This window comes from Lottia gigantea (genome assembly GCF_000327385.1).
Source record: "Lottia gigantea unplaced genomic scaffold LOTGIsca_10, whole genome shotgun sequence".
NCBI lineage: Eukaryota > Metazoa > Mollusca > Gastropoda > Lottiidae > Lottia > Lottia gigantea.
Genome location: NW_008706747.1, coordinates 3,793,328 through 3,922,625, shown reverse-complemented (window position 1 = coordinate 3,922,625; position 129,298 = coordinate 3,793,328). Strand labels below are relative to the sequence as shown.

The window sequence follows — 129,298 nt, the reverse complement described above, 5'->3', positions numbered from 1 at the left end:
TTGTGAGATTAAGTTTGTAATAACTTGACATTGTGAAGATGAAGTTTGTAATAGTTTGACATTGTGAAGATGAAGTTTGTAATAGCCTGACATTGTGAAGATGAAGTTTGTAATAACTTGACATTGGGAAGATGAAGTTTGTAATAGCTTGACATTGTGAAGATGAAGTTTGTAATAGCTTGACATTGTGAAGATGAAGTTTGTCATAGATTGACATTGTGAAGATGTAGTTTGTAATAGCTTGACATTGTGAAGATGAGGTTTGTAATAGCTTGACATTGTGAAGATGTAGTTTGTAATAGCTTGATACTGTGAAAATGAAGGTTGTAATAGCTTGACATTGTGAAGATGTAGTTTGTAATAGCTTGACATTGTGAAGATGAGGTTTGTAATAGCTTGACATTGTAAAGATGAAGTTTGTAATAGCTTGACATTGTGAAGATGAAGTTTGTAATAGCTTGACATTGTGAAGATGAGGTTTGTAATAGCTTGACATTGTAAAGATGAAGTTTGTAATAGCTTGACATTGTGAAGACGAAGTTTGTAATAGCTTGACATTATGAAGATGAAGTTTGTAATAGCTTGACATTGTGAAGATGAAGTTTGTAATAGCTTGACATTGTGAAGAGGAGGTTTGTAATAGCTTGACATTGTGAAGATGAGGTTTGTAATAGCCTGACATTGTGAAGATGAAGTTTGTAATAGATTGACATTGTGAAGATGTAGTTTGTAATAACTTGACATTGTGAAGATGTAGTTTGTAATAACTTGACATTGTGAACATGAAGTTTGTAATAGCTTGACATTATGAAGATGAAGTTTGTAAAAGCTTGACATTGTGAAGATGTAGTTTGTAATAGCTTGACATTGTGAAGATGAAGTTTGTAATAGCTTGACATTGTGAAGATGAAGTTTGTAAAAGCTTGACATTGTGAAGATGAAGTTTAGAATAGCTTGACATTGTGAAGATGAAGTTTGTAATAGCATGACATTGTGAAGATGAAGTTTGTAAAAGCTTGACATTGTGAAGATGAAGTTTGTAAAAGCTTGACATTGTGAAGATAAAGTTTGTAATAGCTTGACATTGTGAAGATGGAGTTTGTAAAAGCTTGACATTGTGAAGATGAAGTTTGTAATAGCCTGACATTGTGAATATGAGGTTTGTAATAGCTTTACATTGTGAAGATGCACACTCAGAGGCAGTCTGAAGATCTATTCTAGGAAGCATTAAACTCTGAATGCACCTTTTGTTCGCGTCACAAAATGTTCAAGAAGGCCATCTTCAGACTCTAACTGTAGTGGCTACATTAACAATAAAGGTAAATAAAAAAAGGGAACAAAAGTTTGGTCTGATTTTAATTAGACTGACTCAAATGAGAACAGGAATATATAGTAAGTAGGTCAGAAGATAAACAAAGTTACATAATAACTTGATAATGTAAGACAGACAAGGTTACATCTTCACAATGTCAAGTTCATAATAACTTGATAATGTAAGACAGGCAAGGTTACATCTTCACAATGTCAAGTTCACAATAACTTGATAATGTAAGACAGACAAGGTTTCATCTTCACAATGTCAAGTTCACAATAACTTGATAATGTAAGACAGACAAGGTTACATCTTCACAATGTCAAGTTCATAATAACTTGATAATGTAAGACAGACAAGGTTACATCTTCACAATGTCAAGTTCATAATAGCTTGATAATGTAAGACAGACAAGGTTACATCTTCACAATGTCAAGTTCATAATAACTTGATAATGTAAGACAGAAAAAGTCACATCTTCACAATATCAAGTTCATAATAGCTTGATAATGTAAGACAGACAAGGTTTCATCTTCACAATGTCAAGTTCATAATAGCTTGAGAATGTAAGACAGACAAGGTTACATCTTCACAATGTCAAGTTCATAATAGCTTGATAATGTAAGACAGACAAGGTTTCATCTTCACAATGTCAAGTTCATAATAACTTGATAATGTAAGACAGACAAGGTTACATCTTCACAATGTCAAGTTCATAATAGCTTGATAATGTAAGACAGTCAAAGTTACATCTTCACAATGTCAAGTTCATAATAACTTGATAATGTAAGACAGACAAGGTTACATCTTCACAATGTCAAGTTCATAATAGCTTGATAATGTAAGACAGTCAAAGTTACATCTTCACAATGTCAAGTTCATAATAACTTGATAATGTAAGACAGACAAGGTTACATCTTCATAATGTCAAGTTCATAATAGCTTGATAATGTAAGACAGACAAGGTTACATCTTCACAATGTCAAGTTCATAATAACTTGATAATGTAAGACAGACAAGGTTACATCTTCACAATGTCAAGTTCATAATAACTTGATAATGTAAGACAGACAAGGTTACATCTTCATAATGTCAAGTTCATAATAGCTTGATAATGTAAGACAGACAAGGTTACATCTTCACAATGTCAAGTTCATAATAACTTGATAATGTAAGACAGACAAGGTTACATCTTCATAATGTCAAGTTCATAATAGCTTGATAAATGTTAGGTCTATTTGTAATTGGTATATGACTTACTCTTCTTCTTGATATACAATACAACAGCTATAACAACAATAACAACAACACCGATAACACCGATAACTACACCGATAACTTCACCAATAACTTCTGATACTTAGTAGTATCTTCTGATACTTTCATTTGTGAGGTCTGTCTACTTCTGTTATAACAATCTTCCAAACAATTCTTCTCAACTTTAGACTGTTCTTGCACGTGATGTAATTATCGTAGAAAGTTGATTTTTTCAGAGTCTTTTGCATTTTGCTACATTTGCAAAGTCCCACTCTGTGCCACGTGTGGCTCTAGTTTTTGTTTGTTATTAGATTGTTTAAGTTTGATTAAGAATTATATTCTCTTGGTTTATATCATTATAATAATTATAACATAGTTTTTTATAGTCCTAGATAACCATAGCTTATTGTTATATTTTTTAGTTTGTTATTAGATTGTTTAAGTTTGATTGAGAATTATATTCTCTTGGTTTATATCATTATAATAATTATAACATAGTTTTTTATAGTCCTAGATAACCATAGCTTATTGTTATATTTTTTAGTTTGTTATTAGATTGTTTAAGTTTGATTGAGAATTATATTCTCTTGGTTTATATCATTATAATAATTATAACATAGTTTTTTATAGTCCTAGATAACCATAGCTTATTGTTATATTTTTTAGTTTGTTATTAGATTGTTTAAGTTTGATTGAGAATTATATTCTCTTGGTTTATATCATTATAATAATTATAACATAGTTTTTTATAGTCCTAGATAAACATAGCTTATTGTTATATTTTTTAGTTTGTTATTAGATTGTTTAAGTTTGATTGAGAATTATATTCTCTTGGTTTATATCATTATAATAATTATAACATAGTTTTTTATTTTACTTCTTACATTCCAAGTGAATAACTATAGCTTATTTTAATATTTTTTAGCTTGTTATTAGATTGTTTAAGTTTTTTATGTTTTTATATTTGTTATTAATTATATAAGTTTTATAAAGTTTTACAACTCTGTAAACATGATTATGTATTTAATACAATAAGGTGTATTATTTTTTGTTATTGAGGCTTCCGCATCAATCTGTTATAGGTCACTTTCTATCATAAATTGTACAGTACAGCATTAACTGTAAACTGTATTTACAATTAATAACAAAGTTTCTCAGTGTTAAAATAGTGCTCAATAGACTGACTAAAAACACACTTAAACACAGATTTTACAACCATATTCAGTCGTTTAAACATCAAAAATATGAAAGTAGTACTGAACTCTCAAAATTTGGCAACTTAAGTTAGAATAATTACAAAATATCCTGGTCCATTGATACCAGAGTTAAAGTCTACACAATTAAAACTAAAGGAATCCATCATTAATGGCCTAAACACACGTCTTTTGTCTCTTAATGAAATACGTCAGTTGTCTGAAAATACCATAGCATGAAACTCATTGTTTTTGGAAGTTGTGTTTTTATATTTCTAAAAACAGTATTTATTATGAAACCATTCATGAACTGGTGAGGTTAACTTGAGATATAAAAACACCAGGATGCTATTTATTCTGTTTAGAAATGTTTATTCTTTATATATATAAGATATTGATAAACTCAAAATTACACAGCATATTTTTACCAACTTACCTACTTTTCACATATATCAGTTACAGTACAAATTATCAAGTTTATATTTTATTGTGTAATATTGTACACTGTACTTGTTACTGTTACCAACTTATACACTAAAAACAGTTTCCCTCCAGTTACATCAATATTATTATATAAGCTTACTTATATTTTTCTTTCGGAATTTTTTGTAATGAATATTTTATTGTTGTTTGCTATTTTGCTAAGTTTTTAATAAAATGTAGTGATAAATCTTAAATATGAACTTTCTTGAAGTGTTGATCAAATAGACACTATGGAGTCACATGGTAACATACCAGGTTATTAAATATATCGCAAAAAAGATATATTACTGGTACCGGTATTTTTTATGTGTATCTGGCATTCTGGGACACCAATGGCATAAATTTGCACCATTCCAAATTTTAATCAGACATCTATGGTTCCTGCAAGTGTTTGATCAGGTCACTAATCGCAAAAAGAATGCTTTATCACAATAAGGCTGGGTTAATCAAACACTTAGTTTTAGTGGAATTGCAGGAATCACGGACATCTGATTGAAAATTGGAATGGAGTAAATTGATTTTATCAGTAGTGTCCCCTGATACACATAAAAAATTAGAAAACCTCTTTCAATCTTTTTAAGAGACAGAAATTTTATGTATTAATACTGCTGAAAAATCCAGTCCACAGAAACGCAAAAATGAGGTGCTTTAATTGCAGTTTAGCATATATGCTAAGTTCTTTGAAATTCATATCTTCTTCTGTTAAATGATTCCAAATAGGCCATAGGGTAATCTATGAAAAGTAGGCCTACTGATGTTCCCTTAAAAATTTATATGCTCTGGGCTAGGCCTAACATTCATGGCAATTTGACATCTACATCTACTAGCAAGAAAGTTTTGCCACCTAGGCCTAGTTGCCCACCATCACACAAAGGAAAGGTGTTCAAAGGCAGATTGCAATCTTTACTATTTTTTATCCACAAAAAAATCAAATATTTGTCCCTATTGTTTGAAGTATTGGCCTATTTTAAATTGAAAAGAAACGAAAAAACATAATATTTTACCTTTGATTGCTTCAAGATTGGATTCTAAAACTTGCAGAGTCCCTTCTAGGCCCATCTGCCAAACAGATATTAATGACGTAATGTTACTAAGGTATGACGCAATGTGTATCAATGACGTGTTACGTATCAATTGATGACGTCATGTTGTAAAGCCTTTGTTTACATTTTTGTACTTCAAAAATTAATCAGATCCTCATAGACTAACCGATTTCTTTGATCCTCCAATTAGACCACCTTAATCTAATTAAGCGAAACAGATTTCGATCTATGACCTGTGTCGCTGTCATAAGGAATTCCTTACGAAATGAGCCAAGGGTTAATGACGGTTGGAAAGACTTTCCTAAGGCAAATTGCGAATTGGCCCTTGTGTACCTCGTTGACATAATGATCCTGTTCCATTTTTAAGAAGGGTTTAACGTAAGGGTGAAGAGGGAGGGGGTTTTGAGCATGCACGCTCTCGTAGCCTATGCTTTGTCATTTATTAAAAATACCGCATCGCATGCCCCACTTTCCCCTAAATCATTTGAAAGACGTAGCCTAGGCCTATCATTTTATAATTCCAAACTAGCATACGTGTTTGCTTAATATTTTTTTTGACCTATTTCCTCGGGCATTGTCAAAATAATTACCATCTTCTTAAAGACAGGTTAACCCTCTTAGTGTCGCCTGTGTTGTTTTTTCTGCTTACAGTAAGTAGGCTACTCAAAAATTAACCCTCCCTGAGGCAAAATTGCTTTGTGAAATTTGTCCAAGTGCGAATTTTTTCACTTACTGTAATCCAATTGAAGAGAAACTGAAAGATTTTGACAATTTTTTTTATCAGAAACGGATTATATTTGTGTCGAATTTGAGAGAAAATTAGGCTTAAAGGTTTGAAAAAGAGAACCCCTCTGAACTCAAAAAACCGCTTGCTCTCCCAAATCAAAACTTTGGCGAGATGCAGAAAGCGTTGGTGTTGTGCTGAATTTGGGCATGGATGGGTATGACTGTTTCGGTTTTCTTTTCAAAATATGGTCGGAATTTGAACATAATTGACAGTATTGTTTTGAGAGAACCATCAAGCCATCTTTCACACATTTTAATGCATACTTTCAAAATTCGTACAGACAACATAATGTCTAGTTACCATAACAACTGGTATATTTAATTAAAAGATGGTCATTATGATGTAAGACCCAGAAAAAGGAGAGGGTAGGCCTACTATAGGCGAAAGTCTATTAATTAAGCTGGCTCGGCGTTGACTTTTGAAATGCACGTCCCTCTTGATAAATTCGAGGCCATTACCTGGCCCCTCGACCTAATGAAACCTAGAAACGAGACTTCTGGTTGACTCTCGCCTGCCCCTATAGCTGATAGCTCACGTAACGTTCTCACTGGCACCCGTCTGACAAAAAAGGGTGTTACAGGGCTTCATTTTTTAAGTTCGTGGACGTTTTTCCCTAGAAATAGGAAACATAACAAACAAGGTTTTATTTTTTTGGAATTTCCAGCCAGTGCTGAGAGACAAAATGATGACTATTCGCCGTAAAGCGTAGCGATTTTGCTCCTCAGTCGCTTTAACTCTCGCAATCGGCCTCCGTCTGACCCTGACCATGTTTTTATACTGAATGTTTGTCGTTTGTGGACGTCTTTTTCCTATAAATGTGAGACAAAATAAATAAAAATTGTTGAAAATTTTCAGTCAGTTTGTGTAATGTTTGTTGTTTTGTTTAAGAAATGAGGAAAAAGTCTGAAAAATTGACGTCTGATCGTAGCGTCTAGCATCTAGTCTCACTTTGCCTGCGGACAGCAGAGAAGTCTGGGCGTTAGAGACTAGTCTGGTTATGACTGCTATGTGTCGTTATGTCCCATATTATTTTGATGTCGGCTGACGGGGTTGGGATTCGACACAGGCCGGTATTTGAAAGCAAGAGCCATGACATGAACACATTTCTCGTGACTTGAGCGGGAACACACCATGTTTTTAACAGTTTTCTTTTGCATCAATAACTCTAGACCAACATTAGACAACGCACCAGACACTATAGCTGTTCCTTGTCTGTTTCCAACTTGGTTGTAGATGAAATCTTCTGATTATCAAATATGAAGAAGGATCGCCCATTGTTGATCATTTTATTATGAAAATCGTGTTTTCATTCATTAGACAGAACCCTACTAACCTAATTTTATTGTCCATATAAGGAAATACTTTTATCAGTTCCTTAGATAAGACTCGTAAAGACAATATTATGGAGTAGTACACAGGCGTTCGTTATGTTTAATCAATGCTCTTTGGCATCAAAAGGACGGACGGGTGGGGTGTGTTTAGATGGCATTGAAGTAACATGGTAAAAACTTTTAGTCGTCTGGAAGTGACAGTAGCGAAAAGTTGAAATGCACAGAAAATGTATAATGTAAACATGTAGCTACGATTTTACGTCACAAACCTAAGCAAACGCCTGGCGATAATAACGTCACAAACCGAGCAGACGTCAGGCAATATTGACGTCACAAACGTGAGCAGACACCTGGCAATAATATAGTGAATTTTAAGTTTGAACCGTGACGATTGTTTAAAGCTAATCTAAATGCGACGACTGTTCACGAATTTTGTGGTTAAATTTTCCCGTTTATTATGTGAGCATATTTCAATTGAGCTTGTTTACATCACAACTGAAGACTGAAAATATTTCCACTATTAAAATAGAGCTCAATACATCAATCGTAGAGTGATATAGAAATACCACTGTTAAAATAGTGCTCGATACATCAATTGTAGAGTGATATAGAAATACCACTGTTAAAATAGTGCCCAATATATCAATTGTAGAACGGTAACAACATGTTTCAGGTTCTGTTATAAAAGGCCTATATCTATGGTGAAATATATTCAATGTGGCAACTTTTCGAAACTTAACTTCGGATGTTTTAATTGATAGTTGTTTGTAGATGATAAATTAACGTCCGCTTTCAGCCAACTGATCGTAGCGTCTATCATCCACCAATCCGGTGGTACGGTATAGGACCTTCCGTTGGTATGTTATTAGTTTATTATCTTGTAATCCTATAAGGAAGTAAGAAGAACTACATTTATTATTACAATTAAATGATACCGTAAGATAACAGACATTTTGAAGTATCATATAGAAATATAACGTGTAGATAGTTGTATTTTAACTAGGACTGGATCTATTTTTAACATATGCCTGTGGGCAAATTTGACAGATTCGGAGTTCAGTTTTATTAAGTTCATTCGTTGATTATGAAATAAGTATCATCTGCAGTGCAATTATTATAGTAGTACTTAAGCCAAAGCGTTGGTGCGGAACGTGGGTAGGGCTAACGAACGATGAATGGATGCTCATGAATATTAATGAGCTCTCACGTCATAGTCGTTCATTGATTGGAGACAGAGTTTTAGATTCTATAGTAAACGAGGAATAGAGAATCGGTTCACGCGCAGATTGTGAACAGACGTGAAAATCATTGTACCACGTTGTACGGAGTGGATACCACGTTTATTTTCTTCAACACACATCTCTCAGGATTTTTAACCGTTTAGTGTGTTGTTTGTTTATCAATTGTGCCGCCATGGATGATACGGCGTCTCCGATGATTGCGGAACCTGATTCAAAAAAATACGTGGTCAATGATAACCCACCGAAAAATGGCGAAGTGAAAGCAGACGGAGAAGGTGGACCCGTGGAATTAAAACAGAGAATTTCTCTCCTGAATGGAGTAACTGTGATTGTGGGATCCATTATTGGGTCCGGTATCTTCGTTAGTCCGAAAGGAGTGATGGAGGGATGTGGTAGTGTTGGGTTGTCTTTAATCGTGTGGGTTCTCTCGGGAGTATATTCCATGATCGGAGCTTACTGCTATTCAGAACTTGGTACCTCTATTGTGCGATCTGGCGCAGACTATGCCTATTTCTTTGAGGCTTTTGGACCATTTTTGGCGTTTCTGAGATTATGGGTCGAGTGTATGATAGTGCGACCCTGTTCCCAGGCCATCGTGGCTCTTACCTTCGCTTATTATGTTATTGAACCCCTTTTTCCTGATTGTACACAGCCGGACGACGCTGTACGACTTTTAGCCGCCATTTGCATAAGTGAGTATTTTTCTTTTTCATTTTTATGCTCTGTGTAGGGTAGGCTACATTCAAAAGCCTATTCACATGACACATTCGCACGAATTTTAAAACGTATAAGCCGCAACTTTTATCAATCCACTTTTATTACAAAAACGACAGTCTTGTACAGCACTCACCAAACATGGTATGGTATCGAACACAACCATCGGTGGTCAAAACGGAATCACATTTCGAACACACCCTTTACCGAAGACAAAATTCGACAAAAACATCCGCATTCACATCCAAACACGCCAATCTAGCCCTTCCCATGCACAAGGAATCGTATTTCAAAACATTGCATCATCAAAGATGTATTTAACGCAAATCATAAACATATTGATTAAACCACGTGGTCGAACTCGTTACTATAGTAACTTCATTCTCCCGCCAAACTTGTCACGTCTATTTGACTTTACAAACAAAACAATGGAATACGCTACTTCACAACGGAAACAGGGGAAAGTCATTCAAACATATGGTAAACAACTGTATTTTGGCTAAGGTCATTTGATTTGAATTTTGAATATGGCTGGGCTAGAAACGTCAGCACGAAAGCACTCTCTTGACCCTGCACACGTGTGAGGAATTGATTCAAAAATCTAGTTTCGATTTTTCAAGTTTAGGACCACGTGGTCGTTGGTTTGTTTTGATAAATCTGGACAGTTGGTTTAGAATTTATAGTCAGTGTAGGTTAGGATATCTCTAAATATAGGATCTAATAGGCCTAATTCCTACGAAAGACATGCTTGGCACTGTGGTATTTTTTCGGTGACCTGTAAGAATGGGCCTAAAGGCTAGGCTACTAGGGTAATTTACATATAGTAGGCCAGGCTAATTTGTTTTCATTATGGGTCGTTCAATGTAATTTCCGACATGTTAAGGGTCGAAGGATGGATTACTCGCACCTAAAGGGTATTTACAATAAGTTATTGACATTGATTTCTACCAGTACAAGGGTCTTGTCCTATCCCTATTTTTTTTATGGCAAGTAAGGGATTGGTTCTTGTAGCCCCTCTTTAACACTAGTTCAAATCCTGAAAGAACATTGTTCCATTTCTTTTAGAGCTGTTTTCCATTTCCCACCCGACGTCTGCTGATCTCAAATTTTCTACGAGATTAGATGGCGTCATAAAACCAGTGATGAAACTTGAAGATATATTATGTGCCATCGATAATCATTTCAAGACTAAATATCATATCTGCAGAAAAAAAGGACGTAAAACTCCATTCATTTCATTTCTAAATATCATTTCGCCCGTTTAACAGAATTGAAACATTAGAAGCCACCCACGTATCGATCTAAGATTTGATTTGTACAAATTTTGCCATTACATATATAATTACTTAAAATGGTTCCTAAAAGAAATAACACTATAATATACCTATACATATATATAGGATTACATACATACCACGTATATATTGATTTGAATATCAATTTGGAGCGCATGTTTATTGACCGATACGGTAAGGTCTGTGTTACAAGCCAACAAAGCAATATAAAATTGCATCATTTCTAACGGATTGCATCATGCTATTTATTTACATAAATATATTATTAACGTTATTATTGTAGCAAATATAGCAAATATAGCAAATATAAATCATTTAACAACTATATTGTAGCAAATATAAACCATGTATTAATTTATATTGGAGCCAAATGTTGAAAAAATGAAATGAAGTTTTACGTCCCTTTTTTCTGTTTGACCAGTGAAGACAACACGTTGAACTTTGCAAGTTTCTTAAAATTAAAAATGTGGCCTGTATTGTCTTCCATAGTCATTTTGCCAACAGGACTTTATTTGCATGTTCGTGCTTGAGCCAATTTCAATGGTATTGCATCGTGCAATTGTTAGAGATAAGGAAACAAAGTTTAAAGGTGCCCTCACACCAGAATGATTACCAGTTGTGTATGGTTTGCTAATAATGAAAGTGGTCATGGATACCGAACGCTACTCACAAGTAGTATAGTCACTAGTCGCTATGTACTTCTATAGTATAGTGGCTATGTGCTTCCATAGTATTATCGCTATGTGCTTCCATAGCATACTAAGCCATGTATAATGTCTTCTTACACTTGTGCAGCTATTATTCATATATATCCAACGCTATTGCATCTTTATAATATCCCTGTGAACTGACTGACACATAATACATTCATATTCTAATTTGCTCTTTTCAACTTTAGCTTATTTTATGTTAGTTTATATCCTGGTATAAGTTTATTCAAGTAAATAAAAAGTTTATTTATCAGAAAGGTATATAAGTATAATAGATGATATTGTATATACATTTTGACAGTTATTATGTCTAGCGAGTTCACACCTGACAAATAACTTAGTTACCCGTAGTCCTTATCATTAATTACAGGTAACAGGTTGACATATATCAACAATGTTTACCTGTATATAGATTACCTGTTTATGTGCATAATTAGTACACGTCTGATAGTCTGATGAACATATAAGAATAGTATTCTCTAAAAGCCCTGGCGTAGGTCATGAAGTTAGAAGGAAAAACAATGGGTTTGAGATGATATTTGTCAAAATAGTTAACAAAGTTTCGTTGTTCTGGCTGATTCCATGATATCAAAATCCTCAACAGGACAGTTTGTTTCGAAACGTAGGTTAACTTTCAATAATAAAATACTTTAGATACTTTGAAACTGGTTGAGTTGTTGCCCGTCTTCATTAACCCAATTAAAAACAGAAACGTAGGACGTAAAACACCATTTCATTAAAAATTCATTGGCATTTCAAATTGGCTGATATACCATATGGATACTTCCTGAATTATTACCCTATTTCATGCCAGCTGTAAGGACGACAAATATGATATACTAAACATGTGTGACATTCAATTAAATGACCGTTAAAATGAAAATAATTGGAGTTTTACGCCTACTGCTCTGTATCCAAACTTCTTTCAAAGCTCAATGAAATGAAATTGAGCTTCACGCCTGGCTACTATGTAGATTAGATAATTCAAAAATTCAATTACTCTTTTTTTTTACGATGACTGGATATTTGCCATTTATGACTGCAATCAAGAGTATATCGGACTATTATTGACAGACGTCAAAACTATTTGACCTTCACATGACCTTTGTTTTAACATTTTCTAAATGACAAAATTACAGTTCTCATCATTTGCTTTGAACACTGGCCTTTATCCAAGGTTAGTGTTAGTGGACTGAATATAGGGGTACTAATTTCTGAAATCATAATCACATCAGGACACGTGCCTTTAAATTTTGCTAGATCGTTGGACACGATAGTTTCATATGGCAAATGAAAACCACAGTAATAAATAGGGTACGCATGTGCTAATGGAGGTCGCCAATTTGAAATCTGGAGCCAATTTGGAAAACCATTAAGATATTCTGAATTCTTGGTCACCAATGTTGATATAGTAAACTAATGATTTTATATTAAAAACAATTGTGGTTCCAGTAGTTTTTAATGTGGTACAGTAAAACATGACACGTCTTGTGACTTAGTCTTTATGGTAACAAGTTCATCAATGTCATCAATCCAGGGGGCTTCTTTTTGATATCATGGGGTCCACGAGGGGCCATAGTGTACCCCGATTCTACAGAATATCAGACTACATCAAAATTAAGCATCTGGAATAAACAATTTTTATTTTTAGCTTCAACCGGATTTCAATGCCAAACAAAAGTCATTGAACTGTAGGGTTATAAGATTGCAAAACAAACCAAAATGCACCGAAATAACCCCGAATAAACAGCACGAAAAAATATAAAAATTTGGCAGTGTTATGTGTTTTTTAGTTGAGTATATCAAATTCTCGTTAGTAATAGATTAATCTGAAATTGTTTCCAATGCATTGATGAACGCACGTGTAAAATGCATGAAGTGCAATTGAAGGTCGCATTCCAACAACTTGGATATTTTGGCGTGTGTTTTTAACTTTTTCTCAATAAGTTATAGAGGCAATGATTCAAACATTTTATACTGCATACAGTGCATACGAACGTTTGGTTTTTACTTATTTCCGTGTGTAAGAATTATACCTAGCTTCGTATGGCATAGGCATAAAGTGCACCTAGGTAACAGCAAAAATTTAAATTGGTTGAATAACTTTCAATAAAGTTGTTGTTATGATTCATAACATAACATGGGTACACATATTCACAATGTCAAGCGAACTTTACGAACTACGTCTTATACCTTGGCTGTAATAGCTACTTTTCTTCTATATCATGGAATGCAGCGATTTGATAACATTGGACGCCAGCGAATACAGCCAATCATAGCACTCGACAGACAGGCTGTAAACATTATGGTTTATTGCTCCCCTGTCGAGGATTCTGATTGGCTGTATTCGCTAACGTATACAATCCAACCAAATCACTGCATTTACAACTGATGAGATACAATGCAGTCAAAGTATAAGACGAAGTTAGCAATAACCTGACATTGTGAAGATGATATGTACATTACATCAGCCATAAGAAGGAAGTGAAAATGTATATATATAAATGTATATGATATAATTTGTTAACAGATGGGTTTAAGTATCTCATGAATGTTAATTTTCGTCTGCTGTATTGCATCAGATTAGTTAAATACTTATAAAGAACCAACAACCCCCCCACACCAGTCAGTTTATTTGTGAAGGAAGGTTTCATTTGGGTACAGAGCGTAAGTTTATAAACATAAGTGTGATCCAGACATGTACTACTAAAGATGTCCAAGTCTTTCTCCTTGTTGTTTGTTTGGCTGTCTGGCTGCAGCCCATCTTTAATACATCCAAATAAATATATTAAGTTAATCGGCGTTTTATTGGATGAATCAATTATATAAGTAAGACAATCCAAGGGTAATATATATATTTTATTACGGGGAATGTAAGTAACCGACCTGCCGCTCGATCATTCTGGCCTTGGTATTTAATTCTGAATTCGGGGCTTGATGTTTTAGGTTTATTAAGACACGCTCCTGTTGCCAATCAATATTTTGGTATGGGTAATGGATGTTCATATCAAATATTTGTCACAGTGCCTCTTGCTATTTTTAATTTTAACCAATCAAAGGCCTTAAATCAAAAATTAATATTTTGTGCTCATAGTAGTTAGGACTTACCAGGTATTTACCTGCATAACAGTCAAAATATTTCGGACTACCACTCACCTTAATTGGCATTCGGATGTACCTGAATAACAGTCAGAGTATTTCGGACTAACCTGACATTTACCTGAGACTATGAAATGTGCATGATGAATGAATTAGTCTGACTTTCTCGTTTTCCCACTGACCTACATATTTTATTTTCTTGTACAAATTCTTTAGTAGGCCTACCGGTTTGTTTCTTTACATGCGTTCAGTGGCATTTCTATGAATAATAAGGTGGTGTTGGTGGAGGGGGGGGGGGGGGGATGGTGAGTCGAGAAAGGCCTACAGAATCGTCAAATGGAGGCTCATGTCATAGGCAATTATTATACTGAAACACGTCAGCAACATGAGAGCTCGTGTCCCCTTTTAAAGCTTTCCTGGTGAGGATTGTGTATCTGAAACATTTGTCGGAAGCATGCGATGAGTCAAATGGAAGATATAATGCTAAGCAATGGCCTTATAAGTCGTTATAGTTGTTATTTTTTGATAGATCATCAAAGAATGGTTCCATAACTGCCTGAAGGTCTGGTGGTCTTCCACACTATTTATTAACAACTCAATTTCTGTTCCAGTCAATTAAATCACTTCCGTTTATCACGAAAGGTTTATAAATCACTAACATCGATCGCGAGGTCACAAAATGGCGGACACCTAACGACAGACTGAATAGAAATAGCGGGATAATTCGATGAAGAGATTTGAATAGACGATTAATAAGTTCCCAACGTCCGCCGTATTTCATTAAATAGATAGCATCAGATCACTGTCGGCTTTTATCAAAAGATTAATTCACCCAATCAAAATCAATATCTAACTTGTCGTCTGCTGACTCAAAGAACGTCAGAACGAGCAAGGAGCAGACGTTCTCTATCTGATTATTATTGATGATTGATTTTTGCTAAGATGTGGGCTAATACGACGATTTGTGTGATAATTAAAATTCAATTCAGTACTTGAAATAGACCAATGTAATTCTAGCTCTTGTTAAGTGAATAAATAAATGTCGTTGCCCTAGCAAAATGTCCCTAATTGCACACTGCATGGTGTAAGGTATTGCCCGCCTTCATGAGCCCAGTTAGATCGGAACAGTAGGATGTAAAACTCCATTCGTTTAATTTCCTTTTAAGTGAGTCAACATGCCAACTGCAATGAATGTTGTCCTTCACATGCATCCGTGCATTTATTTAATATTGTCTGTAGATACTCGCTCCATTTTTTTTGACTACATGTATATAGCCTTTTCAGATCTACTTATACAAATAAAACGTGATTTTTGACCCTTCACAAAAGAAAAATGTAGGCTATACATGTACTGTACTATTGCAACTAGACTACCTATATTTCAGTTTAAACTGAAAGATAATAACCCTATTTCGACATACGCGTGACTTATTTTCCAACCCTTTATTCATTAATATATTACAAGTCCTACACAATCTTCAATTGGCTTTAAGCAGGCTACACGAATACCGGTACAATGACTGTTAAGCCCATATTTGAAACTATAACAATTACGTATACATCTGTATAATAATTCTGAAATTGACCATATATCTATATGCCGCTACACGTGGTTAATCAAGCATAACTTTAGTAAATTAATCATAAATAAATGATAGGCCTTAAAAAAACTTCAAAGCATGCCGTTGTCTTTTTATTCAAAGAAGCGGAATTCGATAAGACACCGTCTGTGAATATTGCATGAGTTCTTTTCTTATCAGGAACCATTATGAGCCATTTTCAATTAGAGTAAAAACCAATTAAGGGAGAATTGAGAATTAGAACATACGGCACCGACACACCTGGTGAGATATCCATGAAAATACTTTCTATTGGGATTCGAACTCCTGACTTAGTGCGAGGTTGATGGTAATGGAACTTCCATATAATAGCTGACCCCACCCCTTCCTTTAAGGGCGATATCGAGACCTATGCATATTATTAGCAGTGCCGTTTTCGCGCCATATTATACTTCCGGTTGGTGCAGTTGGTCGTTAGGGATTTTATACCGACCCCTCCCTTTCATACTCGGCTCCACTGTTTAATTTAATAATAATTGTTCAGAATTGTAAGAAAATATGAAAATGTATGACCTTTGTAAAGATATTCTGATCGTATCGATATGAATTATTGATTTTTAACAATGTTCAATAGACCAGCTGGTGTTTCGATAGTAACATCGGATGTAGGGCTATTCGATACCATCTCACAATTTTTAATACAGTAAATATCAGTTTACTTTTGAGATGAAGAGTTTAAGTTCTGAATCCTGTCAGGGTTCCTGAAAAGAGGGGAAGGGCTGTGTGTGCTGTGGTTGAGGGGGGGGGGGGGGAATTGGTATTGAAGCCCGTAAATGCTTTACTCAGACCGTATACTGTGCGATAATACTATTTTCTTGCCCTATATTTTGGTGTAAGCAGTCGAAAAATAATGAATGAGGGATAGATTGTGGGGGTTGGTTTTGTCTATTGATCTACGCTACACCTAGGTAGACTACTAGGTAATACGACCAAGCAACGTTGGCACTATAAGCTTGGACACATCAGCGCTGTATTTTCTTTCTTGGGATTCAAAATTGAAAGAAATCCGAGATCTCGACGCTGTGTTTCCACTCCAAGACGTTAACTAAGATTTAATTAGCTAATGGCGCATGGGTAAAAATAAAGCAGACGACATTCCAGCATGAATACTATCCTCCCAAAGTGATTCAGATAAATCCAGGATTACAAAATAATCGATCTTAAACTTTATTTAACCATTTCCCGACATCGGATGCCATTTTTATAGAAATTATAGAAAAACTATAACGCACAGAATGCAGAATAGGACGTGCAACTCCATTATTCTATTTTTGGTGATATTGAACGATTATGTATTTCATTAGTCCAATAAGATACAGAACAGTAAGATATAAAACTCTATGTTATTTCATTAGTCCAGTAAGATACAGAACAGTAGGATATAAAACTCTATTTCATTTCATTAGTCCAATAAGGTACAGAACAGTAGGATATAAAACTCTATTTCATTTCATTAGTCCAATAAGATATAGAACAGTAGGATATAAAACTACATTTCATTTCATTAGTCTAATAAGATACAGAACAGTAGGATATAAAACTCTATTTCATTTCATTAGTCCAATTACATTTCATTTCGTAAGCGTGCAGAAAATTGGGCGTAATACTTCATTATATTTGATTGCTGTTGACATTGATTGAATTTGGGAGTGAAAGCATTCTTTTATTTTAAAGAAATTATTGAAAATTTGTCGTTCTGTCTGACATGAGTAAGGCGTTAAATCTTTAAAACTTACCAGACGTTAAAACTTTTTGACAAGCTTTGTATCGATTTTGAAAATGAAATGACTCAGCGCTTATCGAGAAGTTTGAGATGCATAATTCGGCTAGAGATATGAGCGGTTCTTTTAAACCAGTTGGACGCAGGTTCTGGTCGCTCAATTCGACAAGACCACGAGAAACAGAGCACAAGTTACGCACAAAGAGTGAAATTTGTCGAAACCTCCCTTTTATATCCAATAATTCATAAACAATGTTTTAAAAACATAAGCAGAACTTATCGATCGAGGTTTATTTTTAGCAGAATTTTCTATAATCGTAAAGTTATTTCTATTTTTCCATTATTCATCATTATTGTCAGCCATCAAGGTGCTTTCTTATTGATCTCATTCTTTGTAACGTACAAGCTGATGAAATCGGTTAGTCAAGTTAAAGAAAACACTGACATCCTCTTTTCGGTTGGTCACGAGGATATTTAATGGATCATAGCGGTGTAATCGGGGCTGGGGGATGATAGTTGCGAGGTGATGGTTGGGAAGTGTTGGGGCGGGTATTTCTTTTAAGGAGCATTTCATCTCCAAAAACCTTGTAAGCGTTGTCATAGAAACATTAATATTATTTTTTGAGACAAGAGATTCTATCAACTCCATGGATCCGGGGGTAGGGATTGGAGTGGGTCTCCGGGGAAATCTAGGGTCTGAGGGGTGTTGTTTCCCTGGGAGATTTATTATTTCTGTAAGTCATGATTCAAGTTATCGTCTTTTGTTTTTTCCTCAGCGAAGGTGAAGGTTTTCTATTGTTAGTGTTCGGTGACGCTTATCGTCTCAAATATTAAAGATTTCACTGCAGTGGCCTAATTAGAATGAAATAAATCGGAGTTCAACTTCTTACGCTCGAACACGGAGCGCAATATTCTGGTTTTCTACTCCAATGCACAGTTTCAACTATTTACCTTGTCATTATCAGGTGAAAAAATGAACTACGCCTGCGGCAGATCGTATTTTCTGATTTTTGATTTTAATTTAGATTTCCAATATTTGAATGTTGTTGAACACTAGTTCATTGTTTTTTTATTATTTTTTTACTACTGATTTAATGAACCGTTTAAAATATTTATGACAAATGGCCAATATCATAGAATTGACGGCCCTGAGAACATTGGCTAGTCACAGGATTAACAAAATAAAATGAGTAGAGTTTTACTTCGGACTCTTCTGAACCTAATTGGGCTAATGAAGACGGGAAAAGCCTTGCAGTGTGCAATGAGAGCAATTTTGCCAGTATAGAAGCGTACCAATGTCGGTTGTTGTAATAGCTTGACAGGGTGAAGATGATAGCAAAGTAAAATGTTACAAACAATATTGTACCCAACACAAGTGCATTGATCTCCAATTACATTGTTGGAATGAAATGAAATGTTTTGATTCTATTACCTTTCTGTTCTAGGCTGATAAAATTGGGTCTAATATTTCTATTTTCATGTGGGTTGCTACTGTTGCTAGACAACAAAGTAGATAATTCAATGTTTACGTCTATATTTAATCCTTATTACGTCATTATTTCGTCATTATTGATCTTTTGAAGAATTTCGGTTGGTGAAATTCGCTTTTTGTCTTCGTGTTTTCTTCATTTTGTCAATCGATATTCTTCCCCGATTTAGGTAGCGCGAGGAAAACTTGGACCTATCCTAGGGACTAGGCAAAGCAAAAATTGGACGATTCCTTCAAAAATGCCTCAATTTGGCCGAGTCTCAAGAAGAGACAAGTCGATATTCTTACTTTCAAACGCGGATAATTCTAGACAAATTGCGCCAGCCGAACCATTTTGAAACCCAAACAGACGTGAAGTTGTATGATGTAACGAGGTGACCTTGAGTGAAAGAACAAAGGTCAGGTAGAAGAATACGCCTAAAGTCTACACACAAACATCAATATTGGTGATACAGAATGGCGTATTGACAGGCCTGTAGCTGATTGTGTGTGTTGGGGGGGGGGGGGGGGGGTAGGCCTTAGGCCCTTAGCTAGACGGGGGCCAACTATGCCCCCACTAAAAAAATTCAGGCCCATGGTCAAGTGACTGGTCTAGTAGGTCTACGACCGAATATGCAGCAATATTGATATTTAAGTCAAGTCAAATTATTAATTATCTCTTTTATTCGAGGTAGTGAAAATAAAGTTTGGATTCTCCAAAAATATTATTATAATATACCTCCCCCTTTCCCTAATTCTACGATCCACGACCAGCTCGAATCTCCCACAGAACACCTGAATATAATATCTGAAATTTCGCCATCTTTTATGCATAGCCTATATTTTACAGTGCGGCCTGATTAGCCTTAGTCCAAAAGTACAAAAAAAGTCGAAAGGAGTGTAAAGTGGCGAGTGCATGTCGTTTTGACATTTTAGTTTTGTGTATTCAGTTTTCAGCATCTTATGTTGTTGTACTAGTAAACATTGTATTTACCTGCTAGTCAGTAAGATACCGTATGTAACCTAATTTCTACATCGGTGTGTCAGTTGTAGTTCCAAGACCAACAGCCTGGATTTTAGGGTTTATTTCACTGAGGTAATAACCTTGTGATATACATCTATGGGTTTATTATAGAGTCTTTATTATTACCTCTATATGGTTAATTTGTGGAAGGGAAGTAACTCTGATGAGATTGTTGTCGCTAGGAGTTGTCCCCCTTTCTTCCCATAGCACACGTGAAAACAAACCAAGCTGCCACACTGAACTGTCGTAGCCCTGATTTCTTTTCATAAATTGTCCTACATATATTCCACCTCTATGACGCCGATAAAAATTTCATCATCAAGTAGTTTAGACGTCTGGTTCAAAAGTGTCTGTGATTCGAAATGGCATTTTTTAAAGACATAACAGTTGATCTGAAAACCCCAAATGCCATTGCCATTGTTCAATGGGTTGAAAAAAATGGTGACATTTGATGATACGTTCATACACCGAATTGCATACTGAAGTGTAACATATGTTTTAACGGGAAAAAACATATGTTTGAGTTTACGTTGATAGGCCAGTGTTAAATTTCTGGATGACAAGGCCATCTAGCCGAAATTTGAATACCGATACTACTGTAGTGGCAGTAGATAGGAGTAGGACCTACCCCGAATGACGGCGTGTCTCATCGTGTGTGAAAACCACGTGGAGTGAAAACTGTAATCTTAATCACAATCTTGCTGGTTTTCCTCATTTGTCGACAGAATTTTAATTCAGTGACAGTTTTCAAAATGGCTTCTCCAAAACTAAAAGCTAAGGGATCTTATGATATTGTGCATGAAAATGAAGCCATGAACGATGGCCCAAAAGCAGTGGAAAATAAGCAAGAGAAAATCGTGTTGAAACCTAAAATAACTCTTCTGAATGGAATAACTGTAATTGTTGGGAGCATCATTGGATCTGGAATTTTTGTGAGTCCCAAAGGAGTTATTGGAAATTGTGGCAGTGTGGGTCTGTCTTTGATAATTTGGCTGCTCTGCGGATTGTATTCCATGGTTGGTGCTTACTGTTATTCCGAACTTGGAACTTCCATTGTCAAGTCTGGAGCAGATTATGCTTACATTTTCGTAACTTTCGGACCATTTCTGGCGTTTTTACGAATCTGGGTAGAATGTGTGGTCGTACGCCCCTGCACCCTAGCGATTGTGGCCCTGACATTTGCGTATTATGTGATTGAGCCGTTGTTTCCAGACTGTGCCCAACCAGATGATGCTGTTCGACTTCTCGCTGCTTTGTGCATCAGTAAGTTTATATATAGGGAGGGAATTGGAATGGTCATGTATACAGGTCTTTGACTACCTTTTCACCTTTTAGGGCAGGGGATGTTGGTGGGCTTTTATTTCCAAAACTAGCTGTCCTGATGAGGATTGTGTATCTGAAACAGGTGGCAGCAGTTTGAGATTAGTTTAAGTCAGTGATAAGAACCAAATTAAATTGGTGACCTCTTTTTTCATCATCTTAACCTTATATTAACAGAACCTTAATTATGATCCTGGATTTCATCACCTTTTTGGTCACAATCACGTGCGAACATAATTTGATCTTAAACAAACAGGAATAATATCTACCTCTCTTTCCGCTTGGCCTTTGGTGAACCTCATATCTAAATTAGAGACCCAATATTTAATCCCCCTTATCTATGATGGTTGGTTTGCAGTGTCTTACTTGCCCTATCGAACCTTACTGTACTCTACCATGCTGTGGACCAGTGTGCTATTCTGATCATACTGTGCGGTTAGGTTGTAACATTGCTGTTAAGTAATGTTACAAAACCACGGGCACAGGCATGCAGTTAGTTTGCTTTGGGGTTATGTATGGCTTAGTACTATGCTATGCTATGTGTGATATGATGTAGGACAGAACTCTCTAATCTGCTATGAGGTCATACTGCAGCTGTGCTGTGCTAAAATGGAGAAGGTTAAGCTTAAGAAGCTATGCTGTATTGTACCATGCCTATACCTTGAACTCCAGTAGACTATTCTGTTGTACCGGTACTATGTGCTTCGCTATCTGCTAAATGCTATTCCTTTTACTACTGTGGCAAACCATTCACTCATAAGCTTCTCTACTTATAAGTTATCTCTTTACAAACTAAGTAACTGTACACCTCTAAACCTCTTGATGTATAATTGCTTTGAAACCTTAATCCCTTTTTCTGAATAGGGGTCAATTTTGATAAATGCTGTTCCAACTTAGAGGATATTTAGACATTTTTTAGATGATTTCTGTATCCTGACCTTCCTTGAAGAAAATCTGATAACTTTAAGATCTGATATGATTTAAAAGAAATATGGAATCGTAGGGACACTTCTTGTATGAGTACTTTATGTTTTTTTCTTGGAATCCTCTCTCAAAATAAAATCTGATGAAATCTGTCAAACTGAAGATATTAGTAAGAAAATAATGAGAATATGATGAAATTCAATTTACAGTAAATCTTACGATTTCATCATCGCTTAATCCCTCGTTATAGCGAGACAAAATACTACTTGATCTTTATAACCAATCAAAATTGATCTGGTCTTATATTGACGAGTTGATAACCAATGAAATTGATCCTCTCTTAGATTGTGTTGATAACCAATTAAAATTGATCTCTCTTGGAATAGCAAATAAAATTGATTTGCTTTTAGATTGGGGAGTTTTTTTTTAGGAATAGGAATATTACAAAATGTATTTTCAACAAATCTTGCTTTAAATAAAATGGAAACAGACTATTCCAGTGACCTGTAGGGATTTCTTTGTGCCCTCCCACACAACAGTCCCCACAATTACACACATTAATTAGTATAAATGTGAGATATCCTTCCAACTTTTCAATAACATGTTGACCAGGCACGTCAAGGGACAGGTTCTCTCTTGACCCCCACCCCCTAACACTGTAACACAACAACAAAAGTCTTCAAAGTTTTCATAATTTGTTCTAAACAAGCTGTCCAGACATGTCTATCCATTGGATCCCTAGGGACAAGTTACATTGCCTTATTCTCCTCTCTTGACTCCCGTACGCCTAACATCAAAAGTCTTACTTATCATAATTTGTTCAAAACAAGCTGTCCAGACATGTCTATCCATTGGACCCCTAGGGACAAGTTACATTGCTTTAAATTTAATCGGAAGTACTCTGGATAATGTCTGAGTGTAATGGCTGATTAAAATCTGTCCACTGTGAGTTAAAATCAATCATTATTAGCTAGTATTGCTGAGAATTCCACTTTAATAACATTAACAATGACACTTAGAGGTCAAGTTCACGTCCTGAAGGTCATTAGGTAACGCTTACTGTCAGTTGACTACAGAAAGATTTACTAGTACTTTGGGAAGTACTGTTTATTGTTAAACATTAGTACAATGGGAGCCTGTGACTTTTGGGTTCTTCGTGTTAATGGGGAATTATTCAGATTTTGTATATGAAATTTAAGATATAACTATTACATGCTTAGTTAAATAGACTTATTTCATGAACATAATATAAGACCTTGGAGGTTTCTATTCAATTCTTTAGTCAAGTTTTGATGGGGAAACTTTTTATAGGTCATTCTTGTCCAGGACACACATTTATACACACTGCACATTTTTGCTTACATGCTTTTAAATACAAAAGTCATTTAGACATTTGAAACAGACTTTGAAATACACCCAGTTTGTTTATTGGATTACGGCAGATCTCGTCTTTAGTAAACACACACACACTCTTGTGTTTTTAGCAGCAAACGACACACTTTTAAACACAATGGCGATGTAATCTTTTAGACATATGAAACACTTTAAAATACAATAAGCACACTCAATTTAAATTGAGTTTATTTATGTAAGGAGCAAACTCTTCAAATTGTCAGAATGTCATCTTGAAGGTCAAGAGATGATAACTTCAAAAAAAAACTTTAATACCTCTGAAGAAGAAACACTCTGCATTGTATAAATTTGAATTAATGAAAATGTTCATGAATAATTCAGTGCAAGAAGGAGAGTGTCATCAGGTGTCTGTACGTCTCTTGTAACTAGACCCTCAAAAGAACCCTCCCCCTTCCTAAGTGAGGTTTTGTGAGACCATGACCCTCCAGAAAGAAGCTGGCCCAGCATTGCCCACCCCTCCCCCACTTTGAATCCTTTTATTGTTGTACATAAAGAAAGAATTGCCTTTGAGCAGCCCCCCTTGGCTAGACTGAGCCCCCTCACCCAACTTGAATCTTAATTTTTTTGTTTTATATTTTCAGTGGTGCTAACGTTCGTCAATGCATACGATGTAAAACTTTCAACTAGAGTTCAAGATGTCTTTACCTACGCCAAGGTGTTAGCTTTAATATTAATCATATTGACAGGATTCGTTCAGCTTGGTCGAGGTTAGTACACAATTTAATCAAACATTATGATAAGGGTTTGGAACATTGTTACCTTAGGGTTTGCCAATAATTCATGATTTACTACAAACATCAGTTTTTGGGGTTTGGGAATAATTCATGATTTACTTCAAACATCATTGTTGGGGGGTTTGGAATATTTTATGATTTACTACAAACATCATTATTTGAGGTTTATTTATCCCTTTTGACTTTTGCAAGATTTGAGAAAATAACTTTTAGGGTTCGACTGTACTTAAATGATTTACTACAGACATCATATAGTTTAATTTCTTATAATTTGAACACTATAACTAAATTACTTATTACAAACATCACTTTAATGATTTATATCTTATATTTCAGGGCAATATGAAGCTTTCCTCAACCCATTTGAACATACAGAACCCAATATTGGTAAAATATCACTGGCGTTCTACTCTGGACTGTTTGCTTACAATGGATGGTAAGTTTTGATTTTGTGTTTGATACTAACTTTAAAAAATTCCCAAGGAATACAAGTTCTAACAATGAATTAATATTTCTTAAAACTTTATTGTGTAGGATTTGAACCCATAGCGCTGTTATGATATCAAGTTGTATTTAGTAGAATAAAGTTTATATTGTTTGCAGTGTTTAAAGAACTCTCTTATTGTGCCTAGTTATACTAATGTTCAGGATTTGAACCTGATGGCGCTGTTATAATATCAATTTGTGTTAGGTAGAAACTATACGAGTTTCTATAGCTTTATGTGTTAAGTTATACTAATGTTCAGGATTTGTTAGTTAATAGAAACTGGAAGAGTATGTACAGCTCTCTTCAGATTCTAATTTATTGAGTAGAAACTGTAAGAGTTAATACAAGACAATTGTTATCTCGGCTAACGACACCCAATTATAACCTTTTCTTTGTTGTTTATCAGGATTTGAACTTGTAGCGCTGTTATCCCTATTGTGAGTAGATTGATATACAAACATTAGAAGACAAGTGGCTACTGATATAGGGTCCTTGAAAACAGACAGCTGTCAAAATACACGCCTTTACTGTGATCAAAATATTCAGTCATTTGAAAAATTGGCTGAATTTTAAGGGACAAATTTGAATTTTTGTATTCAGCTGATTTCGTTAAAATTATAAAGAAGTTTTCAATTAGCCAACCTAGAGGGTATAATGAATTGAATGGAGTCTTTGTCCTACTTTTCTGTAGATAATTAGTCAAGGCGATGCAATGCTAATGTTCTATAGAAATAAAATGTACTTTTCTGCACCCAATTATGACAGGCAAATCTATGCAGTGTGCAATTAGGGAAAATTTGCCAGGACAACAGCTATTTTCCTGACTTCCATCCATCTTAGGGTTTTAAACGTGTGTCACCTGTTGCACACAGGGCCTCGGTTTAATGTCCCATCCTAACAACTAGATGGTTTTTCATGTCAGTCCATCCGACCTGCATCACTGACAAGGGGATACCGGGTTGAAAAATCCAAAGATATTATCTCAACCTATGCTAGGATTGTACCCTGAACCTTCAGATCTAACTCTAACTTACTAAGCCACCGTGGCTCCTCAAGAAAGGTTGATAATTTGTGGAGGGTTAGTGATAATGTAACATGCAGTAGATAATGTAAAGTAGATTAGATTATTGTATTTATTTATGGTTTCAAATGACCTGATTAATATATAGTATACTACTTTGTCATACAATGTTTCTGTTTTACACTGGACCTCAATCCACCTACTGTCAAAATATACTTGTTCTATTGACACAATGACATTGCTATTTTTAAAATTGTTTTATGTTTACTTCCCTGCATTTCATTCAAAATTTAATGAAATAAAATAGAGTTTTACGAAATAATGCATTGCAGTAGGTTATAAGGGAAATATTATAAGGAATGTATCACTCTTTGTCAAGCTTTGTAAATACTATGCAAATAGGATCAGTGTGCAATGAGGTCCATTGTCAGTTACCAGCACTTTAAGCTATACTAAAACGATGCAAAGACGTAATGCACATCAACATTAGCTGATGTGCCTTGGCTATTCAGGTGTTACTGGCAGAAAGCTGTCTTCATTAGCCCATAAGGCTTGGCTATTCAGGTGTTACTGGCAGAAAGCTGTCTTCATTAGCCCATAAGGCTTGGCTATTCAGGTGTTACTGGCAGAAAGCTGTCTTCATTAGCCCATAAGGCTTGGCTATTCAGGTGTTACTGGCAGAAAGCTGTCTTCATTAGCCCATAAGGCTTGGCTATTCAGGTGTTACTGGCAGAAAGCTGTCTTCATTAGTCCATAAAACTTGGCTATGCAGGTGTTTCTGGCAGAAAGCTGTCTTCATTAGTCCATAAGACTGGGCTAATTGGGTGTTACTGGCAAAAAGCTGTCTTCATTAGCCAAAGTAGGACGTGAGACTCCATTCTTTTGAAATACAGTCAAATTAACTGTTTGGTGGGTCAATAATCGAGAAGTAATGTTTATGATAATAATATGCAAGTCACAGTAACTGGGTGGACTTTGTTCCTACACTATGATTTTTTTTTAAGTTTTAGATTTATGATTTTAATTATATCTGTTGGACTTTGATAGTCTAGCGCCAAAGGTTCAAATCTGCTAATGATTTTTATCAAGATTTGGCCGAATGTCTATAATCTACTGAAAAAATTACTATTTGAAACACCTTGATTGTTCACAATCTTTTAACTAAATCTCTAAATCTCTGTCTCATGTCTGACTGGGGATACAATATGGCTGGTGAGGGGTTCCTGTGAGCCGTGACCATTGAATTTTAATAAACATGATTTTAGTGTTCTAGCCATCTGATTGATCAATCACTAAAATTGATTTTAGATTTAGTTTTATTATCCAATCAGATTACTGTATTTCTTCAAATCCCGAAAATCAGGATTTTAGATTAGTTCAGTTTATGAGAATAAGGTATCCTGGTCCACAAGAAAAATAATTCTGTAATTTTGGTCTTTTTACTTTCAGGAATTACCTGAATTTTGTTATTGAAGAATTGAAGGACCCTTACAAGTAAGTTGGGATTTTTGTGTGCAAATATGGGTTTGTTCCATCATTGTCAAGGAAAATACCGTATTAATGGGCAACAGGAAACACATGTAAAAGATGTATTGCTTTCTGAGCAATGAGGAATAGACTTTGTTAGACATTCATTGTGTCATAAAGAAAGAGCAGTCTTAAGAAATTGATTTACAATTAATTTCAGCTATCTGTATTACTTTTCAGAATTAATATATGACCCCCATCCATTTGTAGGAAGATCCATTGTTCTTTGAATTCTGTGAACTGTTTTGAAGCGCAGGTAAATGGTGAAGGCTTGTGAAGCAATGAAAGAATTCCAAAATTATGTTGTTTTTTTTCATTCAAACTTGATATTTTTTTGCAGGAATTTACCAAAAGCTATTTGGATCTCTATCACCTTGGTAACTGTTATATATGTATTAACCAACATCGCATATTTCACCACAGTCGAGAGGAAAGAAATCCTAGGAGGCGCTGCAGTCGCTGTCGTAAGTATTTTTCAACATGGTTTCCCCCCTGTCAGTGATGTGGGTCGGAGGGATTGACAGAAAAAGCATCTTCAGTTGATAAGACAAAAGACTGAGGCCCTGTGTGCTACAGGCTGTGCACACTAAAAATCAGTCAACAGAATGCTGATTTCCATGTACACTCTCCCTCATTGCACACTGCATGGCATTGCTCATATTCACTTACCCAATCTGGAGAAAAACAGTAATCTGTAAATCTCTATTCCTTTTCATACCATTTTTTTGTTACTTTCAGATGTTTTCTAAACGTTTGTATACAGTTATGTGGTGGATTATGCCTGTGTTCGTCGCGCTCTCCACTTTTGGAGGTGTGAATGGTATTCTCTTTACAACCGCTCGGTAAGTTGGCTTGAAATTTTGAAATTTGACATGTGTTTAAGATACATAAACCATCATCAAGACAAATGAAGGTCTGAAGTTTTAATGTTTAAAAACATGAGTTACTGGGAATTTAGCAACTTGAAATTCTACTGATAGTGTCTGTAATTGAAATCATGGTCAAAGGGAGATAACTCCAATTTGTGTAGGTAAAATTCAGACCAAAGCAACATACAGACCTTGTCACCTATTATAAAAAAAAGTTTGAGCTTATGCGAATTAATTAGAATTTAGTAATTTTAAATGAGACTGGCAGTAAATTGTGGGGCATGGTCAAAGAAAGATAACTCCAATTTGTGAAAAGCAAAATCCAGACCACATATAATTAGTTGATTATTATTTTGCAGTTTATTCTATGTTGGTGGAAGAGAAGGTCACATGCCACAAGTTTTAAGTATGGTATCTATACAGAGGTTAACTCCTATGCCTGCAGTCATGTTTATGGTAAGATCCTTGTTTTAAAAATCAATTTTCAAATTGCAGGCAGAAATTGTAAAGCTGGCCTGATGAGGATTGCGTATCCAAAACAATGACATGTGTACTGTGGCATATTCTTATTTTCGAATTAAATCTTTTGTTAAGTGAGTTCTCATACCAAGCTCATACTAGCTGTCCTGATGAGGATTGTGTATCTGAAACACATATAAGCAGTATGAGATGAGCTCTAGACAATTAGCTAAAATTAAGTCCTATATCCATGTCCTGATGAGGATTGTTATCTAAAACGTGTCAATATCTCAAGGAAAGCTCTAGTCAATTAGTACTGCAATACCATTTTCACTGTGTTTTAATGGTTTTTATGACCAACTAATTAATGAATTTTGTTTCTAATTTTAGGGATTTTTATCGATGTTATATCTCTTTTCCTCTGATATTTATGCGTTGATTAATTATGTTGGTTTCGCTACGTGGTTATCTATAGGAGGTTCTATTGTAGCCTTGCTGGTTTTACGTAAAACACAGCCCAATATAGACAGACCTATTAAGGTAAGGCTTACAAACTTACTTCCCCTTGCATTCAAAATTCAGGTTGGATGTGGACTCACTCCACTAATTCATTTGCCATCTCTTCCCATGTTAAAACACGAAATTCAACCTTCTACAACTTTTTCCAGAAATCTCGTTGAAAGCTTTCCAACATGTCGAATGAAAGCCTGACCAATTCTCAATGTCTCCTAAAAAATTCATTATATGATGACCATGAAAATTTTGAGCTACTAAAATTGAAAGTAGACTACTACCGGTTATACTCATCCGCTAGAGTTTGGCACTTCACAAAACGACTATTTTTAGAATTAGCCTTCCGCCTTTAAGTCTCTCATTATCTCACCAAATCTGAAAGATAATGCAATTTCAGACATCAAATTCCAAATCTAGACCAAATTTTACCCAAAAATAGGCAGGCAAAAACCCCAAAAGGGAGAGAGAAAGAAGATTTCTAAAAATAGCCTGGACTACATTCCTATACAATCATTTGCATAAAATGTTTTAGTGGAGTGAGTCCATGTCACATGACAACAAGGGCAAGCCACTCTATGACTAAAAGGGAAGTAACTCTTGATCGGAAGAGACTAATTCAGACCACAATATCACAGTAACAGATGATAAAAAAGACAAAAGGCTGAGATATCCTATGACTGGCTAATCATCTAAAAATTGATTCTCATGAGTAACTATGAATCCTGTTTCTTAAACAATGTGCGGTTTTAAACTTGATAAGCTTTTTTTGTGTATTCTTTTAATTTGAATTTCCATTTGTTTTTTTTTCAGGTTCATCTATTCTGGCCTATATTATATACAATAGTTACTATATATTTAGTAGTTTTACCATTATACGCTAGTCCTTTTGAAACTGGTAAGTTATCTCCCTTATTCTCCTGCACCTGAATCCGGATGTCTCATCAAAATAGCCAAATTTGATTTATTAAGGAAACAAAACGTCTAGTCATTCTGAATGGGAAAATAAACCGAGGCCCCATGTACTACAGACTGTTCACGTTATAGATACTTCAACAGTTTGAAAACAATTAAGAAAGTGCTAGTATTGCTGTCTTGGCAAAATTTGCCTGTCTGCATTAGCCCACTCTGTGGCAGAAAAGTAAAATGTAAAACTCCATTCATTTAATTCATTCATCCATCCATTCATTCATTCATTCATTCATTCATTCATTCATTCATTCATTCATTCATCCATTCATTCATCCATTCATCCATTCATTCATCCATTCATTCATTCATCCATTCATTCATTCATTCATTCATCTGTTTATTTCAGGTATAGGCTGTGCTATCATTGCCACTGGAATTCCAGTTTATTTAATATTTGTAGCTTGGAAAGGTAAACCAAAATTTATTGACAGATATATGGGTATGTATTTTATTAACTCTCTGAAATATGTGGACTCTCTGAAGTATTTTGGACTATGTGGACTCTCTGAAATACTCTTGACTATGTGGACTCTCTAAAATACTCTTGACTATGTGAACTCTCTGAAATACTCCTGACTACGTAAACTTGCTGAAATACTCCTGACTATGTAAACTATTTGAAATACTCATGGCTATGTGAACTCTCTGAAATACTCTAAACTATGTAAACTCTTTGAAATACTCATGACTATGTGAACTCTCTGAAATACTCTAAACTATGTAAGCTCTTTGAAATACTCATGGCTATGTGAACTCTCTGAAATACTCTAAACTATGTAAACCCTCTGAAAAACTCTGAACTATGTGAACACTTTATTTTCCAGATTCCATGACTATATGGCTGCAAAGATTTTTAATGGTAGTACCAGAAGAGAAGAAAGAAGTATAAGCATGCCCTACCCTAGGGTGTTAGGAAATTACATCTCATTTCATAGTCAAAGATACCAAGACATTGGGGGGGGAAATAGATTGAAATAAAGACATCTGATTGGTCAGATTTAAATTCAGCCATAATGATTAACCAATCAAATTAATTGAATGTTAACATAAAGTAATCTGATTGGTCAATACAAGTTTATTTGAATACATCTGAAGTGATTGACCAATCAAATTACCAGGATAGCAACAAAGAGTAATCTGATTGGTCAATACTAAAAGCTTTAAATGTTATCTATAGTGATTGACCAATCAAATGAACTGAACATTAAGATAAAGCTATTTGATTGGTTAATACAACAGTATTTAAATTAACCTAGATTGATTAGCTAATCAGATAAAAGATTTCAACTTTCATTAGTTTTTTAAAATAATTTTTAACATAATTTCATTTGATGGTAATATGAAGGAAAAAAAATGGGGTAAGAATCTGATCGAATGCTAAGGACTATATTTAAAGAGAATTATTTTTGAAATCATGACATTTTTGCACAGAGATTGTAAATATTTCATTTGGCAAGGTTTGGGTTTACTTTATCACCAAATTTTGAAATTAAATTATGATTTATGATAAAAATAAAATTTATATAGTCAAGTCCAGCAAAGATATTTGTCCAATATCATGCAAGCAGTCCTTTCTATTTTAAGGTAGGATGGATAGTAACAGAAACTGTACTAGTAAGTCGTTGTATTATAGTAAGCATTTTTACTAAATTCACCTGTCAGTGAGGCAGGTAAGAGGGGCTGACATGGAAAAAACGTCTAGTCTTTCAGATGGGATGGGACAATAAACCGAGGCCTCTTGTGCTACAGGCACATTAAAGATTCCTTCAACAGTTGGAAATCAAAAAAGAGCAGGAAAATGCCGCTGTCCTGGCAAAATTTCCCTCATTGCACCCTGCATGGTGTTGCCTGTCTTCATTAACCCACATGGTGCAGAAAAGTAGAAAGTAAAACTCCATTTATTTTATTTCACTATTACTAAAAATAAAATGGACTGCTTGTGTTTTTTTTTTAATCAGACAAAGTTCAAAAATATTTTGGCTTAACTTTAGTAAGATCAGCTGTTTATTTTCTATTTTTTGTTGTTTTATTTTTGCCGTGTTATTAATGAAATGCATTTTAATTGAAAAACATGAAACATTTAAATAATTTATGCGCATGTCAAATTTGTGACATTTATTCAATTACCTATTGGCATGATTATTAGAATTATGCACAAAAGAAATTAAAAATTATGAATGCATTTTGACTTTAGAAATTTTAATTCAAAGATAAAAAGTTATTTTTGATGATTTCGTTTTAAAATGAATTTTATTTTTGGAAGCATTTTTCAACGCTTTGCATTTTGGTCAAAAATATTTTTAAAAAACTATTTGATGCTTCTGTTGTTAAGAATGTTGTAAATATATCATGCCATTTTGTTTGTCAATAGTTTTGAAATCCAGTTCGTGAATTAAATGACTTCAACATTGTTGTTTGTAAAGCCTGTAGTTGAGGGTAAGAGCTGAGATGATTTAATGGTCAGCGCTTACTTGCTAACCTCAAGCTCTTAGGTTCGATTTCAACATATGTAGAGATAGTAACTTCAGACTTTCACTATGCTTTTAAATTTCCCTCATTGCACACTGCATTAGGATTAATCCTTCTTCGTTAATTTACTAGTACAAATAGAAAAGTACGTAATAAATTTTTTATCATTTTTGTTGGGTTAAGGCAATTTGTTAATTGTTGTTTTTACAATTCAAGTTTTACTCTGGTAAACATTTTTAATGTTGAGAAGGACATAAATTATTTTACGTTTATTTTAACATCATTTACTAAGATAACAGGCATTGACTCATTGAAATATTTTTGTTTTGTTCATGGAAATTGTTTTATTTAAGATAATTGTCTAGATATTTTAATAGAGCTCTATTTCAGCTATCTGTATAGTTGTCTCAATATTAACTTTACCAGCAGATAGAGTTGTATTTCAGCTATCTGTATAGTTGTCTAAATATTTACTTTACCAGCAGATAGAGTTGTATTTCAGCTATCTGTATAGTTGTCTAAATATTTACTTTACCAGCAGATAGAGCTCTATTTCAGCTATCTGTATAGTTGTCTCAATATTTACTTTATCAGCTGATAGAGTTGTATTTCAGCTATCTGTATAGTTGTCTCAATATTAACTTTATCAGCTGATAGAGTTGTATTTCAGCTATCTGTATAGTTGTCTAAATATTTACTATATCAGCTGATAGAACTCAATTTCAGCTATCTGTATAGTTGTCTAAATATTAACTTTACCAGCAGATAGAGCTCTATTTCAGCTATCTGTATAGTTGTCTAAATATTTACTATATCAGCTGATAGAGCTCTATTTCAGCTATCTGTATAGTTGTCTCAATATTAACTTTACCAGCTCCATGTCAGCTATCTGTATAGTTGTCTAAATACTTACTTTGCAAAAAGGCACTTTTGGTAGTAAAACTGACTGTTAGGTTTTAATTCTAAGAAGTTTTAAGGGTAGCAGAATATTAGCTGTCAGCTGGTAAAAAAAATATTGTAAACGTAGTTATTCTTGAAACCTTATGTTGACATATTATCTAAGCTTTTAGATCTTCATAAAAACTGCCAAAATATATAATTCTAAGGTTATTTTTCCATTGGTTTCATGATATTTTGGCTGTTTTGGTTGTTAATTTGTGCTTATTGTTAGTATATCAGAATGGTTGTTTTGGATTCGGGTGCTTTTAGACGTAGCAAATTGTACATAAAATATTTTTCTCGCTTAGATTTACTTTAAAGGCAGCTCTTTTTAATGTTTACTGAATGTTGGATTTTAAGAAAAACTTCATTCAGCTAAAATAGGTTTTATTTAGATAGTGGTTCACTATTGTACTATTGTCTGTACAACAAGCATCACCTGTACTAGTTTCAGACATCACTCAACTCTTGGTTATATTCTAGAGAGTGATCCACTGTTGTATGGAAACACCAGATATCACCTAAGTCTGGTTTATATTGTAGAGAGTGGTTCACTGTTGTATGGAAACAACAGGCATCACCTAAGTCTGGTTTATATTCTAGAGAGTGGTCCACTGTTGTATTGAAACACGAGCCATCACCTAAATCTGGTTTATATTTTAGAGGGTTCTCCATTGAAATGTTTTGCCATGAATAATGTTTTATGTGTTCTATATCATTGTGAATAATTATAAGTTAATGTATTATATTTATGCTAATGATATGTACATATATTATGTTAATTAGGGGATAATTGTATGTATAGAGATAAATGTGTGTTGAGAATAAATTTTAATCATTAAAATATCTTTGTGCATAATTTTATTCCGTCTTCAGTAAATCTATGGTTACTTTGTGATATTACTTCATTATGGTTACTTCATTTGAGTTACTTAATTATGCTAACTTTATTGGAGTAACTTCTTTGTGGTAACTTGATTGTAGTAACCATATAACAGGTTACTTTAAGGTAGAAAGGATATTTGTGGCTACTGTAATGCAATTACTTTGTTTGTGGTTACGTGATTGCAGTAACTATAGTTGCAGTTACTTTATTGCAGTAACCATATTTGTGGTTACTTTAACAACATTTCTGGTTACCTTATTTGTAGTAGCTATTTTTGAAGTTATTTTTCTGCAGTTATCACATTTTGCAGTAGCCTTACCTGCAGTTACTCTATGTTGTAGTTACTTTTTTTTACAGTTACCCTTTTTTGCGGTTACCATATTTTCTAGTTTCCTTATCTGCAGTTATCCTATTTTGTAGTTAATTTATTACCCTAAATTTGCAGTTATCTAATCTTGTGGTTACTCTACCCTGCGGTTACCAAATTTAGCGGTTGCTTCATTTTACCACATCTTGAAGTAAATTTATTCCGCAGTTACCCCATCTTGCAGTAACTTTATTTTGCAGTAACCCCATCTTGCAGTAATCTTATAATGACGGTTACCCAATATGGTTACTTTATATAGCAGTTACCCCATTTAGCAGTTAATTTATTTTGTTGATTTTTTTAGCAGTTATTTTATTTATAAGTGACCTCATCTAGCCGTATCTTTATTTATCAATTACCCCATCTTGCCGTAACTTTATTTAGCAGTTGATTTTTTTAGCACTTAATTTGTTTAGCACTTTATTTATTTAGTGGTTAATTTATTTAGCAGTTATTTTATTTTGCAGTTAATTTATAAAGCAGTTACCCATTTTGCAGTTACTGTATTTAGCTGTTACCCCATCTTGCAGATACTTTATTTAGCTGTTATTTATGCAATTAGGAAACACCCCTTTTTATGCAATTAGGAAAACACCCCTTTTTTATGCAATTAGGAAACACCCCTTTTTATGCAATTAGGAAAACATCCCTTTTATGCAATAACACCCCTTTTTATGCAATTAGGAAAACACCCCTTTTTATGCAATTAGGAAAACACCCCTTTTTATTATGCAATTAGGAAAACACCTCATTTATTATGCAATTGGGAAAACACCCCTTTTATGCAATTAGGAAAACACCCCTTTTTATTATGCAATTAAGAAAAACATCTCATTTATGCAATTAGGAAAACACCCCTTTTTATGCAATTAGGAAAACACCCCTTTTTATGCAATTAGGAAAACACCCCTTTTTATTATGCAATTGGGAAAACACCCCTTTTATGCAATTAGGAAAACACCCCTTTTATGCAATTAGGAAAACACCTCATTTATTATGCAATTAGGAAAACACCCCTTTTATGCAATTAGGAAAACACCCCTTTTTATTATGCAATTAGGAAAACACCCCTTTTTATTATGCAATTAGCAAAAACACCCCTTTTTATTATGCAATTAGAAAAACATCCCGTTTATGCAATTAGGAAAAACACCAATTTTTATTATGCAATTAGGAAAAACACCCCCTTTTATGCAATTAGGAAAACACCCTTTTATTATGCAATTAGGAAAACACCCCGTTTATGCAATTAGGAAAACACCCCTTTTTATTATGCAATTAGGAAAACACCTCATTTATTATGCAATTAGGAAAACACCCTTTTATGCAATTAGGAAAAACACCCCTTTTTATTATGCAATTAGGAAAACACCTCATTTATTATGCAATTAGGAAAACACCCTTTTATGCAATTAGCAAAAACACCCCTTTTTATTATGCAATTAGAAAAACACCCCTTTTTATTATGCAATTAGGAAAAACATCCCGTTTATGCAATTAGGAAAACACCCCTTTTTATTATGCAATTAGGAAAACACCCCTTTTTATTATGCAATTAGCAAAAACACCCCTTATTATGCAATTAGGAAAACATCCCGTTTATGCAATTAGGAAAAACACCAATTTTTATTATGCAATTAGGAAAATCATCCCGTTTATGCAATTAGGAAAACACCCCGTTTATGCAATTAGGAAAACACCCCATTTAGCTGTTTAAAGGTTACTTTATTTTTTAGCTACCAGTTTCTAACTTGCCACGATAGAAGGTTACTATGACAGTGAGAGTAACCCCAGATGGTATGGTTACCATGATGGTATGTGTGACTTCACGTGGTAACTACGATGGTAAAAGTAACATCAAATGTTCCCATTTGTTAAACAGTTCAAAGGGAAGGAACTCTTATGCGGTTAAATAATAAGACAACAACAATATATTGTATTTATCAGATACAAAAAGCATGAAAACAAAACTACAAAAATATACAAATTATGACAAATAAAATCTGTTCTAATTTCTTCTGCGTAAGAGCTGCATTCTTTTCTTTAAATCACTGGTGATGTCCTATCAAAATGCAGGAGGGGTGAGGCAAAATTTACTTAGGGGGACACAGGCCTATTTGATTCAATAAATTATCTCTCACCACATTTTGAAAATGGTAATACAATTAATTGGACGAATATATCCCAATAAATTAGAACTTTGCAAATATACAAACAATAACCCAATTCCAACACAATCTAGAAGAAATCAACACAAAAAAATGCACCAAATTTAACAAAAAAAAGCTACTAAATATAACAACTTGCAAAATATACTAACAAAAAGCACTAAATTTTACCAAGAAATTAAAACACAACAAGCTGAATTTGCAAAATAGATACAAAGCAACAAATTGAGAGAAAATTACACTAACACAATCTAACATAATCATAAATTTTGGCAAAAAAATCATAAATTGAGAGATTCTTAAAATCGGAAAATTGCTACTTCATTCTAATGCTACGAATATACTAGAGGCAGTGTACATTGGGGTATATAATGACCCAGAGGACAGCTCGAAATTTTTGATACATAAGAGTTGTATCACTTTACAGTCTATTATGAACCTCATCTTATACCTTGACTGCAATAGTCACTATTCTTGTATCAAGTAATGTAATGATTTAATTGGATTGTACACCAGTAATAACAACTAATCAGAGTGTTTGACACACAGTCTGTAAACAATAAGCCATAATGTTTACAATCTTTCTGTCGAGGGTTTTGATTGGCTGTATTAGCTAGAGTAAAATCCAATCAAACCACTGCATTTACAAACTTCCATGATACAAGAAAGATGTCTATTGCAGGCAAGGAATAAGTAGGAAGTGCGTAATAGTTTGACATTGTGGAGAAAGGTACTTGTGTTTTCACTTCTTCTATTTTTTAATGTATCAATAATCCCACACCTGACAACCTACCTCGTCAAAATTGATTATCTGCAAAAAGTATATATGAATTATTAAACGATTATATCACTTTAAAATATAAGTTTTTGAGCATTGGCAATACGAATTAAATTCCGTTATTTACAAAAATATAAATTTGATACACGTAGCTTGAATAAAGTTCTATCCGCTCATAAAGAGACAAATAAATTTAGGCTTGTAACGACTTGTGATTTTATTTTTCAGTGAAACAGGGCCCAGCAGTTTAAAGAATTAAATTCCATTATTATAAAAAAATACAAATCTCAAAATTACTAAAAAACATTGGTATTTTATACCTTGAAAGATTCTTAACAAAAATCACTGGAATTGAACGAGGGTATTATGAGCTATTGATCCAAACCTTTGATCCAACAAGTCGGTTGTCTTATCTCTTAAAGAAATTGTAAAGAGTTTTTTTAAGGTATTTATGTGTTAACACCTCAAAGCAAAATGATCCATTTATGTGTAAACACCTCAAAGCAAAATGATCTATGTGTTTTTATTTTGTAACATCTCTTGATGAGCAAAAAAAATCACCAAATATTCTGAACATTTAACTATCTAAATCCCATTACCTAAATATTTTCATATAAATTTACAGTTCAAGGGGAATAACTGCTTTTTATAATTGATATGTTCTTCATAATTACATTAATACATTTAGTTTTACTCAAGAGGTCTCTCTCATGTCATCTTCATAATGTCAAGCTATTACAAACTAGTTATGAGCATACAATATATGATTTATCTCCCTTCTCAGATTTGAATGTAGCCAATCAAAAGTCTTGATAGAAAGTATAGAGATGGCAACTACAATGGCAGATGTGAATGGTCCTTACACGCAGCACAGCCATATTGTTCAGACTTTCAGTCGAGGGCTTCAATTGGCCGTATTTAAGTATTCAATCCAATAATTGCTGCATTTACAACGTTCCATAAGATAGTACCTAATGATGTCAAGGTATTAGACAGAGTTTATATTAGCTTGATATTGTGAAGATGATATAATGCTGTAAATTCATTTTGATTTCTTTTCTGCATACTTATCAGGGCCGTTTACAATCTATATAAAACATTGATATCCAATCATGAGCAGGAATTTCCAAGTTCAATTTACATGTAAGAAATACAAACAGGATTTCTGATCAAAGCAAAATTTATGACTGCAATTTCCTGTTTCAGAATCAACAATCAAATATGTGATCTAAAAGTCTATGGAATGTTAGATTAATTCGTAAGTAAAATTTGGAATCCTGGAATCTACACAATGGGGTTATTAGATTCTCGAAGAGTGCTGTAGTTCTGGAATCGCATGCGTTTGTAGATACGAGGAACGAAAATAGCAAACAGGACTCCCATGATGATTCCAAATAACAGGCATAGCACCACCCAATAACTGGCCACTGAAATCATAAAATACTTATTAGGTGTCTGGGGCTGATTATAGTAAGAATTGGCAGTGGTATCAGACTTTTCTGACCTAGAAGATTCAAACCTACTGCACCTTATCACCTAGCATTAAAAATTAGATGTCAAGAGTTGGAAGCTGAAACTGGGATGACTTCTGGAGGCACTGGCAGTGGCATTAGATTTTCTGACCTCGAGGATTCCAATCCACTGCACCTTATCACCTAGCTATTGTCTTCTAACATCAGTCTTTTCAATCAGACAATAAGCCTGATGTATTAGATCTTTACTGAAAACCTGCCAACTTAAAAAAACATTCTGTAGGGGTAGAGCTGTATCTTACCTCCAGAATTTCCACCACCCTTGCTGGGGGAGGGGGTAGTTGTAGGGGGGAAGGGGTACACACAATTCTGTTCATCAGTATTGTCTCCACACTCATCTATCTGGTTACATCGCCAGCTGGGTTGAAGACAGACTCCATTTTTACATAAATATTTACACACTGAAATAAGAAATCACAAATTTTAAGATTTGAAATTAAATTTAAATGTGGTAGAAAATCGAAAGACTGAAATAGGCATGGGTATGATGCAGACATGTTACACAGATGAAAACATTTGGATAAATATTCTGTCAAATATCTAAAAAACAGAAAAAGAAGTTTATGAAGATCTTAAAAATAGTTCAGAACCACACAGAAGATATCAGAAACACATTGGAAATGTGGACAAAACTTCAAGCAAATGATGTCAAGATTCCTACACCCTAAACTGATTGAGCAAATCCCATCCTCAAAAGATAGCACAGTTTCGACAAACAAAATTCTGACTGTTAGTGTTAGGGTGTATTGAGACGAGTCTCTATGAAAGCACTGGCCGAGGTCACAGAGCTGTTAGTGTTACAGGCTAGATTCAATGTCTGTTCTGAAGTTGACTAGTTATATCCCTTAATGAGCATTCAAGGTTGATTTAAAGCAGACAGACTTACCATAACGAGTGTAATTAAAGGTAAAGGAAGTGTTGGACGACCCACTCATATTATACATGATCAAGAGAGTATCGGTCCGTGACATAATCTGTGTTGAATTCTGGGAATTATTTGTCAGAAGTACCGGAGCTCGAATGGAACCACCATCGTGTATTGTCACTGAATTACTGAAACCAAAAAGTATCAGAATTTGTATTAAACATAGCATTTGATCGGTTATATATATATATGACCTAGAACATATGTAGCATATCAATCTCGTTAGATCATGGGTGGCAAGTAGCTTCCAGAAAAAAAATTTGAGATGTTGTTACTAAGAGTTTCATTCCATGTGACCTATTTCAGCCTGTGCCTCTATTGACATTTTTATCAAATAAAGTACTTAGTTTACCTCAAATTGTTTTTACTTGAAGAGTTCTTGACGACCAATTCAAAATTAATCACCGAAATATTCTTGATTTTTGGGTCGGCTGGTAGCTGGATTATCCAGACACAAACATCTGACATGTTGGTTGATTTGGGAGACTGGATAACTGAGCTTTCATTGGCGATAAATCCACCACAATCTGCAGAAAGGAAACATATATTCTTAATAACAATCTGTCAAGAATTCTTCCTTCATGAAAACTGTCAAACAGATAGACAATGTCAGGCCGAAAAAAATTGAACCTTGAACTTTGAACCTACCTAAAAATCTATAATTAGCTTGAAAACCTTGACCCACTTCAGCTGTCAGGTGAGTTGATGTCTGCTGGGAGTTGAAAATCAGTTGATAGTTATCCCCCTTGACTATGATGTCATTTGGTAGAGTATTTCCGGTGAATTTCTTGTTGATATTCCAGGCTTCCTGGAAACCGCTCATCAATTCCAAGGAATGGTTGTTAGGGAGATTGAATTTCTCAAAAGACATGTACAGCATTCGGGTATCGTTAACTGTTTCAGTGTCGGCCCACAGGCATTGGGCATTTACTGGGTAGACATTGGGCCATTTTGGACTGGTCAGAACTCCGCTTGGATGTTGAAGTTGTCCAATACATGCTGAAACACAAACGGAAATAATGGTTAACTGGAGAGTTTAGTTTTACATCCTAATTTTGTGATGATGTTTGTACTAATCTAGATGTACAGTGAACAAAGGGGAGAATTTTTCTAGGACAGCAGAAGGCTATTAGAAGGTATTATCTCAACCTATGGCAGGATCGAATCCCAGGCCCTCAAGTTAGCAAGAAAGTGTCCAACACACATTTGTCAATAATGCCCATGTGGAAATGTGGAGGGCATGTCAAGTATTAATTAAGCTGAAAATTTTAAATTTTTGAACAAGCCCTAGCCTACCGTCATTTTGAGTATAATCAGCCACAACAGAAGGCTCTGTACAATTTACACTACAATTATTGGTTGTTTCAAAAACTAACCTAAAATAAAACCAAAATTAAAAGTGAATTATCCATTTAACCCGGTTACCTAGCAGACGACATTAAAGAACGAGGTCATTCAACTTCTGTTTTGGCAAGGGAGAGAACTCTCTATGACTTACTTTTGATATAATTTGACAACTCTTTGTTCAGTTTGATGGATTTGCCAAATCTAATCAGGTCATTTCAACTTTTGCCCTGACAAGGGAGAGAACCCTAAATACAGAGAACATTATTATAGAAACTTACTGAATAATTTTTGAGGCTGAGATGTCTACGTTAGGTATAAAACTGACGTCTGTCGGTCCGGTGAATTTGGCCAGTACGTTAGTTATATTAGATATACCGCTAATAGTCAGGGAGTCTTTCGCTCGCAGACTTATAGTCTTAAATTCAAGGGAGATAACTCCATCTGTAAAATAAAACAAAAAATTTTCATCATCTTCAAATCATTGATAAGGGTTGATAGCTGACACAAAAGCTGACATCAGAAGCACTGGCCAATGCACCAGAATTCGAAGCCATGGAAAATTACCGCCAAGCAGACACCAAAGCAACTCATTCCATGGAATTCTTACCTTTATTATGAGGAGAAATTGTCCACTGACATTGAGTCTGGTTAACAGCTAATGATGAAAGAGAGTAACTTCCCTTGTTTTCACTGGTAACTACATTACAACCTGGTTGCAAAAACAAAAGAAAAACTTTTGGAAGTCATTTTAATGAGATTTTGATGTGTATCGGGGAAATGGTAGCATCGATAGCACCATTCCGATTTTCAATCAGACGTCACTGGTTCTTCCAGTTTTCCAGAAAAACTACTAGTAAAACAAATAATTTCACCATTATTATGTATTTGTCCAAATACGATTTAAACGAATTTCAAAATAGGATGTTTTTAGTCATATATTTGAAGAGGCGTATACCATTCAGATACTTTTGTGACCTTAGCAACATCTCCAATCAATTGATGCCATAAACAGCTGATTCTAATTGAAGACATTTCAAAAACTTACTATCAATAACACTGATAAATGAACCAGGCACGGATTCTGTCGTGAAATTTCTTGCTACAATCAGTAAATTACTGCCAGGGGAGGTAACTGGGTAGAAACTTGATTTTGAGCTGAAAAATTACAAAAAATATTGAGTTGTTAATCTTTTACCCTTTAGACTTGTTTACTGCTATATTTCCATTAAGAGACAACAGTTTTTATGGATATAGACTTCTATTTATTATTGAACACAACTTTCCATAAAAAACTGTTGTCTCTTAATGTGCTGTGATACTTTTAAATGTCTTACAAGGATTGCTATATTTCCTATAACCCTTTCCATCCTCTAGGTTGACTTACTGCTGTCTTTACTGTATCTCCTTTATATTACATCCAATGGCTCAAAATTAGCTTACTCTTTTATTGATATATTCTTTTACACCCTCTTGCATGGCTAATATCAATATTATTCTTGCTTTCAAGAGAAAAGTTCAACCAGGTATAAATGCAAGTTTTAGGATATTGACAAAGTGATGTCAAAGAAAATTGGAAATTTTAGCAAATTTTACCTGAAAGTTGTGATTAGTTGGGAATCTGGAAGAAATCCATCATAAAACTCAATAAATCCTGAAATATCAGTCTGGGTTAGATTGACTTCTACCTGGAATGAATGAATGAAAAAATGAATGAATGAAAAAATGAATGAATGAATGAATGAATGAATAATGAATGAATGAATGAAAAAATGAATGAATGAATGAAAAAATGAATGAATGAAAAAATGAATGAATGAAAAAATGAATGGATATATCACTCTACAATTGATGTATTGAGCACTATTTTAATAGTGAGAATTAAAAATATAAAACAATACAGAACAATAATCTGATCTTAAAACAAAAGATAAAAATATTATCCCTTGTCAAAAATAAACCCCAGAAATTATCAGATCCTGCTGTCATAGGATCCATTAGTGTCACTAAATCTGAGGTCAGGGTCATAAACCATCAAGGTCGTGTAATTAACACAATTATTGTTAATTATGACACAAGGAAGATAACGATCACAGAAAAAATAATACATTATTTTACAATATGGGTTGAAGGACTGACATATCACACCAAATATGGTTTATGGGATCATTTTTGACACCCAAAAGATAAAGATGGTAGAAAAAATAATGGACTTTTGCACAATATGAGTTGAAAATTTGACATTTTTCACCAATGGATGGTCGTCTGCTAGGACGTGAGTTTGGATTCCTGTTAAGCCAGCGGTGGAGCCAAACGGGGGACAGAGGGGGCAATCGCCCCTCCTCGCAGCCCCGAAAGCAAGTTTTTCGTGCAAAAGTCTCATAACTAAATTAGAAATTTGGGCAATCTCAGGTATTTCGCCCCCTCTCAGACGTAAACCTGGCTCCACCACTGCGTTAAGCTAAGAAAAATTCTGAAGTTATGCCATGGTCAATGCTTCCAAGAATTGTTCCCATTTTCTTGTTCACCATATTTATACTGTTTGTGTATGACATTTCGTGGTCTACAAGCTTGACTTTAGAAGTGGAATTAATAAAATAAAAACTTAAACGCTAAGATAAGGAAGTCAAAAGTTTGATAAATGAGATTAAAGTTTCAACTTTTTCTACAAAAATTTGTATCATTTATTGACAAAGAGATAACGGTTTGTTTACATTAAAGTTTATTGTAGATCTATGTCAACAAAAAATATTTCAATGTAAACAAAGTGTTGACAAGGTTGTTTACAAGTGTTGACATACTAATCCTGATACTTATCACTTAATTTCTATCAAAGTTTATGATTTTTAGATTGTGATAAAAACATTTTTGATTCCATTCTGATATTTTGGAAACTTGTGTCATATTTCTATAGATATCTAAATTTCAATTAAAAATTGGAAAAAAACTTTCAAATGACACAAAATTTTAAAACATAATTCCTGATTTTAATCAAAAAATTTGAAATAACATTTGATATAATCAGGTTTCCTTTGGAGCTAAAAAGAATTTTTTTTTTCTGACCAAAATTTTACATTTTCACCCTGGACAAATTTGATGGCCAAATAAACATTGAAATTTTAAATGCAACCAAACATGCCATCAGAATATTTGTTAAAACATGTTTTTATTGTATAATCATCTTGAAGTGGATAATCCAATCCAAATTTTAAAGAACACAATTATGTAAGAATTTAATCTTTATAAGGGTATAAACCAATTTACCAATATAATATAAACCAAGGTATTTAACAACCAGAATATCTACCTGATTATGACAGTAAATATTGACATTGGCAGTTATTTCTATATTTTTAATCTATTCTCTAGATTTTTAATGTTTTAGTTAAATTCTGATCTTTATAATCTTGAAGTAGATAATCCAATTAGGATTAATGAACACATTATTTATATGTTTATGTCACTTCCTGCCACTTATAAATTGTTTGTGACATTAAATATTGAAATTGGCACACTTAAGTTTATTTATAAGTTTTTAATCTATTCTTAAACATTTCATAAAGGTTATCAAAAACCTACAAGTATAATCCACATAACTTTAAATGGTGTTTATCAGTTTAGGTCATTGAATGGCAGTAAATAAATTAGAATTTTGACATTAAATATTGATATTGGCATACTTGAAGGTTTGATATTGGCATACTTGAAGGTTTGATATTGGCATACTTGAAGGTTGATACTGGCACACTACATACTTCAAGGTTTGATATTGGCATACTTGAAGGTTTGATATTGGCATACTTGAAGGTTTGATATTGGCATACTTGAAGGTTGATACTGGCACACTACATACTTCAAGGTTTGATATTGGCATACTTGAAGGTTTGATATTGGCATACTTGAAGGTTTGATATTGGCATACTTGAAGGTTTGATATTGGCATACTTGAAGGTTGATACTGGCACACTACATACTTCAAGGTTTGATATTGGCATACTTGAAGGTTTGATATTGGCATACTTGAAGGTTGATACTGGCACACTACATACTTCAAGGTTTGATATTGGCATACTTGAAGGTTTGATATTGGCATACTTGAAGGTTGATACTGGCACACTACATACTTCAAGGTTTGATATTGGCATACCTGAAGGTTTGATATTGGCATTCCTGAAGGTTTGATATTGGCATACTAAATAATATTTTCTAATCAATTAAAGTATGTATTCCAATGAGTAAATTTAGATCTGGGTTTAAATAACATACAGTTACTGTAGTGAAGGCAACTTTCATACTTTCAAAGCAAATCTTCAAGTGATAATTTTATTGTGAAAAGGAAATATTAATCTTATATGTCACTTGACTTAGTAGAGGCCTGATAGAACCCATGTTAGACCAAGATTTACATTTGCTATGACCCAATCTTACATTAGTATATCACTATAGGCATATTAGCCCTCAAGGTGAAAAGAAAACTGAAGAAAGCATGTTCAAGTGGAAATTTAAAAAAAAAACTCACTTAGCCTTCAAAGTGTACAAGATAAAAATAAAAATAAAAGATTGTTAACTTGAATTTTTTTTGGGGCTAGATAGAAACCAAGATTTACTTTTGACATCATCTTACATCTTTATAAGCATGTTTACCCTCCACATTGATAGATGCATGTTCAAGTGAAGCTTTTATGTTAAAAACACTCACATAGCCACTGCTGTGTCCAAGAAAGAAATCTAAAGACTGTTAACTTGAACACGTTTTCTACCTTAATCTAAACTGTAATCTCTTTTCAAAACTGTTTTAATGGACTCACATCTAAGATATTAGGTAATAAACTACCATTTCTGAACTGTAGTCTCTTTAATAGTAACCTTTTCTTAATGAGAATAGTTCGTTAGGTATCTATTGTTTACTTCTAATTAATGTAAAAAATTCTCAGTGTAAAATGTTACTCCAAATGTAGGGTTACATTACATCTGATTACTATTCATATAAAGGAGTAAGTTCGGGGCTTTCACCAAGCGATGACCATAAAACTTTATCATTAAGTAGTGTTCTGTGTTATAGAAGATACTCTCCTATAGAAGCACTGGCCTAGGTCACAAGAAGAGAACATACTTCTTTTAAATCAATTATCAATTTGAGTCATAAAGAATAAATTGAAATTGTACTATAATAAATATCCTTTGCTGCATGCAGTGTTCATTATGAGACCAAAACTGTTTTCCATTTAAAACAAATAATAATAATAATGATAAATCTTATTCTAATTAATATGTATTTTGATTAATTTTAATTTCTGCTCACAAAAGAAGGGGAATAAGTCGTACTAATTAGGGACCAAAACTATTTTTTGTTGAAAAATATCAAAAGAAAAATCCAATCATCTTAATCATTATTTTGATTAGTTTTAATTACTGTTTACAAATTAACAGGTTTAAGTTAGTAGCTCTCAACAAGGGGCCAAGTTTGTTAGATTATAAACAATATTAAAGAATTTCAAGTGTAAAACAAGGATAAATAGGGCTCACTAGGGAGCAGGGTAGGTGATTAACATAATCTAGATAATCCCTTTGATGTTTTAATCCCTTTAACTTTGATTTCAAACAGATTTTTATAATAATATTTTGATTTCAGGGTAAACAAATCAAACTTTTACCAAAATATTTTTAAATGGAAAACAAACCCCAGGAATTGATCATAATATTTGGATTCCAACCGGATTTAAAAGAAAATATCTTGAATTCAAAGCAAACAATTAAATTTCTATAAATATTGCGTGCAAATGAATCCAAAAATATGAGGAACAAGCTTGGACAAGAAGATAAAACTCCTAAATTTAACCATAATGATCTACAAAGCCATCAATAACTGTCTCTTTATTAACCCCCGTAACAAATAGAACCAGGATAACAAGGGTTAAACTAGCCTCATTAATATAAAATTTCATAACATGGCTTAACCCTCTACACTCCACTCATTTTTCATTTCAAAATACAAGATGGGCATCTTTAGCTTCAGAGTTTGGGGGGACAGGCTTTAAAGCTCAAATCCCTCTTTAATATTTTAATCTAAGTTTTGCACTTAAGATTTTGAGATCAAAAAATGAAAATTATCTTGAAACTCTCTGCATTGTCATGTATTCCTTTATACAAGCTGACCGGTTTTCAGTTAGGGGTTTTAACAATAAAGGGGCTGGCTTAGACATTTTTTTATCCCTTAACTCAAAGATGAAAATCTGAAAGCTTCTAAAGAAGGATATATGTCACAATGTAGGGAGTTCCATGTTATTTTTCATTTTTGATCTGAAAATCTTAGGTGCATAAATTGGATTAAAATCTTAAAAGAGGATTTCGACCTTTGCCCTAACTCATGGTGCTTGGATGTCACAGTTTTCATGACCTGACCCCTGATAGTTGTACAAAAGTCAAGGACACAGGGGCAAATCAAGGATTATATCTAATGACAACCATGGTCGCATAATTTGGATTAAATCTGAAAGAAGAGTGATTTTGAGATTCAAAGCTCTCTCCTTCCATAACACTTGGTCCTCAATCTTTATCTGATCTAAGTCTCATAGTATTCCTAACTCTGCCTGTGCTTTTGTGACATTGCAGTGCAATCAATTTGTGATTGTGCCCTATGCATTATCAGAATTTTTTGGAGCAGTCGTGGCAGTGAAATAGCAAACAAATGCATCAAATTATTCTACCAGTAGGTCAAGCAAAACATATCTCTTGTTCTGAGTAAATTTAATCAGATTTGACTAAACTGAACAACATTCAATAAACCACCATCAGGTTTCTTTCAAAATCAATCATTAGCTAGATTATGTCCCTTTGTTATTGAATCAAGGTTAGATTGAAACCAGGTAGAGGGATTATCTGCCCCTTGCCTTTGATCTTGAGACAATGGGATAATCCCATTATCTGGCTAATCAAGACAGGTGTTATGGGGCCTCCCACTGAGCTCTAGGCACAGGCTGGTAGCCAATTGCAACCCTGCCCTTATTGTCCCTCACCCCCTCTTTATAAAGGCCTATTGTATTCTAACCCCTTCAATGATAGCTTCTATTGTCCACCACTCTAACTACATAGCCCCTTTTACTACCCCTTAACTACCGAAAACTCAATGACCCCTTGTGACCTTAACCCCTGATAAAGGTGGCCATTGGAGACAGGTGGGGGATATAAGTGACCAATGGTGGATGGTCATTCAGTCATTCTGGTCACTGACTCTGAAGAAATAACATCAAAGCATTTCAAGTTACGACAAAAAAATTTCAAATTTGACAACAGTGATCAGTTATTTTAATCATAAACTTTGGATAGATTTTTTATTTTTTTGCAGCCGTTCTGAATTTTCAGGTAAGTTTTAAATTCAAAATTTTTTAATTTCAAAATCCAAGTTCTTACATTTGAAGAGCTATGTTTTTCAATCAATGCCTTTGAATTAGGAATATCAATTAAAACTTTGTCCAAAAAAAAAAATCTAAATTTCTATCTGACACAACCCAGAAATTTAGTAAATCTTTTTGACAAAAGTACCCAAGGATACAACAGTAAAAAATCCCAAAATGTTTCATAATTTTCACCTTGATGAGTTTGATTTATTATCATGAAAATTGACCAATTTAAGATCATAAAACAATTTGATAATCTCATCAAAAGAAACTCAAAAGTCTATAAAATTTCTAAATTGTGTTTAAGTATCCCCCGGAGTAGGGTTTAGGTGTCAGCTGAGAGCTCCCTAATAAAACATCAAACTGGTCCAATATTAAGCTATACTAGGCCAATATCAACCAATACTAGGACAATATGAAGCAATACTAGGCCAATATTAAGCAAAACTGGCCAATATGAAGCTATACTAGGCCAATATCAACCAATTCTAGGCCAATATTTAACTATACTAAGCCAATATCAACCAATATGAAGCTATACTAAGCCAATATCAACCAATACTAGGCCAATATTAAGCAAAACTGGCCAATATGAAGCTATACTAGGCCAATATTAAGCTATACTAGGCCAATATCAACCCATAATAGGCCAATATTAAGCAGAACTGGCCAAAATGAAGCTTTTCTTGGCCAATATCAATATTAAGCAAAACTAGACCAATATTGAAAAGGGTCATCAGTTACCAAATAAAGGGCCATCACTTCAAAATACAGTTATATATGTATACTTGAATGAAATCCCTAATCACTATTTGGCCCCCTTTTGAGTAAATTCTAAGTGTTTATTGTCTTAACCCCTTAAGATATAGAAAACACAGTTCAAAGAAACTTACATGAGGTGTTTTATGACAATTTAACCCTCTTCTGGAAGAGACCTCAGGGCACATACAGTTTATTAAGAATCACAGGGAAGTTGGATTTTAGGGATTTTTATGAGGCTTAAGTTTTGATTTTTAACAGCTAAGCAATAACCTTAGGGACAAATCACTTATGTGAAATTTCAGGTGTTTTATGAACACTTCAAAGATGTCCAAGAGTTTTTGATATAGTTTATGATCTTATAATTGACTAGAGTTCATCTCATGCTGCCAGCACATTTAGGATACACAATCCTCATCAGGACAGATAGTTTTGAAAACAGAAGCATATTTACTCTTCACACAACTTGGTTGGGGATATTAGGAATTTTTAACACAAAACTTTATTATTTTCAAAACTTAATACTATATCATTTTTCACTTTTATTTTCAGGACAAAAATATCAGAAAATTGCAAAAGAATACCAGAATTTGTGCCAATTCAGTTTTCCTACACTCACCCTGTCAACAAATTTTGCAAAGTTTGTTGCAAAGCAAGTGACCAATTAAGAGAGTTTGCAACACCTTACAAGAGTTCGTCAACATCTTATTGATTTTGACAAAACTCAAGTTTACAACAAATTAGTTTATACCAGTTTGGATTAGCAGAATTAGAAGTGGACACATACACATATTTGGAAAGTTTGCAACAAGTCATCAAGATTTGCCACAGTTTCTCAAAATTGGCTAAAGCTTAATCAAAAATTTGCTGTTTTTAACAGTTTCTAGAGTTGAGTGGTCAAGACTAGAGTAGACATATTTGGCAATCAAATTGTTATCAAAAAAAGGTGGCAACACGTCAAAAAGTTTGCAACAATTCAACTAAAGTTTGCAAACGATTCTTTGATCAAAAGTTTTGTGAAAAATACAATTTGGAGTTAATCACAGTTTGGATTGAAGAGAGCTAAAGGTAGACATATTTGACAAGAGAAATAAGTAAGTTTGCAACAATTCAACAAAACCTTGACATAATTCGTTTTTGATCAGAACACATTCCAACAACTAAATTTGGAGTTGATCACAGTTTTGGACTAAAAAGAGCTAAAGGTGGACATATTTGATGGTATTAGTGAAATCCCTGTGAGCAGTCGGATTACATAACGCCTCCCCTAGCAACCAGTCAGTTAATGATCCACCCCCAGGTGAAATTCATTCAACCAGCAACAAACCTTCATTTCATTTGCTGTCTGCAACATCTGTCTAGTAACTGGCCAAATTTTAGCAGAAGGTAAATTCAGAGCTTGAACAAGGCAGAAGTAAATTTGGTGGTCCAAATTTTTAGCAAACTTCAAACTTGATGTTTGTATCCAGAAGTTCTGGATTTGTGCTGAAGTCAAATTTGAAGTTCTGGATTAATACAGAAGTCATTTTTGAAGTTTTGGAACAAATTTTAAGTTAAGGATTTATACAGCAGAAAAATAATCAGCAATTTAACGAAGTTTTGATGAAAAAAAAACCCTGCCAACAAGACAGTTTATTACTGAGTTGAGATTTAAGGTGAAGAGTGGAGTTTTGTGTTCTGGAAATTCAGTGATCACCATGGATGTAATGGAATTAGCTGCAGAACTCCAGAAATTGTTGTCAATCCACGATAAAACAGTGAAATATATTCTAGATTTAGGTAAGTACATAATTATTTTCATACACAACCTTATCAAGGTAGTTAGTTTTAGAAATGGAGGTTAAAGGGATTGTTAAAAACACTGATAGTATCAATTTGCACCATTCCAATGTCTGTGGTTCCTGCAATTCCACCAAAACTAATCCTTAAATGGACTTCACTATTGCATTGGTCCTTATATTATTAGCAGCTTTTGCAATGGTGACATCATAAAAAGCTTACTTTTAGTGGAAATACAGGAACCACAGACGTCTGATTGAAATTAGAATGACCCAAATCGATGCTATGAATGTGATACATATAAAAAAAATTAGAAACCCTCTTTACAATTTCTAAAACTTTCCAATAGTGATTAAAACCTCTTTGAAATATCATAGCTGGTGCTTTAGTAAGAATAAGTCAGCCCTCAAACAAAACTCATAAAATTTATGATCCAGTGAGGCTCAACCTTGAGAAGTTCATTGACCACTACCCTATAATTAATTTAGATAGGGTATAATTAACCCCAGCCCCCAGGGCCCAGGTATTAAGGTTTATTTCAACCCCTAGAATATTCACAGTTTTATACTAAATCCCTCAAATAGATCCCTAATTTACTATATTACATAAAATAACTTTAATACCTTCGTAAAAGTTGGAAATTGGTGAGTGAGGGTGTGTTTGTGTGTGGGGGGGAGGGGGGGGGGGGGTGATATTTGTCAATTGAGCAAAATACCATAGAAATGATGCATGTCTTTTTCAAACCTCACAACCCAGTTTCCTCCTGTCAGAGATGCAGGTTGGAGGGGCTGACATAGAAAAGCATCAAGTCGTTCAGATTCAGATTAAAGATTCCTCTGAATTTAGATATCGAAAGAGAAGAGGCTAATGCCACTGTCCTGGGAAAATTTCCCTCATTACATACAGCATGGCATTATCTGTCTAATGCAACAATTCAGAAAATGTATCAACTTTTATTTGTGTATTTGCCTAACTGAAATTTCTCAAATCTTACTTACAATTTTGCCATTCATATAAGAGAGCATCAAACAAATTTACATATTCATACCAAACTAATTAGCATATTCATATATTTCTCTTTTCTATTTTCAGACAGCCGAGTGTGCGATTTGAACCATCGATCACTGGCGTTGATCAACTTGGACAAAACAGGTCAGGCCTTACATATGATGCATAAAAAGGCCACCTTAGAAAGCGTGAGAGAAATGTACAAACATTATCGGTGCAAAAAATGGACCGAAATTCAAAAATTATCGAAAAAAATTATGTCACAGTTGTCACCGGAAGCACCGAACTTGCTACCCGATTCCATTTTCCCAGAAGATGACGGAACATCGGAAGTGGATGAACGTGTTCAACATGTACTGAAAGTTGCGATGGTCCAACAATGTGAATTTTCTAGATACACATAGAGTTCAAACATAAGTTATGATTTGGCGCTTTTCCTAAAACTTGCTTCAAGATGATTTTATTGTTCCAGTCATCTGATTGGTCAATCAATTTAACCGATTTCAAATCAGATTACTGTATTTCTTAAAATCTGAATTTTATCTGAATTAGGTTTTTTGAGGCCAAGGCTCCTGATCATGTTTTAATGTCCAAAATGCATTAAAATTACAAGTGATATCAACCTCAGGGAACAAGACACATAAATAATTATTAGAAGAGGTAAAGGAAATTATTTTTCTAAATATGTGAACTCTCTGAATAAGAGTAAAATATTTAAAACTTTGTCAAGTGTTACAATACAAAGTGCAATAAACTGTGATCTCAAAATAATATTAGACGACATTTTTGTCAACAATTCTTTCATTTTATAATTTATTTATTTATTTATATATTTATTTTTTATGATGTATTAAATTATTGAAACTTTTTCTGTGTTATAATTTGCCACAATAATTCGCAGCTAAATATGCCAAAAGTACAGAGAACGAGTCCTCATGTATATACAATGTTATAGAAACTTTGGCATGTTTGGTTGTAAAGAAAATTTTTTACTAATGAGCCTGGGTTTATTGATCAAGGGAGATAACCCCTTAGAATGACAAATATTACAATTATTACCTGATTATATGGATGTATTGGATTATAGAGGGATTCTGTTGTATATTTATGGCACTAGGTGGGTCCACTGATGAATATATACTCATATTTGTCAAGGTTGACATTTAAAATTCTACGTTCATTATAAGAGGTAGTATCTCTTTAAGAGAGTCCCCAATACAAATTATCTACTTAAAGGGACAGCTGTGCCATTTTGGGGGGTTGATTTTAGTCTTGAATATAGGTAAATATATGAAAATCACATAATTCCTTTAAAAAATACTTCAAACTAAGAATTTTACTCACTATTTCTATATATGTCTTTTCTATATATCACAGAGTATATTAATTTTTGACGAGTCGTCATTTTAACATTCAAACGCAGATAATCTGGACACACATGAATTTGAAGGCTCAAATTTTAACAGTGAGCTATGAACACTATCACTGATTGGCTTAGCTAAAAAAAAATGCCAGTTTCGGAGACTAAAGTATGATTGGTCAAAAAATGGCTTACCTGATAAGATAACAGTACAGAAAAGTTATCTTAAAAATCTAAATTGTTTAGATGTAATAGTGAGTTATAATTAATTCATTAAGGGAGTCCACAATCTTACTGATCTACACATTCCAGAGTTTGAGAAACCAGCTTGAATATATTAAGGACTAGCCATAATTAATTCATGCTGAGAATCCCTATCCCTTAAAGCTGTACATCAGTAAGACTGTGAACTCTCTTAATAAATGAATTATAACTAATTAGTAGTAGCCAATTATAATGATATAGATACTTTGAAATGAAATGGAGTTTTTCTCTTCATATAAACTTTAAATACATGCTGATGTTATAGTTTTAAGAGGTGTACACCAGTAAGATTGTGAACTCCCTTAATGAATTAATTATTGCTCATTAGTAATTTGTAATGAAGATATCAAAAGATAACATAGGCCATTGAAAATTAATTTTCTATTCTTTCTGGTATTTATTTTTATGGGACAAATATCATTGATGTAAAAAATTCTGATGCTACTTCAAGGGAGTGTAAAATGAAATGAAATGAATGGAGTTTTACGTCTTACTTTTCTGCACCTAATTGAGCTATGGAGATGGGCAATGCCATGAAGTGTGCAATGAGGGGAAACTTGCCAGAGAGCAGCATACGCCTACTCTTTTTCGATTACAAGGGTTTGTAAAATGTTAGCTGATTGAGCTTCCATGAATATTCATGAGTTCACGGTAGCTAATATTATATTTAATATTAGCTTATTATTTATATAAACACACCAGATGTTGACAAACATTGATAACTAACGAGCTGACTTAATTAATTAATAAATAAATATTCTTATCTAAGATTTATATAATACCAGGTTTGTCTTAATTAAAGGTATTAGCCCGGGCCGACTCTGGGAAGCACTGGCACAGGCATCAGTTGATTAAAGGGATAGGGTTTTCTAAATTCTTTGTGTGTTATGGCATTGATTTCCATCATTCCAATTTTTAAACGTCTTAGAAAATGTAATTCAATTTTTATCACAAAGGCTCTTAGATATTATTAGCAGCTTTTGTGATTAGTGACGTCATAAAACCCTTAGTTTTTTTTGAATTGCAGGAACCACAGACTTCTGATTGACAAATGGAATGGTGCAAATTGATGCAATCAGTGTCCCCAATAAACATAAAAATGTTAGAAAAACCTTTTCACAATCCCTTTAAGAGAATAACAGTATTACCTGAGAAGAGCCAACTAGTTGATAATAATAATCAGTTGGTGTTGCAGCAGACACCTCCTTATCTCCCTTTGATACTCCTAGAGTTACCTTTCCTTCATTATAAAATCTGCCACCAGATTCTAAAACAAACAAAATCAGAGTCATTAGTCCTACTTTTCTTTTGGTTAATGAAAGAAGTTTCAAGCCCTGCAGTATACAATGGAGACTTTCAAATATCATAGGTGACTAACTAAACATAAAGGTCTTTTTTGCGATTTTGACACATTTTTAAAGCCGGAATAGGTCAGAATATTTACCTATTTCCGCGACATCTAATTTGACTTCACGATCTCCTGGTACAGTATCAATTACTACTCTCATCCATAGGTTACTTCCCTTGGATAGAACTCTTCTACCTAGAAAAACACAAATCGTCATAATCTTTCAATGTTTTTCTGTTCCACAGCTTCGAAAAATGTAACTAATGTGTTCACTTTGATACACAAACAGTCTATGTGATTTAGTGTAGACTGGTGCATTATGGGATTTGATATCGTCCAATCAATGACAATAGCTCCAATCCATTCCTTAAATGGAATGGCTGACCAGCTAATATAATATCTTTAAATCAATTTCAAGTCTGACAATTCTGAAAAAAAATTGTACAAAGGGAAATAACTCCAATTAACAAAACTCACCACTGAGAGTGTCAGAACCACCAAGCAAATCTTTATCACCTTGGGAACTGCCGTCATTCAGAACTAAACGATCTGCACCCATCAACTTCACGGACAACAGACTGGCCATCAATGGTTTTTTATCCTGGCTTGTGAAGATGACACGACATTCTGTGACTTGTGGATGGACAGACGGAATGTCTAGCGTGTAGGTCAAGGATGTTGTATTCACAGTTATCGACTTTGTACATTCTGAAAAGGATACAACAGACATGTAGGATGTACAATATGGCAAAATAAATATGCTGAAACACTAAGAAATTATGACCATATCAAGGAAGAATTTTTGGGAATATACCACAATATACACTTACGTTCTGCAGCTTGTGTGACTACCCCACTAAAAGTCTGTATAGCGCTAGAATTGTTGATTGTCAGAGTAGCTGTAACATGAGGGTTGGCACCAAGATTTCTGTCTCCTGGAAGTGTGGTTCCTGAAATGATAGTAATAGAATTGCTAACAACCTACATATATTAGAGAAGTCTTGCAGAGTCAGTATCTAAAAGGTCTTTAAATATCATTAGCAGCTTTTGAGACAATTAAACAAGTTTGGGTGAAATAGCAAAAATTACAGACGTCTGATGGAATCTTAAAGAGTACCCAATACACATCAAATGTATATAAATATACATAAATTTTTTAACCAAATTAGTTGAACTAACCTGTAAAATTGTCGCCACCAATCATGAGCTCTCCATCAGGTAAATTGAAGGTAAGAAAGGCTAGGATACCAGTGTATGGTTTAACAACAGTTTGACCTATTGTATAGTTACAGTTAAACCCTCCGCGACCTGGTAAATAAAGTGGTGGACTTATCTCCCCTGAATCTACCGTCTTATTACATTCTGAAAAGCAGAAACAACAGAAATTAATTAAATTAACTGGGTTAACACCACCAGCCAATCAAATTTCTTTCCTTTCCAACGCTTGGATTTTTTGACACAAAAGGTGGATTTCGAGAAGCATCAGAAACTGAATGCATCTTTTGTTTGTGTCACAAAATCCCAGCGTTGCAGAGGGTAGTACTTTGATTGGTTGGAGGCCTCATCAAGCAGGCGTTTGCTCAAGAAGGGGTCTTCAGACCCTAACTAAAGTGGCTATATTAAAAATAAAACTTAATAACAAACAGAACGAAAGTTTGGTCTTATCTTAATTTAACTGATATTTTGTTTTGTCAATTTTGCCCTGGAGTAGACCCAAAGTTGTGATCAATCAAGAACAAAGAACTTACCGTTTGCTGCGTAGTCAATTTGAATATCTCCTGACTTGGCAATTGTTCTTCTAAAAACTATCGTAGTGACATTTGATAAACTTACCATCCATTTTTCACCTACAATAAAAAAAAACACTATAATTACAGGCCCAGAAAACATGGGACATTTAAAGATGGGGTAGGAGGGGGGCATATATTTTCAACCAGACAAAAAAATATATCTGTCTACCGCCGAAAAAAACATCCTTAACCAGTATCCTTCTTGGACAAAACCGAGTCCCTAATATAACTAAGCATCCCCCCCCCCCCCTCCCACACCTTTTCCATACCTCAAAACTTGTGACTCACCCATAGTGTTGGTATAATTGTACAGTAATTCTGTGTCATTTTTCGCCTCTTCCAAATCACCGTCATAAATCTCTAACAGATTTCCATTTTCAGACTTAGTGTTCAAGACTATTGTCGTCTGGTATGGTTTTTCAGCCGTGATTGTCCAGGTACAGGTTTCATTGAGGTCTCCAAAGGTATCATTAATTAGGATACTTCCATTTCCAGAGAGTGTTCCTCCACAAGTTCCTGCAGCGACTGAAATTATACATATTGATTCTTTATAACTCCTGTTTTTAATTTAACAGCTAATGGTGCAGGTCTTGGTTAACGATTTTTTCGCCAATTAGAGTTTTGTCATGAATAGTGTGGTATTGCGATACATCGATTCACAGATATATCCTGGCAGAACTTTGTGCTTTGGGCACACGAGGAGACAAAAATCTCCAGTAGGTCTTTTCCCACTATGTTGATAATCACATGTGGATCATGATAATTGAAAGAAAACTGAAAATTTGAATCAAGATTCGAGTCGGCTACAAAAATCAGCAACCAACTCTTGGTGAGAGAATTGTGCACAAGTTTGAGGGATTCTGAATCAGTCTGTTAAAAGCATAAGGACCTTATGACATCATTTTGCTTGGCAACGTTAAACAAATGATGGTCATAAGTTCTATTCTCTGTTGGCATGTGCTAGTCTGGTGACCCTCATCAAGTCGTCTTCCCTTATTATTTCAGACCAGTCAGTGGGGTAATGCAGGAAGGATCCATGTCAAGAAGTTTTAAAAGAAGAATAAAACTCACCATCTTCACAAAAAACACAAGGAATAAAAACTAACACCACCGTATACAGTAACAACATCATTTCAAGTATTATAATTCAAAACCTGGAAAATATAATCAGAAAACTGAATTTGTTACTGAGTCAGTTTGAACGCTTTTTCTTAACAGGATACGTCGAGCAAATGGTAGTCATAGGTTCTAATCTCGATCATAATTCAGTCAAACCAGCTGTAAATGTATTCGGATAGAAAGATGAATACCAAGAGGTTTGGACAAGTACCAGCTGGCAGAAAAGATTCTCATGAGCCTAAGTTGTTATCCTTGTAAAATATAGTTGTTTCGTTAGAAACCTCTCAGTAATAATTCGTTTTGATTATTGAATGATCTAGACAGAATGATAATTACGGCAAGTTATATCATTAAAGTGATACTACGTCTTAGAATAACATAAAATTTAAGCTCTCAAGAAAAGTTTTTTGGATTTATCGAATTATATAAGGATCCTGTTATGTTATTTATGACACCAGGTATATCTACTGATAAATATATACACTTATTGACCAAGTTTAAAATTCTTAAATTCTATGTTCATTCTAAGACGTAGTATTCCTTTAAAATAAAACAACACCCATACCAGATCAATAATACCCTATATAATCACAAGACAATCTTATCTGGGATCTTTCTACTTACACAACAATAATTACATATTTTGCAATACTATCCCTCTAACAGAGTAAGGTCCAGAGTGCAATCCTGGCAAAGGTCGAGATAATACACTTGGATTTTTCAACTTGTTTGTTCAATGTAGGTTGAAGGGGCTGACATAGTAAAGCATATAGTCATTCGGAAGGGACATTAACAAAGGCCCAGTGAGCTACAGGCTGTTCACAATGCACATTAAAGATTCCTCAACAGTTTCCATCATAGCACACTGCAAGGTGTTTCCTGTTTTCATTACACAATAAGGTTCAGAAAAAAGGTATAAAACTTCAAATCATTTTCAACAGTGTAAAAACTTAATTTTGATCATGTACATTGACATACATGTTAAATGTATCACAGTACACATCAAAACCTTTGCCAAAATTTTATACCATTTCCTTCTTCCTCCTTTCAAGTTTATTGTGTTGATTGTAAAAGGACAGACTTCTATCTGTATTATGAGCCAAGTACCTGTCAGAGTAACTGTAAGTTCATCTCAAAGTGATAGGGGTAAAAAAATGACTCCAGAATCACTGGCTGTGGCAGAATATTTTCTAAGATCACCACTTATTTCAAGCAATTAAGCCAAGTATTTCATTCACCTAATAGATTCTAGCAGATGACAATCCAACTTGGTACAGACGTGAGTCATTTTATTGTCCTAGCAGATGACAATCCAACTTGGTACAGACTGAGCTATTCCACTGTCCTAGCAGATGACAATCCAACTTGGTACAGACTGAGCTATTCCACTGTCCTAGCAGATGACAATCCAACTTGGTACAGACTGAGCTATTCCACTGTCCTAGCAGATGACAATCCAACTTGCTACAGACTGAGCTATTCCACTGTCCTAGCAGATGACAATCCAACTTGGTACAGACTGAGTCATTTTATTGTCTTAGCAGTTAACAATCCAACTTGGTACTGACTGAGCTATTTCACGGTCTTAGCAGACGACAATCCAACTTGTTAGAACTGAGATATTCCACTGTCCTAGCTGATGACAATCCAACTCACTACCGACTGAGCTATTCCACAGTTCTAGCAGACAACAATCCATCTTGCTACTTACTGACTGAGCTATTTCACGTTCATAGCAGATGACAATCCATCTTGCTACTTACTGACTGAGCTATTCCACTGTCCTAGCAGACGACAATCCATCTTGCTACTTACTGACTGAGCTATTCCACTGTCCTAGCAGACCACAATCCATCTTGCTACTTACTGACTGAGCTATTCTACTGTCCTAGCAGACGACAATCCAACTAACTACCAACTGATCTATTCCACTGTCCTAGCAGACCACAATCCATCTTGCTACTTACTGACTGAGCTATTCCACTGTCCTAGCAGACGACAATTTTACTCACAAACAACTGAGCTATTCCACTGCCCTAGCAGACGAAAATTCAACTTACTAGTAATTGAGCTATTTCACTGCAATTAATAGTGCAAGAATGGATATCAAATTCCAATAGGAAATCAAATTAAAAATTTATCACTAGATCTAATGAATGTCATGCATTTCAGTCATCATCAGATGATAAATTCACTCACTTTATCATGATTCTTGTGACATTACAAAACTAAGTAAATGATTTAACAAAATTTCCACAAGGATGTGTCATATAAATTTTGACAGTTTTATAAAATTAAATTTTACTTTATGAACTTGATTAAAACATGCTACAATAAGCACTGCAGTGTTCAATGAAGGAAATTTTGCCAGGATAGCAGCATTAGAATATAGAATAGGCCTCTAAGGGCAGTCATATCTCCTTTCCAACTGTCAATTGTCCAGTCTAAATGGTTTTAGTTAAGTTCAAATAAGTAGGCTAACAATGACACTCAGCCATTTCTATTTGATGTTGTTCTAGTTTTGACATTGCCTAATTACTTAAACCACAGTATTCTTGTCTACTACAGTACTAGCAGTCTGTAACTAAATGGGGGGAGGAATGAGTCCCCTGGAATTATATTCGCCCCCTACCCCTGCAAAATCCACTTGAGTGGCATGAGTCTACCCTAGTCCCTTCAGTAGCATTCACAAGTATCAATGGCATGGGAAAGCAAATCGAAGTGGATGACATTGTTATGCAAAGGCAAAGCAAGGTCCGGGATACCTGGATACCCTGCTTTCTCGTCCCCTTCCTATTTTTTGCAGAAGTCAAATTACACTGAGACTGTGAGATAAGGACACTGTGACTAGGACAGACGGATGTCATGAGATGATGCATTGCGCATTGCAAATCGGAATGCATAGCACATCCATCTAAACAAACCAACAATACGAATGACAACATGTCAAACGTTTCAAGGACAAATAAAAGCAAAACCATACCCCAATGTTTAATTTCCTTGTTTCAAAAATCTTAATTCAGCGTCCTTCAACTGCAAGATAAGCTGTAAAACTTGCCCTGACTTTTCCCTCAGTCAGCTTGTACTTTTCAAGGAAACGCCCCCACGTGACATAAAGTTTACTTCCGGTTCAAATAAGGTTCAAATCATAGGGACTCGTTAGCTTGTCGTTACTTTTACATAGGGACCCGAAAATTCTTGCTGCATCAGATTCTGTATTTTGTTCGATCGTACCAAATTCAACGCATTCAGAATACAGCTCAAGGCTATCAAAGTGGCAAATTTCGGAGTAGAAGGATAGGCACAAATTGGAGACCCAGGTTACAGAGAGTAGGCTAAGCCTAGCTCTTTTATTAATCCGAAACTCTTTCTCCTGCTTAGCCCAGGATTGGCTTTATTATGAACGCTAGAAGTAAGGAACGCTGAAACATCATCACAGAGCCCACAGGACATCATTGTATTTCGGAGTAGTGCCTATCCCTTAACATGGGCTCATGAATATTAAGGTTCGGGGGGGGGGGGGGGGGGTATGGCTTTATCACCATAGAGGCATTATCCCTTTTTGGGGTTAGGGTTAGGGTTAGGGTTAGGGTTATCACCATAGAGGCATTATCCCTTTTTGGGGGGTAGCAGGCAAGCATAAAAATATTATCCCTGGGGACAAACAGTGTGAAAAAACAAAATACATGTATCGAGAACTTTCAGTCGCTATCTTTATTAGAAATATCAATTGTCAGAGAGGAGTCAAATGTCAGGGGTGAAATGCTTGACACATCCAGGTTTGGGGAGTGGCAAGGCGAGAGCGAGGGAGAGGGCGTCTTGGAAGTCAAACTTAAAGATTCATTATTTTTTTCGTCCTCAAATGGTCTTTTTATTGGTACAAACGCCGATTTTTCACTTCCCAACTTCAAATTTTTGTGTTCGGGTTGAATGAGTTTCAATGGAATGTATGTGTCAGGCTCGACCGCCATTTTGTTTGTATTCAAGCGATCTGATTGGTTGAGATTATTTGAATTCTGGTCTATGATTGGCGAATGAGATGGAGGCTGTAAATGCGATAAATTGATTGGTCGATTGGTTGTCATATTGAGGCATGGTGGATAACGAAGCATGTACTGGGTTGATCCTTGGATGATTTTGAGTCGTTCGTTTCTTCGCCATTTCGCTCGTCTGTTGGAGAACCAAACCTGGAAAATTTAAAAGGTACAAAATAATTCCATCTCTCTACAGAAACGTAGATTTTGGATTAAACTTAATCAAATTAGGGAGTGAGGGGGGCATGACCCACCCGTCCTTACGTCACTGCTTACCTGAACACGAGCCTCAGAAAGACCAGTCTTTACGGCAAGGTCTTCTCGAGTTGCAACACCAGGATAATGCGTCTTGAGGAACTCCTGCTCCAGTACTTCCAGCTGCGACTGACAAAACGTTGTTCTATTACGACGTAACTTCTGCCGATTTTCGTTAGGGACTTCCGGACTCTTTCGTTCTGAAATATATTATATTTTTCTAATATAGGTACTGTACATACTGCAATTATTTTCTATATGTTAATTTGCACGTGTAGCCTATTTGAATCCATTAAGTTTATGACGTCACTATCGCAAAGTACAAAGGTCCTTTCAGTAAGATATTATAAGCAGTTTTGCACCAGTGAACTCATATTTTTACAGTTAAGCTCCCAGGCACCACAGACATGAGATGCAAATTGAAATTAGGCAAATGTATGCGGTAAGTGTCCCCAATACACAATGGGGCCTACAAAATTTAGAAAACCTTATTACGACCACTTTAAGACAGATACAGATAGTTTCGGACTAAGAACCTACCAGCTTCGTCAGAAGAATCGTTGGATTGGTCTTTTTGGTCGACATTCCAAGAACTGTCAGGTTTTCTGTACACTGATGGTGCCAGAGTTGGTGGTACTGGGCTCGGCAAAACTGGTGACCCCCACCAGGGATTATAAATGGGCTGAAACACATGGGACGCCATCTTGGCATACTCGGCTGCTGCTCTTTCTGCGGACCTGTTCCTCAAGATCCTGTTGATGGAGCTGACACTTGGTACATTTGATGGTTGGCAGATACCTACAAATAGAAACAATGGAGGTTTTACACTCAGTAGTCCTAAGTGAACATGCATAAACAAATTCGACAATCCTCGACAGTCTCCGTAAAGCTGCAGAGTGCTTGCGGTTTTTTATGGATGATCGTTTGGCATCATCGGTAGGTAATAGCAAACAAACAAACATAGTAGGGCCTACGCGGATCCAAAGTTGCTGTCCTTCTGTAGCATGGACGTTTCTTCTGCTTTTGTTAAAGGGATTGTAAAGAGGGTTTCCAAACTTTTTATGTGTATTCGAGACACAAAGTATGATTCGGACGCCTGTGGTTTTTGTAATTCCTCTTAAACTAAGAGTTCTATGACGTCACTAAAGCAAACGCTACCATTAAAACTAACAGGTAAGAAAATCTCTTTACAATCCCTTTAACTCAGAATTATTGAATTTCTATTAGTCTACTCACTATCTTCAAGAAGTCTATCCCGTATTTCCCAAGCAAACATTGTGGGGTTTTCTCGTTTCAGCATCTCTATTTTAGTGACGACTCCTGGTGTAGCCACTTTCGGTTTACTTCCACCAATATTATTACAGCGTAATGTCATAGGATCGTACAGTCGATCTGAAATATCGATGAAGGTCATGATACAGAATGCACGTGTATTGACCAAATGCGTATTGCCATAAACTACATCGTTATGTCATAGGATTACACAGTCGATCTAAAATATCTATATAGGTCATGGTACAGAATGCACGTACTTTGGATATTTTACGCTCAAAAGTTGCAGAGCTTACAGGGGCTGTAAAGAGATTTCCTAACTTTTAATGTGTATTGGAGACACTTATAGTATCAATTTGCACCATTTCAATTTTCGGTCAGCCGTCTGTGGTTCTTGAAATTCATTAAAACTAAGCGTTTTATTTATTAGCAGCTATTGATATAGTGACGTCATATACGGTTAAGCATGTCTATAATTACAGGAACCACAGACGTCTGGCTGAAAATTAGAAGTCATAAATGACCATGATAAGCATATAAAGTTTAGAAAACCTTTTTACACTCCCTTTAAGCTATTCAGTATTAGTAATGAACGTGCGTTGGGAAACTAATTAGAAAACACATACTATCAAAAGCTCATGATGTATAAAGACGAAATTTCAAATATCTATAGGCCTATAGCAGTTTATTGCCAAGTTTTAACTACATATATATCATCGCAATGAATAACGCATACAATGGCTGCAAATCCGGCGGATTGCTACGTCGTTAGAAATCAATCCGCGTAACGATATAGTCACACGCGTAGAGTTAAGACATGTGACACCTCAGCTGGTGGTGACTAATAGACTAAACCACTTTTATTGATAAAATGTTCATTATAATTTTACTATATAATACGATATACCATAGAGTTAAAACTCATATAAGCCATATACTAAACAACCATGGTCACAGTGCACGCACGAGAGTTTCTGTTCGATATGCATGAATTCTCTTCTATAGGAAATACTTCAGTGTATGGCAACATTTGTGACTTTCTCAATCCATGTTAAAATATGATTGTTATTAAATATTCAATACTTATTCATTTTTAAAATTAATTGGAGTTTAAAACGAAACTTGTCTGAATTAATATCAAAACTAAAAACTTCCAAAGAAAGTAAGAAAGAATTCTCTAAGGGGCCTTATTTTATATCCGCCAATCCATATAAGTGCTTCCAAATCCCTCCCTGGCCAAAAAGTTCCTATAAAGGCCTGCGAATATGTTAATTTCATAATTGAGCCCCGAGCAGACCCGTAACCAGCCCAATGTGCCAAGTGGGGTGGCCGTATTGCATTGGGGGCAATATCTGATAAAGACTGATTTCAACTTCAATTGAGATATTGAATTTTTGCAAGGGGGTGGGGGCGAACATGGTTCCAGAAGGGGCACTGCTCCCTCCTCAAATCGCCCCCTCCCCACCCCTTTGAAAGTTACGGGCCTGGCTCCGAGGCAATTTAAAGTACATAGACATGCAAAGTAGACGGCAATGGAGGCTTTTGTAATTTCCGTCGCCAAAAACTTTAAAAAAAAGTATTTCAAAAACATATAATTCTCAAATTATAAATTGAATATATTAAAATCCTTGATAGCAAATTTGTTGTATGAAAATTTACTCACTCCACAAGCGTTGATAATATTCTCGAGACATGAGATTGAGGGAGTTCTGGGGGTCACTGGTTGTCTGGGGCAGGAAATGGGGCAGGCTCATTAAACTTGGTCGGACAGGAAACATACTAAATGGGGGAGGTGTTGAGTCCATTTTGAATTTGGTTTCTGAAAAAAAAATCGAAAATGATTATATCCTAATTCTATTTCAAATTAATTTCCAAAAAATCAAATCAATTTCTATAAAAATTCAATCCTTTTTTTAAAATCGATTTATAACAAAATTCAAATCCCCATACCGCAGAAAATTCTCATTTCTAAAAAAAATTCAGTCCTGATTTCTCAAAAATTCAATTCTTATTTCTCAAAAATTCAGTCCATATTTCTCAAAAATTTTCAGTTCTTATTTCTCAAAATTCAGTCCTTTATTTCTCTTTTAAAAATAAAAGTCAATTCATGAAAAATCATGTCCACATTTCTCAAAATTTAGAGTTTTTATTATTTAAAAAAAAACAATAACGTTTAATATTAACCCCTTTAAAAAAACAGTAATCATTTCTAAAACTGTTAAGTTTTTATTTTGCAAAAAATGTAAATTCCTAAATTTTATCGAATAGGTTGCAAGATTCCGCACCCACAACGGAACGAAAAACTACTAAACGGAATGGATGCTGCGTTCGTTCACATAATAGAATTGAATCCAGGACAACTCTTGAGTTGCCTTTGAAAAAAAAAATATTTTTTACAAAAAAACTATTTGTACAACTGGTATTTTTTGTAATAATTGGTGAAAAATTATTCAAAGCCTATTAATGTCATTAAATTATGGTTGTGACAGTAAAGGTGTTTAGGTAAAATTTTCAAGAATAGACAATATTAAAATACCTTTTAAGTTCCTAATTTTCTATTTTGGTGAAAAAATTTACAATAAAAAAAAAAAAAAAAAAAATATACTTACTTTATATCTGAAATATTCTTGTTAGATTTTCTGTATTTTCATAATAATTTGATCCAAGTAATAAAGTTTTTTTTACCAAGACATTATTGCTATTCACAAAAACAAACAAGGGTTTTTACGTTTTCAGCACCCAAATATGACAAATTGTTCGCAATACTGTTCACCAATTAAAAATAAATACTTAAAGTTCAATTTTAAAAACTTGTTTCAGAAGTATTCAAAGGAATATGAAGAAATATTTCCAATTTAACGCATCCGAAACACGTTCCGTAATCCAAAAAATAGTTTAAGATCCGAACTTTGAGACGAGCATGCTGTCGGTGACCTATAGGATCAACAATGTTAAAGAAAGCAGCGAGTTCCAGAAAAAAACAATATCAAAAGAAGACTATCACCGATGATCCGAAGCAACGATTTTCCAGAAACGGCTTGGCTTCTTGCTGCAGACTTCCAATTTCCTTAACAGCCTTAGTTCTTGTCCCCAAGAGTCCAAATTCCAAACCAGATTTGACTCCTAGTTCCAAGTCTTGCGAGGAAATAAATAAACTGAAGTATATAACGATTGTCTAGAAACGGTTCCAATCCAAGACAAGGTTCTCCTGTAGCACCAAGTCTTACGACGAGAAAAAGATCCGAGGCAACGAATTTCCAGAAACGGAAAGTTCGCAAAAGTCCTAGCTCCAAGTCTTGCGACGAAACAAAAACTGTCGTACGAGGTGTATAACGCATGCAATTAAATAAAATAATTAATAAAGGTTTATCTTTCCAATAACTCACAGAAGTCGAGATAAACTTTCATAAAATTCACAAATTAAATAAATACTTATTATGTTAGCGCCTGATAGATTCTAGATAATGTCAATCATTCTCTAACTCCGCCCACTTTATGCAAATTCATTTAACATCTGTTGCAGTTATGTTTATTTAAACAGACAGCCTAACACGCCAAAATATATCATTACAGAAGGTTTATTTTATATCATCATTGATATTTTGGCTGGTTTGGTTGAGAGCAATGAATATACAAATGTATACTATGCACAGTCGGAACATATCAGTCATGAATCTAAGAAAATATTTAAAACTCTCCCTAGCATATATCTCAGATGACGCCTAAATACGGACAAATTGAAAGCAAGATTTCCATTTCAAAAGCGACACAAATGGCTGACATCAAGCTCTGTCAGCTACTGAAGCAAACATTTGGGCGACTACATCCGTTTCACATACTAAAACAGATTAAATATCACACTGTTAAAGACGCTTCAGATTACGCGTGCATTGACCTACATAGTCCAAAACGTTAGAAAGAAAACGAATGATACATCGGCCTGTCTGGAGGATGAAAAATCTTTAAGAACACCCTATGGCATTCTGCGACTGATTTGTCATTATTTTAACATTTTCATCATCGACAAGTCGTCCGAGATATTTTCTCGACCCGAAAGTTTCGATTGTAACGGCACGTGTTTGTTGCCCTATCAATTAGTAGGAAAGGGTGCCGACTCGCGACTTTCCTTTTACTCTTTTTTCACGTATTAACTCGATAATTTGGTTGTAATGTTTAAATTTGCTGAGATAATCCCAGATGGGCGAAATAAATGAAGTAAAGCCTAGTGTTTTAATTATATTTCAATATTCCATATTTACTGTTATTCTTATTGATCGTGTTCGAACTCCAACATCTGTAATCTCCGCACGTGTCACCCCCCCTCTCCCCTACCTAATACCTCAGAAATACAAAACCAATAAAGCTCATAAGTAGCATAGGGAGAAAGCAACGTTTCGACGATGTACTGTCGTATACATTTGGCTTTATTGTACACAAATGTACATACAATGCATGTTTTTTCTGTTTTATTTGGTACAAAAGCACTGGTCGAGAATAATTCATTTATATCAATTACTGTTATTCGGAGAAATAATGCAAATCTACGTAGTGTTTATCAGGTACTCAGTCAAGGTATAATACGAAGCTCGTAATAGCTTGACATTATGATGATATCTTGCTAAATGTGCGAGCGTCTGACCTGAATCGTGATCTCAAACATGCGTCCACAGAAATATACATAAATTTGTTAATTGGAAATAATCAATACGCGATGTTAATTTTGTTTAAAAAAATGAAATGCTAAAAATATTAATATATAATATTTAATGTGAAATTTGAATATTTATGTAAAATTGTTCGCTTTGTGATTTATTCTGGAGTTTTACCGTTTCAAATCAGTGATCTCGAGCTAATATATGTACATTCATAACCCGAGCTGGTTGTGTGTACAACATATACTTCAATCTAAAGGGATGTTATCGTCTAAATAACTACATGATCACCTTGCAGCGTACGTTTGTTTCAGATATAAAATATTTCACCATGGGCATGATTCTCGAAAACTTAACAAAGATAAAATCCCGATTTTAAAAAAGTTTTAAATAAAACTAGATTTAAAATTGATTTTAGTGATTGACCAATCAGATGACTGGGACACTAAAATCATCTTAAGGAAAGTTTCGAGATTGAGGCCTCAGGAAGCGAATGTGTTAAAACCTTAGGTAAGAGTGGGTTCTTCTCTATGAGAGATTACCTTGAAGAGCTAGATGAGCTATCGAGCAGCCTGAAAACTAAAATTTCGACGACTGCTTCCCTTTAAATTTGAAATCCATTAATAATTGTCTGTTTGCCAATTATTTTGTTTTGGTTTGTGATTTCATTCAAATAAATAAATATGGACTTATCGCTTAGTTAATCAGAAGGTATAATGAATTGATATTACTGTACACACAATGGATCGTATATGGATATGCAAATTAGGACAATATAAATTTTGCACATATCTGACTCCAAGCTGCGGGTAATTTTATGACATATTCGGTCGTTAATTTCAGAATAAAAACACATTAATATTATTTTTTGACATGTTCGGTTGTTAATTCCATCATTTAATCACAAAATTATATAATATTTAATATAGTCTAAAGTTTTAAGTTTTGTTAAATACAAAACGAAGTGATCCCGACCAAGTAATGTACCGTATTCACATAAATACACATACGTAAAGGGTTTCCATCGTATTTACACGTGCAGGCTCTTTTTCAATTTTAACTGCCAAACTTTCAATTGTATCAATCAAAACCTATCCTGTTGACAGTCTATTTATATTCAAGTGTGTCTTTGAGTGTTCCTCGCGTACTTAAGCTACACGTGCGTGCCTACAATAATGATAAATATAAAATTTAATACGAAAAGTACCGAATTGCTCGTCATTGTTGACTATAATCCAAATGTATCCAAGGATAGACATGGTATTTAGATACATGTGTGTGTGTTTTGAACTTCTCGTGCATTTACACGTGCGTGTTGCCTATATTGGTAAATATGACTTTATAAAATGTAAACTTAATACCCCAAAAAGTAATTTGAAATAGTCGCCATTGTTAAATTTAATCTGAAACGATCATTGGTAGATTATATATCTAAATGCAGGTATTCTCGTGCATTTACGCGTGCGTGTTGTCTACTTATTTGTCGCCATTGTTAAGAGTAATCCGAAATGATCTAGGTACACCATATCCAGGTGTGATTGAAACAAAGCTATCGGTGATAGATCTAACGAGATTTTCAACTGAATGGTTTAACAATGAAATAAATATAATTACGAAGATAAACATCTATATTCGAGTTTATTAGACCCAGTAGACTTTGATTTCATATAGTTTTTTTTATCATTTATGTATATCATAGTTATTAGCAATGTGGAATCTCCAGTAGAAATGGCAGCCGCGGTGACGCAGTGAGACTCTTGCTGGCAAAATTGTCTACATTGCACACTGCATGGCATTGCCTGTCTTTATTAACTCAGGTACAGACAAGTAGGATTTTAAACTCCATTCGTTTCATTTCCAAGTTGACAAACTAAAACGCATAGTGGATTCAGGTGTTCCGATAACTTGAAATTCCTTGGGAATAATTGGACCAAACAGATTTTGATTTCAAATAGTTTTCTATTATTTATGTACCGTATATCATAGTTATTAGAGCTATGTGGAATCTCCAAGTTGACATGAAGGCCGCGGTGGATCAGTAAGTTAGACGCATGTTGCTAAATTTCCCTCAATGCACACTGCATGGCGTTGCCATCGCCCCTTCAACATATATATGGCTTCCCTTTTACAGCGAGAAAACATGGTTGAAATAAGATAGCCCTTTTTGCAGTCTCACATTTATTCATTTAGGTATAATAGAGAGCGACAGGTGTGAAAAATTGGCAGAAATTTGACCCAATCGATTAGAATTACTTCTTCTGATCAATTTCCAAGTTTCGTGACCATTTTATTATTTTAATTTGCTGAAATTTATATTTTTATTTTCTATCGTTCACTAACTTACAGTTTGCTTATTGATTTATTTTTAAACATTATTATCATTTCAAATCATCGTCTGCTTGTTCACATCAGACGGAAATAGGTCGGTGAATTTCGGTAGTTTTCGTCAACAGTATGATCCACATGAAACTTCGTATGCTGTATGATCAAAGGGTCTACCTTAAACTACGGAAGCCGGATGGGGCCATATTACCCTCCATAGTGGACGTTTCACTACCGCTCTGCAACAGATTCAGCGTTACGTAAACGTTCAAGAAGAGAATAATGAGAAAATTTAGGACCGACCATCTGTTAGTTTTTAAATTGAGGGTATATTCAATATTTTTTATTCATATCAAATGAATGCCTTGGAGTTTGTAATTGGGAAGGAAAGTTGGTGGTAAGCGATAAGAACGAAATTAAGGTTAAATGAAATTAATGTGCTTTGAATAAATCAGCGTTATGGGTTATGGAATGAAATTTGAAAGCACATAGATTATGAAGATTTGGATAGGAGAGGTGTTGACAGGTGAGGGATTACTGGAAGGGGAGTGGGGTGGTATTGAGTTTAGGAGGGAAACTTAAAAGCCTCGGTGTGGCGATTGTGGTTGACAATATCCCATTTTCCAATCCAGGGACCAGTCAGTCTGGAGTCGAACTCATCGTTCGGATCATACTACAAATAACAAACGAATCCTATGAAGTAATCACGTCACAAAACAATTGAAGGGTAACCCTATTATAATTTGGGAGTTGATAAATCGAACTTAACTTACTGATTAGAGCTCACCTCATGCTGCGTTTCAGATACGCAACTCTGTCATCAGTAAACTTTCAAATATATCACTGAACAGGAGCGAGAAATCGATAACAAGAATATTCTGCAGTATCCTAAATGAGTCTTTTTGTAGCTTTCTGCGACAAAGTATAAAAATATCACTGACGCTGACTCTTCGCCGAAACGTACATGAATTAAGCATACAATTATCACAGATCAGTAAAGGGAGATAACTCATAATCACTTACGTCGACCATGTGCTGTTTCTGCCAAACGACTTTTCGATCCACGGATAAGAATTTGTCCCAGTCCGGTTTCAGGCTCGGATCATCTTTAGATCTAAAGACAATTCCGTCTCCAATGTTATAGAAGCCCATATTATAGTGCGGTGACTGCCATCTCAAATCAGTGCTCCAGCGGATATCATTGGATACATTGGGTAAACTGAAATTATAACATCATGTAGTATGCAATAGGGGAAATTCAGCTTTCTTCAGTTTGAAGAAAAATCCCATGCAGTGAGGGAAATTTTGCCTTGAGCTTATTCTATTAAGTTTAGCTTTCTTAACACCATGCAGTGTGCAACGAGGAAGTATGTCAGAAAAGCAGCATTATCTTATTCTGTTTCGATTTCCAACTGTAGAAGGGCATTTATGAAATCCCATGCAGTGTGCAATGAGGACATTCCTGTCAATCAGTGGCATAAGCCTACTCCTTTTTCGTTTACCAACAGTCAAGGGACACAAAAAACTATGTTTTCCGCTTCCAATTTTCTTTTATTTTGGATCAAAGCGGACCTCAGAGTAAGCCTTGTGTATTACAGATTCTAATTTTCTCAAGAGTTTATAAGAGTTACCTTCTGTGTGGTGTTAAATTATGGAATAATATAAACCCTCCGACTGGAACAGGTTCTATTCTAATATCATTCTCTAAATCAACTCCTAATAATGAGAAAAATACGAAATAACGCTATATTGTGTTGTAATTGCACGTACGAAAAGCTATATCGGTATTTTGTTGCAGTACGAACTGCTATATATGGATTACAATGCACATAACGAACTGCTGTATTGGATTAAATTGCACGTACGAACCGCTATATTGTGATTAAATTGCACGTACGAACCGCTATATTGTGATTAAATTGCACGTACGAACCGCTATCTTGTAATTACATTGCACGTACGAACCGCTATCTTGGGATTAAATTACACGTGCGAACCGCTATATTGGGATTAAATTGCACGGAAAAACCGCTATATTGTGATTAAATTACACGTGCGAACCGCTATATTGGGATTAAATTGAACGTACTTATTAGAAGTAAACTTTAAAATGTACCTAAAGTCTTTGCCATCTCCTTCTGTTCAAGTTGAATATACCAAGTTGGACCAACACAACAAGTATGTTTGGCTACCTTTCCTCGTTTATGTCCATTTTTAGCCATCTGAAATACAAATAACGCTCAGACTGGTTGAAATGGAATGAAGTTATTGTGTTCGTTTGCTGGGTGTAAGAATTGATAAGGAGTTTTGTGTCTTTACGGGGTTAATGAAGATAGTCCTTTTGGAATGAACTCTAATCAACCCACTCACCTGCATGCAACCATTTTCAGGAACCGCATCTATGAATGGAATCCAAGCTGTAGGAATGATATGATCATAGGACTCCCAGCTTAAATATCCACTATCTGTATAACATAAAATGATGTCAAGTATCAGAATGCACGTGCTTTTAGATAACACCAACAAGGACTGGAAGGCTTGACAATGTAATGTACTCAATAGGTCAATGATGAATATGCACGTACATCCTAAATTTGTTTTAGTATCTACTGACCTTGATGCCAAGGGATGTTGACGGCTTCACTTTTAGGAGTTTTAGTCCTTAGATTCCAGGTAGGGTGACCAGCGATGTCTGGTCCTAAGATCTGTTCCAGTAGATTTAGCATCCGTTCATTACTCCACAGATCTCGAAAACTCTATGATAAAATAGAACACCGTTAATTATGCACGTGCATGTCTTGAAATTTGATTAAGCTATGTGTAAATATCATTGATTTACAGCATCTCAAACGATCGAAGACCAGATAAAATGGCTGCTAATTAGTTGAGCATGAACTGCTGACGCCAACAAGCGGCAATTGCTATTTTTCTGTCGTCGTGGCGCTCAGGTCGAATAAATCCTGGAGCTAGCAGTTGCTGCCAGTCACATGTCTGAAAACTGACCTGGACATACCTTTGGTATCTTCTGGTATTTAAAGAGTAGAATATTAGATCCCGGATGTTCTTTCTCTAACATTGTCAATCTTTGAAACAAACCATACTTCGAATACAGGTCTGAAAAAAGGATATAGCGGCATGTTTCACAAAAACTTGGCTTAAGGGTGATTTTTGTGTTCGAGACACTTGATTCGTCAATCATTAAAAAGGCAAACATAATTCCGTTTTATTAACCAATCAAATTACTGTATTTCTTAAAACCATAGTTAATATTTTGAATCATTTTACGGAAACTTGACACGTGCTTGCCGAATGAAATGTTTTTTCGGGAATTAAAAGAAATTAATGCTGGAAACAACCTTTAATCTTCCCAGCTTTATATAGTTTCTGTGCCAGTTCCTCCACCATTGTTTCTATGGATTGACGGCATGGTTCCAATTCTTCTGGGGTGAAGAAGTCCTTTACTACAATGTATCCCTGCAATGAGAACAAAGAAGCTATGGTTTGATTACGTCATTACTCCTAAATGAAGCGATAAATTAGCTTCTACGATTGCACACCAAGTTTTTTCTTAATTTGAGCATGTTTTTTTTTGTCATCAGCATTTGGGGCAATAGGGTAAAGCTAGAGATGTGTGGGAGCAGGAAGAAAAGGAAGCTGTGGGTAGCCTTAGATCAAGCAAAGAGTGGGGTGGGGCATACCTCATCAAAGAATTTCTGTATTTCCGAGTAAGGAAGCTGCCCTGGTTTTCTATCTTTTACATCTGGAGGACAAACTGTGAACGGCTCGGGATATACTTCAGCTATTTCTCCCGGGAACTTCTGATCTTTGGAGGACATCTTGGATTCTTTCCTGAGCTCCGTGGTTCTATTTGGACAAAAACAAAATGAAAAAGAGGTGCCATGACGAAGAAATTGTGATTGCATGAAGGCTTAAGACGCAAATAGACGAGGTAGTATACTATGCTCGGACAAAGTACAGCATTGAATAAGCGTATAATGCCTGCATACTCAAAGCAAGGAGGCCAACAGATAGATCCTTCAAGCGAAATAAGGATTCATTCACTTACTATTACAGAATGTATGCCTACATCCATGACCTATAACTAACATTGAGAAGACCTTACTGACGAAGGTTAAGTATCCAAAATGCATATACTTACATGTATATTATTGCTGTTTAAGGCGTTGTAAACTGCGTACTATTAAAGTCAAAGAAAATCAGAGTTATTAGAAATCAACAGCTTGCGACCTTCAATTTGATTGTAACCCGGTCATATATAGATAAATTTACTCGAATTTAAATATAATCCGAAATGTCTGAATCATGTGAGATCAGATTTCTTAAGTTTTCATCAAGTTACCTCCCTTTTCACAGCGAAGCAGACTATTCTAGATGTCAATTGTGGCCAATTTCGTGGTTGGCAGGGAACCCTTCCACGTGCTCTAATCTCTATTTTACTTTCCAATATAAGGACTTATAAGAATGCTATCGGCACTCACAAGGCGGTTCTTGTCTGCTTGGGCGTTTCCTCGTATATGCACGAGAGAAAACCTTTTTACTCCAATTTTCGGTGTATACTGAGGCCCTGGTTATTGTAATTATATAGATAGTTGATAAGAAACTATATTGACAGTCACGAGTAAAGAGATTTCATTCATTAAGACTGAGACAATGTTTGTTAAAGCATGTGGGTTTAAAGTGTAATGGTACACAACTGAAATGAAATGAATGGAGTTTTACGTCCTACTCTTCTGCACCTTGTGGGCTAATGAAGACTGGTAATGGTACACAAGGCAATTGAGGTTAATATGTTTCATTAATGAACCCCTGATAACGCTGCAGGAGGAGGAGGAAGGGGTCTGACGGGAAAGGTTTAGAATTCTTTAACGTATGTAAGGTCGATATAGCAAAAGCTATAATATCTAGGGGCTTTTGCGTTAGCTTAGTCTTAAATCGCTGTTTTAGTGGAATTGCAAGAACCACAGACGTCTGGCTGAAAATTTGAATGGTGTAAATAGACGCCATCAGTGTCCGTTATAAACCTACAAAGTTCACAAAACCTATTTAATACACAGAATCAAAGGATGGAAAGTATTTGACTGACACGTGCAACCTGACTTAATCAAAATAAATTAGTTCCATTTTAGCATTTACGTCATTGTTAAACCACAACATTAAACCGTCATTGCTGTCACTCGGGTGACGCCATTGCTGCTTAGCTGTCTCTTAGCAAATTCCGACTGATGACGGAAATGGTCGAAAAACTCCGAAATGTTATCGCCGTAAATCAATAACCAATAATCATTATCGATACATTAATCTGTAAGCCCTAATCCACTTATAGAGTATAGCTAATCCAATAATCCCTTACTCTCCTAGCGACGGATAAAACATCTCGAAATAGAGCGGACCATTCGTAAACGAAGTAAGAACACTAGAACATGTTTAGTTTTTTGTAATCTATGTAGGCTCTTGTTTAGGCTTTAAAACAAATTTGCTCAAATTTCGAACACGACAAAATCGATTCAAATATTAGACCTAAGTAATGTTTATTTGAATATGTATGTGGTCTATAAGTATATCGAACAAATCGGATCAAATTTCATTTGAATAGGAGTACTGTACATTAAAAGGATTTTAAACCAAAGCTTCACGAATGTGATCAGGTCGTCAATAAAATTGGACTTGTTTAAAGTCGATGAAAGGTGTTTTGACAGCTGATGAATGGATTTAAAACTGTCGTGATTGAATACTGGTGATTGAGTATTGGTGGTTTATTGTAAGGAAATGAAGTCTCTTACTGAATAAGTAAGTATATTAATTCTGTATTTCAAAACAAGCAGGGTTGGGTCCGAGGCAAAATAGACACTTCTGTGGGTCTTTAAAAAAAGGTCGATTGGGTCCGGGGCAAAATTGAGCCTTCAATGGGTCATTTAAAAAGTTGGGTTGGGTCCGGGGCAAACTTGAGTCTTCAATGGGTCATTTAAAAAGTGAGGTCCGGGGCAAAATAGACACTTTTATGGGTTATGCAGCCTCTGCGTTTAAGCTATAAGACCTACAACATTTTGGGAGAACCAAGATATGCGTTCAAAGTATAATAGGTTTACAAATCAAACTAAGCAATTTTATGCGACAGACTACAGCAAAAAATCTTTTGGATTAAGTCTAAAGCGTTTAGAACTGGTCAGCACAACTTGTCCTCGCCCGTAGCCTACTACGTCCCAGAAATATAAATAAACTTGATAAATACGATATTTTGAGACCAATTTGGCTATTTGCCATAATTTCTCAATTTGAATTCAAATCGATCAAATATCCAATTAAAGGGATTACTTAAAGGGACCAAACAGGATTTTTACTACTAGCACTACTATTGTCAAAATGATAAAATATAGTTTAAGAGAAGAGTTTGGGTAGATCAGTCTCTGCCAGTGCTTTCGAGGTTGGCTGAGAAATTTCTGAAATGTCTGAGTTGAATCTTACTTCCGGTTCTTTTTTTTTTCCAGATCTGTTCATAGCTTGATATCAAATATGGAAACCGGAAGTACAACATGCGTGACCTATCGTAACAACACCTTTCTTCCCAGTTTGACAGATAATCAACGCCGGTTCCTCGTCACTCCAGCTTCAAGCGTCATTTCCGGTCGACCTGACATGGTCTTCGGTCTTGGTCGAGATACTATTAGCAGCACGGACATTAGCAAACCTCAAATAACGCCGAGTGGTGCTAATGACGTTAAAACTCCAGTGGCCCATGAATCTCCGATGAATAAGACGGAGGTTAAGGATTCCGCACCGGATGTTACCGACAACGCACCAAATGCTTTAGAGCAAAACCCGGAAAGTAAGAACGCAGCAGACCATTCTCCAAAAGTGGACAAAGAAATCTCTTCAACCAGCGAATTAGCCGCGTTGAAGGCGCAGATTATCCAAAATGGCGATATGGAACTACAAGAGAATTTCTCCAAAGAGCCAGAACATAGTTTTCTGAAAGCAAACTCTGAAGACGGGTTTTCGGAAGCATTGGACAGCGTGTCTCAATATAAAACTAAATTAGACGAAGTCGGATCTAAAGAGAACTCATTTATTAAACAGTCCGGCGTTCCAAAACAGACGTACCTGACGGAGACGCAAGACGACACGGACGAAGAGCAGAAGTGGACGGAAGCGCTGCAGAGGCATCACGAGCTCGGGACGTTACCGGAAGGAGATGTACCAAAAGAAGATGCCTTAACTAAGCACAGTCGACTAAGCCAGGGCAGTGCCCATGTTCGTCTGCCCTCCAGCACTGATGAAAATAAATTTACCTATTGGGACAGGGGACGACAGTTCAAAAGAGTACCAGCTAAACTGATAAGACTGGCATCTCGATCTGCTAGGTAAGAAACACAACATCAACGACTCATTTCTTACTAATAAAGTACTTTCTTCGAATCATTTCTAGAAGTTAGACGACTGTCAATAATCATATTGCTTAGAAAGAGGGGTGGCATAATTGTTCAATTATGTTGGCAAATACTTTAAGAAGATCTTATCGAGTTTACGACTCCTTTTGATATTTTTTCAGGAACTCTGCCGACAGTGAAGGAAAGAGCACTTTTTACAGTCCCCCGAAACCGACCCCCAAAGTAGTGAGTTTGGATGAGGCCATCAACTCCAGGCCGCCATTAAGGATCGACTTAGACGGACCTAACCCCTGCACCTACTCGCCACGAAATAAACCCCTTCACGAGAACAACTCGCCATCTTGGAGTTTTGGAAAGAAATGTTACATTGAGAAAAGTGAGTGACCTCTGGGGTAGTTATTCTAAGTAAGTGGGGGCTGTGGGGTGGGGGTGGTGGAGGGTTGATTATATTGATGTTTACGTCCTACTTTTCTTCCGTTGATTCAGCCCATGAAGACGGCTCGAAAAGGGGAGGTTAATTTTTTACACAAAGTGAAAAGACAATGAATGGAGTACTACGTTCTACGTTTCTGATCCAAGTCAGATTGAGCTTAAGACGGCATGGGATGGCTGAAGGAAACAGGTCTGCGATGATCTTAGAAACGCTTAGATGATAGGAATTGCAAGAACCACAAACGTCTGACTGAACAAGAATATCAAGTAAATAAATATGTGGGTTTTTTTTCAGGTGGAGGGGCGAGGACTTCCTGGGGTAAAATGTGGTATCAGACCCCCCACGTTTGGCAATATAAAGTTGATTTTAATGCAGATGTCGAGGTAACAATATTAATACATATTCAACGTGGGCTCAGTTCTTGCTGACGGCCCACAATCCTTATCAGGGCAGCTAGTTTGGATATATTGCTTATAGCACATCTCTTGCACATGTTTCGGATTTAAAATTCTCATCAGGACAGTGTTGGGAATGGGGTTATAATCTTATGACTAGAGGAGTATCAACAAATTAAAGCTTGCTCATTGGACAAAAAACCGGAAGTGAAGAATAGTTTAGGGAATTCAATAGACGATTAGGTGTCATGGGTTCGAATCGTAGTGAAAGGCAAGCAAATCTTCGAATATTGATGAACATTGACCATTGGCCTCTCTCTCGGTATTGAGAAGACTTTGCACATCCGCCAAAATTATCTTTAAAATTGCCACATTTGTATGCTTTATTATTTCAGTGGCCCTCTCCGGCGCATTACCCCCAACCTCCCCTACTGGGTCAAAAACAACCAACAGTACATGAGGCTCCTTCTTACAGTATTGGAGTCCGAAAGAATACTTCGTCTTCTTACCGAATAGGTATGATATTCGAATATAAACTTGAACTTCAGGGCCGTTGTCAGTAACCTCTCAGCATTGATTGGTTGCTTTGATTGACGTCATTGTAATAACCAATGAGATTCTAGTAACCGTCATTTCGTTATGCATAGTATTAAGATGTTTTTATGAGGCTAGTGCGAGAAACTCCGACTCCATCTACAAGGTTGTGGTATCTCGGACTACGATCAACTGCCTTGAAGTGTACCACGCACGTAAATTTCTGAAAAGGGACAACTATCAATGATCAAAAAATGGCCTGTAGGTGCTTGCCTACCCGTAACTACTATTATTTTTTTAGGGGTGGAAAATATGCCATCGCCGATAGACTACGACAGACAGACAGCCGATAGACTGACCCATCCTAGACAGCCAGCGTTTACTCACCAGTTTAGACGAGAGGGCACGGTACTCTGGGGCAACACAGGTGGGTAATCATTGGGGTGACCTCAAGTAAAGTGGAGTTTTACATCCTATTGATCTGAACATGTGAAACAACTATATTCCAAGTACAGATAACTCATTTCGAGCCAAGGGAAATAATTATTCGTTAAAAAGCCTATTGTCAAGCCCATGATGTGTTCAATGAGGAATATTTCGATCGATGTTATTGTCGATGGCTCCAATAGACGCCGTAATAATCCCCACGTAAACTGCACTCAAAGACAAACCTTTTTTGAATCTCTATAATAAATATCTTTTTCTAATTTCAGAGCCGACACCGGGGCCAGGATCGTACTCTCCCCGGGGCACGAGTTTACACAGATCACATACAATCTCTGGTTGCAGACGAGACAAATCTCATAGTCTGGGACCATTTTCTTATCTTTAATTTGAAACAGTGCACAGCCTACCCTCCCTTCCGTGTCGGGAACAGTTTTCGGATTACGTTTAAGTTCATCCGATACGAGCTCAAAGGAAGACAATAGGCATGACCGTGGTTTCGCCGAAGTTTCGTTATCCACCCTTGAAATATTTTGGAGCAATGAAAGAACTTTTAAGACCCTTTTTGGACGGACGGATATCACCTTTAAAACTATAGAAACAAAACTGAAAGCGGAAACGACTTATCTTACGATATTTCAGAATTTGAATATGATATTATATATAACTTGAAAATAAATATTATGTTGTGAACGCTATTAATGTGATATTTGTATGTAAATAAAATGATAGTATACAAATTTATTTTTTGTCGATTCATGGTCTCAGAGAAGTAGCGGGAATGGGGCTTACCTAACAAGCTCCAATTGGAACTGGATTTCAGCCTTATAATTCTGCTTACACACTACTCCAAAGACATATCAAAGCCTGTTGGTTTGTTTGTACAGCGGGTCGCATTGGGTATAAAAACCCTGAAACTTGGAGCATTTGTAACTGCACCGCAATATTAAACTATTTACGAAGGCATTGTCACACGCAGATAATAGCATAATCCCCAATTGTATATTCATTCATGGTCATAATTACAAAACAAACCATATGTATTACCTCAGTCCTAATACGAGGTTTACCTAGTAAAAGGAACACAGTCCAATGTAATAGTTTTAGACGATGTAAACCCATAAAACTCATCCGTAAAGATGAACTCAAAAAGGGTTGGGGTTGTGGGAGAGGGGAGGGGTGCAATATAATGCCAACTATGGATATATACCTTCCCCACAATGAAAAAGGGCAATACCTCTATACCGTTGCCTATGATGTGACTCATCGTCCATTGGCGTCAATAAGAAATAAAATAACCCCCATTTGTCTGCCAAAAAATCATATAAACTCAAAATATGGTCGTCGAATGTATGTTTTGTAAGGGAGGAGTATTTCGGATTAAAGACACGCCCACTTCTAGAAAACTGGATACTGAGTAATGTCCCTTGAGTAACCGGAAGACAACAAGAGTTATCTTCCCAAAATTATCAACAACAGTAAATCTAATTCAACTTTTTCGAAAATTTCAGTGAATTATTTGATTTCGAGGGAAGATTTCGAAGCCTAAATGGTTGTAACAGATTCCTGTTTATTCCCTCCTTCCAACATGAGGGTGCGATTCACAAATATGGCCGGCATCGATCTGATTTTAGACCTCCACCCTGACTTGACAGTTGATAAAGCAAAAGTGAAATGTCTGGATCGTTTTCACAATCCATCAGAAAGTATGAAGCTCTCTCTGTATCATAAGTTAGTCCTAGCCAGAACTGGCAAGGTTTTAGCTGAAGGAGCTTCGCTTGGTGCTGAAGGGGTCAAAGACAATGGTAATTATTCTGTTTTTGTTGGCATCCTTTTCTGCATGATGACACTTGACAAGCAAGAATGGGGCCAAGGAGACTGTCTACGTCATACAGCAAAAAATAACGCGAGGACAGCAGCATTAAGGTGCTCCAATTGGCATAACACAAGCGGCAACAATTAGTTTATTGTCCCATCTAGACAACAAGATGTTTTCTCTATGTCATATCAGGGGTTCTCAATTTTTCGTTGTTTTGTTCTCATCCTCATTTTACCAATTGAATATGTAAGCTGACTTATTTGCATTTCAGATGAAATTTTAGTTCTAAAGAAAAGACTTCAACCTTCACCATATGAAAATCCTGATAAACAGAATGTAAGTCAAGAAATAGTCAGATCTAACTTTAAAAATATAAATAGAAGTTTTGCATTTTATTGTTCTGCAAATAATTTGGTATAAAAACCAACAATGTCATGTCCTGTCCTGTGCAATGAGGGAAATTTTTACCAGGACAGCAAAAAAGATTCACTTCGAAGCAGAATTATTCAGCCAGGTTGAGAAAGAATATCTGGATAATTTCGAACATGATTTGTTTTTAGAATGAAGAAAGAAAGAGTCCGGATATGGAGACTATAAAACGTTTAACTGCCATGTTAACCAAGTCTACAGTAGAACCTCAGTCTGATGATAGTAATACCAACGTAGATGTAAGTATAGAAATAAATGTACAGCTATATGCAATACTGGTTTCTGTTTCAAAAAAAATCTCACAAGTTTTGTGCTTCTCAATGTAAAGTTACACACACTTACAATACATTTTTAGCCTGGAGCTGTCAATTTGGAAAAATACCTTTCACTCCAGTTCATGTGGTTAAACTTCTGGCAAATAAACATTGCTTATTTTCCCTTTTTTCCTTCTCTTGCTTGCTTCTATAACTCTGTTATTTCTAATGAGAATATTTTTGATAAACAAGAAACAAAGTACTTTAGAATGATGAAATTTTGAAATGAATGTCTTTTTTAATTTTCAGTTTCAAACAGAATTAAGAAGGATATTAATATCATTAATTGACGCGTCTCAGAGAATTTTATGTTTGAATCCCGAGGCTAGTAAAGTCTTTAAACAGGCTGAGGGTAAGACGATGTTTTCTATATTGTTCTAGATGGGAGAGAATCTGGTTTTTATTTACATTTCGGAGTGGGGAATGTCATTTATTTCTTGAGGAAAGATTAATTAAGCGAGCCCTGTTAAATTTCAATTTTGTTTCAGAAATTCTAAATGAGCCAACTAAAACACCAAAAGTTGATGCCTCTCTTCAAAGACAACTGACTGATATGGGCTTTACTGAAGCTCGGGCAAAAAAAGCTTTGATACTCAATAAGTAAGTTGAAGTTTTCATCTTTCTTATGTCAAAAGTCATAAATCATAATGAGATGAAGTTTTACATCCAACGTCATGCAGTGTGCAGTGGTGGGAATTTTACCAGCACAGTAGCCTTAGCCTATTCTGTATTCATTTCATACTGTTCCTTGGACCTTCAGGTTAGCCGGAAAGTGTCTAACTCACTTCCAAGTCATATGTCAAAGCCTACAAAATGGATGTGGTAGAGGTGAATGTCCACAAGGAATTGTTAAATTTTCAAATGATATTGTATTTTTTAGAATGTCTGTGATGTCGGCCATGGATTGGTTGTTACAACATCAGGATGATCCTGATATTGACGAGGCTCTAGAAGGGGAGGCAACTCCACCAGTTGCGGATACTACTGAAGAGGTATGGCCAGGGTTTATTGGTAATTGTAAACCTATATCCCTTGTCTTTCTGTTTCCCACTAACTTATCGAGAAAGAAAGAACCAAAATGGCTCAGTGGGGCTGTTCAAAATGCACGATCAGAACCTGTACCATATCTTGAATAATCTCCCCTTGTATTTATTACAGGTAGAGGGAGCTGTAGGTGGCACTAGTGTTCCGAGTACGTCTGATACCAGTCCTAAAGTTTCTAATATTCGTCACTCTATACGAGCTTTCAGAAAACGAGAGTTTAGACCAAATGCTAGAGTAAGTTTTATGATAAACTTTATCAAACCTTTTTGAGAGTTCACTTGGATCCTTTCTACCAGCTAGTGCCTGGCCAAAGCTCTTGGTAATGATTTTACAAACATAGCAATAAAGGTTCATAAGGATCTTCTCTACCAGCTGGCCCTTGACCAAACATCTTGGCATTGATGTTGTAAGAACAACTTAGGCTAGCTAGAGTCTTGTCTACCAGCTTGTATTTTGCCAAACCCTTTGACAATGAATTTACAAGGATAACAACTTAGGTTCTCAAGGATCATGTCTACCAGCTGGTCATTGGCCAAACCTCGTGGTATTGATCCTCCCTGAATTATATGCATGCTAAATTTTTCAGGCATTACAGAAGTTACTTGAAATGGGTTTTGAAGAACAGGAATCGACTGATGCTCTGAGAATTGCCAGGAACGACCAAGATGCTGCCGTAAGTTTTCTGGATTTTTTTGCTCAAGTTTTTATCCACTCAAACTTTTATATTACAGGTGTTAGGAAATTGATTCTCGGTTTAGATTTTACATACCAAATAATCAAATCAGATAAAAACTGTAGATTCTGTAGTATTTTCGATATGAGATATTACAGGGGTCAATATTTCAGGGGACCAACAGACAGGCACACGCCTGTTTATGGAGATGTTAATTTGCTTGGCATTTGCAAAAATCTCAAAATGAATTTCTCTTTCCAGTGTGAATGGTTGCTAGGTGATCGAAAGACAAAGCCGGAGAATCTAGACGAGGGACTGGATACTAGTAGTCCAATATACCAGGCCATTATAGCTAATCCTACCGTTCAACTAGGACTCAATAATCCAAGATGTCTACTAGGTTAGTATCTGTAGGGGGTGGGGAAAGAGACTGGATACTAGTAGTCCAATATACCAGGCCATTATAGCTAATCCTACCGTTCAACTAGGACTCAATAATCCAAGATGTCTACTAGGTTAGTATCTGTAGGGGGTGGGGAAAGAGACTGGATACTAGTAGTCCAATATACCAGGCCATTATAGCTAATCCTACCGTTCAACTAGGACTCAATAATCCAAGATGTCTACTAGGTTAGTATCTGTAGGGGGTGGGGAAAGAGACTGGATACTAGTAGTCCAATATACCAGGCCATTATAGCTAATCCTACAGTTCAACTAGGACTCAATAATCCAAGATGTCTACTAGGTTAGTATCTGTAGGGGGTGGGGAAAGAGACTGGATACTAGTAGTCCAATATACCAGGCCATTATAGCTAATCCTACAGTTCAACTAGGACTCAATAATCCAAGATGTCTACTAGGTTAGTATCTGCCTTATACAAAAAAAAATGTCATAATACCCTGAACTGCAAAGGGAATATGTCATCACTTGGTAGCATCTTTGGTTATTTTTATTGGTTATTTCTAATATCATCTACAAGTCTTGAAGGCGGCATAAAAAACTTAACTTACTCCTACAAATTTCAATCAACAAGCACACACGAAGACATCTTTAAAACGTGACAATTTGAAATAATCCCCAATAAGGTATAGAACAGTTGGATGTCAAACTCCATTTCAATTTTTTTTTCAGCCTTTCTACAGATGTTAGAGAATCCAATAGCCGCTAGTCAATGGTTGTCAGACCCTGAAACTGGTCCGTTACTGATGCAGATCTCCCGTATATACCATGCCGAGAAAAACTCTAAACCTTCACTGAATCCACTTAAAGATTTACGATCTTCCAGATGATTGGATGATAAAGTCACAGTTGCAATGTGACAACTCTGATTGGTTGAAAATTTTGTTTCACTATTTGTATTGTAAATTGTTAGACAGATATTCAGTACATTTGAATCTGTTTATATCTTGTAAACCATGAGTTCACATTTAAGAAATTGATTCTGCCAATCACATGTGGTATCACTTGCAAGTGGCCCAACAATCTTGATTCTGACTATTTTCTTGAGATCGTGTTCCAGTGGGTTTAATCTGTTAAAATTCTTATGAATAAGAAGTTCACAGTTAAAGAAACATTTCAACCAATCATGTGCTCTGTGACATGCTGAATTGATTTTATATTGAACATTTCTCAACTCAGTTTCTTAAATAGAGGGGAAATAACTCTTTATAATATATTAGTATATTTACCACAATTAATTCTTGAAAGATTAGTCTTTGATTAAAGTGCAATTTTACACTTACCTTGTTTTCCCTTAAATTTTATGAAACCAGCTTTACATCATTATCAGAAAAGCAAAAGGCATTACCCAGGCATTCTCATTTCTTAAGCAATTTTGATGAGCTAAACAGCATCTACAAAAAACCCAAGTTCTTTGTGCCATACCATCTATAACACACAGACAGTGGTGCTCAACCTACAAAGGTTGCAGTTTAGCCCACACTTAGCCAATAAAGGTTGGTGTGGGCCCCAAAGGTTGGAGTTCAGCCCACAAAAGTCGAAATTTAGCCCACATTTAGCCAATAAAGGTTGGAGCTTTGCCCACAAAAGTTGGAATTATCTACATTAAGCCCACAAAGATTGGTGTAGGCCACATAGGTTGAAGTTTAGTCCACAAAGGTTGAAGTTTAGCCCAAAAAGGTCCACAAAGGTTGAAGTTTTGCCCACAAAGGTTGCACATTAAGCAAGGTTGGTTTTCAAGCCAAACATTATTTCAAAATAAAGTGAAAATCAAATAACTAGTCATATTAGTGTCTGTACATGTTTTAATGTATTTTATAATAGTAATATATAATATGATAGTAGAAAAACATTGTCTTACAAACATTTTCATACAAAATAACTCTTATTTTAATATCACCTATCAATGTCTTTTACAATGGTTGACAAAATTTACATTTTCAAAACAAAATATCAAAAACAAAAATAATTTTACAGAAGATTTCAAATTTGTGACTTCTACAATATTACATTTTATTTCCTAAATATTTTAACTTTATCCTTGATATGACAGAATCTAATTAAATTTTAATTTTCAATATTAGACAATTTAGAAAAACATGCACTTTAAGTCTATACACATTCTATAAAAATAAATGCATTTTTAGGTTTATAAGAAAAAATGAAACATGTATGTACATTTCGATTTTATTTACATTGAAAAATTTTGACATGGAAAAAGTAACGTTAAATTAGGAAGGACTAGAGATGCGTTCTTCGCAACAAAATTCAGTTTCGCAGCAAATTATAGTTTCGCAGCAAATTAAATATGCACATTTATCGCATATTCACAAAATTAATTTCTTAATCATTTAAATTTTAAATTTATCATTTCTCTTTCACTTTGAGAAAAAACGCCATTTTTCAAAAATCTTAAAGTATATTTCTATATTTAATATAACCTATTTCTTACGAAATTAGGCAAAAAAAATTACAAAGTATCAATCAGAAACGTAACATAAATAATTTGATTTTTTCAAAAAAATATTTTAACTATTTTGATATTTTTCTTTCTCAAATTTGGAATGACCATTCTAGGGAGGGAACTTTAAGGGTTTGAAGTCATAAAAAGCACTTTCATTTATTGCTTATGCTTGGACTCCATGCATAGATAGATGTAATTGTGCGCTATGAGATAGAAACTAGATGATTATGAATATTGGAAAGTTCCCTAAAACCTTTTTAAAGAGATCTTGGATCAAAATTGAAACGAATAAAAAAAAACAAAACACAAAACAAAAAGTTGCGTACAAAATTGGTGATCTTGTTGAAGCACCATATGCCATTTTAGAGAGAAGGTTTAAAACAATAGAAAACCTTGATGTACAATTTTAAATAGCTTAATTTCTAAATATCTTTTTTTTGTTTGGAAAGCTAATAATATTTTACCTAAACATTTACAAAAGGGATAAATTTGATAATTCTGGAAAATTGAAAATAATTTGGAATAATTGTACAAAAAATTTTATTAGTTTATTTCACTCTACAATTAACACAAATTGGTGGAGAGTTCAGAAAAAAACCTAATCAAAATTGTGCATTAAAGTTCGTTAGCTTAATGAACTGAGTGAAACTAAGATTATAATCATGAAGCAATAAATATATATCAGCGACTAATTAGACTAAATAATTAAAACATAACTAACGAATTCATCGAGACATTTTTAAATTGTTATGGCAGCTTTATTTACAATTGTTAACAAATGCGATTTCGGTGGGTTGCGTTCATCGTTGAATTTTCATTGGCTGGCAATTTTTTTTACGAAATGTTATTCCTGCTGAAATTGTATCACAAAATTCGACAATTATTTTTTTTTTTGACCATGAGTAAATTTAATTTAATTTTTAAAGTTATTTTTTTTTTAATGCATTGACATTTAATTTTCTGAAAATTTAACATATTTAAGGAATTTTACAAGTTTTGCAAATGCCTTCGAAAGGCATCGAAATTCATTTCTACATTTTTCTAGCAGTCCTTAAATTTAGAAATGCATTTTTATAACGCCTAAAGTCTTGTAGTTTTAGTTCAGTACGCCTATAAATTTCATTTTAGGCACAAAGTTTTTCAAAATCAGTATTTAGGCCAGCAGTTTACATTTTAAGTACACTTTAGGTTTCAAATTTACAAAAAATAGCACAAAACATAGTAAAACACAGAAAAACAAACTAAAAATTACAAATATGGTATGAATTGATGAATATTGATGAACCTTTAAAAGTAAATTGTGACCAATCAATGGGCAGTATGATCTTAATTAACATAAATGAATATGCATGAATGACCATATGAGATCAAATGTTCCTTATATGGCATATATTACCAAATTTGGTCTTTAAGACCTTATAAGGTTATGAAAAAATTCAACATGACTAAATAAGGAAAAAATGACCAAATATGGCATGAAATATAGAATTAATCTGCATGTATAAAAATACAAATGTCATTATATTACAAAATGAAGTAAAAACTCAAAATTAAATTTTACAGATTTTGGACAGGGACAAATCAAATTTTAAAATTTTTGAAATTTCAATCAAAAATAAAATTACTTTTTGACAATTTTTAAAAATTTGCATAAAATCTAATAAGTACACCTAAAAAAATTTGCAAAAACATTAAAATTTTGATCCAATGAAATGAGTATTGCTTTTTCTTCGACGCGTGTAGATCTGGGCCTTCCACAAAAATTTAACGAAGATGAAATTCCGATTTGCAAATTTATTTGGCTCAGAAATCAAAATTCGTTTTAGTCATAGATCAATCATTTATTCACAAATTCCATCTTAGTTAAGTTTTGGTGAACCAGTCATTTGCATAAATTTGCATATTCTGTGACCTAAATACATAAATTTCTGAATGAGTATGGCAGTTTAGAGCTCAACTAAACTTAAAATATTTTCGATGATGACAAAAAAATGAATGGACCCTGTTTACAAAAAATTTCTGAACAACCAATCCTGACAAAATACATAGTCAATAGTAAGTCTTTGCCTTAATAAGTTTGTATTTTGGTGGGATTAGCTGATCAAGTGACCATAAAGTTACAAAGCACTCGTAAGTGTGTCATGTTTCAGCTTATCTTTGAACATGTCTGTCTTTTCAAAAACACTAAGCTGCAACACACTTTCCGCTAGCACATCATTTCATGGCCCACAGCGAAATTTGTTACAATTTTGACTCACACCAAACACAATGTTAGTTCCATTACCGTCCTAATCCATCACGTTTTGCTCAAAGGAGTAGCTCTTGTACTCCATGCAAGAGGTTTACTTCAAGCTGTTCACGATCATACACTTTCCTCCAACAAATTGAGTTCAATTCCCCAGCAGATGAACAGTTACATCCATGTACAGTGTACTTTTCCCGTTCTGCTTTAGTCAAGAGACCATCAACATTTAAAGCAGCTTTTTGTTCCTTGAAAGTCACAAAATGGCTGAATCATTCTTCCAATGTCCCATAGAAACACACAGGTGTGACTATTTCTTCAAAGTTAGCACAATATAGCACATAATATCATAAAGTGTCACTATCACTACAGTAACAGTTACTTAGATATAAACAGCATCCGTGCAACGTTTACACTTACAACGCTTCCCATGTGTCTGTGTGGCTGGCTGCACGGGACTCGATATACCTTCCGACCAATCAGAATGAGCTGAATGGGGCGAGGAACTGGACCACTGTCCAGGTGAATCTGGAGATGGCGTGGGGAAATGATCTGGAAGGAACGTAGCCATTTGGTGTTGGGGTGGGGTAGAATCACTGTGATGAGAGGGGGGTGTGGGGAATTGGTCTAAATATTGAATTTGTTGGGGTTGTTGCTGGGACATTTTGTGTCGAATATCGACAGGTTGCGTGTACACGAGATTAGTAATGGGAATGTTTTCACCTCCGTTGAGATAGGCGTAGTCATTTTGACGACCAACGTTATGCGTGGCTGGTACACCTCGGTTCAGCTGAGCTGCGTGTTGCATAGCTTGTATGTGTGTAGGGGATGTGGGAAGGTTTTTCAATTTATTAGGTGATTGTATCCCATGGTTCAATGGACTTCCTCCTGATTGAGATGGAGGCGTGGTGCTAGTCGGAGGAATTTGTTGTTGTCCGTAGGTGTTGTCCATCCAGTAACTATTATCCACATGAATCCCGCCATTTTTATAATGTTCAGACATCAACGCCATGTCGTTGACGTGTAAATTGGCTTGCTGCAGACCTACCATCGGGTTTTCGTAACGAGGCGGGGTTAAATCGTAGCCTTGAGGCGACTGCGATTCCAGTGATGTCACAGGGGAGATTACTCCCAATGAAGGATCAATCATCCCTTGCATGGTAGCAATGTTATTATTTTGTGTATTTTGCACTGTCTTTTTCTTGCGCGGTTTCGATTTAGTTTTCCCATTGACGGGCGATATAGGTCCATTTTCCTTCGGAGCACTTTTATTGTTTTTACGCGCTTTGGGTTTTTGTTTCATATGAATATGCTGCATAAATGGCAGATCACTAGGTGACGGTACCCCACCGTTTCCGAGGTGCATGCCCCCTGGACTATTTACTTTATACGTATCCAACAACTGTACGATATCGTGATGATGGCGTTCATCTGCTACTTCGCGAGGCAAACACTCTAGATGGTCTGTTATTTCACGATTTGCATAATGATTCAATAACGCTTTCGCTGCTTCAAAACTTCCTTCCCTAGCTGCTAGGAATAATGGCGTCTCATCCTGAAAAGGAGACGAAATTTGGCATGAACAAACATAGGACAAAAATGAAATTCATTTTAACAGTGATGCTGAAAATGCAATGAAAACGATTTGAGTAGCCTGTTCAGCATCTCTTTTTATATTTTAACCAACACCAAAAAATAAAAGCATGGTTCACACTGCTCCGAATTCCCTCAAACCATTCAGAGATTCAGCCTAGTGTAGACTTACAGAGCAGTGTGAACCTAACCATAAAACAAAACCTTCAAAAAAAAAATTAAAAGTGAAAATTGGACACGAAACAATAAAGAACAAGGTGAAAAGTGAAACCAAAATTTATCCAAAACTTTGAACATTTAACTTTTACAAATTGAAATTTCTACCTGAGAAGTTGATAACTTTTCTTCTGTAGAATTGAAACTCGACGAGCGATACATGTACCTTTTGTGTGTTTGAGTGTCTCTAAATAATTTTGTGAATGTGTGTATAAATCACGCGCCTGCGTCAAAGTGTTTCTGACTAACCTTATTGTCTTGAGCATCTCTATTGGCGTTACGTTCCAGTAACGATTCCGTAGCTTCTACGTTATTTACTGCAGCTGACCAATGTAACGCTGTTTTACCTGAAAATTTAGAATTAAAAAAATGGGAAATAAAATATTTTACGTTTTAATTTTCTGCTCTATTGGACTTATTAAGAGGGTCCACACAATGATGTTTGCAATGAGGACAATTTTGACAAGACAACGGCATTACCTGTCCTATTTTTCAATTTTCAACTGATCAGAAATATTTAACTACACAAACTGTAACTCATGGGGCCCTACTTATTTTCCAGTTAATATCTAAACACTTTTTCCACGTAGGGCAAATCTCCAAGAACTGTTTCATATTCGCTAGACACTGATGATGGCAGGCATAGCCAAAAGATTTTTCTTACCATTATTATCGAAAGCGTTGATATCTGCATCAGCGTTGATCAAATCTTCTACCATATCTTCAATAGCCAGTCTCGCAGCAAGAATTAATGGTGTCGTCCCATCATACATCTTGGCGTTCAGATTCGTAGATCGGTTTCGCAGCAAAATCTACACGAAAAACAAAAAAATAATTGAGCAAACTTAGGATTTTAAATCAAGAAATTAAAACACAATAAAAGAAAAAGTATTGACGGAAGCTTTTTAACAAATGATATAATGATATAAGCTTACCTGGAAAACGCCCTGGGCGTCAGCAGCTACAGCAGTATGTAGAGGTGTACGTCCAGTACTATCTAATGCATTACAATCAGCACCAGCGTCCAGGAGAACCTTGGCAGCATCAGCTCTAGCATACCGGGCAGCAAGATGGAGTGAAGTTTCACCTGAAAATTAGAAATTACAATTTTATGTTTGTCAGCCATTTCTTTGTGATACCAGTGGCATTAATCATCAAACACAGCGGCCGAATATGGGCAATTATTCGCCTATGTAAAATGATAGGAAATTGAAAGTGCTTTGAAATGACTATGAAATGACCTCCTAATAGACATGCCACTGTGATCTGTTTTGCGGAAGGTTTTCCTAACAATTTGCTTAACGAAGCGAGGCAAGGCAAGCTCACTCTCCTGATGCTACTGCTGCAATTGTGTTAGTCTTATGAATTACTAAGGGAATTATTTTCAAGATTTTGATTTCAGCTTACCTGTTCTGTCAGTTTGTAAATTAATAGAGGCTCCTTGAAACAACAAATTATTAATGACGTCTGCTGCCCTATTATCTTCCTCGTTACCCTCGGCAGACCCACTCTCATCATCGCAACTCGTATCTAAGGTGTTGCCACGTAGTGATGCCAACATCAACGGAGTCATTCCACCTAAAATTTAATAAAGAAGTTTTTACAAAATGGAACAACTTGACCAAAAGTGACCCAGGTGTAAATAGGTCCAGAAGATGTCTAGATAATCAAAGTATGGTGACCTTGAATAAGTCATCTATCCTCATTATTCCAGTTCTCCAAATATGGTCCAGATTATCCAGGGAGATCAAAGGTCAGCTGGAAAGGACAAATTTGACCGGTTTCATTCTGTTTGCTTTTGCTATAAAGGAAAGAAGTTAACTCCTTTTACCTGGTCCTCTAGCGTTGATATCTTTGGTATCAATGGGGTCATCACCCTGAGGTGGTGTCAAGGTCAAAATTGAAGGATTGGTGACGTTGGCAGCTTCCATATGTTTCTGCGTCCATTGTCGCGAATCCTGAATCTCGAAATTCACTAAAGATTGGTCACTGGAGTCACCTTGTTCATCAATCTGAAATTGAGAAGTCAAAATACAAGATGGCTGCTTAGTTACCATTCAAATCTTTAGGCAAAAATACAAAATGGCCGCTTAATGACAATTCAATTCAAGCAAAATATTAAAATTCTAGATTGCGGCTTCATTAAGATTCAAGTTTTAAGGGGGAATTCAAAATGGCTGCATAATTACACATAGCCTAAGCTTTCTTCTATTTCCAGAAGCAATAATCCAAAACAGACAACTCCATCCATTTTACATTTATGAAAAATTGAAAAACTTCTCCCTACCCTTTGACGTTTGGCTTTAGGATGTTCTTCTTCATCTTCACCCCAGTCACCATGACGATCATCCATTTTGTCAAGCTGAGAATGATGGGAACCTTTCTGTACATCTCTGAATAAACAAATTTCAATTATGGTAAAAAAACATGAAAAGAAAACAAAAAGAAATATTTACAAATCTTACATTTTTAACAAAAAATATCCTTAAAAGGGTAAGAATGGATGTGCATTATATTCTCAATTATATAGAATATTCATTAACAATTTCAACTTACTTCATTTCTTCGCCGTCTGGGCCTCGTCGATTTCGAACACCAGCTTTCTCTGAGCCTCGTTTATTAAAGAATCCTTCTGGAAACCATGTGACGGCTCGTTCTCGTTTCCGTGAGATGACGATGATCACAACAAGAGTGATCAAGAGGATGGCGCCACAGGCTACGACAATGTAGACAAACGTAATAGCTGGACTATCTACCGTTGGTTCCTTTCCAAGACCTGAATCAAAAAAAACTCATTAAAGGCCATGTTTCGCTATTTTCGCGAGTTGATTTAGGTCTTGAATATATGTAAATAGTCTTCAGAACTAGCACCATATCACTTTTGTTTATATGTCAGAAGTCTAAACTGGCAAGTTTAAGGCTCAATTTCTAATTCACTTGTCCTGGAGATGGATGTAATATCAGAAACATGTCAACTCGCCCAAAATCACTGTCCTGATGAAGATTGTATACCAAAATCCTGGCTACTCAAATGAAATCAAATTAATACTTACTTTCAATTTTTCCGACGGGCATTCCCAAATCGGCATCATTACGTTGCAGTGCCGCAGCAACAAACTGAGCTGCGTTGTCAGTATTATCAAAACATTCATCAGTCGAGTATTTATAGCAGCCACGATTATCAATTTCTAGATATACCTTCGTTCTGAAATAGAAAAATTCACAAGGAATTGAAATATGGAGGTACAAATTTACAACTGAGCTTTCTGGGTTAATCATACAACTGAGTCATAAAATCAACTATGAAGATTCAACACTTACCCTTGCAGAAGTGCTCGTTTTTCTCTGACAGAAGTATCCCAACCAAAAGCAGACTCAGCCCAACGTTTTACTCTGATAACGTCACTAACATCGTCACCTTCTTTCTGTTGCCATGGATATATCATGGGTGATCCATTCTTATCCTTCAACACCCTCACAACGGCACGTAACAAATGACCTAATTTACGCAGGAACTCTTTGGACATGTTGCGGAAAGCTTCAGGTTCAACCAATACGATGATGACCAACGTTCCTTCAGCGAGACGTTCTGGCGACTTATCACAATCTAGACCATCCCATTCGCATTCTTCCGTATCGCAGCCTTGGTCACAATGTCCGTTGCCATAATATTTCTTACAGTAAGAATCATAAATCGGGTTACATTCTTTAAGTTTCGTCTGACAATCGAACCCATCATAAAGACATTCTTCGTTGTTGCATTGTGGGTTACAGGTTCCATCTTTGAAAACTTTCCAGCAGAAGACACCGTCTCGCATCCCTGAACATTCTTTCCACGGCTTCATTCCATACGAACATTCCTTGTTGTCATAGTCACAGGCGTGCATGTTGCATTCGTTCTGAAAAGTGAAATAACATTTCTGTCACATTTGGAAACTTTTCATGAAATTTTGAATTTGTCCATTCTGTAACCCACTGGTTTAATAAATGGAGGTGTACAATGAGGGAAATATATATGAAAAGATGAGTTCAAAATGTCCAAAATTAAAGAGTAGGTCTACTTACGTCACATTTTCCATTGTTAGCCTTCGCCTCACATCCATACTGTTCACATAGCTCCTTATCAGGGTTCAGATTAAGGGATGGTTTCATAGTGACAGGACGTCCTATACCAGGAACGGCGTTGACATCATAATTTTGACAGTGAATACCGGTATAATATCTTGGACAGTAACATTCATAATATCCTGAAACAATAATTTGTTATCCTTGTAAAATCATTGCCAAGAGGTTTGACCAAGGACCAGCTGGTAGACAGCATCCTTAAAAACCTAAGTTGTTATCCTTGTAAAATCATTACCAAGAGGTTTAGCTGTTAGAGATGATCCTGGTGAAACCAAGTTGTTATTTCTGAAACAATCAACTTACCAATTTTATCGTGACACGTGCCGTCATTTTTACACGGTGAAGACAAACATTCATCCATTTCGTCAATTTCACAATTAATTCCAGAAGCACCCGCCGGGCACAGACAGAAATAGCCATCTTGAGTGGGTCGACATGTTCCGTCGTTTTGACATGGAGAGCTGTCACAATCAGCTGACTGAAACTCACAATAGTCTCCTGAATAACCCTGAAATATATTTCAAAATTGGAATTTGGAAATGTGAATAAAATACAACAAAAATTGGATAAAAATTAACAAATTTCATGATTTTTTAGTTGAGAACCATTAAAAAAACAAGGTAGTTTGGGGTTTTGAATGGAATGACATGAACTTTTTTTCACCTTATCCTGTAGCTCCAGAAAGCCACAACATGCAGTGTGCAACGAGGGCAATTTTGGCAGGTCTGCAGCATTAACCTACTATTTTTTGATTAATTTTGGAGGATAGGATCCCGAAACTGATGAAGCTACAGAGTTAAAGAATTAATGAAACAACATTAAAGAGACATCTTAAAATTTGACCTACCTTCAGACATGAACATTTAGGACCACTGTCAGTGTTGGTACACGTTCCACCATTTTTACACGGAGCCTCCGAACATTGGATACGATTCTCACAAAGACGACCTAAAAAATAAAGTAGGTCAAGGTCAATGAAAGGTCAAGGTCAAAGGTCAAGGTCAATGGGTCAAGGTCAAAGGTCACAAAGTCGAAATATGAGATAGCCAAACCCAAAGAGTCTTGCTATCCAACAATTCGTCTTTGGTTTAAGAAACAGGTTCTACATGACATGCTTTGATTGGTTAGAAATTAAATCATTAGAACAGTAATGTTGAAAATAACTTGTAAGATTGCAACGGGGACAATTATCAGAAAACAAAGAACAAAAAAATGTAATCTAATATCAATTTCATTAATTGAGTGATTCATTATAGAGATCCTATTAACATAACATTTCATTTTTACAAATCAAAGGTGACCCCCATGACCCCTGCCCACAAAATATTTTAAGAAACTCACCACTAAAGCCAGCTTTGCACTGACATCTATAATCATTATCCAACTGTACACAATCTTGGGTACCAAGGGCACTACATGGGTTCGAACTACATTCATTAACGTCACCTTCGCAACGTGGACCAGCGAACCCTGGTGGACATTTACATTCATAATGTCCAATCTTATCCACACAGGTACCGCCATGGTAACAAGCGTTGTCAAAACAATCATTACTATTAATTTCACACAGTAACCCCAAAGTACCAGCCGGACAAGAACACTTGAAATCGTCAACCAAATCATGGCAGACGCCATTATTGGCACAAGGTTGATTGGCGCAGTCGTCAATATTATATTCACAATTCTGTCCCTGGAATCCTGTCATGCACTGACACGTATAATGATTGACAAGATCCTTACAGGTGGCGCCATTCTTACATGGAGCAGATGCACATTCGTTGATTTCCCGCTCACAATAACTTCCCTCGTACCCAGCTTGACAGATACATTCGTGAGTTGTGCCGCCCAGGTTTTTACAAATTCCACCATTTCTACACAGTTTTGAGACATCTACGCCTGAAACAATAAAATGGAAAATACTCAATTGAAAGTAATTATTTATCAGTAATTTAGTAGTTCAGGTAAACTTTCTCAAAAATGTATCCATTAGCCTAAACATCTTGGGCCACAAATGCACAAAATAGCTCATATATCAGATCGAATCCGCCTTAAGTGTTGGGATATTTTGGATTTCAACTGTTGAAGAATCTTTAACATTATAAATGAAAGAAAAAAAAAGATGGATCAACGAACCTTTCAAAGCAGCTGCAGAGTTACAGGGCACACGTCTGATGTCACATTTCTCTCCTGTCCAATCAGATGTACAGGTACAGCGGAAATTATTGGCGAATTGTTCACAGGTGCCCGAGTTTTGACACGGATTGTTCTTACACCAATCTTGTACTCTCTGAAAATAAACAAGAATTCAATCTGAACTCACGTCTGAAATATGGATATGGAATTTTACGTCCAACTGATCTGAAATATTAACATGGAATTTTACGTCCAACTGATCTGAAATATTAACATGGAATTTTACGTCCAACTGATCTGAAATATGGAAATGGAATTTTACGTCCAACTGATCTGAAATATGGAAATGGAATTTTACGTCCAACTGATCTGAAATATTGACATGGAATTTTACATCCAACTGATCTGAAATATTGACATTGAATTTTACGTCCAACATATCTGAAATATGGACATGGAATTTTACGTCCAACTGATCTGAAATATTGACATGGAATTTTACGTCCAACTGATCTGAAATATTGACATGGAATTTTACGTCCAACTGATCTGAAATATTGACATGGAATTTTACGTCCAACTGATCTGAAATATTGACATGGAATTTTACGTCCAACTTAGGACACAATATGAAGACAATATAATGAAATTTATTCTCGAGACTGAACAAAACAGTATAAAACTGAGATTTACATCAAATTTTACTGAGACAATGCAATGCAGTAGGCAATTGCGGAAACTTTTTAAGGACTGCAGCATTATCGATATCCATCCAATGAGCAAAAACCAAGAATAACTTATGAATTTACGCCAAATTTGAGATAAAATCTTTTAAATATGGTGATCTTCTGAAGAAAAATTTGAAGGAAATGAAATGAAATGGGGTTGTATGCCCTAGTTTCTGTATGTTTTGAAGTGAAGAGGGTGACTTACCTCACAATGGGTACCTTGGAAACCATACGGACAGTTACAATAATAATTTCCATTGTGATTGAAACAGGTGCCAGCGTTCATACAAGGATTGGTATCACACGGGTTAATACGAGTTTGACAGATTGACCCCGTGAACCCGCCTTTACATTGACACGTAAAGTTATTCACTCCATCTATACATTTACCATCGTTTAAACACGAACTGAAACATATAATTTACAAACATGACATACAGGGATGTTTTTAAGGCAGTATTACCAGTGTTTTCTTGCCAGTCGTGTCTGAATGAAGTTTGAAAATCTCCTCCCTGGTCCTCGTACAATTAGACAGTATTTACCTTTTCCACAGAAAAAAAAGCGTAAAAAATTCTTGCTGTTTGTTTTGACCAGCAGCCTTTGAAAAGAAAAGAATTAAAAAAACAAAAAAATTTAGCGTCTGCTCTTACCTCTTGGTACAATCGTTGTCATTGACTTCACAATGGACTCCACTGAAACCCAGACGACACGTACACGTATAGGAATTAACGTAGTCTGTACACGTGCTGCCATGCATACATGGATTCGAAGCACATTCGTCTATATCATTTTGACAATGTTGACCTCCGAACCCGTCCACACATCGACAGGAGTACCCACCGATTTCATCGACACATGTTCCACCATTGATACAAGGGTCTACAATACAGAATGTTCGTTCATAAGAAATAAAATTTCGTTGATGAAAAGGTCGATGAACTTAGCAATACGCAGACAAATGAAATGGAATTTTACATCCTACTTTTCTGCACCTGATAATGAAGGCAATGCCACACAGTGCAGAATGAGGGAAATTTTACCATGAAAGCAGCATTGGCATATTGGAGCTTTAAGCATTTTTTTCAGGTCCCTGATTTGGTCATGATTTGGCCAAAGAGAACAGGCAATGCCATACAGTGTGCACTGAGGGAAATTTTACCAGGAGAGCACAGTCTTTTTTAATTTCCAACTGTTGAGGGATCTTAACATTTTTAGCCTGTAGCACACAGGGCCTTGGTTCATTGTCCATGATCTATGCAGGAATTAAACTCTGGACCTACTGGACTGTGACCTCTATAAGCAGACACGAGTGGACATCTATCTGGTGTGTTCCAAATCTGCTAGCACCACAAGAAAGCAAAAAGGATAAAGAACAAGAAGATAGAAAATGGACTTACTTGGAGCGCAGTCATCATGGTTGACTTCACAACGCTTTCCTTCATAACCACGGAGACAGATACATTTAAACGAGCCGTTTTTATTGACACATTGAGCTCCGTTACGACAGGGAGAACCAGAGGCGCATTCATCAACATCTTGGTTACACAGTTTCCCTGGAATTTAGATTTGCATATTTATCATCGTTGTGTTTTGTCAGCAACGATCGAGGGATATTCAATTTTCACAGCCTGTTGTATTTTATTTATTTCCAGTTAAAGTCACGAAGAAAAGACTAACCTGTAAAACCAGTTGGACACCGACATTCAAAATCTTTATAATTATTGGTCGGGACACACTGGGCGTGGTTCTGACATGGAGAAGGGTGACACGGGTTCAACTCCTGTTCACAATTCTTGCCAGAGTATGGCGGATTACAGTTACAATGGTATTCATTGGCTAAATCTACACATTCACCGTGAACACAAGGATTACTGGCACATTCATTGATGTTCTTGTCACAGTTCTTGCCTAGAATGAATGAATGAATGAATGAATGAATGAATGAATGAATGAATGAATGAATGAATGAATGAATGAATGAATGAATGAATGAATGAATGAATGAATGAATGAATGAATGAATGAATGAATGAGAGCAAATGAATGAAAGAAGCAAAGGACATCTTATACAAAAATGAAATGGAGATTGGGAGAGAGTGGCTTTGTCCTGTAGCACACAGGGTCTTGGTTTATTGCCCCATCTGAAACCAGTTTGAAAAATCTGGTGGTATCAACTTTGTTCCATGCCTGGATTGAATCATGGAATATTAAAGATCTATCTCAAACTAAGGTGAGATCGGATTTGCAGAAGTTAAAACCCAAAATATTTCTTACCTTCAAAGCCTGGTTTACAATCACAAGAATAGCTATTAAGATGGTCATTGCAGGTACCGCCATGTTGGCAAGGATTAGATACGCAGTCGTTGATATCATTTTGACATCGATGACCTCCATAACCATCCAGACAGAGGCACTCGAACTTGTTAACACCATCGACACAAGTCCCATAATTCATACACGGATTACTGCCGCATTCGTTGACGTTGGATCGGCACTCTGCGTCATAGTAACCAGCAGGACATTCACATTTAAATTTGTTGATCAGATCCGTACATTTGCCGCCATTATGACAAGGTTGCGAGGCGCAGTCATCGATGTCCAGCTCACAATGGGTTCCTGAAACAATATTTGAAGAAGGATTTTCAAAAGCGTTACAAAAAATATAAGTTATTTAAACATTTATTAAAGAAAATATGAAGAGTTGTTTCCCTCCAAAACATAAATAGTGCCCTTTATAACTAGATAAACAATAATTAATCTCTCTTAAGACAACATGAATTTGAAATTTTAGGGATTTTAATTTCAGCGTAGAGTTTTGAGAAAAAGGGGCAGTAATCTTACCTTCGTAACCTGGTTTACATTTACAATTATATCTATTAATACCATCAATACACGTAGCTCCGTTATGACAAGGGTTACTAACACATTCGTTATAGTTCTTCTCACAATTTTGACCTAGTATAGAAAAAACAATGCCATTAAATAATTCTGAAATGAAATTGTCTCCCTTGACACGGATTAATCCAACTTTCGTTTAAATTATACCGGAGATAAAAAAAAATATCATTTGATCAAATACTGAATTGAAATTATCTCCCTTCAATGGCAAAGGCTGTCTCCTCTCTTGGCAATTTGGGAAAATTCTCCAATGATTGTGTTTTTTTGTAGGAGTTAGAAATTTAATGACAAAAAGAAAGGAATTATTCTCGAAACGATCTTAGCACTAAGATGTCCTAGAATCAATGTTAGAAGATAAGAACCTAAGACATCCTAGCGTTAAGATCATTTCGAGAATATGTAGCCTGGAAATTATGCAAGTAGACTAAAATCTTTCACCCATTTGTGTGAAAGGTGCTGATTCGTAAAAATTCGTAAAAACTCAACTAATTAAATGTTCCAGTCATCTGATTGGTCAATCACTAAACATTGATATTCAAGTTAGTTTTATTATCCAATCAGATTACTGTATTTCTTAACATCTGTTTAATTTCTTTGAAAAATAACTCACCTGAAGTTCCGTAAGGACATCGACATTCGTAACTGTTATCTAAATTAGAACAAGTTCCTCCGAACTTACAGGGGTTGCTGGAACATTCATCGATATCGTATTGACACAGTAGTCCTGTATATCCAGGAAGACAACTACATGTATAGGTATCCAGACCGTCAACACATGTACCATGTCCACAATCTACCTTACGACAGTTATCAACATTTTCTTGACAATGGACGCCACTGTAACCTGGATAAAACAGAACAATATTTTACAATTTTTGTCATGAAATTTCGAGAAAGACCCTATTGCCTACAATGTCTAGTTTGTTACACTTTTTTACCAATATAAGTTCCAAAAAATTCATGTTATTTTATGTGAAAAGGTAGAAAAAACCTATAAAGGTCTCTAAAAAGATGTTATTTCCACGATTTTTTTTCTTCAAAATACTTGAAATACCAACAATTGTTGGGTAAATCTTTCAAGTCAAGCTATAAAGTCAAGTGAAGTTTTTGGAATTAAGATGGCAGACAAAGCTCCTTATCAGCAGACAGTCATGTAGACTCTAGTATAGAGATATATAGTTTTTATACAGAACTGTAAGATGATGAATCTACCTACCAGTTTTACAAGTACAGGTATAAGTGTTGATTTGATCGTTACAAGTACCTCCATTGAGACAGGGGAATGTTTCACACTCATCAATATTGACAGCACACGTTGGACCTTCAAAACCTACAAATATCAAAACATTTCAAATTACTGCCAAGGCCAGTGCTTTTGCTGACATTCTCTCTTTACTACAAAATCATAAACATCAAGACCCAAATTCCAGAAAAAGATAAAGTTAAAGACTATTTTCTACACCTTTCAAGAAACTGTTCAACTCCAGGCACTGTACAATGAGGGAAATTTTGCCAGGACAGCCGTTTGACCACTACATTTTGATATCCAACTGTCCAACTGGAGTCAAAGAGCTTCCATGTACTGGCTGGACAGATACTTTTAAATTCATTGCCCTTTTTTAACAAACTTTTCCTGTGGGGTCAAAGAAAGGGGCAGGTCATGAGGGGTAAGGGAGAAAAAACTTACCGGCAGGGCAGGTACATTTAAATTTATTGACTAGATCTTGACAGACTCCCCCATTAATACATGGATTACTGCCACATTCATCATATTCTACTTCACAATTGCGACCGGTAAAACCTGGAAAATAAATATATAGACTAGGTTAGGCTAGACACTCAATACAACACTTACGCAATGCTTTGATGCTTGAACAATTACTCAAAAGTTTTACATCCCCTTTGGAGAGTCCGTACACTTATAATCTTTATTTGGTTATTAGGTTTAACATAAAGTGATTTAGTTAAGAATGTTTGATTCAGGATTCCAATCAAGGAGTCCTTTTTAGAGAGTCCACATAGTTCATAATGTATATAGTGTTAGGGTGTATTGAGATGAGTCTCTATGAAAGCACTGGTCTAGGTCACAGAGCAAGAGATACGCTTGATGAGTCTCAATGAAAGCACTGGCCATGGTCCCAGAGCAAGAGATAAGCTTGATGAGTCTCAATGAAAGCACTGGCCAAGGTCACAGAGCAAGAGATAAGCTTGATGAGTCTCCATGAAAGCACTGGCCAAGGTCCCAGAGCAAGAGGTAAGATTGATGAGTCTCAATGAAAGCACTGGCCAAGGTCACAGAGCAATAGATAAAGTTGATGAGTCTCAATGAAAGCACTGGCCATTGATGAGTCTCAATGAAAGCACTGGCCAAGGTCACAGAGCAATAGATAAAGTTGATGAGTCTCAATGAAAGCACTGGCCAAGGTCTCAAAGCAATAGATAAGCTTGACGAGTCTCAATGAAAGCATTGGCCTAGGTCCCAGAGCAATAGATAAGTCTATTAATTATGTGAAAATTTGTTAGTCATTAGTATGATTTTAGTTGAAAAGATACACACACAAATATACACTACTCTGATATATAATATACTGTATACAGCAATGGTTACAGTCCGTATTTAGGTTTGTTAACTTAGCGTCACTTTCAGAGAGTCCACATAGGTCAAAATGATATTTTCATAAATATTAAAGTTTAATAAAAGATCCATCCGCTAATGAAAAAAGATTTCAAACATAGTAACTTCCCTATATTTCGAAAAACAGCCATTTTTAAGGGTACAGTTTGGAATTTTTTGTTTATTTTACAAACTTTTCACAAGCTTCAAACAGTTTTTACAAGAAAATAAGAATTTGACTGTGAAATAAAACTCTCTGAGTTAGACTGTTTAACTGATGTTTGTAAAAGGAGGACAAGTGCTTTTATTTACTTCAAATTTGTCGATTGGTCTTTAATTTGTCGAGGGTGTCTAAATTTTAGTCCAAAAAATAGAAAAGATGATGAAATAAAATAAAATGGTGTTAAAGATGGGTTCCCATGTTTTTATTTATGAAAATGAAAATGCTAATATTTATATGAATAGAAAGTAGAGGTGTTCTAATGACTTAGAAAAATACCAGTTTGTCTCACATGTCCATAATTAATTCATAATTAACTAAATTAGAAGAGAATTACTAGCAGAATTTCAATGAGTGACCGATCAAGAAAGGTCAAAAAGAATTTTTTTGTTTATCCAGACTGTACATACATGGGCATTTATTTATTATATAAAACTCTTAATAATATGCAATAAGAACATAATGATATGATTAAGAATACATGATAATTCATTAGATACATCAATTAATCAAATAGTTTGCTTAATTTTACACTAAAATATAAAAAAACCCATCTTTAAAACGTCCTATTTATTTGAGATAATGAAGACAGTCCATGCCATGCAGTGTGCAATGAGGGAAATTGCCAAGACAGTCCATTAACATATATTTATTGATACTCAAGACATTTTCTGTATCAGTTTTTAACAATTAACTAATATTATTTGAAATTCTGTATTATTTCTTTAAAAATTCTAGCTAAGAAATAGTGTTTATATACCCTTTAAGGAAAGGAAAATTCTGATTCCTCAACCAGTGCTTTCTAGAGTCAGCTTTGCGTCCTCTTTCAACCCCTAATACCAATGTTAAGAGTATAAGATTAGGTAAAAATAGAAAAGCTAGTCTAACGTTGAACATAAGTACATCTCAATTCTAGAGTGCCATGGGTTTGAATCCTTCAAAATTTATGAGGCCAAGGCCAGTGCCTCTGAGTGTCAGTCATTTCTATCACCTGAGTAAAAGTATAGGACTTTACAGTTTCAGTAATAATATGAAAGCTAATGTTGAACACAAGTATATCTCCATTGTTATAGTTGAATAGCCTAGGGCAATTTCTATCTTGGTAAAGTCTATATAAAAAACTTCCCACTTGAACGCACTTCCCACCTAGTTCTCACACTCGCTGATAGACATGACCTTTCAGGGGAGGTAATTCAGCTGTGTTTTTACCATCGTGAAACCTGATTAATAGTTAAGTATTGTGACATAAATAATTGGCCAGGATTTGTTATTTTTAACAAAAACTGGACCTCAGTTAATTTAAGTTAATCCTCTTTTATTTACTGTAATTTTGTTTAGGGTGGTTTAATTCGGGTATTTTCAATCAAATGATTATTTAAACCACATGAAAAAAGAAATATTAGACCTAGCCTTTTAAAATGATTCTTTTCGATTCTTGTCACAATATGTAAAAACTGGACTTCGTTAATTTAAGTTAATCCTCTTTATATATTTTTTTATTTTTCTCAAAGGACTTTAAGTTACTTGACAAGATCTTTAAAGTAATTACATCTGTTCATTCTAGCATTTTGACAATTAATTCAAAAACTTGACTCTAGTTAATTTCAGTTAATTTTCCTTTCGTCTTTTTACTGTTGTTTTATATTGTGATGTTTTGTTTTTTCGTATTTTCGGTTAAATGACTTTCTAAGCCACTTGAAAAAAGAAACAGATCATTTCGTTTCAAGTTTTGACTATTAAAAATTTAATTTTTACTTTCAATTTGTTTAACGAATCTAATCGCAATGATTAATCTTGCTGGTTTCAAGAATTAAAACACCAATAATTGTAAATTTCCGCAGATGTCCAGCGCACAATACAGTCAAGGCCAATAAACTCTACGATCTCTTCAAAACACCTTAAGTATTTAAGTCGTTAAATTTTTACTTTCAATTTGTTTAACGATTTCAAGCGTGTTCATTAACCTTGTGATTTTTAATTTTCATGAATTAAAACACCAGTAATTCTGAAATGAGCGAACAGATCATTAAACCTACGACTGGTCATTAATTTTGGTGAATTGTGGGATATAAAAATTGTGAAATTAGCGAAAAAAATTAATTCTGCCATTTGGTAAAGTTTGTGAATTGTCAATAACTGTAATTGTGAAATCAGCTAAAGAAAATTACCAGCGTTTTTTGTCAATATGTTTTGGGGATTTTTAGTGTTTTTTGTGAGTTGATATTTTTATTGAGTTAATAAAAACTATTTCGAATCAACTGACCGTATAACTGTATCTAATTTGACACTTTTTCTATATCTTTTTTTTTCGCTTCATTGAAATTTTGGCTGAAGAATTGAAACTTTCTGGTCATTTTTTAAAATAACACTTGATATGGGAAAGTTTTTATCCTCGCTTGGCAAATTTTGACACTTTCGCGAAAATGTTTTTATTTTTTTTGTTACTTCTTTGAAAATAAAAACAAAATTTGACAAGATTCCAATTCCAAACCTTTCGGTCTTTCTTTTTTTTAACTTTACTCAAACTTTTCCCTTTTTTGTCAATTCTCAATTTCAGTCAGATATCAAGAATACAGAAAATCTAGCACAATAGCAAAAAAAATGTCCTGCAAATTAATGTTGTTGTCAGTCATTTTGGAACTACAATCAGACATGACTGGTAAATACAGTAATTAAACATCCCTGATATATACCTCTATTTATCAACAACAACATTTCAGGACAAAAGCCTAATTCAGAATTTTTCAAAAAACATTTTAACTACTCAACACTTAGTTTTTCTACATAAAAAATATTTTAACTCCACATTTCAAATTGTCTTATCTCAGAAAATAAATGATTTCTTTCAGAAAAGTTGAGTTTAATATATATTATTTATAAATGTTTATCTCCATTTTTTTTTGTCCTAATTTTTCGTAAACAATACACGTATTCATAAATAATATTTTACAATATTTAGAAGCTGAAAGCACATATAACAAAAAACACACAAGAGAATATATTATGGTATAACACACTTCTTATATAACAAAAAACACACAAGAGAATATATTATGGTATAACACACTTCTTATATAACAAAGCACATAACTTATACACATGTCTTTATCAATTGTGCATCTTTTTGAAGTTTTTTTGAGAATTTCTGGAAAATAAGGTACAAGGAGAGCACATATAACAAGTTTTTTTGAGAATTTCGAACGAACAAGATACAAGTGAATTATAACATTTTTTTGTAATAAATTTGGTGGCGATGCCAGTCTCCTGAGGGGGCAGACTGACTTAACGAGGGGAGATTTAAATCAATAGCTCAAAACAATCTCATGGAGAGAATTCTCGCAGAGAAAATTTTGGAAAAATTGAATTGTACTCCTGTAACCCTTCTCAAACTGCCACTGAATAAATTTGGTTTATAAAATCTATTAATTTGTATTATTTAAACAATATTTTCATCAACTAGAGATTTATCTCAGATTTTACAGGTTTGTGTAAACAGGAGAATCTATTTCAGGTCATTGTTAGGTTCAAATTAAAGTTGTGTTAAATAATATCACTCTTATTTTACTTTGTGTTAAAACTGATCACTTGAGAATCTCCATGTCAATTACTCACTCCTTTCAATGAAGTTCAGTTAAAAAAAGAATTGAAGTCTATAGACTCTTAATTGCAAGGCAGTTTCTTAATGTGTTCACGTTCATCAGAGAATCTGCAAGTCAATTCCCCACTCCTGTCAGTGTAGCTTGATACAGAAAGAGCGCAACTTTTGAGAGTGTATTTCTAGGTTTTGCAGCTTCCCTTCCGCGAAATCATTCAAAAAAGTTTAAGATTTTGATAATATCTTAGCTTCCCTAGTGAAATATTCAAGATGGAAATTAAAACTCAACTTCAGGAAACAGGGTGGACCTTAGTCTCTCATCAACATTAGATTGTTGTTCAATTTTAACAATTGAATCATTCATTGTTTCTATCCATTGTCAATACAAACCAGGATGGCCGTCTTATATTTTGGTTGGTTTAGATAATACCGATCATTTTTGAAACAAAAAAAAAAACCATTCCTTACCTGGCATACAGAGACATCTGTAGGCTCCTTTTTCATCCAGACACGTTCCGTCGTTGATGCAAGGGTTTGAACTACATTCGTTGATGTTAACCTCGCACCATGGCCCCGTGAACCCGACTGCACAATCACATTTATAACTTCCTGGCGTATTGATACAGGTTCCACCATGTTCACAAGGTGTGTCGGCACCTACAAAGGGGTAAATCGGTTAAAAAATAGTCCAGGGTCCCTCTCAAAAAATCTTGAGATCAATTTTGTCGCAAGTATGAACGAAAAATTCTTATCGTGGGATTTTTTGAGGAACCAGGCCAAGTATATTTCATTCCAGAATTTGTACTTGAAAAGATTTTCAAAAAGATCTGAAAGTTTTTGGAGAAGATAAAATAAAATTGTATAGATAGAAAGTAAATTCATACATAAAAGATATTAGAGGAATTCAGTTGGTGGGAAAATATTTGAGAGGCTAGGCATTTCTTTGCAAAATAGAGCATTCCATTATAGTATCATGCATAAGAAGAAATTTTGAAGATCTCATCTCAGTCCAAGACAGTAAAATTATCTTAAAATTCCTGAAAATTAAAATCTACAAACTACATAGGCATAGAGCGAAGCATCCCAAAAAATATATCCTGCCCCCTTCCAAATAATTTTGGGTCCCCATGCCAACGAGTAATATTAACTACACATCTACAGTTCTACGTCTACAGTTCTACGTCTACAGACTTACTTTCAGTACACTCATCTACATCTCGTGAACACGTGTCACCTGTCCACCCTCGTTTACACGTACAGATAGGGCTGCCATCTATTGGCGAAGTCTCACATGACGCTCCAGCGTTACATGGATTACTCTCGCATGCATCATCCAAATGACATCTCATTCCTAAGAGAGGAGAGAGAGAAAAATAGAATTTAGTTTGTTAATAAACAGTGAATGAACGATTGATGGAATGAATGAATGAAACACAAAATGAATGAATGTGTGACTATATTCATGAATGAATGAATGAATGAATGAATGAATGAATGAATGAATGAATGAATGAATGAATGAATGAATGTTAATACAAAGTTTCATAATATTAGTTAATAAAATTTGACGTAATAAAACATTTGATCATTTTGGTTAGTAAAAAGTTTTTCAAATTTAAATTTATCACAGTTGAAAAAAAAAGAAGAAAATGTTGATACAGTTAAGATTTTTTGGAAATACATGTACATCATTTTCTTTCAGCGAAGAAAATTTCTTAAAAAACATTTGAAAGAAGGCAAAATTTTAATTTATGACTTTCATAAATAATAATTCAATAAATTTTTATTTGATTTCGTAACGAGGGTTTTTGATCATAAAGCCAAACTTTTATGGTGAGAAAATTGCAAACTCTATAAATTATCAAAATTCAAAATATATTTAAAAAATCAGAAATATGTATTTTCTAAAATTAAAACAAAGAAATCAATTAAAGAAAGATAATTGAGTGTTCAGCTTTGGGCAAAATGTCGTTGAAAAATTTTATGACAGTATTGCGTATTTGTATTTTTATCAATTTATTAATCGCTGTTGAATAAAGACTTATAAAATGACGACAAGACAAACCCTTTGGCTATTCCTAACATTTATCACAAAGAGTAAGTAATATATTGTTTTAAAGAAAGTAGAAATCATGTTAAGGTCCAAATTTGCTAAAAGATGCCATACTGATTACCAGTTGCTTTGGTTACGAATAATGAAAATGGTCACAAGTACCAAACACACCTCAGTTGCATGAGAGTTCCATGTTCAACTTTTTACCTCAATTCTTATTCTCACCCATACACAACTGGTGATTGCTTTGTAAAACAAAGTCCAAAATAAAGCACTAGGACAATCTGATGTATGATTAAAAACAACAGAAATTAAATTTTCAATAAAAATGGAAAATAAAAAACCTTACCAGTTTTTCCACGAGGACATTTACAATAAAAATATCCGACTCGATCCTCACAGTTTCCTCCATTAAAACACGGGTTGTTTTTACAATCGTCAATATTCTCACTGCAGTCAGAACCAGTCCATCCATTAACACAGATACACATAAACCCATCATTATGATTCATACAAGTTCCTCCGTTCTGACAGATAAACGGAGTCGTTTCACATTCATCTACATCTATTTGACACAGGTCTCCTGAAAATAGACAGAAGAATGAATGAATGAATGAAAGGATGAATGAACAAATGGAGAAATAAAAGAATAACATGCAGAAATGAATGAATAAATTAAGAAAATAATGAATAAATTAAGAAAATAATGAATGAATAAATTAAGAAAATAATGAATGAATAAATTAAGAAAATAATGAATGAATAAATTAAGAAAATAATGAATGAATGAATAAAGAAAATAATGAATGAATGAATGAAGAAAATAATGAATGAATGAATGAAGAAAATAATGAATGAATAAATTAAGAAAATAATGAATGAATAAATTAAGAAAATAATGAATGAATAAATTAAGAAAATAATGAATGGAATGAATGAATAAGAAAATAATGAATGAATAAATTAAGAAAATAATGAATGAATGAATTAAGAAAATAATGAATGAATGAATTAAGAAAATAATGAATGAATAAATTAAGAAAATAATGAATGAATAAATTAAGAAAATAATGAATGAATGAATGAATGAATGGATGAATGAATGGATGAATGAATGAAAAATGTATGAAAAAGTCTTAATCTAATGATATAAATGAATGACTGAATAAATCAATAAAATGTTAAAATGTTGCCAAACATTTGAAATGGTAAAACCATCATATTCCCAGCCCCTAGGGTTTTATAGCATTTTAACCATAGATTTTTATGCCATGGGGGGCATTATCAACTATATTCAGGGCATTATAAACCATCACTAGGGCCATTATCAACTATAATGACCCGGCTTATTCAGTTGTTAAAATTGCCATTAAAATCACAAATTTATTCACCCAAATTTTAAAATTGTCAAAATTTATGGTTGAAAAATTAATGGGTTTATTTTAACATCTGAGTGAAAATTCAAACTTTCAATAATTATATATATTATTATAGATATTTAGATATTCGCTGAATTTTACAGGTTTATCGTTTTTTCGTCCATGTTTCTTTGACCATGTTCATACCATCTGCGATTTTTTTTTATTAATTGCCTGAAGTCAGTTGAGAAATTGGATTGATGCAAATGGAAGCCATAAGTATACACGATACTCAAACGGAGATTAGAAAAGCTTTTTACAATCCCTTTAAAGTATTAACTTATCTATGAAAATAAAAAAAATCTATATCAGATATTGAATGCATTCTATCAGAAAATTAGAGCTAATTTTTAAATTGTAGGACTAAAGAGAAGGATTTGGTTTGTGCACATGCATGCATTTTGATCAAAATAATAATTTTTTTTTTGCGTAAAAACCAATGAATAGATAATTACAGAGAAAATAACCGAATTATAAAAATCAATTTCTGAAATTAATAGGCAATTATTTTGATACAAATGTTCATATATCACTTCTTTCCCATAGAAACACAGAGAAAAATACTAATTTGACCAAATCAAGTCAATTGAGAGCTAATTTGTGACAATCATCTCAAAATTCACAAGAAATTGTCCAGGTGTGTTCACAGAAACTTGTTAAGAAAAGTCAGGTGTCAAAACAAATGGTTTCTATTCACAATAATTGAATATGTGACTTCAATAAAGAAATTTATCATCAAATTGTATTTTTATATAGAAATATTTAATTATTTTATTCCTTTGCTATTTTATGGGAAATTAAATGGGGTATGACTGTTCTTGATTGAGCATTAAAGACAAGCTACACACTGCAGTGTCCAATGAGGGAAAACCAGAGACCAGTTGAGTGTTATTAAATGGAGTTGAACTTTTACTTGTTTTAGCCATGCAGTGTGCAATGAGGGAAATTTTATTAAGACAGCTTCATGAGCTTATAATTAACTCTCCCATCCAATTGATCAATTCAGTAAATGAATGAATTAAACAATGAATGAATTAAACAATGAATGAATGAATGAATGAAATGAGTAAATAAATGAATGAATGAATGAATGAATGAATGAATGAATGAAATGAGTAAATAAAAAAATCACTGAATGACTGAATGAATGAAAAAATGAATAAATATATAAAAGAATGAATGAATGACATAGCAAACCAACATTCTAATTTCAGCCTAGAGATTAATCTAAAGAATATCCACAGCTCTGTTCTCAAACAACAAGTCCACAATATCATATATATAACTTGTATTTTATTAATATATTTACAGGGATTGTTATAACTATGAAAAGACCCAAACATCTCTGACAAGATAATCTCTAGATTAGATTGAGGGGACCGTAAAATACTAATATTGTCAGCAGTCAGTTTTATCTGACCTATCAATTTATATTTATATTTTTATTCGTTATCCACAATTGTTGTTTGACTATAAATTAAAGGGGACAGGTTTGCCATTTGATTTGGGTTGATTTGAGTCTTGAATATATGTAAATAGTCTTCAGAAATAGTACTAGAAATGTACAAAAATCACATAATTCCTTTAAATACAGCTCATATTATGAATTTCTTTTCCTATTTCTATAGATATCTTTTCTATAAAGGTTCAAATTTCAATGGTGAGCTGATTAGCTAATATTATTGTTTCTCAGACTTAGGTATGATTGGTTAAACTGATGGTGAATCTGTCTTTTTTTGCAAACTAGTAATACATTGTATATTAAACATTAATTTTCTGTATTATATACACAAGTCCAAATAAGGTTTTGTGACCAAAATAAGGCTTCAAATTGCCATCATTAATATTTTCATATTCGAAAAATATGACCCCATGTTGATAGCCACCTTTAAAACTAAGACCATGGAGACAGAGCCATATAAAAACAGACCCTAAATTAATCCATCAAAGCTGGGAACTTACTTTGTATAAAAATACCATCAATAAATGGAACCCCTGTGGTTTTATGATTTTTAAAATGGACAATTTTAATTTTGGATCCTAAATAATTTGATCAAAGATGGGAAAATTTGTCAAGATCCTTATATATTTATGAAAAACAGTTTTTAAAGGAAAAGTAGAGTGGATTCTTATTTTCATTTTCAAAGAATACACAAAAACTTTTAAAGAAAAAAGTTTTGAAAATTAATTAATTTAAAAGGTCATGTGGATATCCATTTTCTAAAAAAAGCCCACCAAGATCAAGGACCTTACAAATTTAGACAATTTTCATAGCTTTTAAAATTCTGAATGTATTTAGGGTAGTAAATTTGTAATATATCAAAATATCCATTAATGATAAATACACGCCATTAAAATTTTACTATATATATCTCTAAGTGATCCTTTTAACTTTCAATTCTAAATTTCCATTAAAGATTTTTAACTTTACTGGCTAGAGACACGAAAACTATCAAACCATGACAACACAAAACATCACAGATTTAAAATTTTTTAAGACAAATTTTATTTTCATTTATAAAAATGAAACCCAGTCGACCCAGCTGTTAATGGGTATGGATAACCTGGGAAAGATCAATGCTAAGTTAGAGGTTTGACTAAGCTGGTAGGTTGTTATCCTTCTAAAATCAATGCCAAGAGGTTTGACCAAGGACCAGCTGGTAGAAAGGATCCTCGTGAACCCAAGTTATTATCCTTGTAAAATCATTGCCAAGAGGTTTGGCCAAGGACCAGCTGATAGAAAGGATCCTTAACTGTGAACCTAAGTTGTTATTCTTGTAAAATCAATGCCAAGTGGTTTGGTCAAGGATCAGCTGGTAGAAAGGATCCTCGTGAACCTAAGTTGTTATCCTTGTAAAATCATTACCAAGTGGTTTGGTCAAGGATCAGCTGGTAGAAAGGATCCTCGTGAACCTAAGTTATTATCCTTGTAAAATCATTACCAAGAGGTTTGGTCAAGGACCAGCTGGTAGAAAGGATCCTCGTGAACCCAAGTTATTATCCTTGTAAAATCATTGCCAAGAGGTTTGGCCAAGGACCAGCTGGTAGAAAGGATACTTAACTGTGAACCTAAGTTGTTATTCTTGTAAAATCAATGCCAAGTGGTTTGGTCAAGGATCAGCTGGTAGAAAGGATCCTCGTGAACCTAAGTTATTATCCTTGTAAAATCATTACCAAGAGGTTTGGTCAAGGATCAGCTGGTAGAAAGGATCCTTGTGAACCAAAGTTGTTTGCCTTGTAATGAATGGTGCTTTTATCAGATAAGAGCCTAGAATACAGTGTGGGGTGGGGTGGGATGGGGTGGGTTGGGTCGGAGCAGGGCATGCTTACCTGTCATGGTGGGTGGACATTTACAAGTATAGGACTTAATACCATCAATACATGTAGAACCATTGTTACAGGTGTTGTTAATACAATAATCTATATCTTCTTCACAATTCTTACCACGGAAACCTGAAAATAGATTAAATATATCATAAATATTAAGTCAAGCTGGAGGGTGAAAAGTGTAAAATTATGGAAATATTAAATGGTAGCATGTAAAAGCCGGATGTGGATATTGAACGATGAATGTTTGTTAAAATGCTATGCAAGTTTCCCAAGGGAATGTAGAATTGTGGGATAAGCTTTCGTCAATGTTTGTCAAGTCAACACTGGCTACGGCAATTTCTTCGTTTCTTCGTCAGAAACTGTGTGATCGCAGCCAAAAACACACGAGATTAGACCTAACGACAACTTGCCAACTTACACCATTTTAAAATCGTTTTTACAACAAATTATTTCAACTTTGACCTTTATGAATTGTGGGTTTGAACTTTGACCTGTTTGTTGTGGGGTTGTAAATAAACAGAGTTCAAAATGCACTGGTTCTAACAATGTTTCATGTACAAAACACACCTTTTTCCTGAAAATTGTGAACATTAGCGCCAAACCAATGACATCTTAAATTATGAATTTGTCTTGCTGAATTGCTCAAAAACCAACTCAAATATGTTTGAATTTTTTGAAGCAGCTTATTTGCTTAATTCATAATTTCCATATTTGGCTAATGGTTTTCAAAAATTTTGTTTGGCTGAATGCGGTGAAATAATTTTTCAAACAGGGGTTGAATTTTTTGAAGTTGTCTAAACTTTGGAAAAAGTGTGAAAAGTGAAAAGTTACATGACCTATTTTTGATAAAGGAGGTAGCTAGGTGTCAGAATAAACAATAGCGCAATCATCCAAACATGGTAAACAATCAACGAGATTATCTCCAATCTGATTGGTTAATCTTGACCCTTGACCTCTGATGTTAGTTTAACCATGATACTCCTCAAATACGACCAAATTTTCATTGATCAGTGACCTTGTAAAAAATATTTTTGTGTTTTGGAGAAAGGAAGTTGATGAAAGAGTTAAACAAAATGGCGAAGGGTTGACATGCCAAAACTATGTTACTAGTCCAGAATGCATTTAGTTTTCAAAATCCAAAGACATGCAAAAATCATAAAAGATATCATCTAAGAATAAACTGAAGCGAAAGACGTCATAAACATGAGATTTAACATCCCTCTTCAGAACCAATGAATTTAGACAATGCTCTGCAGTGTGCAATGAGAGAATTTACTCGTATTTTTGTTACAATGAATCTATAAAGTCTATCTATGACACGTTGTTGAGTAAGTGAACTAATCTCTTACCAAGGACAAAGTAAGAGCGAAGACCACCAAGCCCTCACCACAATATCGTTATTCAAAATACGTTATATTGTTATTCAAAAAGTTTCACTAATTGAATGACATCTTTGAAAACGGCCCTATTGACTCAACTAATACGAGGCTGTCAAAATGGAAAACCCGCGTTAAAATAACAAACAAGGGAAGTAACTCAGTACAAATTGCCGTCGTTATAATATTATCAAAATATTGGACTATAAGGGATAGGTAGTTTATGTATAAAAGGGAACTGAAATAAAATTGAATAGATAGTGAGAGATTTGTAAAAAGAGTGACTCAATTAAACTGGCCGTGGGAAAAAAGTTATTGAGAAAAAACAGAAAAAAACAGAGAATATCTGATTACCTATTGTTATTTTGATTTATTGACAAGCGAGGCCAACGAAAAAATAAGAGTTTTTGGTTATCTTTTTAGACTATTAGTAAAAAACCCAATCATTGTTCTGATATACTTCATAGGTCTAGATATTGGCCTGGTTGATATGAGGTTTGAAAAGGAAATATGAAAACAAGGGATTAAGGGCTAGATTAACTGTGTTTTGATTTCAATAAGGCTGGTGATATAGAAATAAAGAGGTCTATTATTACTATATAAGGCAGTTATGGTCAGATTGGACTAATGAAAACTTTTTTTCTCACTCGTTCAATTGGACATTTAATTGGGATTTAATCCTTGAGGGATTTTTTTACGCTAAATTTCCCTAATTTTCAAGTCTTCTAAATTTGCTTCAACTTTTCCCAGGCAATAGTCAAATGCCAAGAGGTTTGACCAAGGAATAGAAAAAATCTTCGTCAACATATGTTGTTATCCTTGTAAAAAATGCTTGTTTCATTCCATGCATGAAAAATTCTGCACAAGTTTTTTCTCACAAAATACAAATTATTTGATAATGATTTTATACCTTAATGGATTTTTTCACCAAAAAAGTATTGCTTAGTTTTCTCATGATAAAATGAAATAAAGTGGGAGATAGTTTGGTGGGAATATGTAATGTAACCTAAATTAAAACATGTATATACCTCTAACAACAACTATATCAAATTATAAATTAATTATATTTTTAACAAACCCTGTCAAAATTGATCAGTTGAAAACATATATCGTAACTATTTCAAGGAAAAGTCTCGCTTTCTTGGCTTTCTTAGGGAAAAGTAAATTATATTTTCTGTAAGAAGCAAGAAGTTTGGGAAAGTAAAGTGTTGTATCAAATAATTAACTATCTTTTTAAGCCGCTCCAAATTTATCAGTTTAATACAAAACTACACTGCACCCTTATTTTTTTTAAGGGAAATCTCTCCCTTACTTCAGAAAAGAACTTCATTTTCTGTGAGATTTTTTAGGTAAAGCAAGTAGTTTTGGGATATAAGAGCTGTTGATAATAGTGTGAATAAATTTAACCTGAGCCTCTATAATGTAATTATAACAGGTCTTTTTCAACCTCATTCGTCAAAATTCTTTCCTTGTAATATAGGCATGAATTGGAAAAATTTCAAAGACAATTCACAGGATCAAGCTGGGGATGGAACATGTTATTGTTTATCAAAAACAAATGAGGACAACAAACTATAGTCCACCATGTCACCTAGATCCAAATTCGAAAAAAAAAAAAATATATCCTAACCTTTCACCTCTACTAATGAATATGTTGAAATATATATCATGCCTATCTCGGTTTTCAACACGTCAAAAATAATATCATGAACTCAGAGGGAGTACAATCATAACGAGCTTATTAATTAGCAGAAAATGTTAATTAATAGAACATAGTTCTACATTGTAATATTACATAAAGTCATAGACTAATATAGTACGTTAGTCCTACAAAACATGCTGACTCTTACATCGTACATGTCCCAAGAGAACAGGGAGGGGAGGTGGTGGAGAAAGTGAAGGGGGTGCTGTGATCATAACGAGCATATTAATTAGCAGAAAATGTTAATTAATAGAACATAGTTCTACATTGTAATATTACATAAGGTCATAGACAAATATAGTACATTAGTAATACAAAACATTGAATCAGCAACACTAGGCAGTGTGCAATGAGGGAATTTTTTCTAGACCACTGGCAGTATCCTACTTTTTTTTTTATTTCCAAAAGTCAAGGGATCTTTAACACACACAGAGACTGCTGTACACAGGTTTAGTTTAGTTTCCCATTTAAACATATCAACCCCCTCGACCTGCATCACTGACAGGGGCAAAACCCACGCCAAAAAATTATGAAATATTTTACTTTATTTAGAGAGTCCACATAGATAGTAATGATATTGATAAACAAATTTCTAAAAAATGAATGGAGTTTTACATCCTACTTTCATAGACAGCAGTATTAGTCTACTCTTTTTCGATTTCCAACTGTCGAGGGATCTTTAAAATATTTCTAAAAAGAGTCAGCAAGTTTCATAGTACAATATTACAAGTAGTACAGCTCTAATTAGTCTTAAAACTGTATAATTAATCAAAGCGTTAATAAGTCGTTAATTAGACCTCGTTAGAAATGCCGGAACATGTAATTAACATGCGCATATTTTTAGATCTATTATTTTCCTAATAAGGTAACTTACTTAAGAATGTTAAAAATAATATTCTCAAAGTATAATTATTATTCTTTAACTAAACTATTAGCTTAAATAGGACATATTCACTATTTTCAAGGTTTGATTTGGGTCTAGAACATAAATGTAAATATTCTTCAGAAGTACCAGAAATGTACAAAAATCGAATAATTCCTTTAAAAATACTTCAGATTAGAATCTCAAAGGCAGATAATTCTGGACATACATGGATTTGAAGGCTCAAATTTTGTCGGTGAGCTATGAACACTAATACTAACTAGCTAAGTTAAAAATTAACTAATCAGACATGACTAGCCAATTCAGTCAAATCAAAAGCCCTTGTGACTCAAAATAAGAAAGTAAACAGTAGGGCAGGTGAATAAATTCTCTTTTCAATATCTCGTTTTTCTTTCTTTAAGGTCTTCTATCAATTCAAATTAAATACAACTATATATAGAATTGATGAAATAACACGTTAAATACTTTAGAACATTTCAATTAAATATTTTCTTTATATATATCTTATTGAGTATAATCTTAGGAATAGACGGGGGTGGGGCAGGGTAGACTGGAGGGGGTAGTTGTAGCAGTATAAGCAATATGTTATAGGACATAATACTGGGTTTCTTTTTAAAGGGGGTAGGGGTTTGATATTGAATTTATCGTTAAGTCCTCCTTTTCTACACCTAATTAGGTTAAAGAAGATGGACAACACCATGAAGTGTGCAATAAGAGAAATTTTGTCAGACAGACAGTGGCAATAGCCTACCCTTTTCAATTTTTAACTGTCTAGGGATCTTTAACGTACACATATTGTAGCACACAGGGCCTCGGTTTATTGTTCCATCCGAACGCAATACCCTTTTTCCAAACCAGCCCGTTGCATTGCTGACAGGGGGAACGGGTGTGAAAAATCAACCTATGCCTGGGATTGAACCTACAAAAGCTACTCATATGTGTATTTATATGCAGATTTGTAACTTCTCAATTAAATGTACTTTCCTTTCGATTATAATCGACACGCCATTTCTTGATAAAAGTACAAAAAAATTTCAACAAAAAGCTTGAAGATGTTGGTTAAGATATCAATAAGTAAAATTTGTTAATTTCATTCAATAAAAGTAGACGATTTCAGTGTAGACTACAAACTATTTTAAAGTATTTTTTTCTGTTTACAGTTGAGTGATCACAATATTGAGGCACAAAGAAAAATGGTCGCCTACTCCTTTTATTGAATTGTGAGTCAACATGATTTTAGGGAGTAAATTTAGGAAGGGTCAGTCAAAAATTTATCATAATTTCAATAAATTTAGAACATAAAATCTGTGAAAAATACCCAACACCCCATAATGCCACTGTGAGAAAAATTAGGATGGGTCACTTAAAAATTTGTCATAAATTCTTAAATTCAGAAAGAAATTATAGAAGAGAACTCTTCGTTGCCACCTCAATATATATACCAAACTATGAAATAAGTATATTTTGAAACATAATTTCAGAATAGTTATGATAATCATCGAGCGACATTGTCAAACTCCGATGTCCTGATGAGGATTCTATATCCAAAACATATGTCAGTGGCATGATATTATCTTTAGTTCTTATTGAATGGACTGAGAAAATTTGGTTAAATAATGCTCTTCTGACCCTCCCACCTATGTTTGTTTTTGCTGGAATTGGGATCCATGAAAAATTTGCCCTCACCCTACCCCCTTCCATCACACTCTCAGAAATGTGTTTTTTTCAAATTCTGTAAACTTTTTATGAATGGAGTTTTAGTTAGTAATATGTAAATATAGACCCTGACCTTTTCTAAACCTATTTATTATGATAATAGAATATTTATTTTACACTAGGCCTATAGGTTACGATGAATATTACTAAGAATTTCATAATAGCGCCATGCTGCGAGAGTGCTAGATATTTCATACATGAAACGGAATTATACATCCTACCTTCCAGAACTCGATTGGGCTAATGCAGATTGGTTATGCCATTCAGTGTACAATGGAGGTTTCAGAAACGGAAGCTTTATAGAATTTTGAATCTTAAATTAATTCTACTAAACAACAATAACTACGTTGTAACTTCCATTCTACTTTGAAAGTCAAAACCAAAACTTTTAAAAAACATTAGCCTTTGACACTGTTTGCTTTCAGTTGACATTTTCTGAATTAAAAATTCTGTCTGAGAAATTTTCAAAATCTGAGGACAATTATCGAAAAGAGAGTGGGAAATTCGCATAGCGACACTTCTTGAAAGGTCAAACTCATCGCCAGCAGGAAATTTATGCGACATTTTGAGGTCAAGGTTATATCAGGGACCACCAGAAATTGTCGTCCCCACCCCAGGGGTTCTACTGTTACCATGACTCTCATTACAAGGGGATAAAATTTAGGACTGGACACAATTTGGTATAATCACTACCAACTGAATTTTAAATTTGAAGATTTTGGAATTTTTTTTTCTCATATTTTAACAAAGATGGCCGACGGATGGAAGATATCAAAAATTATGTTTTGTTTTCTTTTTGAATTTTTCTCAAGGAAAGCGGAAATAAAATTGGACATTAGAAAGAAAATGTACAAGAATTCTCACAGAGCCAAAGGAAACTCAAATTTGGATGAATTAAATTCTTATTTTTAGACTTTTTCCTGTTTTTTTCAAAAGGATGATTAACCAAAACATTGATCAATCAGAATAACTTGGCATTTAAAGCCTTAGTCAGACACTACTGGCAAATTTTTATCAAAATGACAACCTTTTTCAATTTGACATGGTTGGTTTCATTCAAGGCGTCAATTCAGTCATACATGGAACCAAGCCATCTGGTTGTCTGAGAAACCAAAACTTAATGAAATTAGAGACAAATTTTTAATCCCAAAAGCAACAAAAAACTTGGGAGAAAAAAATAAAATGGTGGGAATTTTTTTGATACTCTCTGAATCAACTGAAATCTTATCTTGTTCAAAAGTTTCTAATTTTACAAAGTTCAAATTTTCTTTTATTTTCACATAGATGAAATTATCTCTTGTATATAATTTATTTATTGTCCTATCTGGAGGCTTTTACCATGCATATCTCTCCGACCTATATCATTGACAGGAGGAAATCGGGTCAAAAAATCCAAAGATATTATCTCAGCCTATGCCAGGCTTGAACCTAGACCTTCAGGTTGGCAAGCAAGAGTCCCTTAAAACTGTGCCACTTACAGGGGGAAACTGGGTTGAAAAATCTGAAGGTATTAACTTGACCTATACTGGGATTGAACCCTGGACCTTCAAGTTAGTGAGCCATCATAGCTCCCCCGTATTAAAAACCGAGAAAATGACAGAAATCTATGACGTAGAGGAAACAAGGGTAAAGATAAGAAAATATCTGATCTACTGACGACATCCACGTATTCAGGAAAGAAAAACTTTACTCAAGTTCAAGTACTTTCTCAACTTTATCATCAATTTCTACTCAAAATTTACTAACATATTTCACAATTCTTTAAGCGAAATATTTAGGGTGGGGTGGGACAGGATTTTAGATTTCCTGACTCTTGCTAGCTAACATCTATCAATAACAACTATCTGAAGCCAAATATGTATAGAAAAAACCTTTGGAAGAATTAAGAAAATTTCAAAATAGGCCTTAAAACAAATAGATTATCCTAGTTTTACTGACTATAGCTGACCAACATCTATCAATAACAACTAACAAAACATATTCAAAATTAGTTTTAAGAACAGATAGGACACTGCTTTCTGAGAATAGTTTTACTGACTATAGCTGACTAACATCTATCAATAACAACTAACAAAACATCCAGGTTCAAATATCAGATGCCAGATGTCTACAGAAACAACTTTGGAGAATTCAAAAACTTAAAAAAAACTAATTCAAAGAACTGATAGGACACTGCTTTCTGGCATTAGTTTTACTGACTGTTGCTGACCAACATCTATCAATAACAACTAACAAAACATATTCAAAATTCATCCAGGTTCAAATATCAGATGTCAGATGTGCGTGAGGACTGTACTGAAGAGAAACAACTTTAGAAGAATTTAAAAACATAAAAAATAGACCAGTGAACAGATGGGAATCACAGCCACGAAGAAATGTTCCCATAGATTGCCACTATAGTGAAAACTTGACGGTATTTAATATCTAGATTTCTAACTTTCTTACTTGTGACAACTGAAATTTGAGAAGACACAAGTCATTTAAAGTAGAGGTTTGGTTTGAAAATTTTAAAGGTCAGTAGATTGGGAGATATATTATGAAGTTTTAATTCCTCTTATGTTGTAGATTAGGCTATTTGGCTTCTTAAAATGGTCATTAACTGCAGTGTGCAATGAGGGAATAGTGCCATGATAGTGCAACTGTCAAAGAATGTTGCAGCCTGTAGCACACAAGGAATAAATTTACATAAAAAAAAAAAATTTTATGTTCCCCCTTAAAGGGATTGTAAAGAGGTTTTCTAAAAATTGTACGTGTATCCGAGATATTGATTTCCTTCATTCTATCAGACGTCAAATTGCAAGAGCCACAGACATCTGACTGAAAATTAGAATGGAGCAAATTGATGCTATCAGTACACACAAACAGAAATAATTTCCCCAAACCAAACTGTGACTTGAAGGAATTTTAAGAAGTTAGAGACTGGAGGCAGGCTGCAGCTTTCATCAAGTGTCTACAAGTTGAAATATAAGATTCCAGTTTTAAAATGGCTGGTCTTAAAAACTAGGTTTAGCTTTGGCTAAATTTTACGTCTTTCTTGGCCATTTTATAAGCACATTTTTCGAGAAGTCATTATGCATACTTATATAGAGAGAATATTAGAAGCTGTTTTACAAACCTTGTCTTTAAAACTAGAATTGGGTTTGTCCAATTTTACATATCTTTGGTCATTTTTAAGCACATTTTTGGGGCTTCATTGTGCCTACTTATGAATAATTATAATTAAGCTCAAATAAGCATAAATTGTAGATATATTTTTGTCACTGATGTCACTATATATGCATTGTCTCTTGGGTAAGTAAATTTAAACAAAACAATTTTTCCAAAGCCCTGAATTAAATAATGGCTTAAGAGGAGCTTAACTACCTCTACGCCATTGCTTTGACCTGCTTTTTGGGTTTTTTTTCGTACTTTTGCCATTTTCATCAATTTTCATTTCAATTTATGATCCCCAATCTCAAAGAGGAATAACTTTGATCAAGCAAGTTTTTGGAATCATTTTCAGGGTTCCATGAGTTAAGTTAATTCTACTATCAACTGATTTTGTTTTGTTGTAGTTTTGCTTATTCTTACTCTAAATTCTTGTGTCATGTTTTGATTTCTATAGACTAGCCCCATAAACCTAGATATTCTCTCCTAAAATATTGTCCTAAATATGTCCAGTTGGCATTGAGCCCAGTAGGGCATTTCTGCCTAAAATGAGGTCCTATTTGTTTATATAAACTACAGATATATTTTAGGGTTCAAAAACAACTCAAAGATATAAACATGTGCGTTCCTTTTTAACATTATTTTTGAAAGACTAAATTTTGTTTTAAAAAAAGAGTTCAAAGTGTCCACAAGTTTTTGGAAAAGTTACAATACTTATAGAGCAAATTTGGTAAATTTGTCCAAAGTTTTTTGAAGGTTTTCAATAATATTAAATAAAGCACAATTCTAATATCTTGAAATATACAGTGTCTTTTGTCATTTTATAAAGCTTATCAGAAGTTATGAAAAGTTTTCACAAAGATCTTCAATATTACTTCAAAAAAACCCCCTAAAAAATACAGAACTAGAAATCTGTGCACTTTCACTTCTGTTTTGATCCTAGAGTCTTTAGACTAGACCAGACGGAGACCCAGAAAACAACTTTACAAACAAACATGGCCGACTTCATTCATAATCAATAAACTTTCACAAAGTTTGTCATCAAAGTTTTCAAAGTTTGTTTAAACTTGGAAAAATATGACAAAATTATGCTGAAATGTTGCAAAAGAGTATTCATATTATGGAAAATGAAAGTTGAGGTCATAAAATTGATAAAATGGAGGAATTTTGGTAAACAATACATGAAGAGTTAGTCTAACAGTACAATGACAAATTGAGTGGTTGACAATTCTAAAATATACTCACACAAAACTAGCAGAAATATCCACAAAAGTCTAAAACTTGACAAATTAATCCAAGGCATAGTTGCAGCTACATATTAATCCGAATATTTAGATATAATCCATTAGAAAAACGTCGTGAAAATCCTTAAAACACACAACAACCACCTTACTCTTTCTCTTACACAAAACTAACTGAATTCCTCTACAACATATAGACTGTTTCCGTTGGAGTGTGACGAGAGCTAAGTCGTGTTCAGTTTGTCGTGAGCTTGGCCCACTTGCCATACAGTCCTGTACAGCTTTCTAATTGTGAGGTCACCAATTCAATTTGAGACTAGTAGTATTCTGTGGGTTAACTGTACACTCTATTGTTCTGTAGATAATAACCTTGTGTCTGCCGTCGCGAGGGGGTACACTCTGGCTTGCGACCCTGAACAATTCACCTTGGGATAATTAAAATTTGACTGCAGGCTATGAAAATAAATCAAATTTGTTTGGGGTATATCCCCATATGACTTTAGGCTATTGAATAAAATTGAAATGTCTTGAGTATATCTGATTTGGACTATAGACAACAAAAATGAATCCAAAAGCTTTGAGGTATTCCTACTTTAAGCTAAAAGAATCAACATTTTTGGAGTATATCTGAATTTGGATTGTAGGCTACAGAAGCAAAATGACTTTAGGGTTATGGAAAGTGATTCAAAATGTTTTGGGGATATCTGAATTTGACTCTAGGCTATAGAAATAAAATTGAAATGTTTTAGCTTTGTAGAAATGTCTTACTCTAGGCTACACAAAGTAAATTGAAATGTTAACAGATTGTAGGGCTATAGGCTAAAACATGACGATATCATTAAAAGTTACTTTTGGAGACATATAATAATAGAATCTTCCAAATTCACATCCATGCACAACTTGCAACGAAAATCCTTGTGGACACTCAAAATCTCTATGCATTAAATCTCCAAAAGGCAAAAACACAGAAACACTTCAAGACAATTTCAGCGAGAGTCCTAACTAACATCTGGTTTTGGGAGGAACCAGGAACTAAGATTCTGGGACACTCTGCCTTCAGGCTTCAAAATTCCAAAATTACATCTGTAAAGTTCTACACCTAATGAGAAAATTTGATTTTTAACTATCGAAGACACTGTGCATGCAGGCAGAAAAATGGTTTAAAACACTTCCAGCTACAGTCCTTACTAACATCTGGTTTTGGACAAAGTAAGTTTCTAGGACACCTTGCCTTCAGGCTAGCTGACACTTTGTTATGTTTAGACTTCTCAAATTACAATTTTTAAGATAAGAATTAGAGAAATTGTGAGATGGTTTAAATGCAGACATTGCAATTTTTCATGGTGTTGTATTTCATTTGTTAATTTGTTCACTTCAGTTACAATTTAATTTGGACTTACAGCATTAGATTTCTTTCTTCGAACAAAACCCCATGAATTTGTTGATGTTCACTGCGCAATTCTTGTTTTTTTTTTCCTTCAGTTCTCTGTATAAGAGCACTTACTAAATATTTATGAAATTTTCCTGTGGACTCTGCACATTTCCGTTACAATTGTTTGTTACGAAAAAAGTCTCTTAAATTCTCACCTAGATTTCTAACCCTTTGAGTTGTACTCTGGGTCTCTAATGTTCTTCTTACATACCCTAACACATTCACTTCATCTGTCAAGATTGAAAAATTACTTCTACTCAACTTTTACTATTGATCTCCTGCCCCAGGGTAATGTTGACTGGATGAATGAATTGTCTTTAGGATGAATGAATTGTCTTAAGGATGAATGAATGAATGAATGAATGAATGAATGAATGAATGAATGAATGAATGAATGAATGAATGAATGAATGAATGAATGAATGATCTGTCCTTGGAATGTGAAAAGTGTCTCAAAAATTAACTGATTTTTCAAAACCCATTTTTACATCATTGTCTACTGTAAGTAGTCCCTTTTCAGCCCTGTTTCAATGTGTAATATTGTGAAGCAGGATTAAGGTATATTAAGACACCTGAATGAAGTAATTAAAAACATCTAACACCTAATATTATACCTGTTTTAACACCTGTTTCTAATGGATTTAACACCTTTTTCGTAAATTACAGACTGTAACTTTTTTTTGCCAATGAAATGGAGTTTAACATTTTTCTATTCTGTTTTTTTGACAGTAATCTTTTTTATAACTGGACCAAAGCTTGATAAAGATGGAAGAACCTTGGTTGAAACATCGTAAGATATTTTATTATAAGTTATCTATATAATTGTGTCTAGTTATTTACTGTCTAATTACTAATTGTCTCTTAACAAAGTTATCAAACTTATCTTTTTGGAATTTAAGAATGAATAATTTTTTTTAGGAAATGAAAGATTTTTGTCTAAATTTGTTTTTAGGGACTATAATACTATTTTCCCACAAAACACCCCTAAAACAATTCCTCCAAGATCATGAACTTAAAATAACCTCATAATATCCCATTTTCAATTTCTAAGGAATTCACAGAATGTTCAATTCCTGATGGAAATTGCAGGAACTCTTTTACTCTGACCTTCGTTTCACCTCTAAAATATCATTTTCATATTCTTAATTGACCATTTCAAAATTTCTAAAATTTCAAAAACATCCAAAACACCATAAAAACACATTTCAAAATATGAAAATACCATGATATTTTAGGCTGGCAGCACAAAAATGGAAGACTTTTTGAATAAAAAACCAAAATTCATTTAAATTTTCGAGAATTCAATTTATTTCCAAAAGAATAGTTATTAAAACCGCAATTTAAGAAAATGGCACACTTTCTATTGAAATATTAACCAAGTTCTTTTTTGATTTTCATTAACAAAAGAGCTCCTTACATCAGACACATTGCATCGTTAAAATCAATACAAATCCCTATTTAGCTTTCCTAAAGCCTGCAATGCTTTTAACTGCTCAAAATTGTGACCTATTGTTCTTATCTATTTCTCTTTGATTCCTTTCCAAACCTCAAACATTCAGCACACCTTTCATGAAGAAAAAAGCACTTTTACAATCAGGCTCTTCTGGCAACTCTAGCATCATGCCAGCCCGTTTCTTAAAACCTAAATCCAAACAGGAGCACACTTTGACATAATGCAACATTTCCTCTATCTCAATACATCTTAAAGCAAATAATTAAAACTCAATTTTCTTTTAAAAGATCTGCAAGCCCCTTTTCATTCAAGTGCCAGCCCTTTTTAAATCTTGTGCTTTAATAGAATGTCAAACTTCAATATTGTCCCAGCCCCTTTTCTCTATACAAGCATTATTAGACCGTAATACCCTTACAATGGCTAACAGTGTTATTCTATTACAATATAATTTATTGGTTTTAAGGCCCTCAATAGGGAGTTGATTTCTATCAATTCTTGAATTAATTTTGAGGTGTCAAATTGATCTTGAAGTATATTGAATGTATACCCCTGTGCAATATCAGTAGTGAGTTGGATTGTTATCTGCTAGGTGTTGTGGGTGAGAATCCTTCTCTATATAAGAAAGATGGCCACAACCAGTGCTGTTGAGAGTCACCCCAAACACAAGACCATTTAAATAGGCTATATATTTAAGAAATATTTCAGGACTGGTGTCATTGCTATACAGTATATTATATAATATCAGAGTAGTGTAAGTTTGTGTTTGTGTCTTTTCAACTAAAATCATACTAATGACTAACAAATTTTCACATAATTAATAGACTTATCTATTGCTCTGTGACCTAGGCCAGTGCTTTCATTGAGACTCGTCAAGCTTATCTATTGCTCTGGGACCTAGGCCAGTGCTTTCATTGAGATTCGTCAAGCTTATCTATTGCTCTGGGACCTAGGCCAGTGCTTTCATTGAGACTCGTCAAGCTTATCTATTGCTCTGTGACCTAGGCCAGTGCTTTCATTGAGACTCGTCAAGCTTATCTATTGCTCTGGGACCTAGGCCAGTGCTTTCATTGAGACTCGTCAAGCTTATCTATTGCTCTGTGACCTAGGCCAGTGCTTTCATTGAGACTCGTCAAGCTTATCTATTGCTCTGGGACCTAGGCCAGTGCTTTCATTGAGACTCGTCAAGCTTAGCTATTGCTTTGTGACCCAGGCCAGTGCTTTCTTTGCAACACAATGCACCTTAATATAAGAATAGAAAATTTGACACCAATTTGAAAACAAGGACAATCAAAGCGAAAGGATTTTGTTAAAAGTCTTTTCAACTCGTGTTTATTTTATTGAAAAAGTATTTCGTGTGACAAAGAGTTCGTGGAGAACAGTACAGTGTTTGAACAGTATCTCCACAATATTGGCTTTTCTGCATACCGTTCAGTGTTAATTCACAAACAGAAAACAAAAATCGAACATCA

The 129,298-nt window shown here is 34.6% G+C and overlaps 12 protein-coding genes across 12 annotated transcripts in view; 5 read left to right on the top strand and 7 right to left on the bottom strand.

The window, feature by feature from the left end:
* The window catches only part of LOTGIDRAFT_230038 (hypothetical protein), a gene marked incomplete at both ends in the record, with an annotated part of 23,389 nt that extends 22,614 nt beyond the window's left edge, over positions 1 to 775 (bottom strand). The window contains one exon of the mRNA XM_009046249.1: positions 25 to 775. Coding sequence (XP_009044497.1) covers positions 25 to 775 — 751 coding nt within the window. The remainder of the gene's footprint in view (positions 1 to 24) is intronic.
* Positions 776 to 8,909: 8,134 nt separating this feature from the next.
* On the top strand, positions 8,910 to 9,338 carry LOTGIDRAFT_98193 (hypothetical protein; the record flags this gene model as incomplete). Its single annotated transcript, XM_009046248.1, has 1 exon — positions 8,910 to 9,338. A coding segment is annotated over one exon (429 nt), but the record flags the coding sequence as incomplete, so codon positions are not given.
* An 11,176-nt stretch (positions 9,339 to 20,514) lies between these two features.
* On the top strand, positions 20,515 to 34,785 carry LOTGIDRAFT_184960 (hypothetical protein). Its single transcript, XM_009046247.1, has 11 exons — positions 20,515 to 21,559; positions 24,535 to 24,660; positions 25,024 to 25,123; positions 27,645 to 27,689; positions 28,063 to 28,186; positions 28,461 to 28,564; positions 28,951 to 29,047; positions 29,441 to 29,590; positions 30,374 to 30,458; positions 30,879 to 30,971; positions 31,357 to 34,785. Exons 1-11 carry the CDS (start codon positions 21,049 to 21,051, stop codon positions 31,419 to 31,421), a joined length of 1,500 nt encoding a protein of 499 aa, XP_009044495.1. The 5' UTR covers positions 20,515 to 21,048; the 3' UTR covers positions 31,422 to 34,785.
* A 3,851-nt stretch (positions 34,786 to 38,636) lies between these two features.
* LOTGIDRAFT_230036 (hypothetical protein) lies at positions 38,637 to 46,108 on the bottom strand (the record flags this gene model as incomplete). The annotated part of the gene is made up of 11 exons (XM_009046246.1): positions 38,637 to 39,566; positions 39,914 to 40,072; positions 40,558 to 40,724; positions 40,949 to 41,123; positions 41,245 to 41,595; positions 41,893 to 41,972; positions 42,222 to 42,384; positions 42,551 to 42,652; positions 42,989 to 43,098; positions 43,537 to 43,628; positions 46,088 to 46,108. 11 exons carry the CDS (start codon positions 46,106 to 46,108, stop codon positions 39,424 to 39,426), a joined length of 1,563 nt encoding a protein of 520 aa, XP_009044494.1. The 3' UTR covers positions 38,637 to 39,423.
* Positions 46,109 to 51,468: 5,360 nt separating this feature from the next.
* Positions 51,469 to 53,750, top strand: LOTGIDRAFT_230035 (hypothetical protein). The gene is made up of 2 exons (XM_009046245.1): positions 51,469 to 51,875; positions 52,968 to 53,750. The coding sequence occupies exons 1-2, from the start codon at positions 51,794 to 51,796 to the stop codon at positions 53,285 to 53,287; spliced, it is 402 nt and encodes a 133-aa protein (XP_009044493.1). The 5' UTR covers positions 51,469 to 51,793; the 3' UTR covers positions 53,288 to 53,750.
* Positions 53,751 to 54,534: 784 nt separating this feature from the next.
* On the bottom strand, positions 54,535 to 60,619 carry LOTGIDRAFT_156230 (hypothetical protein; the record flags this gene model as incomplete). Its single annotated transcript, XM_009046244.1, has 9 exons — positions 54,535 to 54,570; positions 55,656 to 55,774; positions 55,952 to 56,050; positions 56,333 to 56,563; positions 56,686 to 56,805; positions 57,035 to 57,217; positions 57,604 to 57,702; positions 57,934 to 58,170; positions 60,580 to 60,619. 9 exons carry the CDS (start codon positions 60,617 to 60,619, stop codon positions 54,535 to 54,537), a joined length of 1,164 nt encoding a protein of 387 aa, XP_009044492.1.
* Positions 60,620 to 62,909: 2,290 nt separating this feature from the next.
* LOTGIDRAFT_80560 (hypothetical protein) lies at positions 62,910 to 63,212 on the bottom strand (the record flags this gene model as incomplete). Its single annotated transcript, XM_009046243.1, has 2 exons — positions 62,910 to 62,951; positions 63,075 to 63,212. Coding segments are annotated over 2 exons (180 nt in total), but the record flags the coding sequence as incomplete, so codon positions are not given.
* Positions 63,213 to 63,792: 580 nt separating this feature from the next.
* Positions 63,793 to 64,452, bottom strand: LOTGIDRAFT_69535 (hypothetical protein; the record flags this gene model as incomplete). The annotated part of the gene is made up of 2 exons (XM_009046242.1): positions 63,793 to 63,851; positions 64,290 to 64,452. Coding segments are annotated over 2 exons (222 nt in total), but the record flags the coding sequence as incomplete, so codon positions are not given.
* A 6,691-nt stretch (positions 64,453 to 71,143) lies between these two features.
* On the bottom strand, positions 71,144 to 75,543 carry LOTGIDRAFT_230034 (hypothetical protein). Its single transcript, XM_009046241.1, has 10 exons — positions 75,459 to 75,543; positions 74,998 to 75,163; positions 74,656 to 74,773; positions 74,313 to 74,413; positions 73,914 to 74,055; positions 73,670 to 73,764; positions 73,416 to 73,521; positions 72,931 to 73,015; positions 72,323 to 72,518; positions 71,144 to 71,972 (listed from the first exon to the last, which is right to left on the bottom strand). The coding sequence occupies exons 2-10, from the start codon at positions 75,133 to 75,135 to the stop codon at positions 71,865 to 71,867; spliced, it is 1,089 nt and encodes a 362-aa protein (XP_009044489.1). The 5' UTR covers positions 75,136 to 75,163; positions 75,459 to 75,543; the 3' UTR covers positions 71,144 to 71,864.
* A 456-nt stretch (positions 75,544 to 75,999) lies between these two features.
* Positions 76,000 to 81,248, top strand: LOTGIDRAFT_230033 (hypothetical protein). Its single transcript, XM_009046240.1, has 8 exons — positions 76,000 to 76,101; positions 76,914 to 77,107; positions 77,806 to 78,678; positions 78,867 to 79,081; positions 79,433 to 79,521; positions 79,929 to 80,049; positions 80,369 to 80,494; positions 80,781 to 81,248. The coding sequence occupies exons 3-8, from the start codon at positions 77,831 to 77,833 to the stop codon at positions 80,897 to 80,899; spliced, it is 1,518 nt and encodes a 505-aa protein (XP_009044488.1). The 5' UTR covers positions 76,000 to 76,101; positions 76,914 to 77,107; positions 77,806 to 77,830; the 3' UTR covers positions 80,900 to 81,248.
* A 724-nt stretch (positions 81,249 to 81,972) lies between these two features.
* LOTGIDRAFT_230032 (hypothetical protein) lies at positions 81,973 to 86,531 on the top strand. The gene is made up of 10 exons (XM_009046239.1): positions 81,973 to 82,316; positions 82,602 to 82,666; positions 82,891 to 82,998; positions 83,323 to 83,425; positions 83,562 to 83,673; positions 83,954 to 84,065; positions 84,232 to 84,351; positions 84,704 to 84,790; positions 85,052 to 85,190; positions 85,923 to 86,531. The coding sequence occupies exons 1-10, from the start codon at positions 82,061 to 82,063 to the stop codon at positions 86,078 to 86,080; spliced, it is 1,260 nt and encodes a 419-aa protein (XP_009044487.1). The 5' UTR covers positions 81,973 to 82,060; the 3' UTR covers positions 86,081 to 86,531.
* Positions 86,532 to 91,328: 4,797 nt separating this feature from the next.
* On the bottom strand, positions 91,329 to 115,006 carry LOTGIDRAFT_184955 (hypothetical protein; the record flags this gene model as incomplete). Its single annotated transcript, XM_009046238.1, has 28 exons — positions 114,880 to 115,006; positions 110,481 to 110,714; positions 109,274 to 109,429; positions 108,547 to 108,735; positions 103,337 to 103,450; positions 102,866 to 102,979; positions 102,260 to 102,493; positions 101,593 to 101,706; positions 101,026 to 101,367; positions 100,429 to 100,659; positions 100,149 to 100,304; positions 99,402 to 99,630; positions 98,957 to 99,158; positions 98,024 to 98,177; positions 97,232 to 97,786; positions 96,738 to 96,838; positions 96,194 to 96,398; positions 95,831 to 96,012; positions 95,141 to 95,664; positions 94,819 to 94,970; positions 94,322 to 94,541; positions 94,053 to 94,158; positions 93,597 to 93,777; positions 93,173 to 93,343; positions 92,701 to 92,852; positions 92,430 to 92,577; positions 92,015 to 92,112; positions 91,329 to 91,511 (listed from the first exon to the last, which is right to left on the bottom strand). Coding segments are annotated over exons 1-28 (5,454 nt in total), but the record flags the coding sequence as incomplete, so codon positions are not given.
* Between the last annotated feature and the right edge of the window lie 14,292 nt (positions 115,007 to 129,298).

Coding starts and splice junctions, on each gene's coding strand:
- LOTGIDRAFT_230034 (XM_009046241.1), bottom strand. CDS start 75,135: ATGTCCTCCAAAGATCAGAAGTTCCCGGGAGAAATAGCTGAAGTATAT. Junction 73,522..73,669: donor CTGAAAATGGTTGCATGCAG/GTGAGTGGGTTG, acceptor TTTGTATTTCAG/ATGGCTAAAAATGGACATAA. Junction 71,973..72,322: donor AGAAACAGCACATGGTCGAC/GTAAGTGATTAT, acceptor TGTTATTTGTAG/TATGATCCGAACGATGAGTT.
- LOTGIDRAFT_230035 (XM_009046245.1), top strand. CDS start 51,794: ATGGATGTAATGGAATTAGCTGCAGAACTCCAGAAATTGTTGTCAATC. Junction 51,876..52,967: donor GAAATATATTCTAGATTTAG/GTAAGTACATAA, acceptor TTCTATTTTCAG/ACAGCCGAGTGTGCGATTTG.
- LOTGIDRAFT_230033 (XM_009046240.1), top strand. CDS start 77,831: ATGGAAACCGGAAGTACAACATGCGTGACCTATCGTAACAACACCTTT. Junction 78,679..78,866: donor CTGGCATCTCGATCTGCTAG/GTAAGAAACACA, acceptor ATATTTTTTCAG/GAACTCTGCCGACAGTGAAG. Junction 80,050..80,368: donor TTCGTCTTCTTACCGAATAG/GTATGATATTCG, acceptor TTATTTTTTTAG/GGGTGGAAAATATGCCATCG.
- LOTGIDRAFT_184960 (XM_009046247.1), top strand. CDS start 21,049: ATGGCTTCTCCAAAACTAAAAGCTAAGGGATCTTATGATATTGTGCAT. Junction 28,565..28,950: donor ATTCTCTTTACAACCGCTCG/GTAAGTTGGCTT, acceptor ATTATTTTGCAG/TTTATTCTATGTTGGTGGAA. Junction 30,972..31,356: donor ATTTATTGACAGATATATGG/GTATGTATTTTA, acceptor TTTATTTTCCAG/ATTCCATGACTATATGGCTG.
- LOTGIDRAFT_230032 (XM_009046239.1), top strand. CDS start 82,061: ATGGTTGTAACAGATTCCTGTTTATTCCCTCCTTCCAACATGAGGGTG. Junction 84,066..84,231: donor TTGCGGATACTACTGAAGAG/GTATGGCCAGGG, acceptor TATTTATTACAG/GTAGAGGGAGCTGTAGGTGG. Junction 85,191..85,922: donor TAATCCAAGATGTCTACTAG/GTTAGTATCTGT, acceptor TTTTTTTTTCAG/CCTTTCTACAGATGTTAGAG.